General features: G+C 37.8%; 1 protein-coding gene across 2 annotated transcripts; it reads right to left on the reverse strand.

Moving 5' to 3' along the window:
* Positions 1-20,286: 20,286 nt before the first annotated feature.
* ZDHHC15 (zinc finger DHHC-type palmitoyltransferase 15) lies at positions 20,287-113,964 on the reverse strand. Of its 2 annotated transcripts, XR_007132833.1 has the most exons (13): positions 113,579-113,964; positions 95,651-95,677; positions 78,067-78,161; positions 56,862-56,982; positions 52,157-52,226; positions 50,441-50,473; positions 49,581-49,701; positions 44,923-45,055; positions 42,884-43,010; positions 41,077-41,180; positions 29,455-29,533; positions 28,918-29,054; positions 20,287-24,790 (listed from the first exon to the last, which is right to left on the reverse strand). XR_007132833.1 is itself a non-coding variant. In XM_047765070.1 (12 exons), the coding sequence occupies exons 1-11, from the start codon at positions 113,712-113,714 to the stop codon at positions 29,487-29,489; spliced, it is 1,014 nt and encodes a 337-aa protein (XP_047621026.1). In that variant the 5' UTR covers positions 113,715-113,964; the 3' UTR covers positions 20,287-24,790; positions 29,455-29,486. The 2 variants fall into 2 exon arrangements, 1 of the variants encoding a protein (XP_047621026.1); XM_047765070.1 differs by lacking the exon at positions 28,918-29,054.
* Between the last annotated feature and the right edge of the window lie 30,215 nt (positions 113,965-144,179).

Here is a 144,179-nt window from a genome sequence, read left to right on the forward strand (position 1 = left end):
TGATCTTTCTGTCAGTTAGGTGGATTCCAAGGATGTGGTTTCCTTTTCTCCTTCACAGCTCCCTCTCATGAATGCTAGTCCCATCCTGACTCCTTTTCTCTCTCTTTCTTTTTTTCTTTTGTTCTACCCAGTTATGTCAAGAGTTTCTTGCCCTTTTTGGAGGTTTAAGTTCTTCTTCCAGCATTCAGTAGATGTTCTGTGTGAATCGTTTTAGATGTAGATGTGTTTTTTTTATGTGTTTGTGGGAGAAGGTGAGCGTGACATCTTACTCCTCCACCATCTTGATCCTTCCCTTAGCTGTTAGTTTTTGTTTAATATATTTAGGTGCTCTGGTGTTGGGCACACAGATATTTACACTTGTTATATCTTCTTAATGGATTGCCCCTTTTATCATTATATAATGACCTTCTTTATCTTTTTTTATTAGCTTTAGTTTAAAGTATTTTTTCTGATATAGTACCCCAGGTTTTTTGGGGTACTTATTCCTTGGAAATATCTTTTTCTATTTTTCCTTCACTCTGTCTACTTCTGTCTTTAAGGCCAAAGTGAGTCTTTTGTAGGTAGCATGTTGTTGGATCTTAGATTTTATCCATTCAGCCATTCTATGTCATTTGATTGGAGGATTTAATTCATTTATATTTAAAGTAATTATTCATAGGTAAGGACTAACTATTGTCATTTTGTTAATTGTTTTATGTCTCTTTTGTAGATCCATTTTTCCTTGTTTCTCAACATGCTATCTTTTTTATGTTTTTTTTTGTCTTTTGGTATCAATGTGCCTTGACTTGTTTATCATATTCTTTTGTATAATTGCTTCAGGTTTTTCCATTGTGGTTACCATGAGGCTTACATAAAATATCTTAAAATTATAAGATAATTGTTTTAAGCTGATAAGAACTTCAATAGAATTTCCAAACTTTGCACTTTTATATCTCCTTCCACTCACATTTTATAGTAGTAGTTTATTGACTATTATAAATAAACATAATATAAAAATGGGGAGGGGTGTGCCACTGGCTGAGAACAGTTGGATAAGACTTCTGGCTTGTTTCCCAACTCCAGTGTGGATAGGCTCCTCAGTTGCCTGTATTCTCTTTTCAGGCTTACTAGGTGGTCAGAATGGGTAGTATTCAGTGGTAGATGGGGCTATGAATTAGATTCCCTGCCTTAGCAGGGCAGCATTATGGAACCTAGAGCTTGTATGGATTATTGGGAACCTAAATCAAGCAAGAGTGTACACTGAATTCCCTTGTTAGATATGGCCACCAGTTTTGCTTTGCATACAGGGAAAACCAGGGATGTGCTCTTTGTTCAAGTGCCACTGTAAGCAGGGGTATTGGATGGATTATGCAGCTTCCCATGTGCTCTAGCTGGGTTCCCTATTCAAGCAGGCTGAAAGCTGTATTCAGCACTAAGCAGGGCTATGAATTAGTTTCCCTGTCTGGGCACGGTGGCAGAAGAAGCTCTAAATCTGGTACAGTTCTTTTTTGCCTTAATTCAAGCTAACCCATGCACCAAGTTCCCTGGTTGAGCAAGTCTGCTGGCTTTGCCCTGGAGATTATTGGCTCTGCCTGTGCATCTCTTGGCTCATGTGTTGGTGGCTTACATAGATTCCAGATATTCTGACCATTCCTCCTGGTCATATGGGACTGGGAGACACTCTACAGTGAGTGGGCTATATCTTAGTCTCCCTGCTTGGGCAGGATGGGGAGGAGCCACTCCAGGCCTCTTCCAGTTTTTCCCAAAGAGGTTTTCTTATCAGGAGGACCCAGGACCTTCCTTCAACATTGGCTATGAATTAATCCCCCTGCCTGGGCATAGCAGAAGAACCTGGCTTTCTTCCAGGGACAGTCATCTTTGCCTACCCACCTCTCAGCTCGAGCACTGCTCTGTTACCCAGCTTACAGGTACTCTCACCTGCTCCTCTAGCCATATGGGACTAGACACTGTCTTTAGCTGGTGGGGCTATGACTTAGCTTCTTGAATGGGCATGATCAAACCAGTCTCTAGGGCTGGCAGAATTCCTCATTTGATGATCTGAATCAGACAGATTTGCACCACAATGAGGTCCTTTGTCAGAGTGCATCAACTTGGTTGTGCAGATGAGCAAAGCCACTTCTTGGGATTACTACTTGGGCACTGCTGCTTTGAACTTGGTATGCCAAATGTCTGTGTACTGGTTGTTGTACACTCCACTCCATTCTTTGTCAGTCATATTCCCAGGGGTTGAACCCTGCAGACTCCCCTGCAGTCCCCCTTTGGGCAAGAATGAAGTGAACCACAATGCTAGGTGTGTTGGTTGTCCTCCCTGGGCTCTTTTCTCATTGGAGGAACTGGAGTCTTGTGGGAGAACTCTCTGTGTAGAGCTGCACTGGCCTAGGGTACAGGAAATGTGTTATTTTTTTATATATATATTTTTTTATTTTCCCACTGTACAGCAAGGGGGTCAGGTTATCCTTACATGTATACATTACAATTACACTTTTCCCCCAGCCTTTCTTCTGTTGCAACATGAGTATCTAGACAAAGTTCTCAATGCTGTTCAGCAGGATCTCCTTGTAAATCTATTCTAAGTTGTGTCTGATAAGCCCAAGCTCCCGATCCCTCCCACTCCTTCCCCCTCCCCCTCCCATCAGGCAGCCACAAGTCTCTTCTCCAAGTCCATGATTTTCTTTTCTGAGGAGATGTTCATTTGTGCTGGATATTAGATTCCACTTATGAGTGATATCATATGGTATTTGTCTTTGTCTTTCTGGCTCATTTCACTCAGTATGAGATTCTCTAGTTCCATCCATGTTGCTGCAAATGGCATGATGTCATTCTTTTTTATGGCTGAGTAGTATTCCATTGTGTATATATACCACCTCTTCTGAATCCAATCATCTGTCGATGGACATTTGGGTTGTTTCCATGTCTTGGCTATTGTGAATAGTGCTGCAATGAACATGCGGGTGCACGTGTCTGGAAATGTGTTCTGTGTGTAGCTGCTTCCCTTAGCCTTCTAATGCAGTCTGCCTTGGTCTCTGTGGTACACAGAGCTATTTCAGCCTCATCCCTGTGTTTTAGGATTATCTCAGTGGTGTCTTGCTCTTGAATAGTTGTTAGTTGTTCTTCCTTGTGAGGAAGAGTGAAGTCAGGAATGATCTATATCACCATCTTGATGATGTCACTTCTCCTTTCTTATTTTAGTTGTTGGTGTCTTCTCTTTTTTCTCCTTCATTCTAGCTAGTTTTATCAATATTATTTTCTTTAAAGTGTTAATTTTATATATCTGTGATTCTGTCTATTGTCTTTGTCTGCTTCAATTTTTATAATATTTTTTATTCTATTAATTTAGTGTTTAGTTTGCTCTTTAAAAAAAATCCCCCAGTTATAAAATTAGGTTTTTGCTTGGAAATCTTTCCTTCTTAATGTAAGCATGAATAAAAAAAAAGTAAGCATGTATAGCTATAAATTCCCTCTAACCATTGCTTTTGCTGCATCTCATAAGTTTTGGTTTCTGTTTTATTTTTTTAAATTTTAATTTTATTTTATTTTATTTTTATTTTTTTGCTATTTCTTGGGCCACTCCCGCGGCATATGGAGGTTCCCAGGCTAGGGGTCGAATCGGAGCTGTAGCCACCAGCCTATGCCAGAGCCACAGCAACGCGGGATCCGAGCCGCGTCTGCAACCTACACCACAGCTCACGGCAACGCCAGATCGTTAACCCACTGAGCAAGGGCAGGGACCGAACCCGCAACCTCATGGTTCCTAGTCGGATTCATTAACCACTGCGCCACGACAGGAACTCCCTGTTTTATTTTTCTTTTGTTTCTAAGTATTATCTAATTTATCTTATTTCTTCATTGTGCCATTGATTAAGAATATGTTGTTTAATTTTCATATATTTGTGCATTTTCTACTTTCCTTCTGTTATTAATTTCTAGCTTCATTCCCTTACTATCTATACTAGTCTGTCTGGGTTGCCATAACAGAATACCACAGACCGGGTGGCTTAAACAACAAATATTTATTTTCTAATCTTTCTGGAGCCTGATATCCAAGGAGAGCTACCAGGATTGGCTTCTGTGAGTCCTCTTTCTGGCTTGCAGAGAGCTGCCTTTTTGCTGTGTCCTCACATGGCCTTTCCTCTGTTTGCATATGGAGAAGTACATCTCTGTTGTTACTCACTATTATTATAAGGATACTAGTCCTATATAGATTATGACCTCATCCTATGACCTCATTTAACTTATGACCTCATTTAACTTTAGTTAATTCCTCAAAGACCCTGTCTCTAAATATCATAACATTAGGGATTGAGGTTTTAATATATGAGTATCAGAGGAGAAACAGTTCAATTCATACATGGTCTGAGAAGATAGATCGCTGATGTCAATTTTTTTAATTAATGAGAATTTTTGTGACCTAATATATGGTTTATCCTGTAGAATACTCCATGTGCCCTTTAGAAGAATACATACTCTGCTGTGTTTCTCCCCCCATATATATCATATATATGATATGTATATCACTGAATATATATGATATATATTGAATAAACTACATATATATATATATGATCAGGTTTGTAAGTTGAATAATTCTTATATTTTGTTATTGATCTTCTGTGTATGTATTCTATCCATTATTGAAATTTCCAGCTGTTATTGTACAACTGTCTATTTCCGGTTTCAGTTCTGCCAATGCTTGATTTATGTATTTTTTCAAATTTTTATTATACTTGATTTACAGTATTCTGTCAATTTCTACTATACAGCAAAGTGACCCAGTCATACACCTATATATACATTCTTTTTCTCACATTATCCTCTATCATGTTCCATCACAAGTGACTAGATATAGTTCCCTGTGCTATACAGCAGGATCCCATTGCTTATCCACTCAAATGCAATAGTTTGCATCCATTAACCTCAAACTTCCAGTCCCTCACACTCCCTTTCCCTCCCCCTTGGCAACCACAAGTGTTCTTCATGTCCATGAGTTTGAGTTTGATTTTTGTCTATAGATAGGTTCATGTCTTCCCTATGTTGGATTCCAGATATAAGTGATATCATATGGTATTTGTCATTCTATTTCTGACTTACTTCACTTCATATGAGTCTCTAGTTCCATCCATGTTGCTGCAAATGTCATTATTCTGTTCTTTTTTATGGCTGAGTAGTATTCCATTGTGTATATATACCATATCCTCTAATCCATTCATCTGTTGATGGACATTAGGTTGTTTCCATGTCTTGGCTGTTGTGAGTAGTGTTGCTATGAGCATAGGGGTGCATGTATCTTTTTCAAAGTTTCGTCTGGATGTATGCCCAAGAGTGGGATTGCTGGGTCATATGGTAGTTATATATTTAGTTTTCCAAGGAATTGCCATACTGTTTCCACAATGTAAAAGGTTGGACCAACTTATAGTCTCACCAACAGTGCAGGAGAGTACCATTTTCTCCACACCCTCTCCAGCATTTGTTATTTGTTGACTTGTTAATGATGGCCATTCTGACAGGTATGAGGTGGTAACTCATAGTAGTTTTGATTTGCATTTCTCTAATAATCAGTGATGTCGAGCATTTTTTCATGTGCCTATTGGCCATCTGTTAGCATTAGAAAGGGGTATATTTGTCTCCCAAAGCAATAGAAATAAGAGCAAAAATAAACCCATGGGACCTAATCAAACTGAAAAGCTTTTGCACAGCAAAGGAAACCCAAAAGAAAACAAAAAGACAACTTACAGAATGGGAGAAAATGATTGGTTTATTTTTGTTTTCATTTCTGTTGCCTTGGGAGACTGACCTGAGAAAACATTTTTATGGTTGATATCAGAGAATGTTTTGCCTATATTGTCTTCTAGGAGTTTGATGATGTCTTGTCTTATGTAAGTCTTTAAGCCAATTAGAGTTTATTTTGGGCATGGTATGAGGGTGTATTCTAGTTTCTTTGATTTACATGTGGCTGTCCAGTTTTCCCAGCAATACTTGCTGAAGACGCTGTCTCTTTCTCATTTTATATTCTTGCCTCCTTTGTTGAAGATTAATTGACTGTAGGTGTCTGGGTTCATTTCTGGATTCTCTGTTCTGTTCCATTGGTCTCTATGTCTGTTTGGATATAGAATTCTTGGTTGATAGTTTTTTCTTTCAGCATTTTAAATATGTCATCCAATTGCCTTATTGTCTCCATGGGTTTTGATGAGAATCAATTGTTAATCTTATTAAGCATCACATGTATGTGATAATTTACTTCTCTCTTGCTGCTTTCAAGATTTATTTTCTTTGGCTTTTGACGGTTTGCTTATACTATGTCTCAGTACATGTCTCTTTGAATTTATCCTGCTTGGAGCTGACTGATCTTTTGTCAATCTTTTGTAAGTTCATGTCTTTCGTCAAATTTGTTTAGTTTTCAGAAATTATTTCTTCAAATATTTTTTGTGTCCCTTTCTCTATTCATCCTCCCCATCTTCCTCCTCCCACTTATTCTCTTTCTTCTCCTCCATAATAAATACGTTGGTCCACTTGATAGTCTCCCACACATCCCTTAGGCTCTGTTCACTTTCATTCTTTTTTCTTTCTGCTCTTCAGACTATTCCAAAGTTTTCGTCTTCTAGTACACTGATTTTTTTTCTTCTACCTGCAAAGTTGGCTGTTAAATTCCTCTATTGAATTTTTATTTCAATTATTTTATTTTCAGATCCAGAATTTCTGTTTAGTTATTTTACTATAATTTCTATATTTTTGTTTATATTCTTATTTTTTGAAAGTTTTTTATTGTGGTAAGATACACATAATACAATTTAGCTTCTTATTGCTTTAAAACTGTACAGTTCAATGTACAGTACATTCGTATTGTTATGCAATCACCAACACTCATCTTCAGAACTCTTTTCATCTTGCAAAACTCAAACTCTGTACCCATTAAACATTACCCCTTCATTCCCTCCTCCTCCAATCCTGGCAACCACCATTCTACTTTCTATCTTTAAGGATTTGACTCATCTAGATACTTCTCATTTTTATACCTAAATTTTTGCTTTACTTTTGTCCTTTGTCCATGGTTTCCTTAGGTCTTTTATCATACTTATAGCATTTGATTTAAGGTCTTTAACTAGTAATTTCAACATCTGGGCTTCTTTAGCATCTATTCCTGTCAGTGGATTTCTTCCTTTTTGCCATACTTTCCTTTTTAAAAAATACCTTTTAAAAAACTGGGAATTTGAATATTATCATGTGGAAAGTCTGAAAATGAGATTCTTCCTTTTCCCAAGTATATTAATCTGCTTAGGGTATCATAATAAAATACCACAGACTGAGTGGTTTAAACTATATATATATTTTTTTAATCACAGTTCTGAAAGCTGGAAGTCCAAGATTAAGATGCTGGCAGGGTTGGTTTCTGATCAGACCTCACTCACTGGCTTTCAATTTCTTACTATTCCCTCACATGCCCTTTCTTTTATGCATGTGCATGCCTGGCATCTCTTCCTCTCAATAAGGATAGCAGTCCTATTAGATTAGTGCCCCACCATTATCCCCTCATTTAACCTTAATTATTACCTCCTTAAAAGGCCCTATCTCCAAACCCCATTACAATGGGACTTAGGGCTTGAACTTATGAATTTTGAGGGGGCACAATATAATCCATAACAGTGTTTTGCTTTTCATTTTGGAATGCTGTTGTAGTCTCTTTGTTTAGTGACTTTTTAAAAACATAGAAACAGTTGCATTTATGATGCCATTTTACTTTGTTTTCACTGTGCCTCAATTCTTCTTCCTTCCCCTATTCCTCCTTTGCTAATTATTTTATTATGTGTGTATTTTACACTGTAATATTTTAATTTTAAAATAATTTTCAATATATGTTTAGTGACTTTTACAAACTACTTTTTATACTCTGTATTCATATTTGTTTGTAGTCACTGAAGTCTCTGTTCCTTTTGCTCATGTTATTCAGCTAATGTTTTGACAGATTTTCTTGAATGCTAGGAGATAAAGACAAAAGGACTAACAAAAGTAACATGAAAGAAAAACAAAATAAAACACTCTCCCAGTTTTTACAGATTGGTTCTGTTCTAGGGCACTCCTTTAACAGGCTTGCACTGAACCTAGGCATAAACTCAAGGTGGAAGCTCAAAATTTCTCACTTTCCCTGGGCATGTACATGGGTGTCTAAATTCCCCTGTATCAGCCAGGAGGGAATGGCAAGAGATATTTAAAGTGCTAAAAGGGAAAAAGATGCAACCTAGAATACTCTATCCAGCAAGAATATCATTTAAAATAGAAGGGGAAATAAAAATTTTTTCCAACAAACAAAAACTTCAAGAATACAGCAACACAAAACCCAGGTTAAAGGAAATATTGAAAGGGCTTCTCTAAACCAAAAAGAAAGGAAGGAAAGGGAAGAAAAAAGAAAAGACAAAAAAAAAAGAAGAAGAGGAAGAACTAGGACTGAGGAAACCGCAATCAGAGAGCAGTCACTCAAATAAGCCAGCATACAGATTTAATCATGAACAGGCCTCAAACAAAATAAAATTAAAAAGAAAAAAATAAAAAAGAGTCATCAAAACCATCAAATGTGGGCAAGGGATGTTAGGAAGTAAATAACCCTTTTTGTTTGTATGTTTCTCTTCTTAATTTTAATATAGTAATGAAGGGTTTGAACTTACAGGACCATCAGGCTAAAACACACAATTATGGGAAGGGGTTAGCATACTTAAAAAACAGGGCAACCACAAGCCAAAACCAAATACTGCATTCCCAAAAAATGAAAAAAAAATACACTCAAGCAGATAATAACAGGAGACCATCCAACCAAAAAAAAAATAAAATAAAATAAATAAAGGAAGAATGGAGAACCATAGAATCAACTGGAACACGAGGTTCAAATGGCAATAAATAATCATCTATCAATTATCACCTTAAATGTCAATGGACTGAACGCCCCAATCAAAAGACACAGAGTGGCTGAGTGGATAAAAAGGCAAAAACCTTCAATATACTGCCTACAAGAAACTCACCTTAGGACAAAAGATACATATAGATTGAAAGTGAAAGGGTGGGGAAAAATATTTCACGCCAATAGACAAGACAGGAAAGCAGGAGTCACAACACTCATATCAGACAAAATAGACTTTAAAACAAAAGACATAAAGAAAGACAAAGAAGGACACTACTTAATGATTAAGGGATCCATCCAAGGAGAGGATGTTACTATCGTCAACATATATGCCCCAAATACAGGAGCACCCAGATACATACAACAAATATTAACAGACGTAAAGGGAGATATTGATGAGAATACAATCATAGTAGGAGACCTTAATACCCCCCTCACATCAATGGACAGATCCTCTAGACAGAACACCAATAAAGCAACAGAGATCCTAAAGGAAACAATAGAAAAGTTAGACTTCATTGATCTCTTCAGGACCCTACATCCAAAAAAAGCAGAATACACATTCTTCTCAAATGCTCATGGAACATTCTCAAGAATCCACCACATATTGGGACACAAAGCGAATCTCAATAAATTTAGGAGCATAGAAAGTATCTCAAGTATCTTCTCTGACCACAGTGCCATGAAATTAGAAATCAACCATGGGAAAAGGAAAGAGAAAAAACCTACTGCATGGAGACTAAACAACATGCTACTAAAAAACCAATGGGTCAATGAGGAAATCAAGAAGGAAATTAAAAACTACCTTGAAACAAATGATAATGAAGACACAACCGCTCAAAATCTATGGGATGCTGCGAAAGCAGTGCTCAGAGGGAAATGTATAGCAATACAGGCCTTGCTCAAAAAAGAAGAAAGATCCCAAATGGACAACTTAACCCTCCACCTAAATGAATTAGAAAAAGAAGAACAAAAAAGACACAAAGTCAGCAGAAGGAAGGAAATTATAAAGATCAAAGAAGAAATCAATAAAATAGAGACTCAAAAAACAATAGAGAAAATTAATAAAACCAAGAGCTGGTTCTTTGAAAAGGTGAACAAAATTGACAAACCCCTGGCCAGACTCACTAAGAAGAGGAGAGAAAGAACCCAAATAACCAAAATTATAAATGAAAAAGGAGAAATCACAGTGGATACAGCAGAAATACCAAAAAACCATAAGAGAATACTATGAACAACTATATGCCAACAAGCTTGACAATCTGGAAAAAATGGACAATTTTCTAGAATTTTCCCACCTGCCAAAACTGAATCAAGTAGAAACAGACCAACTGAACAGACCGATCACTAGAAATGAAATTGAAGAGGTCATAAAATCACTCCCGACAAATAAAAGTCCAGGACCAGATGGCTTCACAGGTGAATTTTATCAAACATATAAAGAGGAATTGGTGCCCATCCTCCTTAAACTCTTTCAAAAGGTTGAAGAAGAAGGAATACTCCCAAAGACATTCTATGATGCCACCATCACCCTCATTCCAAAACCAGACAGAGATACCACCAAAAAAGAAAACTATCGCCCAATGTCATTGATGAATATAGATGCAGAAATTCTCAACAAAACCTTAGCCAACCGAATCCAACAACATACCAAAAAAATTATACACCACGACCAGGTTGGGTTCATCCCAGGTTCACAAGGATGGTTCAACATACGCAAATCAATCAGCATCATACACCACATTAACAAAAGAAAAGTCAAAAATCATATGATCATCTCAATAGATGCAGAAAAAGCATTTGACAAAGTCCAACATCCATTCATGACCAAGACCCTCGCCAAAGTGGGTACAGAGGGAACATTCCTGAACATAATCAAAGCCATTTATGATAAACCCACAGCAAATATAATCCTCAATGGGGAAAAACTGAAAGCCTTCTCACTCCAATCTGCAACAATACAGGGATGCCCACTCTCACCCTGTGACATAGTTTTGGAAGTCCTAGCCACAGCAATTAGGCAAACAAAAGAAATAAAAGGCATCCATATAGGAAGAGAAGAGATACAACTGTCACTGTATGCAGATGACATGATACTATACATAGAAAACCCTAAGGACTCAACCCCAAAACTACTTGAACTGAACAACAAATTCAGCAAAGTAGCAGGATATAAGATTAACACTCAGAAGTCAGTTGCATTTCTGTATACCAGCAATGAAATATTAGAAAAGGAATACAAAAATACGATACCTTTTAAAATTGCACCTCACAAAATCAAAAACCCCGGAATACACCTGACCAAGGAGGTAAAGGATGTATATGCAGAGAACTATAAAACTTTCATCAAAGAAATCAAAGAAGACGCAAAGAAATGGAAAGATATTCCATGTTCCTGGATTGGGAAAATCAATATTGTAAAAATGGCCATACTCCCCAAAGCAATCTACAGATTCAATGCAATCCCTATCCAATTACCCAGGACATTTTTCACAGAACTAGAACAAACAATCCAAACATTTATATGGAACCACAAAAGACCCAGAATCGCCAAAGCAATCCTGAGAAACAAAAACCAAGCAGGAGGCATAACCCTCCCAGACTTCAAGAAATACTACAAAGCCACAGTCATCAAAACAGTGTGGTACTGGTATCAAAACAGACAGACAGACCAATGGAACAGAATAGAGAATCCAGAAATAAACCCTGACACCTATGGTCCATTAATCTTTGACAAGGGAGGCAAGAACATCAAATGGGAAAAAGAAAGTCTATTCAGCAAGCCTTGCTGGGAAACCTGGACAGCTGCATGCAAAGCAATGAGACTAGAACACACCCTCACACCATGCACCAAAATAAACTCCAAATGGCTGAAAGACTTAAATATTCGACAGGACACCATCAAACGCCTAGAAGAAAACATAGGCAAAACACTCTCTGACATCCACATCATGAATATTTTCTCAGGTCAGTCTCCCAAAGCAAGAGAAGTTAGAGCAAAAATACACCCATGGGACCTCATCAAGCTGAAAAGCTTTTGCACAGCAAAGGAAACCCAAAAGAAAACAAAAAGACAACTTACAGAATGGGAGAAAACAGTTTCAAATGATGCAACCGACAAGGGCTTAATCTCTAGAGTATATAAACAACTTATACAACCCAGCAGCAAAAAAGCCAATCAAGCAAAGGAAAAATGGGCAAAAGACCTGAACAGACATTTCTCCAAAGAAGATATACAGATGGCCAGCAAACACATGAAAAAATGCTCAACATCGCTGATTATAAGAGAAATGCAAATCAAAACTACCATGGGATATCCCCTCACACCAGTCAGAATGGCCATCATTAATAAATCCACAAATAACAAGTGCTGGAGGGGCTGTGGAGAAAAGGGAACCCTCCTGCACTGTTGGTGGGAATGTCAACTGGTACAGCCACTATGGAGAACAGTTTGGAGATACCTTAGAAACCTATACATAGAACTTCCATATGACCCCCGCAATCCCACTCTTGGGCATCTATCTGGACAAAACTCTACTTAAAATAGACACATGCACCCGCATGTTCATTGCAGCACTATTCACAATAGCCAGGACATGGAAACAACCCAAATGTCCATTGACAGATGATTGGATTCGGAAGAGGTGGTATATATACACGATGGAATACTACTCAGCCATAAAAAGGAATGACATCATGCCATTTGCAGCAACATGGATGGAGCTAGAGACTCTCATCCTGAGTGAAATGAGCCAGAAAGACAAAGACAAATACCATATGATATCACTTATAACTGGAATCGAATATCCAGCACAAATGAACATCTCCTCAGAAAAGAAAATCATGGACTTGGAGAAGAGACTTGTGGCTGCCTGATGGGAGAGGGAGGGAGTGGGAGGGATTGGGAGCTTGGGCTTATCAGACACAACTTAGAATAGATTGACAAGGACATCCTGCTGAATAGCATTGAGAACTTTGTCTAGATACTCATGTTGCAACAGAAGAAAGGGTGGGGGAAAAGTGTAATTGTAATGTATACATGTAAGGATAACCTGACCCCCTTGCTGTACAGTGGGAAAATAAAAAAAAATTATATAAAAAATTAAAAGTCCTGGAATAAGAAAATAAATAAATAAATAAATTCCCCTGTATCCATAGGTACTTTTTTTTTTTCTTTTTAGGACCACACCCACACAGCGTATGAAGATTCCCAGGCTTGTGGTCAAACCGGAGCTACAATTGCCGGCCTATGCCACAGCCACAGCAATGCCAGATCCAAGCCACACCTGCAGCCTACACCATGGTTCATGACAACACCAGATCCTTAACCCCCTGAGTGAGGCCAGGGAGCAAACCTGCAACCTCGTGGTTCCTAGTCAGATTCATTTCTGCTGCGCCGCAACAAGAACTCCTCCATAGGTACTTTTGGACGTCCAAATTTTCCAGTCTCCCTCAGCTTTTTCTCTCAGGCTTTAGGCAGTGTATTGTCTTAACCATATCTTTTGTCCCAGGTATCTGTGGGTTTTTATTTTTCCTAGCAGTATTTTCCAGCAAAGCCCATCACTCTTCCAATCCTATGTTCCAGGTTTGGAAAATAAAGACTGATGCCGCGCATCAATTCTTCAGGTTGCTCCCATCATTCTTTTTCCTATTTATTTTCTGGATTGCACAGTCTTATATCATTTGTCTTCAGGTTTGCTGATTCATCTTCCAGCTCAGATATACTGTTGAACACCTCAGTGAGTTTTTCATTTCAATTATTTTAGTTTTCAACTCCAAAATTTCCTATTGTTGGGTTTATTTTTGATAATTTTTTCTCTCTTTATTTATTCTATTTGAAAAAAGTATCATCATACTTTGATTGTTTTAATCATGGTTTCTTTTATTTCTTTGAGCATATTCATTACACCTGCTTTGAAGTCTTTGCTAAGTCTAACATGTAGGCTCTCTCAAAGGCAGATTGTATTACCTGGTTTTTTCCCATATATTTATCATACTTTCATTTTTCTTTGCATGTTCCATAATATGTTATTGGAAACTGGACATTTATGATAATATATTATAGTTACTTGGGGGTACTGATCACTCTGTCTCTGAGGCTTACTTTTTTTTTTTGGTTATTTTTTTTGTTTAGAGCCATGGCTGTATTCTTTTAGTGAAGTCTGTTTTTGCTGCAGTGTGAAGTATCTGATGTCTCTCTTCAGAGCATGCAGCTAGCTTTGGGCATGAATACACTCCCCATGGAATCACATGGTTTTAGCAGGTCCTTTTATTGCTGTCTCTTTCGCCGATCTCTGTTAAGCCATCTGCCTCTGTTAGTATAATACCCAGCCATTTGCATCTTCTAATTGGTGGGTGATTTCACTATTAAAACAGTGACCTGGGTCATAAATTGTTATACAGTCTGATCCAATTTAATTTGTTCCTACCACAGGAGGGCTCTTGTTTGCTGTGTAGGGATGGAAATTTTTCCTTTTCTTCTACTAGGTTATTTGGCTGTCTAATAATTAAGTTGATGTAAGACAGATTCACAAGAGAAAAACAAACAAATGCTTAATAACATGTATACCTCCTGCATACATGGGAGATACCCAAGAAAACCAAGTAATTGTCGGAAGTGGGTGAAGCCATCACCTTAAATACTATCTTCAGCTAAAGATAAAAGAAGATATTGGGGGGTGGTCAGTTATGGAAAGTTAACAGGAAAAGCACAGTAAACTTGGATAAAGTAGTTACACAGATCGAAGTCATTGCTTTCTCCATTGATAAGAGTTTCTAGAGATTTAGTATCATTTTTCTCTTCCTGGTACAGAAAGGGAGACATGTTTACAAATGGAGATTTCCCTTATAAATGTAAATATATCTTACAAAAGGGTAAATTCTACTCAGTTTTCAGAACTTCTCTCATGTCTGCTGTTTTTGTTTTTGTTTTTTGTTTTTTTTTTAATAACCAGCTTAAAATAGTAAATATGCCAATGTCATATTTTGGGGTGGCAATATCTACTCCCCTTCATTGTCTCTTTCCATGATTCTCTCTGTTAGACATCTAGCTGGTCTATGGTTTAGCTTATTTCTCTAATGGAGCTATAGCAGCCTCTTAATTGCTTACTACTAAAATCTCCATTGCTTTTAAGAGCACCCTTAGGCTTGAATTACCCTACGTTGTATTTCAAATAAATTCTGTTGTCTTGGGGAGAGCATTGAGCTATCTGTTCTTATGTCCTGCCTCTCATCCTTGGGCAAAATTTCTAGACCACTGCTCTAGAACAGTTGACAGGGAAAGTGGCCCACTTCTCTCAGAGTGAAACTTCTGTTTTATGAGGAGGGCACTTATTGGGCATAGTAACCTCTGGTGTTTTTGGCTTACCTTCCCTGGTGCTCTCTCCATGACTGCTTCTCCTTGCTGCACGAGCAAGTCTGTGTGAGGATGATCAAACTTCCTTGCCTGGGGTGGAAGTTCTGTCCTACAGTTGTGGGCTGGTGGATAAATAGTCCCCAAATTTTAAACCACTCTTGCCTAGGATAGAGCTTCTGCCACACAGAACTGGAGTGTGGGATGAAGGTGGTCTGCCACTCTAAACCAAATACTTCTCTGGTAACTTGGGAGAAGGAGCCCTGTGTTCCTGGCTACACCTGCTTGGAGTAGAGCTTGCAATATACTGAGCTGGTGATGGGGGCGAATGGAGGGAGCAGGCTATGTTTCAAATGCCATAGTCTTGTTGTAAGTAGTGAAATATGGTAGATTTTCTTATATCATTCTTTCTTCATTTTCTATATGCTTTTAGGAGAATTATGAGACATGTAACATGGCTGTTTTAAAAATAATTTTTGATGGAGAAAGTGTCTGGAGCTTCTCACACCACTATTCTGGAATTTATCTCCTCTGGCCACTATTTCTTCAAAGTGTTTTTCTGCATCCTCCTCTTAAGACTAACAATTACACTTATATTAAGCAGCTTGGAGTTTGCCCACAACTCAATGGTTGTATGTTCTTTTTATTTCACTCTTTTTTCTTCTATTCAATTTTAGATAGTTTCTAATCAAAACCTCTATGTAATCAACTTCACTTAGCATTTTTTTCCAGTTTCTAATGATCTGTTAATACTGTACAGCACATTTGCATCTCTGTCACTTTTAAACTATATAAGTTCAATTTTTATATTCTTCATGTTTCTTCTTCTTCTTCTTTTTTATCTTTTAGAGCCACACATGCAGCATATGGAAGTTCCCAGGCTAGGGGGCGAATCAAAGCTGCAGTTGCCAGCCTACGTCACAGCCACAGCAATGCCAGATCTGAGCCACATGAGCCACACCACAGCTCATGGCAATGCCAGATCCTTAATGCCCTGAACGAGGCCAGGAATCAAACCTACATCCTCATGGATACTGGTCAGGTTCTTTAGTGCTGAGGCACAACAGCACTCTATTTCACGTTTCTCAACATGCTTATGTTTTCTACCTTTTAAAATATATGGAATATAATTATAACTTTTTTAACGTTTGTTTTCTACAAATTCTATTATCTCTGTCACTTATACATCTGTTTTTACCATTAATTTTTATTTCCTTTATTGTTTTTATTTTATTGCTCCTTCAACTGCCTGGTAGTTAAGTATTGAATGCCTGATACTGCAAATTTTATAATGTTGGGTGCTAGATATTTTTATTACCATTAATATTCTTGAGTTTTGTTCTGGGACACAATGAAGTTACTTGTGAACAATCTGATCTTCATAAGGCTTGTTTTTAAGTAAGCCTTGCCTAGTAAGTCCAGAGCAACCTTTGGTCGAGGCATCCTTTTCTGCATTACTCACTACGTAATACCCTTGTGAGCCCTATAGATCTTGGTCCATGAATTACCAAATTTTTTTCCACTCTGTCTAGAGGCAAAATGAACTTTTTCTGGCCCAGAGATCCAGAGATTGTTTCCCATGTTCCTTTTGGATGGTTCTTTGTGGTCTCCATTTTGAGAACCAGTGCCATGTAGCATAAATTCACACATTAAGACAGCTATTTAAACTATAGGCATACAATTTACAAATCCAATAAATGACAGGGAGTTTGAGAGTAAAAAAGAGCATAATGCTTATAATAGAAGAGTCTCCTTAAATACTCATTTCTGACATTTAAAAACCAATGTCATGTCACTAAAAATAACACTGATATGAGCTAAATACTCCAACAGCTGTCATATTAAAGCTCCTCTAATTTGATGAGAAACATTTGGTCCTTTGTTGTCTGAAAAGAGGACTTTATATATTACCTGCTGTGTTCACAGCCCATCTCTCTGATATCCTTAGCAACAACCATTCTGCTGCTCATCTAACTGCTCCAGAGCCTAAGGTAATGGGGTGGAGGAATACGGAAATAGCAAATTCTGAAAATATAATAAACTCAGTAATAGAGTTTGCATTAATTGGTAACTGTAGCCCAGTTTGGTAACACAGTATCACACACAGGTTCACTTATTTGATTCTATAAACATGGGACATAATTAAAGGTAGGAATTCTTAATTAGGGTACATGAACATATTTCAGAGTCTCTGTAAACCCCCTGAAATTATAAAATTCTCTGTGTGTATGCACTTTTATATAAATAGTATCCATAGCTTTCTTTAGATTCTCAAAGGTGTGCATGACCAAAATAAGGTATAGGGTTCCTGTTTTAAGGCAACGTCAAATGAGTTCAGTTTCCCTCTCTTCCCACTACTCTTCTTTTCTTTCTTGACAATGGTATTCCCAAAGATGATAGCTAATACCAGTGAGAATTATCACAAAGAAGTAGATTTAAAGCTAGTTTGGGTTACACTAGAAAGACTCAAAATACATTGTTTTATTTATCAACTAGGATTGCAGTGTCTACACCCTTTGAAAATACTCATATAAAGGCAAAATTATTTTTGATGACTTTGGCTGAACTGAATTTGTCCAGAACTTTCAGCTTAATGAAATGTAGAAAACTTTCTAAGTTCATGACAAATGAAAGTATTTTAAAATAATGTTTAGAAATAGATGCTCCAAATGGTTCTGGAGTTATTTTAAGTTGTCTATGGATTGGTCAACCAATAGGATAGAAATAGAAGAGGTAAGTTAATGTTATCCTCTTCAAAATTACAATCAATATATTGAAAATATGTAGGTATAAGATAGAAGGCTTCAAAGTTTAGGGGAAATGATAATAAAGTGGAATTAATGTTTCTCAGCTTAGCTATTTCCCCCAGTATTCACCCTTGATTGTTTACTTCTTATAGAACCCTCATCCCCCAGCACTCAATAGCCCTGACCCCTCACACACATGTGATTCAGAAGCCACTTCACATTTACATTTTTATTGGTTCCCTCTGAACCACATCACTCTAATAAGTGCTTTCTAATTGTTCAGGGTAATTTGTGAATAGTATGATAGTAGATTTGTAAATATAACAATGACAAATTTTGACTAGTGACCTATATTCTTTAATATTCCAATAGCAAAACTTTTGCTTTTCTTGTACAATTAATAGCATTTTATTTTTATTGAAATTCTTATATGCTATAGCCAAATTTATTTTAGAGTTGGCCAATGCCAACTCAAGAATGTTTCTTGCCATCTGTCCCTACAAGGATTAAATCATGGGACATAGCATTCACTGACCTTTAATATACCCTGAAAAGATTTCAGGGTGGAGACCAGGAATGAGGCACTCTGTGCTCTGGGAAAAACTGGCAGAATAAGTCTTCAGATACCTATTTTCAGTAGGAAGTTTTATGAACCCAAATCCTTACATCTCATTTCTAGAAAAGCACTAAAATCATTAATGAAGAATCTGCTCTTGTGATTAGCAGCAACCTTCTCATGACTAGCAGCAAACTTCTACTAAAATGTGTGCTTGGTTGCACATACACCCTTCACTGCCTCTTTGGAAAAGTTCCTCAGACCTATCTGAGAGGCTCTCTCCTCCATTACAGTCCTCAGTGCACCCCAAATAAAACTGAACTCACGGCCCTCACATTGTGCTTTAAAAAAATCAACACCAATATTGTCAGATTCTGGGTCTAATATTGCACTAATTTGTAAAATTAATATAAGTGCTTCAGTTAAGGTTTATGAGGAAAATTTCTTTTAAAACCATATTGAAATACTTTTAATAAAAGTTTGCTTAAAATGTGCTTTTTTTTTTTTGGTCACACCTGCATCATGAGAAAGGATTTGAACCTGTGCCACAGCAGCCACCCAAGCCACAGCAGTGACAAGGCCAGATCCTTAACCCACATAGCCACCAGAGAACTCCAAAGTGTGCTTTTTACTATCATGAATTTTCCACCCCTGTAAACTTGGAAGTCTAAACATTGAAATATTATACTATGTGAAAATGAATATTTTAATATTTAAAAAGAAGCTGACTGATTTTTCAATGTCCCTGCATATGGTGAGAAAATTTTTAAAATTTGTTTATGAAGAAAATGTCTCTATGTTTACACATTCTTGTATAAACCATTATACCTATACCTTTATATCTGTATCTATAAATTAAATCTTCCTGTTAAATGTCTATGCCTTGAATTTCCTTAGTAAACCCCCTACATAATATGATTCTTGTATAATGCCTCCTCTTTTTTGCCTTTTTTAAAATCTAGAAATTGGTCATTCTTTGTTTCTAGTATTTGATTTTTTTACATTGTATTTGTGATGTAAATTAAAGCTATTTATAGCTGATTCATTGGAATAAATGAAATGGGATTTTCAGCTGAGATGTTTTGGGGTCTTCACCTAGGAAAAAGTATTTTTTTAATGGCTGCATTTGTGGCAGAGGCAAGTTCCCAGGACTGAATCCGAGCCACAGCTGAGACATATGCCACAAATGCATCAATGCTGGATCCTTTAAGCCACTGTGCTGAGCTGGGGATCAAACCTGCGCCTCCATGGGGACCTGAGCTGCTGCAGTTGGATTCCTAACTGTGTCACAGAAGAAACTCCAGAAAGTAAGTACTTTTAAAATAAGCTTAACTGGAATAAAAGACTTCTTTCTGGTTTAAAGTCTGACCTCTATGGGTTAGGCCTCTCCAAGGTGATTCAAGTTCTCCATTATTTAATCATGACCAGCAATTATTGTTCCAAACTTGAGCCTTCAGTGCTCTGCATTTTCAGTGACAAATGCCTTCCTGTAAGCTAATTTTGTCTATAAAGGATTTTTTGTGCAAATGGATCATCTATTGAGGGGAACCTTATTTGGGGCTTACTTAGTAAGGGTCTCCAAATATTTCTCTGAGGGTAATGTGCAACTTAGGAGCAGGCGGACCGCTGTAAACTTCTCTCAGGATCATTGCGGTTTTTTTTTTCAGGTTATACATCTGGAGAATAAACATAGTCTTCAGTGCAAGAAAAAGCAAACCAGGGTTCATATCATCCTTAGGCACATAAGTTCTTTCTTTTTCTTTTTACTTATCATAATAATAGATGGAAAGGCAAAATATGTGTCAGGTTGAGTGGAGACTGAACATGATTAGACCAGTTAGCATTCTATCTAAAAGCCATTGCTGCTGATTTCACCACTCATATCCACATAGGAACATAAGAGAGGAATACTGAGCACAGGGCTGGAGGGGGTGTTTGGAAGATGAGATGTTACATAGGCGTCTACATACCACAGATACCAATACACTATATACCCATGAAATGAGATATATAGAAACTTCCATCAAAGTGGTCTGAAATTTTAGGCTTTACCAACACTGTTTACAGAATCATAATATATAAAAGAAACAACAATTTTATGCATATGCTTTTAATAAAGGACTTAGGAAGATAAAGTTAGTATTTTTGGGTATTTCTGTAGCAAGACACATGGTTTTACGAATACTTTATATAATCATTTTAAGCAGATTGGTGGGAAAAAAGGATTTGTAACAAATTGGCAACATGAGCTTAACTTCTGAGGTCCCCAGTGCTTTAGTTTTTCTGGCTCTCCAATGCATTTCATATATTACTAAGACATAGTACGAACTTTCCTGCTGTGTCCCTTTGCTGATTTAGCCAACAGGGTGACAGCCATTACTCCTTAAATGCATCTTATCTTACTGTTTTTTTCCCTTTAATCATTCTCTACTAATAATCTATTTCCTGATATGTTACATTCATATCTAAATCTACTGATGGTCATATACCAGGCTGCTACAAAAAATATACTTAATAGTTTTGAACACTGTGTGGGACACAGCCCTAGCCCTTTTGGGGAAGTAAACAGTCATGGGTTGCATGCTATTAGGAGATATCTATTCATTATTATGTTACATTATAGCTTCATGCAAAAGACTATAATTTAATATGGTACATTATAGCTACTGTTGAAGAAATGCAGATGTGCTATACCTCATAAACCACTTCCTACTGATTGGATGGAAGTCATGAATTTTCTAAGAATATGAGACGTGGAAAGGTCTAACAATCTTGTCACATGCCTTCTATGACTCTGATAGAGGCACAGTACACGTCTCTTGCACTAATTAAGTACCTAGGAGCAGAAGTTCTAGAATGTATAAATGAAATATTCTTCACTTGCAGTGACTGTTGGACTTTTTTCTAAAAGGAGAGGACAGAGACTCATTCCTTTAAAGTATTTGCTCCTAATGACCAGGCAGCCTGCTTTGGGGGCATGTATGTGTGTGCACTCATGTATATATGTGTGATGATAGGTGAAAAGGACAGGCTTTGCATGACTGTTACATTCCTATGAATTTGGGCCATGTTAAATTTCAGATGCACATTAAATAATGTATATTAAATATTCTTAAAACAAACCTGCTAGGATTGTGCGTAAATCACCATTAATCTCAATGTCTACACTTTGTGCAATTTGGCATTAACATGGAGAAGCATATTCTTTTCTCTGCTAAAAACAGCCCTGAGGATGGGCTCTATGAGTGCCAGAGGACATAACAGCACTGGCTGATGCCATTCGGTGTAAAATACATGTGTCACATGGGGAAAGAGGGGAAAAGAAGCACATATAGCATTTCTATCACACAGAAAATAAGAATTATATTAATTGCATACTTTCAGATTTTGGACAAAGTGAGACTATTTTGAAATGTAATCCTGCCCTGCTTGCTGTTATGTTCTAAGCTGCTCCATGGTTATTCCAATACTGGGAAGCTAAGTCATTCTAACAGTGCACTGGACATGGCAACTGTGAGTTCTGTCCCAGACAGCTATTTGTTTTGGAGGGCACTTCATTTCATTTGCCTTTAATTTTTTCAGGTTCGACTGTGAGGAAAGTAATTTCTATTCTGTCTCTTCCCAAGGATACTGTTGGAATGAATGGAATAACAGTAATAAAGTACTCTAAGCTCTGTAAGAACAATCGTCAATGACAGCATGGAAGAAAGAATGGAGCACACTGATCTGTTTAGAAATACTGTTCTGGTTAGACTTTTCATTCCAGTCCTGCAATGAAAGATATATAAGAGCACTGGGGAGTTACATAGCACCTTTCACCTGTATGATCCTAACAATTAGTGTCTTTGTTTTGCAAATGGGGAAGATGGGTACCAAAGATTGGGGAATGAAATCCCACAGAGGGTATTAGACATGGCCCCAAGGAAAAGCAAGCAAAGGAGCCAGGTCAGGGTATGTATGTAATTATCAAACAAACTTCTCTTTCTTATATATAAATAGTCAACCAATTGAGGGTGTGTGTCTAGGTACAGAAGTCAGTACTCAATGATCTATAACAGGAATAATATCAGAGTCTACAAACTAGTGGAGTCAAGGTTCAGAGATAGGAATAGGGTTTCTTTATTTCCCTAAGTCCCCAGGTAAAACCCTGATTTTTTGGCCTTTAGAAGACAGTGTAAGTCTGTAAGACATTAAGCAATCATCTTTGCATTATAGCTTTCCTGAGTTTTACCCTTCCAGTGCTTCCTTAGAGTTCTCTGATACTGCCTTTTATGACCTGATTTCTGAGTGCTGATACATTCTATTCATCAAACAAGTTCTTGATTCCTTCCTGACTTTGAATCACAGTTAGCAGCTATTCTGCTTAACCCTTGGCAGAAGGTGATGGATGGGGAAGGGAAAGATTGCTTTGATGCCAACTGGCTGTGAAGTAAGGAACAGCCCTACCTTTAGGAAAGGTACATTTCTATATGAATATAAGGCAAGGCTTGTCAAACATAAGACCATGTGAATGATCAAATAAGCTTTCAATATAAACCCAAACAAGAGTGTTTTGAAGGGAAAGAGGAAGGGGAGAAAATCTTCCTATTTGAACATACATGATTTCATCATGAAACCCAGTGTGCATAGTCTTCTAGGCTACTTATTGGCATCTGAGTTTGAGAAACAGTCCTTGGCCCTAATAGATTTAATCACAGCTAGTATTCTCTCAAATGAAATGCTGGCCACACCCCATTTAGTTTATGCTGAAAGTCTTAACCTTGACTACAATTACCTAGAGGATTCAAATGAACAGGTCTTTCATTGCTTTAAGTAACTGGATTGCTCACATTCGTAGCTCCACTGAAGCCAAAGAGTTATGGCAGGCAACTCTTTTTACTAAAAAGGGTTTTAGGAGGAGTAATTTAGCAAACGTAATATCCCTCTAGGAGTTCAACAACTTGATATCAGTAAGATGCCTCTAACTCACTGATCTTTGTAAACAGAGTTAGGACTTCTATTGTTAGCAGCTGGGAACTAAAGCAATGACTGAGAAATGAAAACTATCAATACTCTTAGGCATTATTATTATAGAGAAGCAGCATTAGTATCCCTTTTCATTGATTCAGGCACTAGGACTAAAAGAAAGGCTTATAAATTGGGAAATCCATGTAAACTACCTTAAATGGCTGCACTACTACTGAAACAAACAAACAAAAAGAACAACAACAACAACAACAACAAAGAATTGGCATATTACTATTAGGCTTTCACTATCTGTACAATAATCCCTGTTATGAAAACACACATATTTAGTGCTAAGTTCTTAGGCTAATTTCAACTGTGGAAGTTTACCTTTATTAACAGTATGATAATTAAACCTGACATCATCCTTAAACCTCTTAACTAAACCAATGGTTAATAATTTAGGCTTATAGTTTTTCTTTTATCACAAAAGTAATTCATAAAGGCTAAAATAAAGCTAGGTAGCATAGAAAAGAATAAAAGTTTTTGGAGAATTTTACCATAGTCTGGCATTAAAGTCTTTAAAACACCAATCATTATGATAAATATAGTAGAAATCTGATCCGATCTCTATTAGCGGTGGTGCCTTCAGGAATAGGTTTTACATTGTTCAATTCTCAATTCAAGGACCTCGATCACAGTGTTGAATCCTCCTCCTAAATTTTAGGTACCTGATATGGGGAAGGTGTTCACAGCTTAGCAAATATTTAATTGCTATTTAGGAAAAAGTATGATTGAATAAAAACTCCAGATTTTTTAAACCTTGATTTTCACAACACCACAGCAGAATTTTGTGTAAATATGCTGCATATATGCATGATTATAAATGCACATGCATACAAGCAGCAAGCATAGTTTGATTCCCCTCAATACAACAAAGACCCTACTGGTATGATTAACAGTCTTTCTAGGGAAGTTAAAGAATCTTGGTCTTTTGAGTTCCACTTTACCTGACAAGAGGAATGAAAAGAGCCTCTGAAAAGATATACACTTTACATTTAGGCTTTCACAGATGGAGGGAGGGGAAATAAAGAAAGAGAGGAAGACTGGCTTGAATTAATTGCTACCAGATTGATGAATTCAGCTAATAAATAACTTGTAAAGTCCTGAAACATCTATCTGCACAGCAAGTATTTGATGGAATGCTTTCAAGTTGTGAAGATTTCAGTCCGCCATGGTGACTTATTTTGAAGATTAGAATGGTTTCCAACACTGAACTCTATAAGCCTCATGGGAGATGGAGGGTCCTAAGAATGAAAAAAAGAAATTCACAGGTGAGCTGAACTACTGTAAATATCCACATGGTAACATCCATTGACAATAATATGCAACTGTTAAAATTGTTTTTGAAGAGTATGGGTCAGCATTGAAAAATGTTAAGTGGGAGTTCCCGTCATGGTGCAGTGGAAATGAATCTGACTAGGAACCAAGAGGTTGCGGGTTCGATCCATGGCCTTGCTCAGTGGGTTAAGGATCCAGCGTTGCTGTAAGCTGTGGTGCAGGTCGCAGATGTGGCTCAGATCTGGCGTTGCTGTGGCTCTGGTGTAGGCTGTGGCTACAGCTCTGATTAGACCCCTAGCCTGGGAACCCTCATATGCCATGGATGCAGCCCTAAAAAGACAAAAAAAAAAAAAAAAAAGAATAGAAAAATGTTAAGTGGAAAAAAAAGCAGGATACAAAATTATATATACCATGTTACAATTATTTTTAGCCCATAATTTTTATCTGGAATAAAAGACTAATGAAATACACTAATTTGTTGAAAGTGATGGATTCATGGGTAATTTATTTTCATTTTATATACTTTCTACCTGTATTTTATACATTTTCTCATATGTATAATTTCTCTTATATATATAAAATATAATAATATTTTAAAAAAAATTCACAAGCAATAACATAAGCTTTGAAATTAGGCATTTCTGGGTTTTTGGGGCTTTTTTTTTAGGGCTACACCCACTGCCAGCCTACACCACAGCCACAGCAACGTGGGATCTGAGCTGCATCTGTGACCTACACCATGGCTCATGGCAACACCAGATCCTTAAACCACCGAGTGGGGCCAGGGATCGAACCCACGTCCTCATGGATACTAGTTGGGTTTGTTACTATTGAGCCACAACAGGAACTCATGAAATTAGGCATTTCTAAATCTGAATTCTAACTTTGCTCTTTGCTATCTTTGTGACTCTGGACAAATAACATCAATAGATCTTAGTTTCTTCATCTGTAAAATAGGCATAACAAAATCTACCTAAAACAATATCTGGCATATAGAAGGCATTCAAGCAGCTATTACTGTAAGCCTTATGGAAAACAATTTGGCCATATATATTAACAGTTTTTAAAAGTTTCATACCAGTAATTTTACTTCTAGGATCCTATCATAAGAAAATGATTATAAATGAGGAAGAAGATTTATGTTCAATGATATTTTTGGCAGCCTTACTTATAATAGTGAAAAAATTGTATAAAAATCTTAAGGTTGGACAGCAGATAATTGGTTAAATAATCAAAAGAACCTTGATATAATGGGAAATTAAGCATTAGTTGAAAAGAGCAGAATTCAAGACAATACAATATAGCCTCAATGTTTAAAAATATATTCTTTTTTTTTTTGTCTTTTGTCTTTTTTGTTGTTGTTGTTGTTGTTGTTGCTATTTCTTGGGCCGCTCCCACGGTATATGGGGGTTCCCAGGCCAGGGGTTGAATCGGAGCTGTAGCCATCGGCCTACGCCAGAGCCACAGCAACGCGGGATCCGAGCCGCATCTGCAACCTACACCACAGCTCACAGCAACGCCGGATCATTAACCCACTGAGCAAGGGCAGGGACCGAACCCGCAACCTCATGGTTCCTAGTCGGATTCGTTAACCACTGCGCCACGACGGGAACTCCTAAAAATATATTCTTAGAAAATATTGGAAGGGATACAACAAAATTTGGTGAGTTTTTTTTTAGGTGGTGGGATTGTGGGTGATTTAAATTTTCTTTGTAGTTTTTTCTCTTTTCTGTTCTCTTTAATATACTTCTAAAAAACAACTTATGATCTTAGAGACTGTTTTACACCCCCCTGCTTCTCATTCATTCAGCAAATATTTATTGACTACTTACCATGTGCAGGGCATTGTGCTAGAGGCTGGCACTAAAATGTGAGCAAGACATAGTGACTGCCCTCAAGGAGCTTACAATCTAGTTTGAGAGACAGAAAAGTAAGAGGGCTATTACAACGCAGAATAAAAGTGCCCTCACAACATTATTATAGTTGCACCCAGAAGGGATCCTGAGTAAATTATATGGAAGCTGAAGCCTAGAAAATAATAGCAACCTGAAGGAGACAGGAATGGAGGAGGTGGAAGGTTGCTGAATGAAGCATCCCAATCATGGGAAATAGGTGGGGCATGTTTTGAGGGGCTGAAAGAAGTCAAGGTGTGGTTCAAGTATAGAGTGTGAGGACAGATCTAGTGGAAAGGAAGCTTCAGAGGTGAGATTATGAGAGATGAATCTGGAGGGATGAGCAGAGGCTGGATCATAAAAGGGCTTGTAAACCATGTTAAGGAGTTCAGACTACACTGAAGCCAACAAAAGAGCCATTACACAGAGTTGAGTTTTTCATCTTTCTACTTGCAATATGGAAAATGAACTGGAAGAGGGGCAAAACTGGAGGCAGGAAAACCAATTAAAAGTCCATTGCAGTAATGCAGATGACACATGGTCTGGGGTCATGGTAATCAGAAAAGTCCACAGCTTCCAGAGATATTCAGGAAGTACAATAAACACACCTTAGTGAATAATTAGATGTGGGTAGGAGATGAAGGAGAAGGAACAAAACAGATTTTTTGGGTAGGTGAAGTTGAAAAGCACTTGGTTATTCAGGTCTGGGGCTCAGGAAAGAATTCTGGGCTGGAGATATATATTCAGTAGTTATCAACATATATATGCCCTTTAGCCAAGGAATGGATAGATTCCTTTGAGTAGATTTATGTGATGGTCAGGAGAAAGCCTAGCAAAGTTTGGGAAGATACTGTCTTAAGCAGATGTCTGATAGTAGGGGTAGGGGGAAGAAGGGTGTAGGAAGTTCCAGAGAAGTATGAGAGAAGGGTTTTTAAAAAAAATTTTTTTAATTTAAATACAGTAAAATTAACTTTTGTTTGGTTTACAGTTCTGTGAGCTTTTATACATATGAAGAATCTTCTAACCACCATCTCAGATAGAATGCAGAACTTTCTCCAACCTCTAACCCTGGCAACCACTAATCTGTTTTCTATGTATTTTTGCATATGTATTTTGTATTTTCTCTCTATATATTCCCTATGCTATGAATTAGTTTTTTTCACTTACCATAATATATTTTAGATTCGTCTATGTTGCTATCAGTATCAATTGATCATTACTTTTTTTTTTGGCCATCTGCATGACATGTGGAAGTTCCCCGACCAGGGATTAAACACACATGAACCACAGCAGTGAATTGTTCATTACTCTTGATTGCTGAGTAATGTATTTTGTGTACCCTTTCACTTATTGAAGGACATTTGCTTTCCAGGTTTGAACTTGTATACATAAAGCTGCTATAACCATTCATATACACATTTTTGTGTGAACACAGGTTTTCATTTTCTAGGGAAAATATTCAGGAGTAGGATTACCAGGTCATATGGTAAATGTATGTTTAACTTTATAAGAAACTTTACAAGGAAGTGTCAAATGGTTTTTTTCAGAGTACATGTGTTGTTTTGCATTCCCACCAGAAATGCATGAGAATTCCAATTGTTCTGCATCCTTGTCAGCACTTGGAATTATCACTATGTAAAAACTTTGCCTATTCTAGCATGGGTGTAAAGGAATCGCCTTGTGGTTTTAAATGCATTTTCTTAATGGCTAGTGATATGGAACATCTTTTCCTTTCTTTTTCTCCCCAATGAATATCTATATTTTAAAAGTAGCTTCATTGTCATACTGATTTTCAAATGTGAATGACTTTTCATTTATATTTTAACAAAGACTTTTGGCACTAACTTCATAGAATACTCACAATAAATTTTTTAATTTATTTTTAAATTGAACTAGAATTGAAATTGCTGTGACTCTGGTGTAGGCCGGTGGCTACGGCTCCTATTCAACCCCTAGCCTGGGAACCTCCATATGCCACGAGAGAGGCCCAAGAAATGGCATATGACAAAAAAAAAAATCAGAGAGGAAATAAACAGAGATTAAAAAACAATAAAATCCACAGACTGATAGGCTTCTGAATAATTGCCAAATTTTTCATGGGAATAGAATTGGAAGGCTTATCAGATCAGAGCTTTGAGCTCTATGGTATTTTTATTACTAAAGTTTTCCTTTTAATTCTGAATTACATTGGGTTTATTTACCTGTGAATCTTGCAAAGAGAAGGCTGTTAAGCTTTTCACTAGGCCACAGAGAATCCCATGTGTAAGGCTACCTGCCACTGATGAAAAAATTAGTAGCATTCTGAGAGAGTTGGAGTTGTAGGAATGGTGCTTTTTGCCTGTGAGTGAGTAAGAGTAGGTTATTAACTGACATAATGGAATCAGGCAAAAAAAAAAAAAACTATTTGTAATCTTTTTCATTTCAGAGACCTGAAATGCACCAGGACAAGGTTTATAACTCATAGTATGAAAGTAAATAATCCAAACATGTTTGGCTATTCCTGGATAACCTGGGGTCTTTTAGCCAAAGTGAATAGTGTGAGTTGCAGGGAGGAAGGGCATCTTTTTCAGTGCATTACATAGGGAAATTATGTTTAGAACTTCTGCTTATATGAATAATACAAGAGCGACAAATTTAACATCTTGTTTACCAGAGTGAGAACTTTTTTAGTTCTGCTCCCCAGACTGCCTCTTAGCAGTCCCGGCGGCACTCTAATGCCCCTCCCTCAGAATACTAACCTGTTTGAGAAATGTGGGAAATATGAAAACTGCTACGTTTCTGTTTCCACGGCAAGAGATGATGATCCTTCTGGGTAATCTGTAAGGTTGAAAGGTGAAGATAATCAAATGTCCCTTTCTCTTGTATGGATGGGTATTCATTTATTTGCATATTTCCTTCTCGGTCAATCCCTGGAGGGAGCAGACATCTGCAAACATCTAAAGCCTGATGTGCTATACTGAAGCATTTGTAACCAGTCCAGACACTCATACTTCAAGAGTAGTTAGCCTGCTATACTATGAACTGAGTTATTTATCAGCATTATCTGATCTATAATAGTGGATGGTACTTATTTCACTTAAATAGTGATGACAGCTCAACATCATTTGGCTTTGATGGAATGTTTTGGGTCTTGTTACTCACAAAATTACTCTGTCTTGTTATTCAACTGGACATAACTGATATAGCTTTTATAGTACTTTATGTGTTGGTGTGTTTCTAGAAAGGAATGCAGTATCTAGAAAATAAGAGACTTTGGAATTAACAAGCAATACCGTTTATGATACAAATGTTCTTGTTTCCAATCCCCAGCCTTTTGGGGAGCAAAGTACACTCTGAGTGAGCTTGCTTAATGTACAGATGATCACTTTCTTTATATCCCCTGCATAAACTGTATTTTGAGATTTAAGGAAGAAGTCAACAGTGGTTGTCCCTTACATTTTCTGCTTAGTACATTCTCCTTTATAAAATCAATGCGCCATTCAGAGTGTTCTCATAAGTGTGAGGTCTGGATCCCATAAGACAGAGGCCAGCCAGGGTGGGTTACCCTTACCACAGCAGGCTAGCAAACTCTCATGTCACTGAGTTAACCAGTCAGATTCCAGAGACAAGACTGCTTTCTTCCAGGAAGAGTAGAAAAGTAAAAAGTGGCTCTGAGAATGTCTGTCTTTGAAATCATGGCTCTATGGTGGGCATAACATCCTGTCCTGTTTGGAATTCCGGACTTAGGGTGTTCTTGCCCTCAACTCTGAACAGAAAGCAGTTATATTGGCCCAGCTCTTCAAGGAAGGGTGTATAAATAATTACTCATGTTTGTCAACAACTCAAAAGAGAAAAAGAGGCAGCAAGTGCTTGAGTATACATCTCAGCTTACCTATACATTTCTACCAAGGAAGCAACTGGTAAGTATAAAAGGCAATTCTGGAACTTCACTGCACTATTTGTCATGCTGTTTCTTCCTGATGGTTGGCTGTCTCAGAACTTTGTAGATATGGTTTGGCAATGTACCTTTTCAGAAACTGGCTTTTGGTACTCTACTAAATGAAACCCATTTTACTCTTTACCATTGCAATCCACACTTGTATCTGGCATAGAACACTTCTTTCCAGCAATTACTAGAATTAAAATCAGGCTTACAGACATTGAACCTTGAGCTGAAAAATTCGATTATCAATTCCCTTCATGGTTCCACTCCAGGAGGAGATTAAGCTAAGGCTGCAAAGGTAGAGTCGTTACCAGGTGAGGACCAAATTGAAAGAAAGCAGATACTTCAGAAAAAAAATAAAGCTTGCATAATAGAAGACAAATGCAGAATTTAAGAAAACAATTTATTTTCTCCTTCTACCATCTGCACCTATACTGCTTTCACCACCCCCACCTGCTCTTGCTGCCTATGTTGTAGTGATTTTACCATTATTCAATAAATGTTTACTTGAACCAAGAATGATATCAGTTTAGTCTTAGTGTATGCTGGTTCAATTTTGGTTCTCTTTCTGTGTCATCCTAGATCTCCTCCCTTCCTTTAAAATCTTATGTTCACACATAAACCTTTGATACTATGGGAAGTGACCATAAGAGTATATATACACATCCTTATAGCCATTGGTTCTCAGAGATTGTGAACAGTAGGGAAAATGGACATAACGTAGAATCTCTAAGAATATAGGTTGAGTTATGACTGCTTTATCACCTTGCATAAATGATTTACCTCCCCAGCCTCAACTTTTTCATCTGTAAAATAGGGTGATACTCTCATTCACAGTATTTTTGTAATGCTCTTCCCTGAATTATGAGTGTACTCTAAGATTTTATTCTCTACCCTCTGACTTTCTTTTTTTCATTCATTTTTCTTCCACATGAATGCATGCCAACATTGCTTAGGTGATGTCAAATTTTACCTTTTATCTCCTTCCCCTAGCTTTATTCTCTCCTTTGATTATCTCCTACACCTCTCATGGGTTTAACCACCATCTCTAGAAGAAAGACTCCCAGATCTCTTTAGTCACTGGGACTATTTCCAGTTATTTAAAATGTCTCCTGGCTTTAATCCTTCCTCTTCATTTCTAGTATTACCACCACTGCTGAAGCCATTGTGACACATGCTCTATTGCTTTTTCTGGTTCCTGTCTCTCCAAATTTTAATCCATCCTGCATACTAGTACCTGAAATTTATCTTTCATTATACTAATACTACTGAAGACCATAAAATTCATAGCTATTTCCTGTTGTAGCAAATCTACAAAGCCCTCTACCATCTGGCCATATTTTACTTCTCTAAGATTACTGTTCACAACCCACAATGCCTGCCCAATTCATAGGAATGGATGGCCTCTTCAGTGTTCTTACCACTTTTAAGTCACACTTCTTGCATGGAATGCCATTTCCTTCTTCCTACAATCTATCCAGATGTTACTCATCTTAATGATATCTACCTTAAGTCCTGCTTCTGCCTCAAAACTTTCACCACTATAGCCCATACACTCTCCCTCATCATTGATATGCTCAGAGTTTAAGCATCACTGCACACAGTACTTAGCATAGGCCTAAGCTTACTTGCTAGCATAACTTTTATGGCAATGAGCACATTAAATCTTGTGTTAGACTTGTGAGCTTTTCCTATCCTTTCCTACAACTGCAAATTCCTTGAGGGCAGAGGCTATCTTTTATCTTTATATTCTTCCAAAATACCTTGTCTGAGGTGTACCTTCAGGAAATATTTTTTTTTTCTCTTTTTTGGCTATGCCCACAACATACAGAAGTTCTCAGGCTAGGAACTGAACCTGAACCACAGCAGTGACCCGAACCACAGAAGTGACAACCCTGAGTCCTTAACTGCTAGGTGACCAGGGAACAATAGGAAATACTTTCTGAATTGAACTGATGGATTGGAGACCTGGAATATTTCAGGGACATGTGCCAATTCAGGTCTCAGGGTTGGACAATGCAGGTAAAGCAGTAAAATGAACATTCATAATATTACTGAATAAGTTAAGTTTTCCAGGAGCGGAAGGAATGGTCACTCCCCTCTTATCTAGAAACAAGAGGAACAAGTCCTTTGAAAAATGCGCAAAAGAGTAGCCCCTCCCTAACACAGTCTATTATGTTTTATGCTTTCAGTGATGAGACTTAGGATTCTTACTCTTGAATAAAGGCAAACAACAAGTGTGAGAAGAGGATATTTATAGTCTGATAGTCAAAAACCTAGGTGGAAGTTTAAGAGGGAGCAACTGATAATACCTAGAGAAGATACCTGAAGAAAGAAATTCGATTCCAGAATATGGGAAAGTATGTTAATAATGTAAGCTTACAGTGGCTTCTAATATATAATAAATATATCTCCCAGAAAGGGAAAAGAGCCATTTGGTGAAAGATATAAAGTTGTGGTTATTCAGTTTGACTTTTGATGAGATCATAGAACATCATATCTTAGAGCTGAAGATAGTTTAGAAATCAAGGAATTGAAACTGAGGTCCAGAGAAGAGAAGGGACTTTCCAAAAGTCATACATTGAATCCAGTGGCAGAGCTGGGAAATGATCCCCATGCCAGAGCTTTATCCATGTTCTCCATCATTCTATTTCTGATGAAAGAGGCATAGGAACTGAGAAGTTTTCTTTTAAATGGACCTTATTAAGATCTATAAACTGAAAAGTTAAAGTGAGAACAAAGGAGAGGTACTGGGTGGTACAGTGATTAAGGGTTTGGACTCTGGAGCCAATTCTGTCACTTACTGGCTTTGTGACTTTGGGCTTCTCTGTGCTTGCATTTACTCATCTATAAAGTAGAGTCATTTAATATTTACAACTTACTAAGTGATTATGACTCTTAAATGTGACAATGCCTGTAAATCAGCTGGCATATAATAGTCATTCAACAATTTAGTTGTACCCCTGGATTCAAACAAGCATCTATATGTAATTTTATTTTGCTAGGTTGCAGACAATGAAATGAAGGCGATGAGGTCTCTAACTTCAAGGAGTTCTTATCTAGTCCCATTCCATCAAAACTCTTTGTTGGAACTAGGTTACTTTCTTCATCACTTAGCTTTGCAGGGACTCCTGCATTATTTGTGACTTCTCTTATACCTTCTGCCTCTTCATTCTTTGCCACCAATCCAAATTCTATCTAATCTTTAATGCTCAAATTCTATCTGCTCTGTAAAGCCTTTCTTGACAGGCCAGGCCTATAGAAATCACTTTAAGTTCCTATAGCACAAACTTTATGGTTCTACTCATTTGGTCAACATCATATCCTGTATTGTGCTATGTCAGTCAATTTTTCATGTATGTGTCTTTATCTCCCCAAATAAATTTAACAAATGTTAGCTTCTCCCTTTCCCTTCTCCTTTTTCTATATATTCTGATTAGTCAGACATCCTCATCCAGAATAGCACTGTCTCCTATATGCAGGAATGAGAGAAAATAGCCCTTTGAAAAAGAGCCATACACATAATCATCCCAAATGTATAATCCTAAGTATATAACTCATAAATTGGTAAGATGTTAGTATAGTTCGATGTATAGTGAATTCCCATATAGAAAGCTGGTAAAGAATTGAGTGAGACCAAGGACTTCCATAGTTGGCTATACCTATTGCCACTATGCATGGGGATAAATAAGGGCACTCTGGAGCCCCTGAAGGAGTATATTCTTTTTTTTTCTTTTTGCCTTTTAGGGCTGCTCTCGTGGCATATGGAGGTTCCCAGGCTGCCAGCCTACGCCACAGCCACAGAAATGCCAGATCCGAGCTGCATCTGAGAGCTACACCATAGCTCATGGTAACGCCAGATCCTCAATCCACTGAGTGAGGCCAGGGATCAAACCTGCAACCTCATGGTTCCTAGTCGGATTTGTTTCCGCTGCTCCATGATGGGAACTCCAAACGAGTATATTCTTTAAGGTGGAAAGCATGAATTTAACTTAGGGCCTTGTCTAAGTCCTATGGTAGTATCTTAAAGTTCCTCAGATATAATCATAGAAGTCAGCTTAGGCCCAAAGAACAAAGTGATAAGGTAATTTTCTCTTCAAGCAAGATTCAATGGCTGGAGAAAAGTCTATTCAGGTCTTTTGCCCATTTTTCCATTGGGATGTTGGCTTTTTTTTTGCTGTTGAGTTGTATAAGTTGCTTGTATATTCTAGAGATGAAGCCCTTGTCAGTTGCATCATTTGAAACTATTTTCTCCCGTTCTGTAAGTTGTCTTTTTGTTTTCTTTTTGGTTTCCTTTGCTGTGCAAAAGCTTGTCTGTTTGATTAGGTCCCATTGGTTTATTTTTGCTCTTATTTCTGTTGTTTTGGGAGACTGACCTGAGAAAACATTTGTAAAGTTGATGTCAGAGAATGTTTTGCCTATGTTCTCTTCCAGGAGTTTGATGGTGTCTTGTCTTATATGTAAGTCTTTCAGCCATTTTGAGTTTATTTTTGTGCATGGTGTGAGGGTGTGTTCTAGTTTCATTGATAAACAGATGGCCAACAAGCACATGAAAAAATGCTCAACATCCCTGATTATTAGAGAAATGCAAATCAAAACTACCATGGGATATCACCTCACACCAGTCAGAATGGCCGTCATTAAAAAGTCCACAAATAACAAGTGCTGGAGGGGTTGTGGAGAACAGGGAACCCTCCTGCACTGCTGGTGGGAATGTAAGCTGGTACAGCCACTATGGAGAACAGTGTGGAGGTACCTTAGAAATCTATACATAGAACTACCATATGATCCAGCAATCCCACTCTTGGGCATCTATCCGGACAAAACTCTACTTAAAAAAGACACATGCACCCGCATGTTCATTGCAGCACTATTCACAATAGCCAAGACATGGAAACATCCCAAATGTCCATTGACAGATGATCGGATTAGGAAGATGTGGTATATATACACAATGGAATCCTACTCAGCCATAAAAAAGAATGAAATAATGCCATTTGCAGCAACATGGATGGAACTAGAGACTCTCATCCTGAGTGAAGTAAGTCAGAAAGAGAAAGACAAATACCATATGATATCACTTATATCTGGAATCTAATATAGAGGAGAAATGAACCTTTCCACAGAAAAGAAATCATGGACTTGGAGAATAGACTTGTGGTTGCTCGGGGGGAGGGGGAGGGAGTGGGAGGGATCGGGAGCTTGGGGTTAATGGATGCAAACTATTGCTTTTGGAATGTATTAACAATGATATCCTGCTGTGTAGCACTGAGAACTATGTCTAGATACTTACAATGCAGCATGACAATGGGAGAAAAAATTATGTATACATGTATATGTAACTGGGTCCCCATGCTGTACAGTGGGAAAAAAAATGTGTTGGGAAAATAACAATAAAAAATAAATTAAAAAAAAAAGATTCAATGGCTGACTGGGAGGTGATTGCACAGAATATCACCCAGAGATGCTTCTAAATGACAAAGCTCTTAATGTCTAAGGCCTCTTGTCTCATAACCAGAGCTCTTATATACAGGATGTATTTAGGGAGTCTGAGTTCTGATGAAGAGAAGGGCTCTTACCACTTTCAAAAGGTCCAGTGATTAGAGTGATCTCTGGCACAGAATGTAAGTGTTCTTTGATAGTATCACTTCATCATCTCCCTAAAACAACATTATTCTCATATCATGCCCCTACTCAAAAACCATCATCAGTTCCCCATTAGCCTCTGAATAGAGTTCTTAGTCTTGTATCTAAGATCCTATGCAATCTAACACTAATTTACTTGCTGAATTATTCTAACAATTGTCTTCTACATGCAGTCTTGTTTTTGCGAGTTGCAGATAATACTGAAATGAAGGTGTTGAGGTCTGACTTCAGAGTTTCCATCCACTCCCCTACCATTCAAACTCTTTGCTCACTTACATCATATCCCCCTCACTTAGCAAAGGGTCTCACGCATTTAACCTGTGCCTTTCCTTTATCTTCTGTCATTTCATTCTTTGCCACAAGTCCAAATCCTATCTCATCTTTAAGGCCCAAATTCTATTTCCTCTTAAAGACTTTCCTGATTAGTCCAGCCCACAGGAATCTCTCTCTCCTTTGAATTCCTATAGCACAAACTTTATGGTTCTATTTATTTGGTCAAGAACATATCCTATATTGTGTTTTGTTAGACATTTTTTCATATATGTATCTTTTCTCCCCAAATGCAAGACCCTTAAGTTCAGAGTCAAAAATGTATAACACCCCTTATGGATCCAATTTCATACCTTTAATATACTCTCAACTAATACTAGCTTATTTCTTCTGTTCTTTTTCCTAATGGATTATTTATCATAGCAGCAGAAACTACCAGATTTAAAATAAATCAGAAACCTCCTCTACCTTGAGCAGTTACTAATGACCTCATAAAAATTTTTTTTACCCAAAGGAGTAGGAAATTAGTCTATATTACAAAATACATAATACGTTAGAGTCTGAAGTCAATATCTTCCTGGATAAGTGTCCAGCATTTGGCAAGGAATTTCATTCTTTCAAGCCCTAGTTATCATTAACACCAGGAAGTTGTATTAGCAAGTTCAAGAAAATTTTTGTTTCTCAGATAGAGATTTTTTTTTGCCATGCCCAGGAGGTTCCTTAGCCACTGACTGAACCTGAACCACAGTAGAGACCTGGGCCACAGCACCAGATCCTTAACTGCTAGGATACCAGGGAACTCGAGATTTTTTTACTTGATAAAAATATTCCCCCCGGAATATATTCTATTATTAAAATTATCAAAATAAATCAAAGAGTTGATTTTCAGTCTCATCAGTTAGAGCTAGAAAGAAATTTTTGTGAGTTAAGAAAAGCTTGGTTCTTTTTCTGCTGGATTCTTTTAAAATTTCATTCTTGTCATAGTACATTGATACAGAGCAACTGAAGTGGGCTTTGAATAATTATTGTTTATCCTAGACTTGATCCTGATCTAGAGCTCCCTACTGGATCCTCAAACCAGGCTGATGTCAGAGCTGGGTGAGAAGGAGGAAAGGAACTGGCTCTACTTTCTTCACTAGGAAATGAAGGAACTAAGGCTAATGGATAGAGGTCATGCTGTTACAATTGTCAGATGCTAATCTTGATACTTTTATATCAAAACCAAAACTAAGTTCAGTCCCTGTCAGACAACCACAAAATAGATGTTCTTGGTAATAATTTCTAAAGACTCCAATCCAAGGGTTTTGGGCTTGGGAATATTAAAAAGCAGATTACTATGAGTTTAGGTTTATCCTATATAACGAGGGAGACTGGGAAATTCCCTGCAAAGTGTGGGACAAGTTTTCTCTGCAAAGCTCTGACCCATTGTATCAGGGTTAAGTCTAGACTCTTAAGAAGTTTCATGGCTACCATCCAGGCTGGGCTCAGGTGATTTGCTTCCCTTACAGCTTGAGCAAATTCACATCTCATGGGAGTGTGTGTAGGAAGTCTGGCCAATCATTATAAACAATATTACCTAGTTCAATTTGGCCTTCTCTGTAGGAAGACACCAACATGAGCACTGCAGGTCACTTGAATTTGCTTATTTGGATCAATATGAAAGCAAACCTCTCACATCCCTTTGGTAAGATCTTGCAAACTTAATTTTCCTAATAAGTGGGTTGTATTTCTATTTATCCTAAAATATTTCTGGATGAAAACCTCTCTGGAGCTAGGTAATATCATTATTCAATCAGAAGTATTGTTAAAAGAGATATTCCCTTACAAATGGAAAAAGCCATTATTCTGCTGTTGGAGTCTTTGTTAATGTCTCTGTTAAGTTCACTGTCTAGAGAGTATTGACTGTGGCTACCTGCTCTGAATTACAGGGATTCTGTATCTTAAGTAAATTTCCATGATCAAATCGTTGAGCAACTAATCTGAAAGGATGATGGCTGGAAAATGGTATAGACTTTATTACCTACCTGCTGAAACAATAAAAGAACACAGCACTCAGAAAGGCACCAGAGCCATAAAGACAAAAAGAATATTAAGAAATCACCTCTATAAGAAAATACTAAGGAACTAGGCTCACTCCCTTCGAGAAGGCTGAGGATTTTTTAAAAAAGGGATTTACTTATAGTCAAACCTTCACATATAGTTTGCATTTAAGAACATGCTGACAGGAGTTCCTATGTGACTCAGTGGGTTAAGTACCCGGCATTGTCACTGCAATGGCTTGGGTTGCTGCTGTGTTGCAATTTGGATCCCTGGCCCAGGAACTTCCACATGCTGCAGGTATGGCAAAAACAAACAAACAAACAAACAAACAAACAAACAACCAAAGCCACCCTGAAAATCACACCCACCTTATTATTTATGACATTTATGGCAGGCAGGGCCATACATGCCACCTATCCAATTTGGAGGAAATTGATCCCCATCTTTAATAGAGCAGAAAGGCTTATACTATAATCTCTAACTTTTTTTTAATGCAAGCTACAGGAAAACTCATAATGAGTAATACAAGAGACATCTCTGCATCATTTCCTCAAAAAGTTTAATGCAGCCCTAAGCCTCTCAAAAGTTTTTTAAAAGATGCTTTGCTAAAATCTCCTCAGAATAGTATAACAATCTGTCACTTTTGATTTGTGCACTTTTCCTTCTTTCTTCCTTTTTTTTTTCTTAGGGCCACACCCATGGCATATGGAAGTTGTCATGCGAGGGGTCGAATAGGAGCTGTAGCTGCCAGCCTACACCACAGCCACAACAATGCCAGATCCGAGCAGCATCTTTGACCTACACCACAGCTCACGACAACGCCAGGTCTTTAACCCACTGACCGAGGCCAAGGACCGAACCCATGTCCTCATGGATACTAGTCGGGTTCATTACTGCTGAGCCACATCGGTGATTTTCACTTTTTTTTTATGCATTTGTACATTAGTCTCATCGGAGAAGCCTATTTAAATCTCGACTTCATATAGGTGTTTCTTTACCTTGTACATTGCTGTACTAAAATAAGGCAGAGATTTTAAAGATAAAGATTTTATATAGTTCCTGTTTACGATATTACATGTTTACTTAACGAGTTACTGTTTTCCCATATTTTATCGATTTATATATATTTTAGAATGCTCTGCATTACATAATGTACAAATACATTATTTATAGTAAACTAAATATTATATTTTGGGATAAGAATGAAACCCCATTATTATTCCTTTAAGAAACTACATTCAACACATGTAATTTTAACTTATAGCACCTTTCCCAGGAATCTAAGTTGTTAAAACTGCAGGGACTACTTGTATATGACCAATTTTGCACAGAAAATGACGACAAGTAAGGATAACACAGAACCAACTGGACAAATAGTACAGCATGAGAACCTGTGTTAGAAAAAAAAGTACAGTTTTCTAATAGTTAAATTTATTAGATACTGGAATGGGTGATAAAGGAGGTTTGTGGAATCTCTTTCAATGGACTTTAAAAAATCCTCGCGTATCTGGAATGGTACAGTGGTCTTGCTAAAGTGAAAGGCATCTTATGCTCTGTGATTGTAAAACTGCTGTAAGAAGCAGTTTGAATGCATTCTATAATAAGAATGGCATACAATCACAGTACTATATCTCATGTGTATTTGTCCAAAGGACAGACATAACAGTATATTGGAAAGAATCTGGGATTTTGAATTAAGATGACTTACTTTAAGTCCAAGTTCTGTCTCTTTCTTGCTATGTGATCTTGGATAAGCTATTTAATACCTACAAATCTCAGTTTCCTCCATTGTAAAATAGGATGGTACTATTAATAATGTCTACTTAGCCTGACAGTTGTGGAAGAAAGATTTGAAAAGTAGTATATGAAAATACTTTGTAAACTATAAAGCAGTACACACTGTTTTTTAATGATTGAATATTTTTGGAAAAGTCTGGAATTGGAAACTGTTTCAAGGAAAAAAACCCTTTTTATAATGTAGTGCTGTCTCTAAGTTTCCACTTGCCAAAACAAGTCTCATATATGAATAGTTTTTTCGCCCCACTGGGGAGATATTTCAAACCAGGGTAAGACCCCGTAAGTCTCTGATTTCTATTAAACTTTAGATTTCTTAACACCAAAATAAAATCCTTATCACCTGTAATTACAGTAAGTAAAAGTCTATTTAGAAAGTCTGATAGCTGAAGGATGAGAGGTCAAAATACAGTCGGTTTTTCAATAAAGTCAGCAGGGGGAGGTAAAAGAGTTGCTTGTATTATAAATTCACTGAGCTGGGTTAAGAACTCCTTCCTTTTGTAACTATGGATTTCTGCCTAAGCCACCTAAACAAATCTGGCCATACTTGCCCTTCTCCAGCCAAAGGGTACTTACGAGGCTGACATGCTTATGTAATCCTTCTGTAAACTATTTTCTCACTACACTACATTTGTTGTGTTAACATAGTCTGCTGAGTGGAGAAAAGACTTCCTTCTCACCTACTTACCTCGGTTATCATCCTCGTTGTCTTCCCAGGGCTCTTCATTTGCTAGCAATGGGTTCTGTGACTCATTCATGGACCTCATAGGGAAGGAGTGTCCATCGCCCGGGCTGGTGGGGAAATGAAGGCAGTGAGATCTTGCAGTGGACATAGACTGTTTATGAACATAATAATGCTATTAGAAATAGGAGGGAGTTCTAAGAGAGATTTAAACAATTTAGGTTATTGGCTAAAGCTGTGCTGGAACAGGATCTTCTAATAGCATAATTTAGTTGCAGTTGCTCTCAATTTCTATATTTTGTTTGTCTGCATCAGTGTTGACTTTTTGTTTTGAAGAAATTCTTTAACTTGCTTCTCGCAATACCCAGTATGGCAAAATACATACATAGCAGGTTTCATAAATATCATTTAATGATGACGATCCCAATTAATACCCCATTGTCTTATTGCTTTGGTTCTAAATTTTCAAGAAAAATTAGCAGATTCAGAATCACTTAATTCAGTGGAGATAAGCTGCTGTGAATTGGTGATAAATAATAATAATGTCTGAACGCCATGTTATTTGGTTTGTATGGTAGAAAGTTTATTAAGACTGAGGAAAAGAGTCAGAGTGAGGCATTTCTAACAGTGCAGATTCTGTGGGCAATTATCCACCCAGAATTGATAATTCCCATAGAGGATGCAACTATACTGATTATAAGTGAATGGGGTTTGATTTTTGCTTTTGTTCTTTATTCCAAGAAGGGTCATTTTAGACCTCCCTTTGGCATAGTGATAGTTTGTGTGTGTGTTGTGTGTATGTATATATGTGAGTGGGGTGCAAATAACTGCTGGTAACAGTTATTAATCAACATTACCCACTGACACAGTTTTTTGATTTATAGTCAGGGCAGTAGGATATACCACAGCTCTTAAATAAATGAGCCCGTAAAACACTAACTGGTACAAAGGAACTATTGGGGCATTAGTGAAGAGAAAATTTTCCTTAATTATCACCCTACTTCAACAAAGTTTCCTCAAATAAGTGAAGAAAATGGATATATCCCTGTTTTAGGAATGGATCTAAAGGGGACTGCTATGATATACATTTTTGTGCCTAGTTTATCTCTATCTTTAGAATGATCCCCAGAAATGGAATTACTTTGACAATGGACATGGAGATTCTTGGTTTTGTTTTTTTTTTAACTTTTTTTTTTTTGTCTTTTTGCTATTTGTTTGGGCCGCTCCCACGGCATATGGAGGTTCCCAGGCTAGGGGTCCAATCGGAGCTGGAGCCACCGGCCTACACCAGAGCCACAGCAACGTGGGATCCGAGCTGCGTCTGCAACCTACACCACAGCTCACGGCAACGCCGGATCGTTAACTCACTGAGTAAGGGCAGGGACCAAACCCGCAACCTCATGGTTCCTAGTCGGATTCGCTAACCACTGCGCCACGACGGGAACTCCAGGTTTTTTGATATGTACAAATATGTGGAGAAGAAAAACAACAAGAGGGAAATATATCCTCAAAATACTATAAGCGGTGTGGGCAATAGTCTTAGAAATTCTTTTTCTTGTCTCCATTTTTAATATTTTGGGGTTAAATGCTCATAACACTTTTATGAAGGAAAAATATTAAAGTTTTTAATTTAAGCAGAAACAAAAATCCAGAACAAAGATTTAGAGATTGTAGATGATTCTTAGAACTGCAGCAGGAATGAAGAGAAAGTTTTATGTTGACTGATACCTGTTGCGTAATACAGTCAAGGGTGAATTTGCTACTTCAAGGCATGGTCCAGCATCAACTTCTTTCATTAGTAATAATTACCTACCTGGACCCAATAGGTATTAACCAGAACTTCTTGTTATCTCCAAACACCTGCTGGATATTTTTGATGAAACCAAGGTTGAACCCATTTTTCTCTGGACCACTTGTAAACACTGGCGTACAGAAGGCCTCTAGGGCAGGGTAGGGGAGTTGAAGGAAAGAGGCAGAGAGCAATAATCAGGACTAATATATTTTTAAAGTTCTCCATGAATGTGACTTGCTCCTAGGATATCTTTTTGCTGTGGTAGCATAGGCCCCTCATTCTTAGTTATTGCTAAATTACTTAGTTAAAAAACAACTTAATCACTTTAGTACAAAATAAGTTTGTTATTAAATACAAAGAACTGGTACTCCCTTTTTTAAAAAAAAGGCAGAAGAAACACATGGTGGTAGAAATATTTGAACAGTCATGGAAGTAGTATGTTATTTTGTACTGCATGTAAGGAATGAAAGAACAAATCTAACAGCATTTTATTTGAATCTAAGTGGCAACAACAGCCAAATGGCCTCTATAGTTAGAGCTGGGACCAAAGTAATGACACATAAAAAATGGTAATGACATTTATTTGGTTTTGAAACATTGTAGAAATGAGGATGTTCACACTGAAGCCTGCAATGTAAGAAACTGAGTTTTACTCAAGAAAGAATGTCAGTGGGTGAACTATAACCACCTCAAGGACTATGAGAAATTGAACCATGTTAATACGCACTATTTTTTTTTTGTCTTTTGTCTTTTTGTTGTTGTTGTTGTTGTTGTTGCTGCCACCTCCTGGGCCGCTCCCGCGGCATATGGAGGTTCCCAGGCTAGGGGTCGAATTGGAGCTGGAGCCACCGGCCTACACCAGAGCCACAGCAACGCGGGATCCGAGCCGCGTCTGCAACCTACACCACAGCTCACGGCAACGCCGGATCGTTAACCCACTGAGCAAGGGCAGGGACCGAACCCGCAACCTCATGGTTCCTAGTCGGATTCGTTAACCACTGCGCCATGACGGGAACTCCAATACACACTATTTTTAAACACACATTTATCCCATTAAGCAAACACTTTCACTGTTGGACTCTGGCTGCATCTGGCCATTTCCCATTTGCTCTTTGTTTTCAGACTCTGTTATCATGAAGCTTTTAGTACTTTTGTACTTTGTGGCTGATCTCTAAGCTAAATGTGTTAATCTACCACCCTAGCAACTAAGTGCTACATATATATTTGGTTTAGAAATAAGTGCAAATACTTTCTTCGCTGTTATCATTATTAGCAAATGAATGCTAAAAGTATAGTGGTTTTTGCACTAAAGTTTCCCCAAATTTATCTTAGCTAAGCATTCAACATTTGCAAACTTCCTCCTCAAGCCTATGTATTGCTTGTATACAATGTAAATATTTGTTTCACATGAAACAATTGTTGCACTAGAATCCATCAGAAACACAGTTCTCCAAATAACAGCCCAAGTAAGGGATAGAGAAAGATGTTCATTTCTTTTGCTTATTTTCTAGAGACTCACTTGTTCAATGTGTTTATCTCATTACCTGAACAGCACCTTGATGACTGTAGATATTTAATGATTTGTTGGTTTGGATTCTTTCTCAGGACTTTGTTTTTAGAAGTGCTTAATAACTTAGATTCTTCTGTCTTTATTGACCTTCACATCCTCCTTCTAATGCTCCCTTCTGCACTTTCTTATGTGAAAACCTTTCAGAAATTTTTAAGCTGTAAATCTGGGGAACTATTACCCTGAATGAACTATAAAAGGCAATGGTCATGTTTGGTTTTGTGTGCATTTTTTTTTCACTAATGCTCTTTTCACCAATGCTTTTTTTTTCACTAATGCTCTCTTCACTAATGCTCACTAAGTCTGAAGTTTCCTTCACTATGGCTCTCCAGTTTGGTAAAGCCTGTTTTACATCTGTCTCCATTTGGAGGCAGAGATGTCACTGCAGCTCTAATGCTTCAGGCAGTTTTTCTCTTCCTTGAGAACAATCCATATGTCACAGGGATATACAGTCACATGTTTTTCTCTAGTCTTAATATCCAGTCAGTCTTACCTAAGGTGGTTTTGTTTCTGCTGACAAGCCAACAATGGTAACCAAAGAGAATCACAAGGCTGACAAAAAACATGCAGGCCACAAAGAGGAGAAAAAGGACATGGAACTTAGAGCGAACACTGGGCAATTCCCCCTAGAAAAGAAATAATAAACAAAAACAAAGGATTAATGTTGTAAGGTTTGGCTAGTTTTTCTATATGGGTTAGTACTTTTTTCATACGTAAAAATGTCTAGCTTTAATTAACAAATAGATTTTATAATTTTTTTACAAAACAGTTCTTTCTGTGGATGACCATATCTCACTGTGGATATGATTTCAGCCTAAAATGGATCTTTGCATAAATGTAGTTCAGTGTAAAATTGAGTATGTAATATACTAATTAGAAAGGGGGTAATGTTAAAAGGGTATACTCGGACCATAATTGGTATGCAACCTCTTAAAGCTTGTGCTCCATTTAGTTTGTAAATTATGAGTTATTGGCCAGAGGTGGTCCTGAGGTCATGTGGTTTATTCTCTTGTCTCAACGTGGGTTATTCTGGACTATTTTGTATGTCATGTTTCCTTGGATGAATGTGTTTGAAAATGTCACAGTGATGTACATAGGAAGTTAAAACACATAGGTAGAATTTTAGAATGTTCTACCTATAAGTCATGACCTGATTTTAAGGCTACAGCAAATTTTGTGTGTTTGGTTTTTATAGTTGAAGTAGAATTTGCTGGTATAATACATTCTGTGAAACAATTGTTTAGACAGTAACATCAAGCAATATTTGACAGGCAATTATAAAAGAAGGTAGCTAAGGATTTTTATAGTTAGCTGGGACATCTTATTTTCCATATGGCAGCAGTTTTTTTTTACATGCAGCTCTAGTCTAGAATGAATTTTCTAAAGTTCTATAGCATGCTGTGCATGTAATATTTTGTCCTCTGAAGAGAACCTTAGAAAACATTTTCAGTTTTGGAGTAAGCAGTTGGGAGAATGACTTTTATTTTCCCCTTTCCTGTGTTGATCACTGGTTTGGTGTGATGAATTGCTTTGAAATATTTCCAACTGCTCTTGAGTAATAAAGGTGATTCTTGGTTGAAGTGGGCCTCAACATTAGGGTCTGGTTCCATCACAGTTTAGAAGGAAATGCTTGGAAACATTTGGCAAATCCAGATAATACAGACTGTTTTCTTCTCTTAGAGGAAATTTCTATTTATTTTGATGTAAGGAAATATTAGGAATCTTCCAGAGTATATGTGTTTGAAGGGTGAAGATAAGGAAAAGTAAACCAGTCAGATACTTTCAGCTGGGGGGTGGTCTTGGTGAAATTTGCCAGGGGGCAGAGCACTTCAGGAAATAGCTACCCTAAGGACTTTGACCTTCAGCAGTTTTTATGTGAAGCTCCCTTTTGAAGTGATTTCTGCACAAAATCTTGGCCTAAACACCCAAACTAAATTTGATTGGTTTTTGTTTATTTTAGGAATGATTTTGTAGTGGTTTTTGCCTAGATGTTTATATATGTAGTCTTTGTGTCTTTTTTTTAGGCTGCACCTGAGGCATATGGAGGTTCCCAGGCTAGCCAGATCCTTAACTCACTGAGTGAGGCCAGGGATCAAACCAGCAACCTCATGGTTCCTAGTTGGATTTGTTTCCACTGTACCACGATGGAAACTCCCATAGTCTATATTTTTTTAAGTGTTTTTTAAAAGCTTTTAAAGCTCACATTTATTTTACTTATTTTTCATGTTTAAATGGACAATAGGAAATGGCTGGGCAGGAAGGACTGATACAAAGTCAGTTTACACTGTGAGCAGCTGAGCTGGAAATCTTTTCCTCCTCCAATTGCCCTTACAGAACTCTTCTGTCTGCTAAAGCATATCTACTGTGTTGTCCCTTGATAAAGTCCTTAATATTTAATTTCATTTGGTTAGAAGAGGGTGATGGCCCTATGTACAAAATTACCTTCCCACAAGATAATCAAGCTAAATTACTCAAAGCAATAATCACCAGAAACAATTCAGGGAAGTATTGGTAGAATAATACTATTATCTTAGTTTGAAAATAATTCATAGCCTCTGTGGGGAGGCTCATGGCCCAGTGTGGGAAGTGTATATTACCATTTTTTTTTTCCCCACAAGGCAAATAGCAATTTCCTATCAAAGTAGGTATTCTTTAAATTAATATTCAGAGGAGAACCACAATCTGATGGTCTTCTGAATTCTTTATCCCAAAGGAACGAGAGCTTCTCTATGCTAGGTAGGACCATAATGGGCAGTAGGATGTGGTACAGTGTTTAAGATTACTGGGCTTAGGGTCAGACAAGTTCAGGTCCTCACTTTGAAAGTTAGAAAGAAGCTGGGTGGCCCTGAGCAAGTTGCTTAACTACTATGACTCTCAGTTTTTAAAAACCATCTATAAATGAGACTAATAATTTCTTTTTTACCTAGTTAACAAGGTTGTAGTGAAGATAATAGATATGAAAGTGCTTGAAAATGGTAAAGTACCATACAAATGGAGACTGCTGTTCTTAGGAACATAGCTAGTCTTCTTGATACATGGCTTTTAAAATCCATGGCAGTGTTTACTTTTCATTTTAGGGAGAGACTCAATTTAAACTGAGAAAGCCATCTTTCTTTTTTTATTATTATTTATTATTATTTTTTTATTTTTTCCACCGTATAGCATGGGGACCAAGTTACACATACATGTATACATACTTTTTCCTCCCATCGTTGTGCTGCAATGTAAGTATCTAGACATAGTTCTCAATGCTACACAGCAGGATCTCATTGTAAATCCATTCCAAGAGCAATAGTTTCCATCCGTTAACCCTAAGCTCCTGATCCCTCCCACTCCCTTGCTCTCCCCCTGGACAGCCACAAGTCTATTCTCCAAGTCCATGATTTTCTTGAGAAAGCCATCTTTTGACCATACCAAAGTGCTCTTTGGCTGGACTATTTCTCTGAATTGTCAATGCCCTTTTCATTATGAGGGCAAACCAGGACAGGTTTCCTTGCCTCTCATCTGTCAGGAATGAGCTAGTCTATTGTGGATTTTAAAAATGAAGGAATAAAAAAGAGTAAGGCTATATTCACCCCAATATTGATTATGAATACTTGCATATTTGTGATGAGTAATTTGTATCCCAATATTATCTTTCAAAGTAAGAAATATACAGCACCTGGCTGGCATTTGATTATTAGCTGACTAGGAGGGCCAAAGGCAAAATATATGAAATATAACATTGTTTACTCTGTTATAAGAGTAAAGGATAGTTCTTAAAAGGTAGCCACTGTGTTAAGGACCAAATAAAGTCTGTAGTGAAAACCAAGGCTAACACTAACCTTGCTGAACTGGATGTAGTAGATTTTCTTTAAGTTCAAGGTAGTAGCTCAGTGTGTGAAGAGAATGCCAAACAGGTCATGGAAACCTGGGCAGTAGATTAAATATTCTGTGATATGAAATGAGCCAAAGAAGAGACACCTAGATGATGAAGTGTTTTATATTTGGGGAAAATTTATGAGAAATCATCATTTCTACTTATATTTTTGTATCCCTGAGTTGAAGATTTCTATATCCATTATATAATTCCTGATTCTTAAAGTTATTAAATATATGAATTGGTTAAGTAAGCTGAAGAACGGAAAGCCGACACCACTATAATTTTCTCCACTAGTAGTGATCAAAGCACTGATTAACAATTGAAACATTCTCAGCTATTTACAGTCTCACTCCCTTGCCTTTCTTCCCCCCCCCAGTTTATTATAATCTATATTCTAGTCACAGGATTTCTGTGTTTCCCCTCTCCACCTGAGGTGAGATATTCCTGTTATAAAGGCTCTTGTGCAATTCCTAAATTGATAACTAGTAACTCTGCCCACATCTGTTTTTTTGGCCATTCAGGTTCAGTTTGGAAAACCATCATCATGAAAGGTTATGATGTTTCAGTAACTGTACTGTAGAGATGTCTTCTTGAGTCTATTGGCAAGTAGAAGAAAAGTAAAAGTAGGAATTTTTTAAAAAAGATTTCATTATAATTATTGGAATCACATTCTGAAAGGTAAAGTACTTTCAACATCTGTTTCATTTGATCGTGGCAATGAGCCAGTAAAGCAGGTAGTAGAGCCAGTATTAGAACTCAGTTCTCCAAATACCCAACACAGGGTTTGTCATAAAAATTCAAATAAGGCTCTCCCTTTTCATTTTGGTCTTTTGTGAAGATGAGTCAATGAATCTTTCTGTCCAGTAGGAATTTTGCAACTCTCCTTTGAACAGGGAATTAGATATTTTCTGACAATGAGGCAGTACTCTGTCAGGCTTTTTCTTAGAAAACTAGGGATTTAGGATTAGTTTCAACATTTTTCAAATCTATAATGGGTAAGTGGTGTACTTTTAAAATTTTACTAGATAAATACATTGTAAAGAATCAACAAGAGTTAAGAGATTAAGATCCTGAAGGTGCAAAAAGATTCTCATATGTGATAGAAGTAAGAGCCTTCTAAACTCAGAATATTTAACATACGAAGCTTGTTTTTTGTGCCTTCCCTTCTGATTACTTCAGAATTAGCTATTTCAAAATGGAAAAACAAAATAATGTGGACAACGTCACAGACTGAAGTAGGTGTGTGTTTGTTCTGGGGTGGGATGACCCTTTCAGAATGTTGCACTTACTCTCCAGTATTTGATGAAATAGCTGAAGACCGTTGTGGCAATATAGAGGCAGTAGAGAACAGAATAAGCTAAGAACTGAAGGAAGAATTTATAGTTGGAAAATCCAATGCAGTTATTAACCCTAAAAAAAGAAAAAAAGGAAAACTAATTTGAAATCAGGGTCCATTGATTTAGAACACGCTAACACACAGTTAACTGAGCAATGGAAGTATGTTGCCCTACTGCTTCATTATGTGTTGTATAGAAACTCAACAGAAATAGAAGTTCCTTAATAGGAAAAGACTGGAAAAACAAGTTCATGTCTCACTTGTTCCTCCTTTTATTTACATACACAGAGACACTTGGCCTACCTAATAGTTCTGGACTGGTTCCTGACACACCCAAGCAAACCTGGATCTTGAGTACTGAAAACCTACTACAATCTCAGCAGCTATACTTAGTATAGTTTGGCATGTTCTCTTCATAGTTAGATGATTTTAGACTGGTTCTCTATGTCAGACGTACAAAATTTGGAGAATAATTGCTTATGTTAACAATTTAGAGTACTTTAAACACCAAGACAGCTAAAAACAGAACTAAATTGTGTAATGTCAAGGAGGAGAACTATTTGTGCTCTATTTCATTATTACAGCTAATGGACAAAAGACCATTATCTCTGTGATACCAGGAATTCACTATCATACCTTTGGTGGTATATTTATTCTTGCTTTAAAATGTTATGCCTCCTGTGTACCCCACATAAATGCAAAACCAATGAATTATTGTGGCACAATGAGCATTTTACAACTATGCTTAGGAAAGTAGTCATATTGAGCAACTTTGACTCTATGAGAGGAGAGAAATGAATCAAAAGGACATACCAAGGGCAATGATGGTCCATTTTTAATACACACCTACAAAAGGAACAAAATCACAGTGTGATAAACTTCAGAATTAAACTCAAGGTATCATCAGTATTTTTCCATGGTACCAGTACACCATTTCCTAGATTTCCACTATAGTTACTCTAAAACTATTGGGTCCTCAGTTGTTCCTAGAATGAGCTAATCACAACACTTTTTAGGATCATGCTGGCAGCAAGTTACATGCCTAAAAAATCTAACCTTTTAAAAGGGATTGGGAGCTATAGGATATTGACACAGAGACTAGGTTCAAGATATCTCCCCTCATTTTATTTACTTAGTTTAATAAAAGTAAAGAAAACATGTGGCTACAGCTTGTGCTTGAATCAAGAGTAAGAGAAACATGGATGGCACAAGCACTCAAGAAGAAAGACATAATGATTATATTTTATTAGCATAAAATGGGCTTTTACAAAGCTGGATCAATATAAGTAACAAAATAAAGTAGTATTAAGTTATAACCCAGATATAAAATGACACCCATGTCCACATACTGATATAAGTAAATGATAGAATAAATAAATGAGGGAGAAGAGATAAATCTCCCATGTAGAGGAATTCCAAATAATTTATGTATATATGCTGATTCAAGGAGGAAGAGCATAACTCCTCATTCCTTTAGTGTTGGCTGCACACCAAGACTTTCTTCTAAAGTGAATAGTATGGAACGGGGTGTAGAGGAAGAGTAACTTTATGGTGGAGAAATATAACAAATACTACCTCAGACAGATGATTAAAATTAACAGGGCAGTGATGAGTCATGTTTATCCTTCATAGGATATAATGAGAATGGCACTTAACCTCTCTGGTCTTCCTCACGCAAAGGACATTACCCAAGTCTAATCATGAGAAAAATATCAGACAAATCCCAACTGAGGGAAATTCTACAAAATACCTGACCATAAACTCTACAAATTCCTAAGGTTATAAAAAACAAGTAAGTCTGAGAAACTGTCACAGCTAAGAGGATCCTAAGAAGACATGACAACTAAATGTAATGTGGTATCCCAGATGGGATTCCAGAACAGAAAAAGAACGTTAAGGGAAAACTGAGGAAATCTAAATCGAATATGGACTTTGGTTAAAAATAATCAATATTGGTTCATTAATTGTAACAAATGTACCATATTAATGTATGATATTAATAATGGGGAAATGGTATGCAACATGTGAGAACTACCTTTACAGTAATTCTATAAATTTAAAGCTGTTCTAAAATAAAACATTAATATTTTAAATGGGTTTTTTCCTCCTTTTTTTTTTTTTTTGTCTTTTCTAGGGCTGCACCTGCAGCATATGGAGGTTCCCAGGCTAGGGGTCTTATCAGAGTTGTAGCCGCCAGCCTACACCACAGCCACAGCAATGCCAGATCTGAGCCGAGTCTGAGGCCCACACCACAGCTCACAGCAACGCCGGATCCTCAACCCGCTGAGCGAGGCCAGGGATCGAACCCGCAACCTCATGGTTCCTAGTCAGATTCATTTCCACTGAGGCACGATGGGAACTCCCTCCCCTATCTTTAGAATAGTTTGAATCACCATCATCCCTGTGAGGGTATTTGGCATGTGCTTATTATGATTGAAAAGAAATGTTCTTATCTAGACAGTCACTTGGCTGTCAAGGCAACTATCAGCAGCCAAGCTCAGCTCTGGGGGAATTACAGCTGTCACTTACATGGCACAGACAGAGCAGTGGTGGCAGCGATCTGGCTTGATCAAATGGCACCGGTCACAGAATCTTACGGCTATAGGAAAAATAAGGTGGTTAGCATTGGTTAGGGCTCAGTACAACACCATATATATTACCAGCTTATCTGAATGACTTGTTATACAATGATTACAAGCAGTCAAATTCACCTCATTTCAAGTTACCAAGCAAAGACATCACCTAAGAGAACTGTGGTATGTTTTTTATGCCCTGTTGGATCAATCTTAAAGGCATCTTTGGGGGGGGGGGGGAATGACAGTACAGGGAAAAGTTTTCATATCTGGCTATCTTATAAAATTCTGCATTATGAAACAAACTATACTGTCAACTGCTTTGGTTACCTTGGGAAAATCATTTAGTCTCTGGGTTTTTTGTTTGTTTGTTTGTTTGTTGTCTTTTTAGGGCCGCACCCATGGCGCGGCACATGGAGATTCCCAGACTAGGGGTCTTATCGGAACTACAGCTGCTGGCCTACACTACAGCCATAGCAATGCCAGATCCAAGCCACATCTGCAACCTACACCACAGCTCACGGCAACGCCGGATCCTTAACCCACTGAGCAAGGCCAGGGATCCAACCCGCAACCTTATGGTTCCTAGTCAGATTTGTTTCTGCTGTGCCAAGATGGGAACTCCTAGTCTCTGTTTATTTCAACTTTCCTGTCTGAAAATAAGGATTCATAATTTATCTCCTTTCTCCAGAAGTTGGGTTGCATGAGGTGAATAAAACTAAAGCATGGTAAAAAAAAAAAAAAAAGGTGGTTGTTAGAATAAGAATTTGAAGACTAGATTATAGAACAAATTGCTTAATTCACCATTCCACAAATAAAGACCTGAGCCATATCAAATGACTGACACAAAATCACACAGCAAGTGGCAGGACTGTGACTAGTAGAGTTTTTCTGACCTCTTAGTTCAGGATTTTCTTCACTTTGTAAGTATGATATAAAAAAATCATTTCTTCCTCCCTCTCTACCTCCTTCCTTCTTTTCTTTATTTCCTTAGATAAAAGACATTTTACATTCCTTCTCATTTTCTGAGTTCACTAAAAGAGTATGACAGTTTAATGTGATTATTAAGCATACAACTAAAACTTTGAAAAATTGAGCTAACATAATAATTTCATCTAAAGTTTACCTTAAGCACACAAAACTGACTCAACATAATGAAGTTTTTGTGTTTATTTCTAGCAATGTGGAGGGTGGTGGTGATGGTGACCAAAGTATGAGTATAATTGAGGCAAGGAGGAGGGGAGAAGAACATGCATGTTTAGGTCCTTCATCATGTTTTTAAACATACAGTCAATGCCACTGCCTGGTTTAAGTAACCATCACCTCCAACTTAAGTGACTGCAATAGCTGCCTGATTATTCACTTTGCTTTTATTCTTGCTCCTCGCAATACTTTCTCTACAGAAGAGCCATGTGATTTGTTAAAATGTAATTCAGATCACATCATGGAGGCCGCAAACAAATGCTTCAAAGGTCCAGGAAATTGAGAGTAGTGAGTGAAGCAGCTAGTTGAAGACCGTGAGAAAACCAAAGAAATCATGCCCTGTTTAAAATGAATGACTATTATGGAGTTCCCGTTGTGGCGCAGTGGTTAACGAATCCGACTAGGAACCATGAGGTTGCGGATTCGGTCCGTGCCCTTGCTCAGTGTGTTAACGAGACGGCGTTGCCATGAGCTGTGGTGTAGGTTGCAGACGCGGCTCGGATCCCACGTTGCTGTGGCTCTGGCGTAGGCCGGCAGCTACAGCTCCAATTCGACCCTTAGCCTGGGAACATCCATATGCCGCAGGAAGCGGCCCTAGAAAAGACAAAAAACAAAAAACAAAAAACAAACAAACAAACAAACAAAAAGAATGACTACTACTGGGCTCTAGCTAATTTTTCCCATGTGGAAATGCAGATCAAATGCTGCCAGCATCTGAATTTTCAAGACAAGCCAGAAATGTAGATTTTTGTGTGGAAATATTCTGTTAAAAATTAGTAAAAATTGCAAAGGTCTAAAAGTCACATTAGGGATCAAACAGAATATATCTCTGGGTCAAATTTATCCCATATGCCTCTAGTTTGTAATCTTTGTTCTATCACACCATTCGGTTTACTACTGTTTGAAATTATATAGATAATTTCCTATCTGTCTCCTCTTCACCAAATTTCAGTATGCATGAAAACTTAAAAAAAAAAACATAACCACCATGACATTAATGCTCTAACAAAATAAACTGATGCTTTAACATCATCTAATACCCAGTCTATATTAAAATATCCCCATATTTTATGATAAAGAGATGAATATAAATGTCTAACAGTATACATCCCAAAGATTTGAAACATGATTTTCCTTATTAGAAACATTAGAATTACTTGTCAAAAGAACCTTGGTTTTCGAATTTTAAAGTGGGGAATTTTTCAGCCAGTATTCTAGTCATGCAGTTGAAAACAAACAGTAAAATGCCATAGTGAATATTACCAAAGAAAAATGAAGACATGTCTCTGCACAAACATTCATATGAGAATGTTCATAGCAGATTTATGCGTAATAGCTAAGCACTAGAAATAACACAAATGAGCAACTGTTGGTGAATGGATAAACAAACTACGATATTCATACAATTAAATACTACTCAGCAATAAAAGTAATGAAATACATAAGAATGTGAATGAGTCTCAAAAACATCATGCTGAATAAAATAAGCCGGATACAACAGTACATAATGTATAATTCCATTTATACAAAATTCTAGAGCAGGTAGAACCAATCTATGGTGGAAAACTATCAGAATAGTGGTTGTCTTTGGTTTGTTGGTGGGATTGACTGGGAAGGAGCATGAGAGAACTTTACAGGGTGTGGTAATATTTAAAGAGGTTTTGGTTACACAGGTGTGTAGATGTGTAAAAACACTGAATGGTACACTTAAGATTTGTGGATGTTTGTCTTATACATAAATTTCACTCAATAAAGAATAACAAAATATCTGTTAGATCTGCTATTTACTTTGAAATGCATTTAAAAAATAAGATTGCTTGCCATCATTAAAAAGTCTACAAAGGAGGGAGTTCCCATTGTGGCTCAGTAGTAATGAACCCAACTAGTATCCATGAGGACACAGGTTCTATCCCTGGTCTTTCTCAGTGGGTTAAAGATTCAGCATTGCTGTGAGCTGTGGTGTAGGTCATGGTGTTTCTGTGGCTGTGGTGTAGGCCAGCAGCTGCAGCTCCAATTAAACCCCTAGCCTGGTCCTAGCCTAGAGCCACAGGTGCAGCCCTAAAAAAGAAAAAAAAAAGCCTACAAATAACACATGCTGGAGAGGGTATGGAGAAAAGGGAACCTTCCTACACTGTTGGTGGGAATGTAAATTTGTCCAACCATTATGGAGAACGGTACAGAAGTTCCTTCAAAAACTAAATATAGAACTACCATTTGATCCAGCAATCCCACTCCTGGGCATATATCCAGAGAAAACCATAACTCAAAAAGATATATAGGAGTTCCCACTGTGGCTCAGCAGGTTATGAACCCAACTAGTATCCATTAGGATGTGGATTAGATCCTTGGCCTTGTTTGGTGGGTTAAGGACCCAGTGTTGCCCTGACCTGTGCTATAGGTTGCAGACGTGGCTCAGATCCCTCCTTTCTGTGGCTGTGGTGTAGGCTGGCATGTGCAGCTCCAATTAGACCCCTAGCCTAGGAACTTCCATATGCCGTGAGTGCGGTCCTAAAAAAAAGTTATATATGCACCCCAATGTTCGTTGAAGTACTGTTTATAATAGCCAAGACGTAGAAGCAACCTAAATGTCCATTGACAGATGAAAAGATAAAGAATGTGGCATTTATATATATATATATATATATATATATATATATATATATATATATACATATACACATATACACAATGGAATATTACTCAGCCATAAAAAGGATTAAAACCTGGTTGGATCTAGAGATTATCATACTAAATGAAATAAGTTTGAAAGACAAATACCATATGATATCACTTATACATGGAATCTAAAATATGATACAAATGAACTTATTTACAAAACAGAAAAAGACTCATATAAAACAAATTTATGGTTACCAAAGGGAAAGGAGTTAGGGGAGGGATGAATTAGGAATTTGGAATTAGCACATACAAACTACTATATGTAAAATAGATAAACAACACGGTTTTACTGTATAGCACAGGGAAATATATTTAATATCCTGTAATAAACCATAATGGAAAAGAATATGAAATAAGATATATATATATATATATATATATATATATATATATATATCTGAAAAACTTTCCCATACACCAGAAACTAACACAACACTGTAAGTCAACTATACTTCAATTAAAAATTTTTTAAAAAAAAATATAAGCTGGCTTGATGAATGATGGATAGAGAGATGGATCTGTGGACAGATACATGATAAAGCAATATAGCAAAATGATAGTGGTAGACTCCAGTGGTGGGTAGACAGATGCTTATTTTATAATTATTCCATCTCGGATTATGTTTGATATATTTGTAACAAAATGTTGAGAAAAAACTCTATTAATAGTGTTTTTCAGATGAGAAGATGGGAAAGGGGGCTAGACTGAGGATATTTATGATTCAGTCTTTCTGAGATCCTTGCCGATCTGCCTCCCTAGGTGTCTTTGGATGAACTGACCTCCACTCCCAGTTCTTGTGTAAACTGGTAGCTTCTTGGCCATATCAACAAGCATCTGCTTCTGGACCTCAGGTCTCTCTTCATTTTCATATCGCTCCTTGTCTGTATAGGACAAGTGGAACTGGAAGGAGAAATGAGAGGCAAGATTTTTCTTTCCAAGGTTCACAGAAAATATTTTAAAAATAACAATAACTATTTAGATGAAAATATTTGTTACCTACTCTTGAAACTCAGGTACAATTTTGACTTATAACTCTCTGGATAATTATGTCATTTATCTCACCTGTTTTTTAATCTCAATATTCATAACTCTATGTGATAGGTAGTGTTATTTCATAAGAAAATAAAACTTAGATTAAGTACCTTGTCTATCTTATACTCACTCAACTAGTAAAAGCAGCAAAACTAAGCCCCAAACCAAGTTCACCTGACTCTAAGACTTGTGCAATGTCCACTCCATTATACCATAATACGATGTTGCATACAGATATATGACACCTTGTTGCCAAGACTCTGTTGATAATAAACTATGCTTGTCATTAAGTTGTATTTTTCACAGGCGACATTCTTGGAGAAGTTGGGTGAGACTACTTGTAACACTGCATATTTTAATTTTGCAAATGAGTATAAATTTGGATATTCTCACTATTTCAGAAATTTTTAGTCTGGTATGGCCATTTTTGTGCCATACTTCGGTAATCTTGCAAAAAATATGCCAATGATTTTCTAAAGTAATACAAACTTGTAAATTTTCTTCTGTTTGGGCCAAAGGGTAGACAGAGGTGAAAAAAAGAAAGGTCTTTGATCAGATTTTCTGAGTTTAAACTTCATCTCTGCCATTTAATAGTTTAAAAATCACCTTGGAAAATCACATACTCTCAACCTAAGTTTCCTCATCTATAAAATAGAGGAAAAAATACTTCACAAGATTGATGTAAGAGTGCTATAACTAAAAGTCTTTTACAAGCCCAATTTCTTAAGTCATTTAGAAATATTTGATATTGCCAATCTTTAAAAGTTTAACTATTTTAGATAGTGTGTTGTAGAATGTTATCGTGATTTTAATTTGGACTCCATTGATTACTAATGACATTGAGCACATTTTCATGAGTTTATTGGCCATTTGGGTAACTTCCTATGAAATGCCTATTCAAGCCTCTTATCTATTAAAAAACAATGGGGTTATATCTTTTTAAAGTATTGATTTGAAGAATAATTTATATATTTTGGATGATAGTTCTTTGTTGAATATTTTCTACCAGTCTGTGGCTTTCCTCTTCACTTACTTTATGGTGCATTTTGATGAACACATCTTGGTGGGAGTGTAGATTTATGCAACCACTTCAGAAAACTCTTTGGTATTATCTAGACAAGCTAAATATACACAAGTCCTATGACTCAGCATTTCCATTCCCAGTTATATACCTAAGATAAATGAGTGTGTGTGTGTGTGTGTGTGTGTGTGTGTGTGTTTGTATGTGTGTGTATGCCAAAGGACAGGTACAAGATTGTTCATGGTAGCTTTATTCATAATGGATAAAAAGAGTAATAACCCAAGTGTCCTTCAACTGGTGAATGGTAAACCAGCTATGATAAAATAGAATAGCTAATAGCAGTAAAAAGAATGAAAAACTGAAACATGCATCAAAATGAATGAATTTAGAAAACATCACATTGAGGGAAAGACTTACACAAAACAGTGCATACTATGATTCTTTTCCTCTGAGTTTCAAAAATAGGCAAAATTAAACTATGGTGATAGTTTCTATCACCCAAACTATGGTGATAGAAAGATTAGTGGTTACCTCTGAAAGGAAACTGATTGGGAAGGGGGGTGAAGGAGATTCCTGAGGTGTTAGAAATGTTCAAAATCTTAACTTGGCTGGTGATTATATGGTGTATATATAGGTAAAAATTCATGAAATCATACTCTTTACAACTTAGTTCTTGGAATAGAGTATGTATTTATACATCAACAAAACAACAAAACAAGAAAATAAAATATTTAAGATAATTTAAATGTATCTAACCTTAAAAACTGGAAATGTATAAAATCAAACACTGACTCTGTAGAGTGCCATGGCCATTTTTATGATATTAATTCTTCCAATCCAGGAGCATGAAATATTTTTCCATTTATTTGAAGCCTCTTTAATTTCCTTGATTAATGTTTTATAGTTCTTAGTGTATAAATCTTTCACTTCATTGGTCAGGCTTACTCCTAGGTATTTAATTTCGGGGGGTGTAATTTTAAAAGGTATTGTGTTTTTATATTGCTTTTGTAATATTTCATTGTTAGTATACAGACATGCAACCGATTTATGAATGTTAATCTTGTATCCTGCTACATTGCTGAATTCTTTGATCAGTCTGAACAGTTTTTGTGTGGAGTACTCAGGGTTTTCTATATAGAGTATGATGTCATCTGCATACAGTGACAGTTTTACATCTTCTCTTCCAATTTGGATACCTTCATTTGTTTGTCTGATTGCTGTGGCTAGGACTTCCAATACTAGTTGGAATAAAAGAGGTGAGAGTGGGTATCGTCTTGCTGCCAAAGCAATCTACACATTCAATGCAATCCCTATCAAGTTACCCAGGACATATTTCACAGAACTACAATGAACAATCTGAAAATTTATATGGAACCACAAAAGACCCAGAATTGCCAAAGCAATCCTGAGGAACAAAAACCAAGGAGGTATAACTCTCCCATACTTCAGGCAATATTACAAATCTACAGTCATCAAGACAGTGGGGTACTGGTACCAAAACAGACATACAGACCAATGGAACAGAACAGAGAACCCAGAAATAAATCCAGAAAAAAACCCAGACACTTAGGGTCAATTAATCTTCAACAAAGGAGGCAAGCATATAAAATGGGAAAAAGACAAGTCTCCTCAGCAAGTGGTGCTGGGAAAACTGGACAGCCACATGTAAATCAATGAAACTGGAACACACCCTCACACCATGCACAAAAATAAACTCAAATGGCTGAAAGACTTAAACGTAACCTCCTAGAAGAGAACATAGGCAAAACATTCTCTGACATCAACCGTACAAATGTTTTCTCAGGTCAGTCTCCCAAGGCAACAGAAATAAAAGCAAACATAAACCAATGGGACCTAATCGAACTGACAAGCTTTTGCACAGCAAAGGAAACCACAAAAAATACAAAAAAACAACTTATGTAATGGGAGAAAATAGTTTCAAATGATGCAACTGACAAGGGCTTCATCTCTAAAATATACAAACAACATACACAACTCAACAGCAAAAAAAACCAACAAGCCAATTGACAAGTGGGCAAAAGACCCGAATAGACATTTCTCCAAAGAAGATATACAGATGGCCAACAAGCACATGAAAAAATGCTCAACATCACTGATTATTAGAGAAATGCAAATCAAAACTACTGTGAGGTACCACCTCACACCAATCCAAATGGCCATCATTAATAAGTCCACAAAAAACAAGTGCTGGAGGGGGTGTGGAGAACAGGGAACCCTCCTACACTGTTGGTGGAAATGTAAATTGGTACAACCACTATGGAAACAGTATGGAGATTCCTCAGAAAACTAAATATAGAACTACCATATGACCCAGCCATGTCACTCTTTTTTTTTTTTTTTTGGTCTTTTTAGCTATTTCTTGGGCCGCTCCCACGGCATATGGAGGTTCCCAGGCTAGGGGTCGAATTGGAGCTGGAGCCACCGGCCTACGCCAGAGCCACAGCAACGCGGGATCCGAGCCGCGTCTGCAACCCACACCGCAGCTCACGGCAACGCCAGATCGTTAACCCACTGAGCAAGGGCAGGGACCGAACCCGCAACCTCATGGTTCCTAGTCGGATTCATTAACCACTGCGCCACGACGGGAACTCCCCATGTCACTCTTGGGCATATATCCGGAAAAAACTTTCCTTGAAAAAGTTACTTGCACCCATATGTTCATTGCAGTACTATTCACAATAGCCAAGACATGGAAACAACCCTAATGTCCACTGACAGACAATTGGATTAGGAAGCTGTGGTATATATACACAATGAAATCCTACTCAACCATAAAAAAGAACAAAATAATGCCATTTGCAGCAACATGGATGGAACTAGAGACTCTCACACTAGGTAAGCCAGAAAGAGAAAGACATATGATATCACTTATATGTGGAATCTGATATAAGGCACAGATGAACATATCTACAGAAAAGAAACAGACACATGGACTTGGAGAACAGACATGTGGTTGCTGAGGGAGTGGGATGGACTGGGAGTTTGGGGTTATTAACTATTGCATCTGGAGTGGGTAAGCAATGAGATCCTGCTGTTATAGCACAGGGAACTATATCTAGTAACTTGTGATGGAACGTGATGGAGGATAATGTAAGAAAAAGAATGTGTGTGTATGTGTGTGTGAGAGAGAGAAAGAGAGAGAGAGACTGGGTCACTTTGCTGTACAGTAGAAATTGACAGAACACGGTAAATAAACTGTAATGGAAAAAATAAAAATCATTAAAAAATTTTAAAAATCAAACACTATTTTAAGAACCATAGCTTGAGGTGCATTTTTATGGAATCATGTTATTCTGAAGCGGAGTGAAAACTGAGCACCTGCCTTGAGGAACTTGGAAATACGTAGGAGAATTTTTAGCCATTACAATAAATATAGTGCACTACAGGCTTTTAACGAATGGAGGCTCAGGAAACTAATGATTCTGCGATGAACCAGATAGACACACACAACCGAGAATTTTCAGAACCAAGTGTCTATATAAAATAGTAACTAAATAATGTAAATTTAATATAAAAAACCTGGTTATTTGTTTTCTTAGAACAGTTATACTAACTTGAAAATATAAAGTTTTTAAAATTTATTTTTTATCTTTTTAGTGAAGTATAGTTGATTTAAAAGTATAAAGTTTTAAACAATTCTTTTTAATTTTGATAATTAAAAGTAGCACCTTGGGGAGTTCCTGTCATGACTCAGTGGTTAACAAACCTGACTAGTATCCATGAGGATGCGGGTTCGATTCTTGACCTTGCTCAGTGGGTTAAGGATCTGGTATTGCTGTAAGCTGTGGTGTAGGTCGCAGACACAGCTCAGATCCTGTGTTGCTGTGGCTGTGACATAGGCCAGCAGCTAGAGCTCAGATTCGACCCCTAGCCTGGGAACCTCCACATGCTCTGGGCGAGGTCCCAAAAAAACAAAAAGTAGCATCTTGGGTAGCCCTTTAATTTTTGGGATGTCCTTGGGTAACTTCTTGTGGTATATTGCCCCAGCTGGAAAGACAGAGGCAGTGTTGTTACTGCTTCTATGTGATGAAAACCTTGTGGTTACCCAACAAATAAGCATTAGTTTGGAATAAGGTGTCGTGCCTGCATGCCCTATTTTCTGGCACTAAGCAAGCCTTTTTGAGGATTAGAATGCAATGAGCCAGTAAACGCATCTTCAGTGGGACATTTGGTGATAGGCTGAGATGTATTTGGTATTAGAGAAATTAATATCATGATTATTAAATAGGCCCAAAAGATTCACATTTTCTTTTTACCAGTTAAAAAGATGATGGTGTGGTCTTCAATATTAGACATTTGCAGTGGTTTTCTAAATCCTATCATCATCTCATCCAGTTTAGACCAACAAAATTCCTAACCACTAAGCCTCTCCACTGGTCTACAAGCTTCATAAATAGTGTGAAGAGGACAATTACTTTATTGAGCTAAAATTAACATAACATAAAATTTTATTTTAAAGTGTACATTTTATAGTGTGCAATTCAGTGGCATTTAGTACATTTACAGTGTTTTGCAACCATCCCACTATCTAGTTCCAGAATATTTTCATCACCCAAAAAGGAAACCCTGTATATATTAAGCAGTCATTCCCTATTCCCTCCATATCCATGCCCTTGATAACCACTAATCTACCTTTTGTCTCACTGGGTTTTCATTTCTGGATATTTCATATGGATGGAATCAATATGTGGCCTTTAGTGTCTGCTGTATTTCAGTTAGCATGTTTCCAAGGTTTATCCATGTTGTATCATGTATCGGAAATGCATCCCTTTCTATGTCTTTATAATATCCCAGTTTTATGTATACATTACATTTTGTTTATCTATACATCTATCAATGGATATTTGGCATGATTCCACTTTTTGGCTATTGTGAATAATACTACTATGAACGAATATTTCTTTGAGACCCTGCTTTCAATTCTTTTGGGTTCATACCTAGAAGTGGAATCACTGAATCATATGGTAGTTCTATTTTTAATTATTTGAGGAGCTACCATACTGTTTTCCATAGTGGCTGAACCATTTTATATTCCCATAAATACCTCACAAGGGTTCCAGCTTCTCTACATTCTTGCCAACACTTGCTATTTTCTGCTTTTTTTAAAAAAAATAATACCCATCCTAATGACATGAAGTGGTATTTCTCTAATGATTAATGATGCTGAGCATTTTTTGATGTGTTTGTTGGTTATGTGTATATTTTCTTTGGAGAAATGTCTATTCAAATCCTTTGCCCACTTAAAAGTCAGACTGGTAGTTTTTTTGTTGTATATGTCTTAAAGTTCTCTTACATTCTTGTCAGGTACAAGATTTGCATCCCACAGGTTGCCTTTTCATTCTGTTGGTTGTGTTTTGATGCCTAGAATTTTAAATATATTAATGTTGTCCAATTTATCTATTTTTACTTTTGTTTACTCTGCTTTTGGTGCCATATCCAAGAAATCATTGCCAAATCAGTGCTGTGAAATTCATTGTCTATGTTTTCTTCTAAAAGCTTGATAGTTTTAAAAACTATAGGTTTTTAGGTTTAGGTCTTTAAGCTATTTGAGTTAATTTTTGTATATGGTGTAAGATAAAGGTCCAACTTCATTATTTTGCATGTGCACATCCAGTTTTCCCAACACCATTTGTTGAAAAGATCATCCTTAGCCCTTGAATGTTTTTGGTACCCTTTTCAAAAATCATCTGATCATATATGTGAGGGTTTATTTCTGGGCTCTTTATTCTATTCAAGTAGTCTTTACGTCTGTACCACACTGTTTTGATTACTGTAGCTTTGTAGTAAATTTAGAAATGAAATGTGAGACCTCCAACTTTCTTCTTTTTCAAGGTTGTTTTGGCTATTTGAAGTTTCTTGAGATTTCATATGAATTTTAGGATATAATTTTCTATTTATGCAAAAAGTATCTTTGGCATTTTGATAGAGATTGCATTGAATCCTAGAACAATTTGGGTAGTGATGTCCTTAACAATATTAACTATTCCAATTCATGAATACAGATGTCTTTGCATTTATTTGTATCTAATTACATTCAGCAATTTTTTTTTTTAGCTTTCAGTGTACAAGATTTTCACATCTTTATTTTATTTCTAAGTATTTCATTCTTTTTTCTTGATTAACGTTTATAGTTCTCAGCATAGAAGTCTTTCACACCCTTGGTCAGGTTTATTCCTAGGTATTTAAAATTTTTGGTGTGATTTTAAAAGGTTTATATTTTTATATTCAGTTTCTAATATTTCATTGTTAGTATACAGAAATGCGACTGATTTCTGAATGTTAATCTTGTGTCCTGCTACATTGCTGAATTCCTTATCAGTATGAGTAGTTTTTGTGTGGAGTCCTTAGGGTTTTCTATATAGAGTATCATGTCATCTGCATACAGTGAAAATTTTACTTCTTCTCTTCCAATTTGGATACATTTTATTTTTTGTTTGTTTGATTGCTGTGGCTAGGACTTCCAATACTATGTTGAATAAAAGTGGTGAGAGTGGGCATCCCTGTCTTGTTCCAGATTTTAGTGGGAAGGCTTTCAGCTTTTCTCCATTGAGTATTATATTTGCTGTGGGTTTGTCATAAATGCCTTTTATTATGTTAAGGTATGTTTCTTCTATACCCACTTTGGTAAGAATTTTTATCATGAATGGATGTTGAACTTTGTCAAATGCTTTTTTTTTGCATCTACTGAGATAATCATGTGGTTTTTGACTTTCCTTTTGTTAATGTGGTATATGATCTTGATTGATTTGTGCATGTTGAACCATCCTTGTGAACCTGGGATGAATTCCACTTGGTTGTGGTGTACAATCTTTTTTATATATTTTTGGATGAAATTTTGTTGAGAATTTTTGCATCTATATTCATCAAAGATAGTGGCTATAATTTTCTTTTTTGGTGGTATCTTTGTCTAGTTTTGGTATTAGGGTGATGGTGGTGTCAGAATGTCTTTGGGAGTGTTCCTTCTTCTTCAACCTTTTGGAAAAGTTTAAGGAGGATGTGTATAAGTTCTTCTCTGTATGCTTGGAAGAATTCACCTATAAAGCCACCTGGTCCTGGGCTTTTGTTTGTAGGAAATGTTTTTATTACATATTCAATTTCATTTCTAGTGATCAGTCTGTTCGGTTGATCTATTTCTTCTTGATTCAGTTTTGGTGGGCTGTAAGTCTCTAGAAAGTTGTTCATTTCTTCTAGGTTGTCAAATTTGTTTGCATATAATTGTTCAGAAGTAGGATTTATGGATCATATGGTAGTTCTGTTTTTAATTTTTGAGGAACTACCACTGTTTTCCATAATGGCTGCAACAATTTACATTCCCACCAACAGTGTTTGAAGGTTCCCTTCCTTCCACGTCCTCACCAATAGTTGTTATGTTTTGACTTTTTGATAATTGCCGTCTGATAGCTGTGAGGTGACACCTCACGTGGGTTTGATGCATTTCCCTGATTATTCAAGTTGAATATCTTTCTATATACCTGTTGGCCATGTGCATGTCTTCTTTTGAAAGATATCTATACAGGTCCTTTGCCCATTTATTTTTATTTATTTATTTTTTGTCTTTTTGCTATTTCTTTGGCCCGCTCCCGAGGCATATGGAGGTTCCCAGGCTAGGGGTTGAATCGGAGCTGTAGCCACCGGCCTACGCCAGAGCCACAGCAACGTGGGATCCGAGCCACGTCTGCAACCTACACCACAGCTCATGGCAACACCAGATCCTTAACCCACTGAGCAAGGCCAGGGATCGAACCTGCAACCTCATGGTTCCTAGTCGGATTTGTTAACCACTGCACCACGATGGGAACTCCCCTTTGCCCATTTAAATAGTGTTATTTGGTTTTTTGGCTATTGAGTTGTATGAGTTCCATATATATTTTGGAACTCTATCTGATATTTGTTAGTAATCAAGTATGTTCTCCTATGCCATAGGTGTCTTATTGTGTTGATTGTTTCCTCTGATGTGTAAAAATTTTTAGTTTGATATAATCCTACTTGTTTATTTTTGCTTTTGTTGTATATGCTTTGGTCTTCAATCCAAAAAAATCATGCCGAGACCAATGTAAAGCAATTTTCCTCTGTTCCCTTCTGGAATTTTTATGGTTTCAGGTCTTACATTTAAATCATTAATCCATTTTAAATTAACTTTTTGTGGATGGTCTGAGAAAAAGGTCCAATTTCATTCTTTCGCATGTAGATAACCACTTTTTCCAGCAACATTTATTTATTTATATATTTTTTTGTCTTTTTGCTTTTTTCTGGGGCTGCTACCATGGCATACGGAGGTTCCCAGGCTAGTGGTCTAATCAGAGCTGTAGCTGCCGGCCTATGCCAGAGCTACAGCAACGTGGGATCCAAGCCACGTCTGTGACCTACAGCACAGCTCACAGCAATGCCAGATCCTTAACCCACTGAGCAAGGGCAGGGACTGAACCCGCAACCTCATGGTTCCTAGTCGGATTCATCAACCACTGAGCCACAATGGGAACTCCTCCAGCAACATTTATTAAAGAAATTATCATTTTCTCATTGTGTATTCCAGGCAACTTTGTTGACCATTAGTTGACTGCATATGCATTAGTTTATTTCTGGACTCTTAATTGTGTTCCATTGGTCTATATACCTGTTTTTATGCCAGTATCATATGGTTTTGATTACTATAGCTTTATAATATAATTTGAAATCAGGGAGTATGATGCTTCGTGCTTTCTTTTCCTTGGAAAAATTGCTTTAACTATTTGGGATCTTCTGTGGTTACAAAGAATTTACCAATGAAGCCATCAGGCCCTAGACTTTTGTTTGGAGATTTTTTTATTACTGATTCAAAATCCTTACTTGTCATCAATTTGTTCAGATTCTAATTTCTTCATGTTTATTTCTTCATAGGCTGTATCCTATGAAGACAGGATGTATCTTCATGTTTATTTCTTCATAGCCTACTTCTTCATATGCTGTGTCCTTCTAGGAATATCCACTTCTAGATGATTTGATTTATTAATTATATTCATAGACATTTCATATCCTTTTTATTTCTGTAGTATCACTTGTAACATATCTTTCTTTTTAGTTTATTTACTTGAATATTCTCTCTTTTCTTCTTAGTCTAGCTAAAGGTCTGTCAATTTTATCACTTCAAAAAACCCAATCTTTGTTTCTTTGATCTTTTTAAGTGTTTTTCTAGTCTTTATTTCATTTATCTCTGCCCTGATATTTATTCCCTTCCTTCTTTCTTTCCTTTCTTTCCTAACTTTAGGCTTAGTTTCTTTTTATAATTTTGTAAAAGATTTTTATTTTTTCTATTATAGTTGATTTACAACTCTATTATAGTTGATCTATTGTAGTTAACTTACAATGTTCTATCAATTTCTGCTGTACAGCAAAGTGACCCAGTCATACACACACACACACACACACACACACACACACACACACACACACACACACACACATTCTTTTCTCACATATCCTCCATCATGTTCTATCACAAGTGACTGGATATGGTTACCTGTCCTGTACAGCAGGATCTCATTGCTTACCCACTCCAGATGCAATAGTTAATAACCCCAAACTCCCAGTCCATCCCACTCCCTCCCCATCGCCCTTGGCAACCACATGTCTGTTCTCTAAGTCCATGTGTCTGTTTCTTTTCTGTAGATAGGTTCATTTGTGCCTTATATTAGATTCCAGATTTAAGTGATATCATACAGTACTTGTCTTTCTCTTTCTGACTTACTTCACTTAGTATGAGAGTCTCTAGTTCCATCCATGTTGCTGCAAATGGCATTATTTTGTTCTTTTTTATGGTTGAGTAGGATTCCACATCTTCTTAATCCATTCATCTGTCAATGGACATTTAGGTTGTTTCCATGTCTTGGCTATTGTGAATAGTGCTGCAAGGAACATAGATGTGCACAAATATTTTTCAATAAAAGTTTTGTTCAGATATATTGCACTTATTTCTTCTTTTCTAGTTCTTTTAGATGAAAAAAATAGGTTGTTTATTTGAGATAATTCTTTCTCAATGTAGGCATTTATTGCTATAAACATCCCTCTTAGAACTGCTTCTGCTGCATCATATAAGTTTTGATATGTTGTGCTCCCATTTTTATTTTTGTCAATATATTTTTTAATTTCTCACTTTATTTCTTCTTGGCTCGTAGGTGTTTAGGAGGCTGTTGTTTAATTGCCACATATGTGTGAGTTTTCCAGTTTCCCAAAATTATGATTAGAAAATATCCTGGATATAGTTTCTTTCTTTTTCTTTCTTTTCTTTTTTCTTTTTCCTTTTTTTCTTTTTGCTTTTTTAGGGCCGCAGCCACAGCATAAAGAGGTTCCCAGGCTAGGGGTTAAATTGGAGCTGTAGCTGCTGGCCTACACCACAGCTGTATCCTTAACCCACTGAGTGAGGCCAGGGATTGAACCTGCAACATCATGATTACTAGTCGGATTCTTTTCTGCTGTGCCACCACAGAAACTCCCCTGGATGTAGTTTCAATTTTCTTAAATTTTAAGACTTGTTCTTTGGCCTAATATATGATCTGTTCTGGAGAATGTTCATATGTGCTTGAGAAGAATGTGTATTGTAGTGCTATTGTATAGAATGTTCTGTGTATATCTGTTGAGTTCATTTGGTCTATAGTATTATTCATATTTCCTTTTTCCTTATTAATTTTCTATCTAGATGATCTATACATAGATAAAATTGGGGTACTGAAGTTCTCTACTATTATTTTATTGCTCTCTATTCCTTCCTTCAGTTTTGTTAATATGTGCCCTATATATTTAGATGCTCTAATGTTACAATTATATATAGTTATATTTCCAATTGTCGTATCTCCCAGTGAATTTACCCCTTTAGTATTATATAATGATCTGTTTTGTTTCCACTTACAGTTTTTGACCTAAAGTCTATTTTGTCTGATATAATTGTAGGTACCCTTGATCTCTTTTGGTTTCCATCTGCATGAAATGTCTTTTTCCATCTCTTCACTTCCAGCTTGTGGGCATCCTTAAATCTGAAGTGATTCTCTTACAGCAGCATGTAAATGTGTCCTGTTTTTTCTTTTTCTTTTTTAAGTCCATGCAGCTACTCTGTCTTTTGATTGGAGAATTTAACCCATTAACATTTGAATGAATAAATGATAGGTAAGGATGTACTGTAACATTTTATTAATTGTTTTCTGTTTGTTTTATAGTTCCTTTGTTCCTCCTCAGTGTTTTCTTTGTGGTTTGATTCTCAGTAGTAGAGTACTATTATTTCCTTTTCTTTATCTACTGTGAATCTGGCTAGAGGTTTTTTTTCTTTGTGGTTACCATGGAGCTTACATCAAACATATTTATAACATTCTATTTGAAGCTGGTGAGAAGTAAACTTCCATTGCATACAAAAACACTGTCCTATTACTTCCTCCCCAACATTTTATGTGTTTCATTTCATAATTTATGTCTTTTCATAGAGTATCCATTAAAATTGTTACTCATTTTTTTAAAATATTTTTAAATCTTTATACTAGAGTTAAAAGTGATTTACACACCACCATTACAGTACTCCAATATTTTGAATTGTTCTATATATTAACCATTACCAGTGAGGTTTTTTATTTTTTTATTTTAAATTTTATTTGAGTATAGTTGACTTACAATGTTGTATTAGTTTCAGGTGTACAGCAAAGTCAACCAGCTATATATACCCATGCTTTTTCCCCCATATAAGTTATTACACACTGTTGAATAGATTTCTCTGTGCTATACTGTAGGTTCTTATCAACTATCTGTTTTATATGATAGTGTGTATATGTTATTCCTATCCTACCAATTCCTTCCTCCTCCTGCCCACCAGTTTCCCCTATGGTAATCATAAGATTGATTTTCAAGCCTGTGAGTTTATTTCTGTTTTATAAATAAGTTGTTTGTATTATTTTTATTAGATTCCCCATAAAATTGAAATCACACAATATTTGTCTATCTTTGTCTGACTTATTTCACTCAGTATGATAATGTCTAGGTCCACCCGTGTTGCTTCAAATAGCATTATTTCATTATTTTTTATGCTTAAGTAATATTCCATTCATTAAAAAGTCTACAAACAATAAATGCTGGAGAGGGTGTGGAGAAAAGGGAACCCTCCTGCACTATTGGTGGGAATGTAAATTGGTGCAACCACTGTGGAGACCAGTGTGGTGGTTCCTTAAAAAACTAAAAATAGAACTACCACATGATCCAGCAACCCCACTCCTGGGCATCTATCTGGAGAAAACCATAATCCTAAAATGTACATGCACCCCAATGTTCTTTGCAGCACTATTTACTGGCCAAGACATGGAAACAACCTAAATGTCCATTGACAGCAGAATGGATAAAGGAGATGTGGTACATATATACAATGGAATATTGCTCAGCCATAAAAAAGAACGAAATAATGCCAGTGAGTTTTTAAATGTGTTTTCATGTTACTAAGTATCTTTTCATTTCCACTTCAACATTTTTTGTAAGGCAGTTCACCTAGGGAAGAACTCCTCCAGGTATGTTTGGTGGAAAGTCTTTCTCTCTCTTCCATTTCTGAAGAATGAGTTTCCTAGGTAAAGCAACCTTAGTTGGTAGTTTTTTTCTACAAGCATTTTTCTTTCTTTTTTTTCTTTTTTGGCCACCTCGTGGCATATGGAGTTCCTGGGATCAGATCCGGGCTGCAGTTGTGACCTATGCTGCAGCAACAGCAATGCCAGATCCTCAATCCTTGTCCCAGGCCGGGGATTGAACCTGCATCCCAGTGCCACAGAAACACCGCCAATCTTGTACCACAGCAGGAACACCTTTCTACAAACATTTTTAATATATCATTCCACTCTGTCGTGACCTGCAGTTTCTTTTGAGAAAGTCACTGATAGCTTTATGCAGGTTCCCTTGTGAGTGACCAGACTCTTCTATTCTTTCGAAATTTCTTCTTTGTCTTTGATTTTTGAAAGTTTGATTATAATATGTCTTGGTGAAATCCTCTTTTGGTTGAAACTGTTTGAGAACTTTTGAACTACATGTGCCTGGATATCCATATCTCTCTCTAAATTTGAGAAATTTCTAGCCATTATTTATTTAAATAAGCTTTCTACCCCTTTTTTCTTCTCCTTTTATTCCCATAGTGCATATATTCTTATACTTTTTGTTTCTTTTTTTTTAGATTTACCTTTTTTTTTTTGTCTTTTTGCTATTTCTTTGGGCCGCTCCCACAGCATATGGAGGTTCCCAGGCGAGGGGTCCAATCGGAGCTATAGCCACCGGCCTACGCCAGAGCCACAGCAACACGGGATCTGAGCCGTGTCTGCAACCTACACCACAGCTCACGGCAATGCCGGATCATTAACCCACTGAGCAAGGGGAGGGACCGAACCCACAACCTCATGGTTCCTAGTCGGATTCGTTAACCACTGCGCCATGACGGGAACTGCCATATATTCTTATACCTGATGGCATCCCACAGGTACCATGAACTGTCTTCACCCTCTCATTCTTTTTTCTTTATTTCCTCTAACTTGATAATTTCAAATCACCTGTCCTTGATTTGTTCTTTCTTCTGCTTGATCAAATCTGTTATCTATGTTCTTTATATTATTTTTCATTTCATTTATTATATTTTTCAGCTTCAGAATTTTTTGGTTCTTTTTTATGATTTACCTTTGTTTAACTTCTCTTATTTTCTTTCTTTTTTGGCCGCACCTGTGGCATATGGAAGTTCCCAGGCTAGGGGTAGAATTGGAGCTGCAGCTGCAGGTCTATGCCACAGTCACTGCAACACTGGATCTGAGCCACATCTGCAACCTATGCCAGATCCTTAACCTACTGAGGGGGGCTAGGGATCAAACTTGCATCCTCATGGAGACTATGTTGGGTCCTTAATCTACTGAGCCACAACAGGAACCCTACCCTTTGTTTAGCTTCTTGTTTTGTTCCTAACTTTGTTGAATTGTCTATGTTCTATTGTAATTTGCCAATTTTCTTTAAAAATTATTTTGAGGGTGTTTTTTAATAGATTTACATTTATTCAAGTTGATTACTAGAATATTGTGCCCCTTTGATAGTGTTATTTTTCCTTGAGTGTTTGCATTTTAGTAGCATTGCATGGATGTGTTCACGTAAAGTCTTCCAGAGTTTATGGACTGGTTTCAGAAAGACTTTCACCTATTGGTGGGTGCAAGGCTGCCAGTTGGATAGGATAAAGCAGTTCTGACTCCAGGGAAAGTGCAGTGGTGTAGTCTGTGCAGCTCTGTCAGCTGTCATCAACATCAGAAAAGACTGAAAGGGACCTTTGTGGCCAAGGTTGTGGGTGCCTGCAGAAGTAGTGAGGGCTGTTCTGGTTTTCAGTGGTAAAGGCTGCTGGGGTCCTCCTGATCTATTTTTCTACCATGATGGAAGTCATGGCTGGGGAGACTCCTCAGGCCCTGGATCCAGCTTGTAGGCCAACTTACAGTGGTTGTTTCCACAATGTTTAATACATGGGTACCTATGGAACAGCCATGGAGCTAGAGTCTGGAATGGAGGCATGTATAAAGCCACTGATGGCTTGGGGGTATAGGGCAGTGGTAGTGCTAGTATCTGGGGTACAGATACCTACTCCCTGTGAAGTGTTGATAGTGGTGTGCAAGGTGCAGATACTTATGGAACAGCCACAGCGCTGGAGTTCAAAGCTCACACAGAGCTATAGAGGCTCTAGGATCTGGGGCATGGACACTCCCACTGTGGCAATGACTCCATTGCCCTAAGTGCATGCACTTGCCAAGCAGATATGGAGCTGTGATCTGCTAGCAGGCATGTGTGGTGCATGGATAAGCCTGCTACAGTAGTGTACTGGGTGTTCTATGTTTGAGCACTTATGAAGAAGCTAATGGACCTGGGTTCAAGAGGGCAGGTATACCTACTGCTGTAGTGCTCCAGTTTCTGTGATACAGGCACTTGCAGAATGGCCATGGATCCATGATCCAGAGCACATGTTCATGGAGCAATAATGTCTCCAGGGTCTGGGACATGGGATAACACGCAGTGTAGGAGGCTCTGGTGTCTGAGTTGTTGGTGCCATGGAGCCAGGGTCTGAAGCATGGGTATGCATGGAATCTGTTGGCAGGTGCTGGGGTCTGGTAGCAGGTACATATGGGGTGGCCATAGCTCTGGTGTCTAGGGTAAGCACAAGGTTGGGGGGGTTATGGCAGCTGTGGTACTCGGCCAGCACAGTAGTGGCTTCTTCTTATAGAGAGGTCTCAGCAGTGTTTCACTCTCTGGGGAGTCTGTGGCAGTGTTGGCTGTTGGTTACTTCAGTGGCAAAAGCTGCCTGTATCACTTGTAGAGCAGCCTGCGGGATACACACCAACATACATTATGGGGTCCTCTGCTGTGAAAGCTGGGGAAATTCATAGCTGTCATGGAAGCTGTTCAGGTCCTCAGCAGCAAAAGCTGCCAGAGTCCTCCACAGAGAAGGCCACTGGGGATTGTATTGCCATCTGCCATGGGGCTGATACTGACAGCCACTGCCCTGTTTTCTGATTCTTAGACCTCTTTAGATGTCTCAACCATGTTTCCCTCAGCAATCCTTTCTGTGTGGTTGTTCTCCATTTTTGGTCCAATGTGTTGCTGCACATTCTTCATTAGACATTTGAGCCCTCCCAAGGGATATATTCATTCATGCATAGCTGTCTGTTGTTTTTTATGGGGGAGATAGAGACTGGTATATTCTAATCTGCCAGCTTACTGGTATCTCTCAGTAAGATCTTTTTCTTCTTTGTGTCTTCTGACAGTTTTTGGCTTATTTGAGCTTTTTCTTGTTTCCTGAGGTGGGCTTGTATTGCTATAAACTTTCCTCGTAGAATGCCTTTTGCTGCATCCCATAGCTTTTGCAGTAGTCATATCTTTATTGTCATGTTCTTCTAGGTATTTTTAAATTTCCTCTTTGATTTCTTCAGTGATCCATTGGTTGTTGAGTGGCATGTTGTTTCGTCTCCACGTGTTTGTGTTTTCTTGCAGGTTTTTTCTTGTTGCTGATTTCCAGTCATATAGCGTTGTGGTCGGAAAAGATGCCTGATATGATTTCAATGTTCTTAAAGTTACCGAGGTTGGATTTGTAGCCCAGGATGTGATCAATCTTAGAGAACGTTCCATGTGCACTTGAGAAGAATGTGTATTCTGTTGCTTTTGGATGGAATGTCCTATAAATATCTATTAAGTCCATCTGGTCTAATGCTCCATTCAGGGCCTGTGTTTCCTTATTGGTTTTCTGTCTGGATGATCTGTCCATTGCTGTAAGTGGGGTGTTCAAGTCCCCCACTATGATTGTGTTATTGTTGATTTCTCCTTTTAAGGTTGTTAGCAGTTGCCTTATATACTGTGGTGATCCTATGTTGGGTGCGTAGATATTTAAAATTGTTATATCTTCTTCTTGGATTGATCCATTGATCATTAGGGAGTGTCCTTCCTTGTCCCTTAAAATATTCTTCATTGTAAGGTCTATTTTGTCTGATATGAGTATTGCTACTCCAGCTTTCTTTTGATCCCCGTTTGCATGGAATATTTTCTTCCATCCTTTCACATTCCATTTGTATGTGTCCCTAGAAGTGAAGTGGGTCTCTTGAAGACAACAGCATATATATGGGTCTTGTTTTTGCATCCATTCAGCCAATCCATATCTTTTGGTTGGGGCATTTAGTCCACTAACATTTAAGGTAATTATTGATATGTATATTCTTATTGCCATTTTATTCATTGCTTTGGATTTGTTTTTGTTGCTCTTTTTCTTCCCTTCTTTTCTTGTTCTCTCCTCTTGTGGTTTGATGACTAGCTTTAGTGTTGTATTTGAGTTGATTTTTCTTATTTGTTTGTGTATCAATTGTAGATTTTTGGTTTGCAGTTGCCCTGAAGTTTTGATATAGGGGTCTATATATATACGAGATTGTTTTAAGTTGTTGGTCTCTTAAGTGCAAGTGCATTTCCACTCTCCTGCATTTGTACACATCTCTTCTCATGATTTCTGGCTTTGGTAGCATAATTGTGCATGGATGATTTTGTATATTTACTGTATATATGCCTTTACTGGTGAGCCTTGTCATTTGTGGTATCTTTGTTTCTGGTTGTGGCCTTTTCTTTTCTGCCTAGAGAAGTTCCTTCAGTATTTGTTGGAAAGCTGGTTTAGTGGTGCTGAATTCTCTTAGCTTTTGCTTATCTGAGAAGGTTTTTATTTCTCCTTCAAATCTGAATGAGAGCCTTGCTGGGTAAAGGAATCTTGGTTGGAGGTTTTTTTCCTTTCATCACATTAAGTATATCATGCCACTCCCTTCTGGCCTGCAGAGTTTCTGCTGAAAAATCTGCCAATAACCTTATTGGGTTCCCTTGTATGTTATTTCTTTCTTTTCCCTAGTTGCTTTCAAGATTTTCTCTTTGTCTTTAATTTTGGTCAGTTGGATTAATATGTGTCTTGGTGTATTCCTCCTTGGGTTTATTTTATATGGTACTCGTGCTTCCTGGGTTTGAGTGAGTGGTTCCTTCCCCATGTTAAGGAAGTTATCGGCTATTATCTCTTCAAATATTTTTCTGTCCCTTTATCTCTCTCTTCTCCTTCTTGCACCCCTATAATACGGATGTTGGTGCACTTAACGTTGTCCCAGAGTTCTCTGAGACTCTCTTCATTTGTTTTCAATCTTATTTTTCTTTTCTGCTCCACATCCGTGATTTCCACTAGTCTGTCCTCCACCTCGCGTAATTGTTCTTCTGCCTCCTGTATTCTGTTGTTGGCTGCTTCTAGTGAATTTTTTATTTCATTTATTGTATTTTTCATCTCTTCTTGCTTAAGTTTTATAGTTTGTACCTCTTTGCTCAGTGTTTCCTATAAATTATCCGTCTTTGCCTCCAGTTTATTTCCAATGTCTTGCATCATCTTCAACATTAACAGTCTAATGTCTTTTTTCCTGGAGGCTAAGTATCTTCTGATCACTTAGCTGTTTTTCTGGTTTTTTTTTTTTTTCTTTCTCCCTTATCTGAGTTATAGTTCTTTGTCTTTTCATTTTTACAGGTTTTTGGTGCAGTGACCTTTTTGGAAACAATAGAGTTGTAGCCTCTCTTACTTCTGGTGTCTGCTTCCCTTGTGACTTAAGTTGGTATGGGGGCCTGCTTTAGGCTTCCTGATGGGAGGGACTGGTGCCTGCCTACTGGTAGAGGGTGCTGATTCCTATCCCTCTGGTGGGTGGGGCTTTGTCTCTGTATGAGATTAGAGGCAGCTGTGTACCTGGGTGTCTTTAGGCAGCCTGTTTACTGATGGGTATGGCTGTGATCCCACCTGGATTTTTGTGTGGTCTGGGGCTTCTCAATGCTGATGGTTGGGGCCAGATTTTCCCAAAATGGCCACCTCTAGAAAAACACACTCTGATGAATATTCCCAAGAGCTTTGCCTCCAATGCCCTTCTCCCACAACAAGCCACAGTCACCCCCTGTTTTCCCAGGAGATCCTCCAAGAACTGCAGTCAGGTCCAACCCAGATTCCTGTGGAGGCTTTGCTTTGCTCTGGGACCCAGCACACATGAAAGTCTGTGTGTGCCTTTCAAGAATGGGGTGTCTGTTTCCCCCAGTCCTGTGGAGCTCCTGCACACAAGCCCCACTGGCCTTCAATGCCAGATGCTCCAGGGGCCCTTTCTCCCAGTGCCAGATTCCCAGGCATAGGGACTTGATGTGGGGCACAGAACTCTCATTCCTGTAGGTGAGTCTCTGTGATACATTTACTTTTCAGTCTGTGTGGCTTCCTTCCCAGGAGGTATGGGGTTGCTTATATCATGTAATCACCCCTCCTACCTCTTGAAGTGGCCTCCTCTTTGTCTTCTGGTGTAGGATATCTTTTTGAAAGTTTCTGGTCCATTTGGTTGAAGGTTGCTCAGCATTTGGCTTTAATTTTGTTGTTTTTATGAGAGCAGTTGAGCTCCAGTCCTTCTATTCTGCCATCTCAATCCTGTCTCCCTCCTTACTACATTTTAAAATCCCAGTTTTTGGCTTAAAGTCACTTCATGTGATATTAGTACAGCTACCCTTTCTCTCTTTTGATTACTGTTTGCTTGGAATAAGTTTTTCCATCCTTTCACTTTCAATCTACTTATGTCTTTGGTTCTAAAGTGAGTCATTTGTAGACACCATAAAGGTAGATAATAGTGTTTATCCATTATGCCAATGTCTGCCTTTTAACTAGTAGTTTAATCCATTTATATATCAAGTAATTACTCATAAGGAAGAACTTCTGGCATTTTCTATTTATTTTCTATATATATCTCATGTTCCTCAATTTTTGCATTACTACCTTCCTTTTTGTTTAATTTTATTTTGTGTGTGTATAATTTTGATTCCCTAAATGGGAAAATTTAAACCAGTACTTTCCCTAATGTTTCGAGGCTGTTGAAATCTCTTCCATTGTTTTTTCCCTACTTCGGACCCTAATTTGTTTCACAGTAGTCACACATTATAAATTCCTGATAGAGAACAAATTTTTTGATGTGCCCTCACAAATATTGCATGAAACACTTTCATTCAAGGGAAAACAGTTTGGAAATGATAATTTAACTACTTTCATTTTTTTCTAGTTGTCTTCTAGAGTTTCACTGAGTTCTAAATTATTATAGTTTCATAAGAACTGACTTAGATGAATCCTCAGAATCCAAGTGGTTTCTTGTTTCTCTCAGTATATCACCAATGCATGTTTCCCAGTCTTAAAGACATCCGTTACTAGTGATTTCACAAACTCCTTCTTATTGTTAGTTTACCTTTATCACTACAAATCCTTTTTAAAGACTACCCTGAATCTCTTTTTTGTAATAGAAGATAATTTTCTCCTCTTCTTGCCCTTTTCTTGTGTTATTAGTATTTCTACTTTTCTCTGTTTTTAGCTTGTATGAAGTAAACAGTATTCTTACCTTCTGGTTTGGCTGTTGTGGGAGTGTAAAAATAGACTTCCAGTAGGTCCAGGTAAAGAACACAAAGATGGCATGGTAGAATATAAGGTAGATAACTGAAATTTAAGAAAGAAAATCAGTGTTTATATTTTCATCCATTTCTAAGAGTTCACAAAGACATGAAGCTCAACAACAAATCTCTATTTTGTTTTCCAATTATCAAGTATTTTCTAGTATTATTATGAATTTTTTTTTGTCTTTTTGCCTTTTCTAGGGCCGCTCCCACGGCATATGGAGATTCCCAGGCTAGGGGTCTAATCAGAGCCATAGCCGCCGGCCTACGCCAGAGTCATAGCAACGTGGGATCCAAGCCACGTCTGCAACCTACACCACAGCTCACAGCAATGCTGGATCCTCAACCCACTGAGCAAGGCCAGGGATTGAACCCACAACTTCATGGTTCCTAGTTGGATTTGTTAACCACTGCACCACAATGGGAACTCCAGATGTTAATTCTTATCTTTTTCCCATGCAGTGACAGAAAAAATTTATAATGCCAAATTTGGGACCAGAAACTTTCTGGAAGCTGCAAATTTTAAAAGTATCCATGTGATCCTAGAATAAAGGGGAAATGTCTCTAATGACAATGTGGAGGAAGCTACTGTTGCCAATTGTCATTATCTCAGCCACTGTGGTGCAGTGTGGGTGCTGAAAGATAATAATGGTAGTATTTCACAGTGCTATAGAATTTACAGTGTGCTCCCATAATATTATCTAATTTTATTTTTTTTAATAATTTGTGAGACAGGTAATAGGATAGGGATAGTTGTAATCATCAGGGTAGGTGATTATCCAAATCCACACAGCTTCTATAAGGTCTTAAACACTGGACTTCTGACTCTAAATCACAAGGTTGTTTTTTTTCAGTAGCCTCAAAAACTACATGCTTTTTTTTTTCTTTTTGGCCACCACGCAGCATATAGAGTTCTGTGGCCAAGGATAACCAAGCCACAGTTGCGACCTACACTGCAGCTGCAATCTACACTGCAGCTGCAGCAAGCCAGATCCTTTAACCCACTGTGCCAGGCCTGGTGACTGAACTTGAGTCATGGTGCTGCAGAGACACCACTGATCCCATTGAGCCACAGCAGGAACTTCTTTTTTTCCTTTTAAAAGATTACAAACTTTTGTAATCTCAGTTGTACCTTTGAAACATTTGTAAAAGTGGCTCCCCACCACTTTTCTTTTTATACTCTTTGTCTCCTAGAGAGCTCTTCTGATACGGGAAATTTCAGTATTCTTCAGAGAAGTCATTGTAAAACTGAAGATCATGAATTCTCCTGTGGTGCAGAGGGTTAAAGATCTGGCATTGTCACTGTAGCAGCTCAGGTCACTGTTGTGGCACAGGTTCAGTCCCTGGCCCAGGAACTTCCAAACATCATAGGCGTGACTAATTTAAAAAAAAATTTTTTTAAAAGACTGAGAGATATGGCCTTTAGAGGTCATTAAGTTTTTCAGCCCACCATCCCAAGGAGGAAGCTCTTCTCCAAAATCCCTGGAAGGTAATTATTATATGTCTGTCACATTTCACCCTGCAATGGGTATTAGCTATGGTCTCAAATGTATTATGTATGGAAGTCCATTATTTTCTGCCTTAAAAATGAGCAACATATTTCTCTATATTTCATAATTTTGTACCTAGAATAATCATCTCTATAAACTGTAGGGATACCAAGTCTTTCTTTTTTAAGTGTGATGCTCTAGTGATATTTCAGATCCCTAGAGAAGTCAAACAGCTTGTGAACTATATCCCTGAACCGCCACTACTCATGGACACTGGAATGAAATGGGAAAACATCTTTTTTAAGCAAACAGGCAAAGTAGAGCCCTTTACTTATCTGGTAGTGATCACAGTCGTGGGGCTCAGAAGCCACAGAAGCTGTGTTTACCACATAAAAGCCAAAAACCTTTAAAGTATTGTTTTTTCCTTGCACAATGTGCAAAGGTTTTGTTTTCAGGAGTAGGAGAAATCAGCCATAAGGAACATGACCAAATGTCAATAAAAAATCCACCTCAGCAGAAGTTCTGAATTTAGTCAATGTTTTGCAATGTCAATATCCCATTGTGGGAATAGCTTTTGAAACGAGAATGACTACTTGAGCATTTTTCCTGAAATAATGATTCATAAACACATTGATAAAAATTATGGAATATGAAAACATATGGTTCAAACAACATAAAGTTGTTATTAGCAACATCTTTGGCCAGCAGGATGCCTTTCTAGATGATGCTCCCAGGAACTAATGGGAAGTGAGTGAGTGTGAGTGTGCGCATGCACCCACATGCACACATATGTGGACATATGTACACATTTCTGTGTGAATAAGAATGAACGCAGTGGAGTTCCCATTGTGGCTCAGTGGTTAACAAATCCAACTAGGAACCATGAGGTTTTGGGTTTGATTCCTGGCCTTACTCAGTGGGTTAAAGGATCCGGCATTGCCATGAGCTGTCGTGTGGGTTGCAGATGCAACTTGTATCTGGCATTGCTGTGGCTGTGGTGTAGGCTGGTGGCTACAGCTCTGACTGGACCCCTAGCCTGGGAACCTCCATACACCATGGGAGGAGCCCTAGAAAAGGCAAAAAAACAAACAAAAGAATGAACACAGCAAATAGACTGCTCTGAATGTAGCAAGATGGGCATCAAAATGGGGAAAATAGAAAAATAATGATGCTTTGTTATATATACTCAGGCACATAAATGCTAAGGCTGTTACCGTAGCAATTATGTAGCATACCTTTTTTCTTTAAAAGCTACTGTTGGAAACTATGTTTAGTTTAAAAAACACTATTTCCTGTAGTATATTTTATATCAATTGAAAAGCATTTGAGTTGGTAGCCATGGGTAATGGGGAGAGGGGTGTACCTTTCAATTACATAATATAATTCAAATGGGAATATCAGCTATAACATTAGCAACTGAGAGTCCTCACTAAAACCCTTATTTTGGCTCAATATAGAAACCCCCAGAATATGATCAGGGGGAAATCTGTCAGCTAGATAGTCATTTCTCCCTTTGTATAGGACACCTAGTAATGAGGTCTTGATTCTAGTATTTGAGTTCACTGCTTTACTTTACCTTCACTATCTTAAGACTCTAACAAAGTGCTGAACCTTGTCTGTCAGCTATATGAAATAATGTTTGGAGAGAATAGGGTTACAGCCCTATAGGACAAGGACCTAAGGATAGTTCATGAGAATACAGAACTGTTCAAGAGTTGTTTCTCTAGGAAAATACAAGATTTTCTCAAATTGTTTCTAAGGTTTAGACCCCCAAGAGTCTCTCTGATGGTGAAGTCAAATTCTAGAACCAACACATGTTTTGAAAGAACATGGCTTTTCTTATCCTAATTATCCTAATATCCCCTAATTAGATATCTTCCCATTAGATATCTACCACTCATCAATTTATAAACCTTTTGTGAAGCTGATTATATCTTCAGTCTATACCAATTCTGGAGAGTAATGAGTCTCATAAGTTTGCCAGCCACTGTGCAAAGTAGGGCTTCATTTTAGTAGCCTTAAACTTAGCCTTTTTCACTTTCAAAGAGTTTTCTAGTCTCAGTGTATTGGAGTTTGGTGAATAACACAATGCTAACAAAATATATACCCTTTATGTGTTTATAAACTTGGATTATAGCCCCTTTCAATTTTTGTTTTTATATGCTGAAGAGGCCTCTCTTAATGCTCTGCTTTGGACATTGAGGTATCAGGCAATATACAAGTGATTTGGAGTCAGATGACTTGGGTTTGAACTCTGGATCTGCCACTTAATAACTGTATGTCCTTGAGAAGCTGATTAACCTCGCTGACCTCATCATTTGTATATGTATATGCATGTATATATGTATGTGTGTATATATATGTATATATATATATGTATGTATATATATATATACACACACACAGACAACAGCAGGTTGTTATGAGAATTAATTTACCTAAATATGGAAGTATCTCACTACACTAAGAACTTCATTAGCATCAGTTTTCCTCTTCCTCCTCCTTTGTCTTAAATCCTAGCAATTCGTTTTCTGACATGTGGTGGTAAAAAAAACCCACAAATTTTAGGTACAGACATACCATGGCTTTATTCAAAGAGAGGAAAATGGGGGCGGAGCAAGAGAATTAATATCTTCTCCCACAAACACATCAAAAAAAAACATGTATGTGTCAAACTACTTGCACAAAACATCAACTGAATGCTGGCAGAAGAACTTAAACCTCCAAAAAGGGCAAGAAACTCTTGACATAACTGGGGTAGAACATAAGAAAAAGAGAGAGAGAAAAGAAATCAGGATAGGACTACCATTCCCGAGAGGGAGCTGTGAAGGAGAAAAGGAACCCACCTCCTGGGAAGCCACCTAACTGATGAAAGATCGGCTGAGTCAGTGGGACCTCAAAGTTGCCAAGAAAAGCGTAGCAGCTGGACTGAAAACAGCAAAGCAGAGTGAGAGCTGTGGGACCTCAAAGTTGCTGAGAAAAATGGAGCAGCTGCACTGAGAACAGCAAAGCAGAGTGAAAGCTGCACAGACCACCTGAACCACCAGCCTGGACACCACAGCTTGAGATGCTCAGGTGGGGTTGGGTGCTAAGACTCAGGCTCCAGAGGTCCTTGCTGCTACTGAGAGCCCAATGACCAGGCACTGACTTCTGGCCCTACCCATTGCCTCCTTCTTCCTGAAAACACACTGAGCATCCTGGGAACAACAGCCTGCTCACACCAAAGAAAGAGACAGCAAATATTCAAACTCCCACACCAAAAATAAATAGTAACCCCCCCAAAAATACAAAGGGGTATTCTTGCATAGAAGTAGCCTTACAAGACTACAGTTTTGCTTCCTCAAACTCACAGAAAAAGAAAAACACAAGCAAGATGGAGAAGCTCTGAAACCATTCCCAGTTAAAGGAACAGGAGAATTCACCTAAAGCAATCAACAATGAAACAGACCTCTGCAGTCTGACAGATTTTGAGTTCAAAAGGAAGCTACTGAAAAAGTGAAAGAATTAAGAAAGGATATTAACAGTAAGGCAGATTCCTTTAGAAAGGAACTGGAAAATATAAGGAGGAGCCAAGAAAAACTAGAAAATTCATTTGCAGAGATACAAACTGAGCTTAAGGCAATAAAGCAGGCCAATCTATGTGTAATAGGAATTCCAGAAGGAAAAGGAGAAGGAAAGGAGATTGAAAATATATTTGAAGAAATTATCACTGAAAACTTTCCAAATCTAAAGCATACTGATATCAAGATACAGGAAGCACAGAGGGCCCCAAACAAGCTGAACCCAAATAGGACCACACCAAGACATATTATAATAAAAATGGCAAAAGATAAAGAGAGGATTCTAAAGGCAGCAAGAGAAAAACAAAGCATTAATTATAAGGGAACCCCCATAAGGCTATCAGCTGATTTCTCTACAGAAATACTACAGGCCAGAAGGAAGTGGCAAAATATATTTAAAGTGCTGAAAGCAAAAAATTTGCAACCTAGAATATCCTACCCAGCAAGAATATCATTTAAATTAGAAGGGGAAATAAAGACTTTCTCCAACAAACAAAAGCTAAAAGACTACAGCAATACCAAACACATTCTAAAAGAAATACTGAAAGGGCTTCTCTAAATTAAAAAAAAGAGAGAAAAAAAAAACAAAAAGAAGAATTAGGATGGAGGAAACCACAATTGGTAAGCAATCACTTAAATATGCCAGCATACAGATCTAAACCATGAAGATGTTAAAAAAAAAAGACATCAAAATCATACAACGTGGGGAAGGAAAGGAATAAAACACAGATTCTTTTTTTTTTTTATTTTAATGACGTGGCTGAGCCTATATGACTATCAGGCAAAAGCAAGCAGATATAGGAAGGGCTTAACATGCTTAAAAAACAGGGCAGCCACAAATCAAAACCGAACATCACATTCACAAAAAATGAAAAGAAAAGTACTCAAGCATAAAATAAATGGAAACCATCTAACAAAAAAAGAAAAGAAGAAAAGAGAAACATAGAATCAACTGGAAAACAAGGTTCAAAATGGCAATAAATACGTATCTATCAATAATCACCTTAAATGTCAATGGACTGAATGCTCCAATCAAAAGACACAGAGTGGCAGATTGGATAAAAAAGCAAAAACCTTCAATCTGCTGCCTACAAGAAACTCACCTTAGGGCAAAGGATACATATAGATTGAAAGTGAGGGGATGGGAAAAGATATTTCATGCCAATGGACAAGACAGGAAAGCAGGAGTTGCAATACTCATATCAGACAAAATAGACTTTAAAATGAAGGTCATAAAGAACGACAAATAAGGACACTATTTAATGGTTAAAGGATCCATTCAAGAAGAGGATATTACAATAGTCAATATATATGCACCTAATATAGGAGCACCCAGATACATACAACAAATACTAACAGACATAAAAGGAGAAATTGATGGGAATACAATCACAGCAGGAGACTTTAACACCCCACTCACAACAATGGACAGATCCTCTAGACAGAAAATCAATAAGGCAACAGAGATCCTAAAGGACACAATAGAAAAGTTAGACTTAATTGACATTTTCAGGATATTACATCCAAAAAAATCAGAATATACATTCTTCTCAAGTGCACATGGAACATTCTCAAGAATTGATCACATACTGGGGCACAAAGCTAACCTCAACAAATTTAAGAGTATAGAAATTATTTCAAGCATCTTCTCTGACCACAATGGCATGAAACTAGAAATCAACCACAGGGAAAGAAATGAGAAAAAAACTGACTACATGGAGACTAAACAACATGCTACTAAAAAACCAATGTGTCAATGAGGAAATAAAGAAGGAAATTAAAAAATGCCTCGAGACAAATGATAATGAAGACACATAGCTATGGGATGCCACAAAAGCAGTGCTCAGAGGGAAATTCATAGAAATACAGGCCTTCCTCAAAAAAGAAGAAAAAACTCAAATCCACACCTTAGCCCAACATCTAAATGAAATAGAAAAAGAACAAACCAAACCTAAAGTCAGTAGAAGGAAGGAAATCATAAAGATCAAAGAGGAAATCAATAAAACAGAGATTCAAAAAACAATTGAAGAATTCCATAAAACCAAGAGCTGGTTTTTTGAAAACTTAAACAAAATTGACAAACCTCTGGCTAGACTCAACAATAAGGGGAAAAAAAACCCAAATAAACAAAATCAGAAAAGAAAAAGGAGACATCACAATGGATACTACAGAAATACAAAAAAACAGGAGACGATACTATGAACAACTGTATGCCAACAAATTTGACAACCTGGAAGAAACGGACAACTTTCTAGAGACTTACAGCCTGCCAAAACTTAAGAAGAAATAGATCAACTGAACAGACTGATTACTAGAAATGAAATTGAATATGTCATAAAAACACCCCCTTAAAAATAAAAGTCCAGGACCAGATGGCTTCGTGGGTGAATTCTACCAAACATACAAAGAGGAACTTATACTGATACTTCATAAACTTTTGCAAAAGATTGAAGATGGAACACTCCCAAAGAAATTCTATGATGCCAACATCACCCTCATTTCACAACCAAAGATACCACCAAAAAAGAAAACTATATGCCAATATTTTTGATGAATATAGACGCAAAAATTCACAACAAAATTTTAGCCAACCGAATCCAACAACATATCAAAAAGATCATACACCACTAATAGGTGGGATTCATCCCAGGTTCACAAGGATGGTTCAACATATGCAAATCAAACAACGTCCTACACCACATTAACAAAAGAAAAGTCAAAAACCAGATGATCATCTCAATAGATGCAGAAAAAGCATTCGACAAAGTCCAACATCCATTCATGATCAAAACTCTCACCAAAGTGGGTATAGAGGGAACATACCTTAACATAACTAAAGCCATTTATGACAAACCCACAGCAAATATGATACTCAATGGAGAAAAATTGAAAGCCTTCTCACTCAAATCTGGAACAAGACAAGGATGCCCATTCTCACCACTTTTATTCAACACAGTATCATAAGTTTTAACCACAGCAATCAGGCAAACAAAAGAAATTAAAGGCATCCAAATAGTAAGAGAAGAGGTAAAACTGTCACTGTATGCAGATGACATGATACTATACATAGAAAACCCTAAGGACTAAACCCAAAAACTACTTGAACTGATCAACAAATTCAGCAAAGTAGCAGGACATAAGACTAACATTCAGAAATCAGTCACATTTCTGTATACTAACAATGAAATATTAGGAGAGGAATACAAAAATACAATACCTTTTAGAATTGCACCCCCAAAAATCAAATACCTGGGAATACACCTGACTAAGGAGGTAAAGGAATTATATGCCAAGAACTATAGAACATTAATCAAGGAAATTAAAGAAGATGTAAAGAAATGGAAAGATATTCCATGTTCCTGGATTGGAAAAATCAATATTGTAAAAATGGCTATACTACCTAAAGCAATCTACAGATTCAATGCAATCCCTATCAAATGACCCAGGACATTTTTCACAGTACTAGAACAAACAGTCCAAAAATTTATATGGAACCACAAAGGAACCAGAATTGCCAAAGGAATTCTGAAGACCAAAAACCAAGCAGGAGGCAACACTCTCCCAGACATAAAGCAATATTACAAAGCCAGTCATCAAGACAGTGTGGTACTGGTACCAAAACAGACATACAGACCAAGGGAACAGAATAGAGAACCCAGAAATAAACCCTGCCACCTATGGTCAATCAATCTTTGGCGAAGGAGGCAAGAACAGAAAATGGGAAAAAGAAAGTCTTTTCAGCAAGCATTGCTGGGAAACCTGGACAGCTGCATGCAAAGCAATGACACTAGAACTCACCCTCACACCATGTACCAAAATAAACTCAAAATGGCTGAAAGATTTAAATATAAGACAGGACACCATCAAACTCCTTGAAGAGAATATAGGCAAAACATTCTCTGACATTAACCTCATGAATATTTTCTCAGGTCAGTCTCCCAAAGCAACAGAAATAAAAGCAAACATAAACCAATGGGACCTAATCAAACTGAAAAGCTTTTGCACAGCAAAGGAAACCCAAAGACAACTTACAGAATGGGAGAAAATAGTTTCAAATGATGCAATGGACAAGGGCTTCATCTCTAGAATATACAAGCAACTTATACAACCCAACAGCAAAAAAGCCAATCAATCAATGGAAAAATGGGCAAAAGACCTGAATAGACTGTTCTCCAAGGAAGATATACAGATGGCCAACAAACACATGAAACAATGCTCAACATCCCTGATTATAAGAGAAATGCAAATCAAAACTATCACGAGATACCACCTCACACCAGTCAGAATGGCCATCATTAATCGGTCTCCAAATAACAAGTGCTGGAGGGGTTGTGGAGAACAGGGAACCCTCCTGCACTGTTGGTGGGAATGTAAGCTGGTACAGCCACTATGAAGAACAGTTTGGAAATACCTTAGAAATCTACACATAGAACTTCCTTATGACCCCACAATCCCACTCTTGGGCATCTATCCGGACAAAACTCTACTTAAAAGAGACACATGCACCCGCATGTTCATTGCAGCACAACCCAGATGTCCATCGACAGACAATTGGATTAGGAAGATTTGGTATATACACACAATGGAATACTACTCAGCCATAAAAAAGACCAAAATAATGCCATTTGCAGCAACATGGATGGAACTAGAGACTCTCATCCTGAGTGAAGTAAGTCAGAAAGAGAAAGACACACACCATATGATATCACTTATATCTGGATTCTAATATAAGGCATAAATGAATCTTTCCACAGAAAAGAAAATCATGGACTTGGAGAATAGACTTGTGGTTGCCAAGGGCGAGGGGGAGGGAGTGGGATGGATTGGGAGCTTGGAGTTAATAGATACAAGCTATTGCCTTTGGAATGAATTAGCAATGAGATCCTGCTGTATAGCACTGGGAACTATGTCTAGTCACTTAGGATGGAGCATGATAATGTGCAAAAATTGAATGTGTTACATGTATGTGTAACTGGGTTACCATGCTGTACAATAGAAAAAAAAATTGTATTGGGGAAATAACTATTAAAAAATAAAACTTAAAAAAAAAGAAAAATGGTTTGTTTCCAATCCTCTTCTTGATATCTACTTAACATTTCACTGATTCACTGATCTTGGGGATAAAGAAATACACAGGGCAACATTCCTTGGGGAAAAATCTTTATCTACTTTCCCAGTTTAAAATGAATAGCTGAGATGTCATCACTCTATATATCATTTGTATTAAGTATAGTCCAATGCCCCCATGTTGTCAGGGATATTCACAGAGGACACCAAAGGAGAACAGAGCCTCTATACTGTCTATATGGTGGCTAGGAATTTGTGAGCCAATTTTTCACTGGTTGGGGAAGAGGCAGGGTTTATCATAATCAAGCTTGATAGCCTCAGAATCTGATTAGTTTTGTTTACACAAGCAATAAGACTTCTACCCCATTAACATGATGTTGACTTGATTTATTTTAATGTTATAAAATTTTAGATTTTGAAGAGACCTCAGATGCCATTTGGTTCAACCATCTCCATGTGCATGAATCTGTTTTGTGTTATCCCTAACAATTGGTTACCCAGCTTTCATTTGAACACCTGAAGTAATAGACAACTTACCAATTCTTGGGCAGCCCATTCTATTGCTAGATAGCTCTGAATGTTAGACACATCTTTGTCATATTAAGCAGAAATATGCTTCCTGGTAACGCCCTCCTCTTGATCCTATTTTTTTTTCCCATGGAGAAGAATCATATTTGCTTTAATCATGGAGACACAGCTCAACATTTAAAGATCTCTTATGACTCAATAATAACATGAACTCAAAAAAGTAGGCAGAAGACTCAGACACTTCATAAAAGAAGATATATAGATGGCAAACTAGCACATGAAAAGATGTTTATCATTAGTCATACAGAGGGCAAATTAAAACCATTGGATATCATTTCATACACAATAAATGGTTTTTAAAACCTGACAACACTAAGTGACAGTGAAAATGAAGAACCACTGGAACTCTCATATCACTGATGGAGATACAAAATGGTAGAATTGCTTTGGAAAAGTTTGGCAGTTTCTTATAAGGTTAAACATACAATTACCACAGAACCTAGCAATCCTACTCCTAGGATTTTACACATACAAAAAAATAAAAATACATTTCCACAAAGGCCTGTACATGGATATTCTTATAGATTTATACATAACGGCCAAAAACTAGAAACAACTCAAATGCTCACCAACTGGTGAAGGAATAAGCCAACTGTAGTACACTTATTATATAGAATACTACTTGGAGATAAAAAGGAACAAACTATTCATACATGCACTGACAGGGATGAGTCTTAAATGTATATTGCTTAAAAGAGAGAACACAGATACAAAAAGCTATTTGTTGTATGATTCACTTTATATGACATTCTGAAAAAGGTAAAACTATAGGGACAGAAAACAGATCACTAGTTGCCAGGGTGGAGAATGATACAACTGCTTGCAAATGGGCCAGAGGGACTATTTTGTGGGTAATTAAATATTCTCTATCTTGATGGTAGTGGCATTTACATCACTGTATACATTTGTCAAAACTCATCAACCTGTATATATGGGGAAATTCTTATTGTATGTAAATTATAGCTCAATGAACGTGAAAAAATCAAAGAGATATAAAAATGGGCTTTTTCTGAGGTAAAGTGATGCAGCCACAAGCCAAAGGAACAAAGGCAGTCACTGGAAGCTGGAAGAGATAAGATTTAGAATCTCCCCTTGAGCCTCTGGAGGGAGCATTGCCTGGAGATACCTTGATCAGACTTTTGCCCTCCAAAACCATGAAAGAATCAATTTCTTTCTTTCTTTTTTTTTGGGGGGGGGGCGCATCTGAGGCATTTGGAAATTGCCAGGCTAGGGGTAGAATCAGAGCTGCAGCTGCTGGCCTATGCCACAGCCACAGCAATGGCAGATCTGAGCTGCATCTGTAACCTATAATGAAGCTCACAGCAACACCAGATACTTAATCCACTGAGCAGGGCCAGGGATTGAACCCACATCCTCATGGATATTAGTTGGGTTCATTACTGCTGAGTCAAAATGGGAACTCCTGAAAGAATCAATTTTTGTTGGTTTATGTCACCATGTTTGTGGTAATTTGCTATGGAAGGCAGAGAAAACAAAGATGTTCTCTATACTCAGTTTTCTCATCCATAAATGATCATATGATAATACTTACTTCATAGGGCCATAAATGAGAATTAAATGAATTAATATACCTAAAGCACATTAGAGCAGTGGCTGGCACATATTAAGTGCACTTGAAGTAGTATTTATTATGACTCTTTAATAAGGAGTTAAGTGGGAGAGGTCACGTTGTGGCACATGAGCCAGAAGTGTGGTGTAGATCACAGACACAGCTCAGATCCTGTGTTGCTGTGGCTCTGGCATAGGCTGGCCTCTACAGCTCTGATTTGACCCCTAGCCTTGGAACTTCCATATGCCGTGGGTGCAGCCCTAAAAGCAAAAAAAAAAAAAAAAAAAAAGTTAAGTTGCAGCTATCTTGAGCCTCCAGTCCCTTCACCTGTTAACCAGATAATAATAAAAATATTTAGTTTAACAATTTTGAGATAAGAAAATAAGTAAGAAATAAAATGAGCCTTTTACTTGGGTGTCTTTTCATCTTAGATTTTCTAACAGTCAGCTATTTATTCTTACTTCCCAGTCTAATATTTTCATTTTCCTCTTAGCCACATTTAAATGAGTTTGGAGTTACAGACTGCATGGCTGAAAACAGTGTTGATAGGTACACAAGTAGAGGAGGAAGCAAAATCCTATCTCGGAAATCTAGCACTGGCTGAAATCTGGCTTATCTTTCCTCTCCCACATATATCTCATTATTTTGGCTCCATACATGCCTGCACCAAATGGTAGCCAGATACAAGTGGAGGTTGCAGGAGACATTTTGGGGAGGACACAAGAGCATGGAAGTTTCTGTCCAGCCCACTGGGGAGGAGTGAATTAAAGTATGGTAGAGTCATATCTTTGAAATGGTACATTTGGATGTAGCTATATCAAAAGATACTTATCAAAATGTAAAGGAGCAAAACATCAATTTTAAAAAAATTTACCAAGTGGTGTGTACTAGACACACCACTGAATCTTGCTTCAACCTTAACTTCTTCAGTGACTGCAAAGGACTTAATGCTTTCTACTTTATCCATTTCTATATTGTTTGCATTTCATGAGGTTCTATTACCTTTATTTTTAAAATTAATTATTTTATTTTATCTCATTTTATTTTTTTGCCACACCTGTGGCACATGGAAGTTCCTGAGCCAGGGATCAAACCTGAGCCATAGCAATGACAATGCCAAATCCTCAACTGCTACGCCATCAAGGGACTCCTCTATTACCTTTATAATCAAGAAAAACAATAAGGTTTTATTTTTTAAGTTCATCACTAAGGAATGGTTAAATAAATCACAGTATGTCTATATTATGGAATATCTTGAGGTCATTAAAAGAATAAAGTATGTTTGTATATACTAATATGGAAAGGCATCTATGATATAAAATTACTAAGTAAAAAAGTAAATCATAAGATAACATGTATAGTATCATCCAGTTTAAAAAAAACAATCAAACCTATACAAATTATACTCATCTAAAACTGTGTTTGTATGTAAACACAGAAAGATCTAGAAGGATACAAATCAACCCAAATATACTAATTATCTGGGAGTAGAGATTGATGGGGGAGGCAGTAGTATGAGGAGGACTTTATTTTTTATCTTATATATTTTTGTAGTTTGAATTTTCAATAAGTATTGTTTTTGCAACAAAATTATACTAATATTATAAATCAGTATATTGATATTAATTATAATTATATATTATTATTATTACATTAATGTATCAACATAATGTTCTTTTAGAAATGGGTTAGCCCTTAAAGAAAGCTTGTCTGGTCCCCAAGTCCTCATTATAATTTTATAGTAATAAATATGAAATAGTATATTTTACCCAGGCACTTATGGCCAATTAATCTACAAAAAAAGAAGACAAGAATACAATGGAGAAAAGACAGTTTCTTCAAAAAGTGGTGCTGGGAAAACTGGACAGCTACATATAAACAAATGAAATTAGAACATTTTCTCACACCATACACAAAAATTAACTCAAAATGTATTAAAGACATAAATGTAAGAATGGAAATCATAAAACTCCTAGAAGAGAACATAGGCAGAACACTCTGACATGAACCACAGCAATATTTTTTTGAATCTGTGTCCTAAAGCAAAGGAAACACAACCAAAAATGAACAAATGGGACCAATTTAAACTAAGGGCTTTTACACAACAAAGGAAACTACCAACAAAATGAAAAGACAACCTACAGAATGGAAGAAAATATTTGCAAATGAGATGAATGATAAGGATTTAATATCCAAAATATATAAACAGCTCATACAACTCAGTATAAAAATAAACTAAAACAAAAAAACCAACCAATTAAAAAGTGGGCAGAAGACCTGAATAGACATTTTCCCAAAGAAGACATACAGATGGTCAGCAGGCAACTGAAAAAATGCCCAACATCACTAATCATCAGATAAATGCAAATCAAAACCACAATGAGATGTCACCTCACACCTGTAAAGAATGGCCACCATCAAAAATGTCTAAAACAATAAATGCTGGGGAAGGTGCAGAGAAAAGGGGACCCTCTTACATTGTTGATAGGAATGTGAATTGGTACAACGACTATGGAAAACAGAATGGAGGTTCCCCAAAAAACTAATAGAGTTACCATATGATCCAGTTACCCCACTCTTGGGCATCTATCCAGAGAAAACCATAATTTGAAAAGATACATGCACCCCAATGTTTACTGCAGCACTACTTACAATAGCCAAGACATGGAAATAACCTAAATGTCCACCAACAGAGGAATGGATAGAGAAGATGGGGTACATATATTCAATAGAATATTACTCAGCCATAATAAAGAATGAAATAATGCCATTTGCAGTAACATGGATGGACCTAGAAATTATTGTACTAAGTATAGTCAGCGAAATGACATACATCACTTATATGTGGAATCTTAAAAAAGGATACAAATGAACCTATTTGCAGAACAAAAATGGACCCATAGACTTTGAAAACAAACTTATGGTTACCAAAGGGGATAGGTGGAGGGGGGAGGGATGGACTGGGGTTTAGGATTGACATATGTACATTGAGGTATATGGAATGATTGGCCAATGGGGACCTGCTGTATAGCACAAGAGAATTCTACCTAATATTCTGTGATAATCTATTTGGGAAAAGAATCTTAAAGAGAATGTATGTGTGTACATGTATAAGTGAATCACTTTGTTGTACAGCAGAAATTATCACAACACTGTAAATCAACTATATTTCAATAAAACTTTCAAAAAAAAAGACCGTAAATAACAAATGTCAGTAAGAATGTGGAGAAAAGAGAACAATTGTACACTGTTGGTGGGAATATAAATTTGTGCAGTCACTGTGGAAAACAGTATGGAAGTTTCTCCATAAAATCTAAAAATAGAACTACCATATGACCCAGCAATTCCACTCCTGGGTATACATTTGAAGAAAAAAAAACACTAATCAAAAAAAGATACATGTACCTCAATTTTCACAGCAGTATTATTTACAATAGTCAAGATATGGAAGCAATTATATATCAACAGATGAACAGATAAAGATGTGGTGTATAAATACAATGGACTACTAGTCAGCAGTTAAAAGGATGAAATTTTTCCATTTGTAACAACATAAATGGACCTGGAAGGTATTATACTTACTGAAATAGGTCAGAGAAAGACAAATATTGCATGTCATCACTTATATTTGGGATCTAAAATATAAACTAGTGAATATAACAAAAAAGAAACAGACTCACAGGTATAGAGAACTAGTAGTTACCAGTGGGGAGAGGGGAGGGGAAAGGACAATTTAGAGGTAGGGGATTAAGAGGCACAAATTATTATGTGTCAAACAATCTACAAAGATATACTGTACAATACAGGGAACATAGCCAATATTTTATAATAACTATAAATGGAATACAACTTTTAAAAATTGTGGCATTGCCATGAGCTATGGTGTAGGTTGCAGATGTGGCTCGGATCCTGTGTTGCTGTGGCTCTGGTGTAGGCTGGTGGCTACAGCTCCTATTAGACCCCTAGCTTGGGAACCTCCATATGCCACAGAAGCTGCCCTAGAAATGGTAAAAAGACAAAATAAAATAAAGTAAAAATTGTGAATCACTCTGTTGTACACCTACACTAATATAATATTGTGAACCAACAATACTTTAATTTTAAAAAAGGAGAACACAATAAAACTAATTGAAGATTTCCTATCCAGTATGGAGGTTAGTATAAAGATCATATTATAACCCAAACTTTTTTCTCCCAATGCCCTCTCACCTGGTATCTAATATATCACTAACTAAATAAGGTGAGTATAATCAAGAACTGACACACTTGAGCAGCAACTCAAGACTTGCTCTAAGGCTCTACCAAAAGTAGCAAACATTTACTGAGTCATCAGTATGTGCTTTATTCACCACTGTCCTAAGTGTTCTACATTAAAATTTCACAACTCTATGAAATAGGTGTTATTTTTATTTATATTCTACACATTAATAAAGTGAGCACAAGTAATTCAAATAATTTACTAGGAAGTAGCAAAGCCAGGATCTGAATTTAGACACTTCAGCTCCAGAACTCATACTTTTAACTACTGTGATCTACTGTCTTCCCATTACTCTGCTTTATAGCTTCTATAGCCAGCACCTCAGTTAAATGAGTAATAGCAAACTGGAACTTTAAAAACAGAATAATATTAACACTAGATAATTAATGAATTACAATTGATTCCCATGAAGTGAGAATTAAAAGCTGTGTAAATATTTATGGTTATACCTGATAAAATGTAAAACTAAAGGTTTGTTAAGATTCATGCTTAGCTTACATGGCTTTAAATGGAGACTGCCTCAGTCTTTTTAGAATGGTAGTATAAATTGCAAATCAAGCCAAGATGGGGTGAGGAGGAAAGAGGAGTATAGTAAATGTACTGAAACTGTGATGGCAAAGGACTTAGCCCTTAAAAGCCCTCCTGTGGGGCCCCTACTCCATGCCTTGAAGAGGGGGTGAACTGAGCAGAAAGGCAAGGTGCCTAGAACAAGGGTGATGAATGAAGAGAATGCCTAGGGTTACTATGGCCAGCAGAATGGCTACTTTTCTATCATAAATCCTGGTAACTTCCAATTCCTGTCCCACAGCCAGAGGAGCTACTGAAAATATGTTCTCTTCTATCTCTGGGCAAGCTCCCTAAAAATCATCATCCTAAACTTTCTGCTCACTTCAGTGTATTCCTGGGAAAGTTGCTCAATTTATAGGCTTTAATGTAATTTACTTTTAGACAGAAAGAGGGATACAGTCCTGACAAGAACAATTTATGATATCCTCTTACCTTTTTCCGCTGGGCTCAAAACAGTCACTGTGAAAAAAAAGAGAGAAAGGTCAAATTAGTGATATTTAGAAATGCTATTTTTCTAATCCATTTTTCCATATCATAATTTTTTAGCAATATATTCAATGATACGTTAGGAAACCACCAGCTTGCTAACATAAGGGAAAGCAAGGATGATTAAATTATATCCTTTGCTAATCTTTCTTCGTCTTAAACCTTAAGTAAGAATTTCTGCATATTAAACAGATACAATTATAATCTGATTTTTAGAAAAGCCAACAAATGGAAACACTCAAGCTATATAACACAGTAGTAAGAATTTAAAAGCTGATAAATTAGGAAATGATTATTCATTTTTCCAAAGTATTCACTGTAGAACATCTATAAAAAACAAGTTTCTCTTGTATATTTAGAGGTAATATAGCTTGCAGGCCAGCCCTGAAGTCAGATTTTCAGGGTTAGAAACCCAGTTGCATTATTTTGTGACCCTGGGTAAGTTCTTTAACTTCCCTAAACATTACCTACCTTACCACGTTACTTGAAAATTAGATGAATTAATGCATGTAAATGCTGTTTAGCACAGTATCTAGCCCAAGGCAAGTGCTTAATGAATATTAATTATTATTATATTTGAACTAAGATTTCATAGAATATAAAACTGGAAGGGACTTTAGCTATTATCTGGCTTACCTGTCTCATTTTACAGATGGGAAAAATGGATTAGAGTAGTATCAAACGGTTTCACCAAGGTCTTAGAGCAAGCCAGTGATGGAGTTAGAACTAAGTTCCAATCTTGGAGTTCCTGTCGTGGCTCAGCAGTAATGAAACCAACCAGTACCCATGAGGATATGGGTTTGATCCCTGGATTCACTCAATGATTTAAGGATCTGGCATTGTCATGAGCTGTGGTGTAGGTCACAGACGCGACTGGGATCTGGTGTTGCTGCGGCTGTAGTGTAGGCTGGCAGCTACAGCTCCAATTCAACCCCTAGCCTGGAACTTCCATATGCTGTGGGTTCGGCCCTACAAAAGACAAAAAAAATTTCCAGTCTCCAGGGCTTTTTCCATGTACTATGTCTACCCTACGCAGTCACTTCTTTGCTGGTTTACTGTGATAAACAGTATATATATATGTATGTGTGTGTATATATATATATGTGTGTATATATATATATATATGTATATACACATGTAAAATTTCTGTCATTTGTACAAAGTGGGGACTACCTGTCTTTACTCAATACCAACATCTCTGTGCATGTGTACTAGGTACCAAAATAAAGTGAAATTATAAGGCATGACACTTAATCTTCAGAAGCTATTAAATTTAAAGTGATTTTCATACACAGTGGTAAACACTTAACAATCATAAAAGGGGAAAAATATGAACAGAGAATGAGACTATATTCTAGGGGTTATATCCTCAGGTTCTTAATTAGTCATAACTTTTTATCTACAGGTCTATTTTTGCTGAGTCTTAAAAAGGCTTCTTTTAATGATCATTTGAATGGACTTTGTTAAAACTGTTCCATTTTTGTCTATGCTTAAATCTTACCAGATAATGTCGTTTTCCTAATACACTGGCCTGGAGATTGATATCAGTTTCTTTTTTTTTTCTTTCCAGTTAAAGAATCCTGATTAAGAATGTTTGAAAGAAGTACATGCTCTATTCTAACAAAACAAATGGCAGTGGAAACAAAGTCTTGGTGGGTCAACCTTGGACTTCATGACTTTGCACATACATGTTGTATGAGTACATCAGTTCCACTAGGCCCTGAATCGGTTAATAACATTTCTTTAAAATAGAATTAGAGAGAGCACGGTTGCTTGGAGAACAATCTTAATAAATATTTTTTTTAAAAAATAAGATATACAGATGACCAAAGGGCACATGAAAAGGTGCACAACATCATTAATCACCAGAGAAATGCAAATCAAAACTGCAATGAGGTATCACCTCATGCCTGTCAGAATGGCTGTTATCAAAAAGACGATAAATAAAAAATTGTTGGTGGGGATGTAGAGAAAAGGGAACACTTGTACACTATTGGTGGTAATGTAAATTAGAACAGCTACAGTGGAAAACAGTATAGAGATTTCTCAAAAAATTAAAAGTAGAACTACAACATGATACAGAAATTCCACTTCTGAATATTTTTCTGAAGAAAGCAAAATGCTAATTTGAAAAGATATATGCACCCATACATTCATTGCAGCATTATTTGTAATAACCAAGATATGGAAGCAGCTGAAATGCCCATCAATAGATGAATAAATTAAAAAGGTGTGGGGTGTGTGTGTGTGTGAAATCTAAAAAATAAAACAAACCAGACTCATAGAAAGAACAGCATGTGGTTGCCAGAGAATAGGAGGGTGGAGATGAGTGAAGTAAGGGAGGGAGATTAAGAGGTACAAACTTCCAATTATATATCACAGGGATTGAAATGTACAGCAGGGGGAATATAGTCAATAACATTTTAATAACTTTGTATGGCAACAGATGGTCACTAGATTTCTGGTGATCATTTTGTAATGTATAAAAATACCCAATTAATATGTTGTATGACTGAAAGCAATATAATACTGTAAGTCAATCTACTTCAATAAAAAAGAACATATTTAAAAAAAGAGTAGTTGACAAATTGCTGTTTGGTATATCTCTACCTCTCTGGCTAAACAAAAAGTTGAGGTCCTAACTCTCATTTGCTTGACCACTTGCTACAACACCTGTGAGTGAGGGAAAGGGATCATCCACTGCTTTGCAGATATTAGAATGAGACAATGTATACACAGAAAAATGAGTGGGAACTGGTGAAGTATCCAAGCTGTCTTTAAGTAATTTTATGACTATCATTTGCAAGTGGTATTGGTTATACGATCCAAAAATAGAGGGCAGAAATAGAATCAATGGATAAAAGCCGTAGGTCAACACATTTCAGTTCAATTAAAGAGAAAATGATGATGATGACAACAATGACAATGATGACAATAACCAGCCAGAGTAGAAGAATTAATCAAAGAATCCAAAATTAAAGACAAAGAGAAAATCTTGAAAGCAACTAGGGAAAAGAAAGAAATAACATACAAGGGAACCCAATAAGGTTATTGGCAGATTTTTCAGCAGAAACTCTGCAGGCCAGAAGGGAGTGGCATGATATACTTAATGTGATGAAAGGAAAAAAACCTCCAACCAAGATTCCTTTACCCAGCAAGGCTCTCATTCAGATTTGAAGGAGAAATAAAAACCTTCTCAGATAAGCAAAAGCTAAGAGAATTCAGCACCACTAAACCAGCTTTCCAACAAATACTGAAGGAACTTCTCTAGGCAGAAAAGAAAAGGCCACAACCAGAAACAAAGATACCACAAATGACAAGGCTCACCAGTAAAGGCATATATACAGTAAATATACAAAATCATCCATGCACAATTATGCTACCAAAGCCAGAAATCATGAGAAGAGATGTGTACAAATGCAGGAGAGTGGAAATGCACTTGCACTTAAGAGACCAACAACTTAAAACAATCTCGTATATATATAGACCCCTATATCAAAACTTCAGGGCAACTGCAAACCAAAAATCTACAATTGATACACAAACAAATAAGAAAAATCAACTCAAATACAACACTAAAGCTAGTCATCAAACCACAAGAGGAGAGAACAAGAAAAGAAGGGAAGAAAAAGAGCAACAAAAACAAATCCAAAGCAATGAATAAAATGGCAATAAGAATATACATATCAATAATTACCTTAAATGTTAGTGGACTAAATGCCCCAACCAAAAGATATGGATTGGCTGAATGGATGCAAAAACAAGACCCATATATATGCTGTCTTCAAGAGACCCACTTCACTTCTAGGGACACATACAAATGGAATGTGAAAGGATGGAAGAAAATATTCCATGCAAACGGGGATCAAAAGAAAGCTGGAGTAGCAATACTCATATCAGACAAAATAGACCTTACAATGAAGAATATTTTAAGGGACAAGGAAGGACACTCCCTAATGATCAATGGATCAATCCAAGAAGAAGATATAACAATTTTAAATATCTACGCACCCAACATAGGATCACCACAGTATATAAGGCAACTGCTAACAACCTTAAAAGGAGAAATCAACAATAACACAATCATAGTGGGGGACTTGAACACCCCACTTACAGCAATGGACAGATCATCCAGACAGAAAACCAATAAGGAAACACAGGCCCTGAATGAAGCATTAGGCCAGATGGACTTAATAGATATTTATAGGACATTCCATCCAAAAGCAACAGAATACACATTCTTCTCAAGTGCACATGGAACGTTCTCTAAGATTGATCACATCCTGGGCTACAAATCCAACCTCGGTAACTTTAAGAACATTGAAATCATATCAGGCATCCTTTCCGACCACAACGCTATATGACTGGAAATCAGCAACAAGAAAAAACCTGCAAGAAAACACAAACACGTGGAGACGAAACAACATGCTACTCAACAACCAATGGATCACTGAAGAAATCAAAGAGGAAATTTAAAAATACCTAGAAGAACATGACAATAAAGATATGACTACTGCAAAAGCTATGGGATGCAGCAAAAGGCATTCTACGAGGAAAGTTTATAGCAATACAAGCCCACCTCAGGAAACAAGAAAAAGCTCAAATAAACAAACTTTACATCTAAAGCAGCTTGAGAGAGAAGAACAGCCAAGACCTAACATCAATAGAAGGAAAGAAATCATAAAGATCAGAGCAGAAATCAATGAAATGGAAACAAACATGGAGTTCCTGTTGTGGCTCAGTAGTTAATGAATCCGACTAGGAACCATGAGGTTGCAGGTTCGATCCCTGGCCTTGCTCAGTGGGTTAAGGATCCAGCATTGCCATGAGATGTGGTGTAGGTCACAGATGTGGCTCAGATCCTGCATTGCTGTGGCTCTGGCATAGGTGGTGGCTACAGCTCTGATTTGACCCCTAGCCTGGGAACCTTCATATGCCATGGATACAGCCCTAGAAAAGACAAAGGAAGACATGAAAGAAAGAAAGAAAGAAAGAAAGAAAGAAAGAAAGAAAGAAAGAAAGAAAGAAAGAAAGAAAGAAAGAAAGAAAGAAAGAGAAAGAAAGAAAAGAAAGAAAGAAAGAACGGAAGGAAGGAAGGAAGGAAGGAAGGAAGGAAGGAAGGAAGGAAGGAAGGAAGGAAAGAACAAACGAAGGAACAAACGAACGAAAGGAAGGAAGGAAGAAAACCATAAAAAAGATCAATGAAACTAAATGCTGGTTCTTTGAAGAGATCAACAAAATTGATAAACCCTTAGCCAGACTCACCAAACAAAAAAGAGAGGACTCAAATCAATAAAAGTAGAAATGAAAAAGGAGAAGTAACAATGGACATCACAGAAATACAAAGGATCATAAGAGACTATTATATGCAACTATATGCCAATAAAACGGAAAACTTAGAAGAAATGGACAAATTCATGGAAAAGTACAATCTTCCAAGACTAAACCAAGATGATATAGAAAAGATGAACCAACCAATCACAAGTACTGAAATTGAAACTGTGATTAAAAAACTTCCAACAAACCAAAGTCCAGGACCAGATGGCTTCACAGGTGAATTCTATCCAACATTTAGAGAAGAGCTAACACCTCTCCTTCTGAAACTATTTCACAAGTTGCAGAGGAAGGGATACTCCGAAACTCATTCTATGAGGCCACCATAACCCTGATACCAAATCCAGACAAAGATACCACAAAAAAGGAAAATTACAGGCAAATTTTACTGATGAACATAGATGCAAAAATCCTCAACAAAATACTAGTAAACTGCATCCAACAATACCTTAAAAGGATTGTACATCATGATCAAGTGGGATTTATCCCAGGGATGCAAGGATTCTTCAATATCTGCAAATCATTCAGTGTGATACACCACATTAATAAACTGAAAAAATAAAAGCCATATGATCCTTTCAATAGATGCAAAAAAAAAAAAAAAAAAAACCTTTGATAAAATCCAAAACCCATAGAGGGAACCTACCTCAATATCATAAAGGCCATATATGACAAACCCAGAGCTAACATCATTCTCAATGGTGAAAAGCTGAAATAATTCCCCCTGAGAACAGGAACAAGAGAAAGATGTCCACTCTTGCCACTACTATTCAACATAGTTTTGGAAGTCCTATCCACAGCAATCAGAGAAGTAAAAGAAATAAAAGGATTCCAAATTGAAGAGCAAGAAATAAAATTATCACCATTTGCAGATGACATGATACTATACCTAGAGAATCCTAAAGACTCTGCCAGAAAACTGTTAGAGCTCATCAATAAATTTGGCAAAGTCACAGGATACAAAATTAATACACAGAAATCAATGGCATTTCTATACACTAACAACAAAAGATCAGAAAGAGAAATTAGGGAAGCAATCCCATTTACCATCACATCCAATGGAATAAAATACCTAGGAGTAAACCTACCTAAAGAAACAAAAGACCTGTACTCTGCAAACTACAAGCCACTGATGAAAGAAATCAAAGATGACACAAAGAGATGGAAAGATATACCATGCTCGTGGACTGGAAGAGTTAATATTATCAAAATGACTATACTACCCAAGGCAATCTACAGATTCAATGCAATAGACCCATCAAATTACCAAGGACATTTTTTACAGAACTCAAACAAAATATTTTAAAGTTTGTTTGGAAGCACAAAAGACCCATACTAGCCAAAGACATCCTGAGAAAGAAAAATGGAGCTGGAGGAAACAGGCTCCCTGACTTCAGACTATGCTACAATGCAACAGTCATCAAAACCATATGATACTGGCACAAAGACAGAAATATAGATCAGTGGAACAGGATAGAAAGCCCAGAATTAATCCCCCACACCTACAGTCAACTAATCTATGACAAAGGAGGCAAGAATATACAATGGAGAAAGGACAGTTTGTTCAATAAGTGGTGCTGGGAAAACTGGACAGCCACATGGAAATGAATGAAATTAGAACACTTCCTAACACCATACACAAAAATAAACTCGAAATGGATTAACGATCTAAATGTAAGACCAGAGACTATAAAACTCTTAGAGGAAAACATAGGTGAACCCTCTTCGACATAAACCACAGCAATATCTTCTTAGATCCACCTCCTAGATTAATGACAATCAAAACAAAAATAAACAAATGGGACTTAATTAACCTTAAAAGTTTTTTTAACAGCAAAGGAAACCCTATCCAAAATGAAAAGACAACCCACAGAATGGGAGACAATATTTGCAAATGAATCGATTGACAAGGGATTAATCTCCAAAATTTATAAACACCTTCTGGAGCTACATACCAAAAAACCAAACAACCCCATCAAAAAATGGACAGAAGCTCTAAACACACAGTTCTCCAAAGAAGACATACAGATGGACAAAAAAACACGTGAAAAGATACTCAACATCACTTATTATTAGAGAAATGCAAATAAAAACTACTGAGGTACCATCTTATACCAGCCAGAATTACCGTCATCAAAGTCTATAAACAATAAGTGCTGGAAAGGGTATGGAGAAAAGAGAAAACTCTTACAGTTAGTTGGAATGCAAACTGGTGCAATCACTGTGGAAAACAGTATGGAGATTCCTCAGAAAACTAAACAGAGAACTACCATTTGATCCAGCAATCCCACTCCTGGGCATCTATCCAGAGAAAACCATAACTTGAAAAGACACATGTACTCCAATGTTCATTGCAGCACTATTTGCAATACCCCAGACATGGAAACAACTTAAATGTCCATCGACAGAGGAGCGGATCAAGAAGATGTGGTACATATACACAATGGAATGTTACTCAGCCATTAAAAGGAATGAAACACTGGCATTTTTAGCAACATGGATGGACCTCGAAGTTATCATGCTAAGTGAAGTCAGTCAGTCTATGAGACACCAATATCAAATGCTTTCACTGACATGTGTAATCTGAAAAAAGGACAGAATGAACTTCTTTGCAGAACAGATACTGACTCACAGACTTTGAAAACTTATGGTTTCCAAAGGAGATGGGTTGGGGGGTGGGAGGGATGGGCTGGGGGTTTGGGATGGAAATGCTATAAAATGGGGTTGTGATTATCACTGTACAACTATAAATGTAATAAATTCATTGAGTAATATAAAACAAAATGAGTGGAAGCATTGAGGAATGAGTTTCCCGTTGTAAACATCTGGAAATGTTGTAGAGGACATTTAGACATTAGTTAGGTAGTGAACTTCTGGTTGGTTTTTTTTGTTTGTTTGTTTGCTTTTCCTTATCAGTTTTCATTTCCTCTGAGTCTCTTTGAAGAGTTTCTAGCTTCTCAGCAGAATTATTTCCTGGATCTTTTAATTTTAATTTCAAAATGGATACTGTTAATCATCAAAAATGGCAGAGTATGGGAGTTCTCTGGTGGCCTAATGGTTAAGGATTCAGTGTTCTCACTGCTGTGGCTTGGGTTTGATGCCTGGCCCAGGAACTTCAGCATGCCATGGGCATGGCCCAAAAAAATGGCAGGGTAGGGAATTCCAGGCTTTTGTCCCTCCCTAAAAGACATGGATGAAGTGGCAAAAACTATCAGGATAAACTTTTGCAGAAATCTGGAAACTAAATATTGGGATTCTGAAAAGCAAACAAAATTTACATTTATAAAAATAGGGTATATATGTTTTTATTTTTTGAAGTGTTTAAATTTTTTTAATTAAATTATAGTTGATTTACAGTGTCGGGCCAATTTCTGCTGTGCAGCACAGTGAGCCTTTAACTAAACTTGACTAGAAGAAAGAAGACTCAAATTATTTATATCGGAGTTCCCGTCGTGGCGCCGTGGTTAACGAATCCGACTAGGAACCATGAGGTTGTGGGTTTGATCCCTGCCCTTGCTCAATGGGTTAATGATCTGGCGTTGCCGTGGGCTGTGGTGTAGGTCACAGACATGGCTCAGATCCCGCGTTGCTGTGGCTCTGGCGTAGGCTGGCAGCTACAGCTCCGATTAGACCCCTAGCCTGAGAACCTCCATATGCCACGGGAGTGGCCCAAGAAATGGCAAAAAAAAAAAAAAAATACAAATTATTTATATCATAAATGAAAGTGGATATATTAATAGAGAACCTACATAAATGCAAAGGATTATAATAGAATAGTAGACACAAATTTATGCTAAAAAATTAGATGATCTAGATGAAATGGATAAATTCCTATAAACACGGAAACCACCAAAACTAACCCAAGGAGAAAGAGAAAATCTGAGCAGATTTTTAACAAGTAAAGGACTGAATCAGTAACCAAAACTTTCCAACAAAGAAAAGCCAAGATGAGACAGCTTTACTGGTAAACTGTACCAACTATTTAAAGAATTAACACAAATCCTCTTCAAACTCTTACAAAAAATTGAAGAGAACACTTCCTAACTCATTCTATGAGGCTAGAATTATCCTGACACCCATGCCAGATAAAAACATGACAAGAAAAGAAAGTTACACATATCGCTTATGAATATAAGTGCAAAACCACAATTAGCAATTAGCAATTACTAGCAAACTAAATTCAATAATCCTCTAATAATATGCTTATTAGAGGATTACATATCATAATCAAGTGAGATGTATCCAAGAAATGTAAGGGGTAATTCAACACACAAAAATCAATTATGTAATACACTACATTAATAGAACGAAGGAAAAAAAACCCACATATTCATTTCAATTGATGTTAGAAAAGCATTTGACAATATTTCTCACACTTTCATGAAAAAAAAAAATGCTCAAGAAACTAGGAATAGAAGTTCCTTAACTGGATAAGGAGCACTTATGTAAAACCCGCAGTTAAGAGTTTACTCAGTGGCAAAAGGTTGAAATCTTCTCCTTCAGATAAGAAACAAGGTCAGGATGTCTATTTTGATCAATTCTTTTCAACATTGTACTGACATTTCTAGCCAGTGCAGTTAGGCAAGAAAAGGAAAAAAATCATCCAAATTGGAAAGAAGAAATAAAATTATTTTTATTTGCAGATGATATGATCCTAGGTATAAATAACCCTAAAGAATGCACCAAAAATAAAACACTCTTAGGACCAATCAACAAATTCAGCAAGGCTGCGGAACACAAGATCAACACTCCATATAAGTTTTATTTCTATGCGTGAGCAGTGAGCAATCAGAAAAGGAAATTAAGAAAGCTAATCTATTTATAATAGCATCAAAGGGAGTAAAATACTTAAGAATAAAATTTAACCAAGAAGGCTCAAGACTTATACACTTAAAATTCCAAAACAATGCTGAAAGTAATCGAAGATATAAATAAATTAAAAGACATTCTATCTGCATGGAGTGGAAGACTTGATTTTTAAGATGGCATTTCTCTTCAAGACAATACACAGATTCATTGCAATCTTTATCAAAATTCCAATGACTATTCTGCGGAAGTGGAAAAGCTGATCCTAAACCTCATTTGGAATTACAAGAGACCCTAACCAAAACAATCTTATAAAAGAAAAATAAGTTGGAGGAGTCACACTTCTTAAATTCAAACTTGAAACAAAGGTATGGAAATCAAAGTAAGTGTGGTACTGTCAGAGGAATAGACAAATGAATCAAAGGGATAGAATTAAGAATAAAGAAATAAATCCATACATCTATGGTCAATTGGTTTTTGACAATCTCGACAGTACTATTCAATTGAGTAAAAATAGCCTCTTCTATAAATAATGCTTGGACAACTGCATAGCCACATGCAAAAGAATGAACCTGGACTCCTTCCTCCCTCACAGAATATACAAACATTTTTAAAATGGATCAAAGACCTAAATGTAAGAGTTAAAACTATAAAACTCTTAGAAGAAAACACAGGAGTAAATCTTTATGATCCTACATTTGGCAATGGATTCTGAAATATGATCCCAAAAACATAGGCAACAAACAAAAAATATAGATAAATTGAACTTTATTAAAATTAAAACCTTTGTGTATCAAATGATACTGTTAAGAAAGTGAAAAGACAACTCATGGAATGGAAGACAATATCTGCAAATCATTTATCTGATAAGGGTTGAGTATTCAAAATACAGAAGGAACTCTTATAATTCAACAACGAAAAGATAAGTAACCCAATTAAAAATGGGCAAAGGAAAGTTCCCGTTATAGTGCAGCAGAAACAAATCCAACTAGAAACCATGAAGTTGCAGGCTCAATCCTTGGCCTCACTCAGTGGGTTAAGGATCTTGCAGTCCTGTGACCTGTGGTGTAGGTCGCAGACGTGGCTCTGATCTGATGTTGCTGTGGCTATGGTGTAGGCTGGTAGCCATAGCTCTGATTGGACTCCTAGCCTGGGAACCTCCATATGCTGCAGGTGCAGCCCTAAAAAAAGCAAAAGAAAAAAAATAGGCAAAGGACTTGAATAGACATTTCTTTAAATAAGATATATAAATGGCCAACAAACACATGAAAAGTCATGTGGGAAGTGCATATCAAAATCACAATGAAACACCACTTCATACACATTATACTGGCTATAATTAAAAAAAGGAAAATAAGTTTAGGTGAGGATGTGGAGAAATTGGAACCCTCCAACTTTACTTGTAAAAATTTAAGATTCTAGAAAAGAGTTTGGAGGTTCCTGTGGGGGGTGGGGTGGGATTGATATGAACACACTACTATATACAGAATAAATGGGTAACAGAGACCTACTCTATAGCATAGGGTAATCTATTTGATACTGTGGAGGGGAATCTGAAGAGGAATGGATACATGTATATGTATAACTTGTTTACTTTGTTGTATATCTGACTCTGACACAGCTTTGTAAGTCAATTACCCTCCAATAGAACTTACTTTAAAAATTTAAACATAGAATTAACTTATAGCCAAGCTGTTACCACCCTCCACACTTGTATTTACACAAAAGAATTGAAAACAAGTATTCAAACAAATACTTGTACATGAATGTTTATAGCAGCACTATTCAGAATAGACAAAAGGTGGAAATAACACAAATGTCCATCAACCATCAATGGATGAATGGATAAAGTGTGGTATACAATGGGATATTATTTAGCCATAAAAAGAAATGAAGCACTGTTACACATTACAATGTGGATAGACTTCCAATGTGGATAGACTTCTTTCACCAAATGAAAGAAGCCAGGCACAAAAGGACATATATTATATGATGCCATTTATGTGAAACATCCAGAATTCATAGAGATAGAACACAGATTAGTGGTTGGTAGGGACTAGAGGAAGGAATGAAAGGAGAGTGACTATTTATAATGCCTATGAAGATTTCTTCTGGGGTGATTAAAGTATTTTGGAACTAGGTATTAGTGATGGTTGTTCAACACAGTGAATGTATAAATGCCACTAAATTGAATGTTCTAAATGGTTAATTTTATGCTATGTGAATTGCACCTAAAAAATACCATTACTTTTCTCCTTGGCTAAAAGTCTAAGTTTCTTATTTTCTTGGCCAAGCAGAATCCCTCATATCCACATTGATAATAGTAATAGGAGTTCCCTTGTGACACAGCAGGTTAAGGATCTGGCATTTTCACTGCAGTGGCTGGAATTGCTGCTGTGGCTCAGGTTTGATCCCAAGCCTAGGAACTTCCACATGCCATGGGAATAGCCGAAAAAAAAAAAATAGTAATAAGTAACTTGTTACTATTTAATCAGCTCCTACAATGTGCTGTCAACTTTGATGCATGCTTTTCATGCACCATATTATTTAAATCTCACATCAGTGCTATAGTGGCATACAGTAGGTACTAAGGAAGTATTTATGGTATGAATGAACTACCATATAAGTAAAGTGCAAGTGAGGCGACTATAAAGTTGAGAGAGTTAGGTAACTTGCTTCAGGCCTCCTAATCAGTAAGTGGCAGAATCCAAACTCTAAGATTTATAAGACAAAAATACCACTTTTGACTTCAACTCTAACCTGACATTTGGGAGAAAGACATCAGGTTCTGTTTCTATAAAGAGGTTATGTCCTTAATATTACTTTTTGAGTCATACTGAAACTCAAATCTGTTATTTTGGTTGTATTGCTTTGGTTATCAGGCAGCTTTGATATCTAATTCTCCATTATTTACTAAATGTGTGACTTTAGGAAAAATTGATTTAAACTTTCTGAAACCAAGGCCACTCGTTTGTCAAAGATGACAGGATGGACTGGTGGAGACACAATTGGAAATCAAGGCAACCTTTATTCTCCTGATTTTTAAGCAATGGTATCTGATGCAAAATGTTAAGAAAATACTGTGCAGGACAAATGAAACACATCTGTAGGCTACATGTAGACTGAGAATCGTAAGCTTTGACCTCTGTATTAGTTGAAAGTAGACTGAGTTAAGTAGTGGTTAAATCATGGACTATGGAGCTGTACTGTCTGGGTTACCAAGATTGGTCATATACTAGATCTGTGACCTTAAGCAAGCTTCTTAATCTGTCTGTGCCTCAGTTTTCTTGTCTTCAAAGTGGGCATAATGATAGTACAAACCTCATAAGGTTGTTATGAGGATTGTGTGTGTGTGTGCGTGCACGCGTGCATGTGGTAATTTAAAATAGTGTCTAGCATGTGATAAATAAATGCTCTACCAATATGTTAAATAAAATAAATAAGCTTCTTTTCACCTTTAAATATTATATAACTTAATGAGAACTTGTAAAAAGCTGATTATTTGCACTAATTCTAATTTGACCGTTACCTCAGTTTGCACATCTACACAATGGGGACAGTAATGATACCTGCTTTGTATGATTAGTGCTAATATCAAATTAGTTAACACGTAGAGAGTTAATGATGTATCTACAGTACTTAGAACCTTGCCTGGCACAGATTAAGAACTTATATAAGTGGTAGCCATTATTAAGTTTTAAGATTGCTTGACAAAGCTCAAATAAGTCAATATTGAAAAACTCCAGGGAGTTCCCATCGTGGCGCAGTGGTTAACGAATCTGACTAGGAACCATGAGGTTGTGGGTTCGGTCCCTGCCCTTGCTCAGTGGGTTAACGATCTGGCGTTGCCGTGAGCTGTGGTGTAGGTTGCAGACGCGGCTCGGATCCTGCGTTGCTGTGGCTCTGGCGTAGGCCGGCGGCCACAGCTCCGATTAGACCCCTAGCCTGGGAACCTCCATATGCTGCAGGAGTGGCCCAAGAAATAGCAAAAAGACAAAAAAGAAAGAAAAAAAAAAGAAAAACTCCAAAATACGTTTGATAGTGTTTACAATATGGCATTAATCCTAGGAGAAATAATAATGGAGCTGAACTTTTAACCCTTCAATCCTTCAACCAATCATTTTTAAAAAGGTGAAGTGGTGAGGTCTGAGAATAGAAAAATTTCTCAGTCATTATATAGCCCATTTAATGCACCTCCATACCAGACTGAGATAAAAAGAACAACTGCTTAAATTTGTATCTATAAAAGCAACTAATTGAATTTATTTTTAATAGCTCTTTCTTCATCTTCCACAATAAATCTAAGGAGGGGATGAGGAAAATTTAAACTCTGATACACAGAGTTGATTAGAAGAAAGTATTGGAAAAGAGGGTTATCTTTTGCCTCCCTGGTTAATCCCAGTTTACTCAGAGTAAACTATCACTTTGTCAAATATGTAATAGATGGAAATTATAGGTAGAGTCAGGTCCTGGGGTTAGAAAAAGCAGGATCTTAACCATAATTTTTAAGATGAGATGAATTTGGTATGAAGAAATACAGGAGTCTTACAAGGACTTGGGAGTAAGAGGATGTCCAACAGGACAAATAAGAGTCCTACTGTGAGGAGATTGGAAATATACTGGAAACTCACACTGAATGAATAGGGACATTGTACAAAACAAGTTTAAGGGTGTTAGAAGTGGAATTCTAGAACTGAAGTGACAATAACTTTTAGTGGAATCTCCTTTGAGAAGAGATGGGGATTCTTCTATGTGAGAAGCAAGGGGAGATATCACTGTGAGAAGAGCAGAGGTTCTGTTGTGAGGAGACAGGATATAGTATGAAAACTCCATTATGAATTGATAAGAACACTATAAGGCCATTAGGGATAAAGATGGGGTGGGGGAGGGGTGATTCAGGTGGGGAAAATACAGGATAGGGCCTTGGGATTTGTGTCAGGAAATACCTTGGGATTCTGAGTATGAAAGCATAAGATGCACAATGGGAACCATTTTATAAATATGGAGGGGATGAAATACTCCCTAGTGTTTACAGGACAGGGTACAAGAGGAAACCCCAGATTTATAAAAGGGTGGTCTAAATAGAGGGGATGAGAAATGAGATTCCCATTGGAAAAGGCAGGAAATACCAGAAACCCCAGTAGGAAAGGATGATGTTTCCCTAGTTTGAGAAGACATGGGACAAGTGCAATCCTAGAAGGAAGTAAGAAAAAAATAAGAAGAAACCCAGAGAAAGAGGGTGGCAAAATGTGGGGCTAACACTGGAAGAGGACTTCAGGAGGTGGGGAGTTGGTTTCAAAAAAGATTTCAAGGGAAGATTATCATTAGAAAAGTAATGGTTTGACAAAGGTGGCAAGAATATAAAATGGGGAAAAGACAGTCTCTTCAGCAAGTGGTACTGGAAAACTGGACAGCCACATGTAGATCAATGAAACTGGAACACACCCTCATACCATGCACAAAAATAAATTCAAAATGGCTGAAAGACTTAAATATAAGACAAGACACCATCAAACTCCTAGAAGAGAACATAAGCAAAACATTCTCTGACATCAACCGTACAAATGTTTTCTCAGGTCAGTCTCCCAAGGCAACAGAAATAAAAGCAAAAATAGACAAATGGGAACTAATCAAACTGACAAGCTTTTGCACAGCAAAGGAAACCATAAAAAAAAGACAACTTACAGAATGGGAGAAAATAGTTTCAAATGATGCAAATGACAGGGGCTTAATCTCTAAAATTAAAATTAAAATAAATTACAAACAACTTATACAACTCAACAGCAAAAAAACCAACAAGCCAATTGACAAGTGGGCAAAAGACCTGAATAGACATTTCTCCAAAGAAGATATACAAATGGCCAACAAGCACATGAAAAAAATGCTCAACATCACTGATTATTAGAGAAATGCAAATCAAAACTACTATGAGGTACCACTTCACACCAATCCAAATGGCCATCATTAATAAGTCCACAAATAACAAGTACTGGAGGGGCTGTGCAGAAAAGGGAACCCTCCTACACTGTTGGTGGAAATGTAAATTGGTACAACCACTATGGAAACAGTATGGAGATTCCTCAGAAAACTAAATATAGAACTACCATATGACCCAGCCATGTCACTCTTGGGCATATATCCGGAAAAAACTTTCCTTGAAAAAGTTACTTGCACCCATATGTTCATTGCAGTACTATTCACAATAGCCAAGACATGGAAACAACCCTAATGTCCATTGACAGATGATCGGATTAGATATATACACAATGGAATCCTACTCAACCATAAAAAAGAACAAAATAATGTCATTTGCAGCAACATGGACGGAACTAGAGACTCTCATACTAAGTGAAGTAAGTCAGAAAGAGAAAGACAAATACCATATGATATCACTTATATCTAGAATCTAGTATACGGAACAAATGAACCTCTCCATAGAAAAGAGACTTAATGGACTTGGAGAACAGACTTGGGGTTGCCAAGAGGGAGGGGGAGGGAGTGGGATGGACTGGGAGTCTGGGGTTAATAGACATAAACTATTGCCTTTGGAATGGATAAGTAATGAGATACTGCTGTATAGTAATGGGAACTATATCTAGCTACTTGTGACAGAAAAAGAATAATGTAAGAAAAAGAATATATATATATATATATGAATGACTGGGTCACTTTGCTGTACAGTAGAAATCAACAGAATACGGTAGATCAACTATAATGGAAAAATAAAAATCACAAAATAAAAAAGTAAATCTCCTCCAAAAAAAAAAAAAAGAAAAGTAATGGCACTTGGAAGAGATACGGGAGATATTGTGGGAACACTTGTGGGAGGATAAAGAGAATACTCTAGTGTGAGAAGACAGTGAGCAAAGCAGGACCATAGGTGATAAAAGCAGAATGATTAGCATTAGGTGTCAGAAAATAATTTCAGACCCCTAATGGAAGGAAAAAATACTTCTCAAAGTAGGAAAGGCTGGAGACTAAGGGGAGCTCCAGTGTGACAAAATCAAGGCCTTTAATGTGAGGAGACAGGTCAGGATATATTGTAGGACTCCCATTCCACTGGAGAAGATGAGAAAATGGTGAAGCCCACGGGGAAAGAGGAATTGAGGGCTTATCACTTTGTAAAAAGTGGAGACCCCAGTGGGATGAACCAAGGTGTACTGTGGGGTCCCAAGTGGCAAAAAATGCGAAGCACTTCAGCCTGTCAGAGAGGATCACAGGAAAACGAGGAATCCTAGTCTTAGATAAAGGAGAGTCAATAAGAAAGTACAGTAAATATGTTGGGATTCCTAGGAGGAGGGAATGGAGAAAATGCGGAGGTGGGTTCTGCTAGTTGGATGAATTGGTGGGATTCATAGTGTAAGCAGACAGTTTAAGGATACAGGGCACGTTCTTTCCTCAGTTTGGTAGGGTGGGAGCCCCCCTAAAGAGAACGCAAGACACAAGTGGTTGTCCTATACGAGAAAGGGGAAACAGCCAGGAAATTCTTGCGGGTAGGGTCAGGAAATAACGTAAGAAACATTGGGTAGAAAGCGATGGCGACATGGTGGGACCCTCGCGGAAGGGTGCAAGAAATTTTGTGAGAAGCCAGAGGTTGGAGACCTGGAGCTCTCCAGGGAGCTAAAAGAAAACCGCAGTGTGAGGGCTAAGAACATAGGGGACATCAGTGTGAAGGGTAGGGCAAACGATTATGCTGGAACATAATTTTCCCACCTAGGTGCCATCTCCACTTACCCAGGCAGAGTTCAAAGACGTAGGCATAGTAGGACCAGAGCACGACGAGGACGATAACGAGCACTGGCACCCAGGAAAGTACACGGCGGCAGCACCGTAGCCCCCCAGACAGAGCCATCTTCCAGCCCCGCCTCATCTTTGGCTCGAAGATCGACAGAGCAGGCCTGCTGGCGCTGGGTCGGAACTGCTGGGGCAGCGGCTGAGAGGCGGGAAGGCGCACTGTGCAGCACTCCACTGCCTAGCCTGGCGGGAACTGTCTTTCCTAGCCGATACCACCTGTGGGGCTGCAGGGCAGAGTGCGCCCAGCCTGGCACAATAGGCATGAGTCACGGCGAGGAGGAACTGGCGGCCTCGGAGCGGAAGGTGATCCGTCAGGCAGTCAAGGCTGGGCACGCTCAGAGGGAGTGCAGTCCCTCCCCTTTCCTCCTCTCCCACCCCCTTGCCACGGCACTAGATGCAGGGCTAGACCTCTGCAAAACTGTAAAGCGGAAGAAATTTGGGTCCGCCCATCTGCTTTTACTGCACTGCGTCCCCCTTCATCTCCTCTCTGATCTCTGTCTCTGCTTCTGTGTCTCTTTGTCCTTACCCCCCCAGTGTCCCCCCCACGCGCAAACCCACAGACACGCAGTGTGAAATATGGGAACCATAGCATCTCACGACTTAAAGGTCATCTACCCCATCCTCCCACTGCTGCTTGAACAATATGCTTAACACGTAGTGCCGCAGTCGCTGCTTGGGTAAGTCCATTGACAGGGTGCTCCCTCTTTCCTTCTCTTCTTCCCTCCCCCCTGAGTTAGCTTAGTCCATTTTCAGAATAAATAAACATATTGGTACAGAAAAAAACAAATGGTGGAGATATTAATTCTGTGAGGGGTCAGGGAAAGCTACAAGGTGGTGATATTTAAGGTGAGCTTTATAATAAATAAGAGTTGGCCAGGCAGATGAGAGAGGAAGGACGTTTCAAACAGATGAAACACTATTTGCAAAGGCATAGAGTAATGAAAATCGGAAAGTGTTCAAGGAACAGTCAGGATGGTTTCAGCAGAGGGTGTGTGAAGAGGAGAGGCAGGGAGTGAGACTGGGAATACAGGCTGAGGGAGGGCAGAGTGTGCCCTGACAGGGTATGTGGACATAATCCCATAAAGCAGATTATGAACAGACATTAAAGGTTTGGGGACAATAAAATGACATTATCAGAATTGTACTTTTGTAAAAAAAAAAAAGCTGGAAGGATTTTGTAGAGGAAGATGGGCTGGAAAAAGAACAATTAGGAGGCAATTCAATTTTTTTGGAGTGGTTCATTTGTTTTAGGTCAACTTTGATATAAAAAAATGACAAAAGGGGGTCTGTGCCCAAGAAGTTCATGTTCTCATCAGAGCAATTGGTATTCAATGACATAAGTACAATAATTGAAATATAGTAAGGTTTTATGTTTGTAGACTTGATATTTACTATTCAATGATTTCCAAAAGTCTGTGACATGAAGAAATTTGTGGTTTTGCTGAGGCCCATGTTGCTCTCTATTCCTTTTCATGGTTGTATATGCAGTAAATTTCCTGAACTGATAAGAACTTTATTGTTTCTTTTCAGTTTAACTTCATAGCTGATATTAGTAAATTAATGATGCAGTAAAGTGCAGGCTCATTTCAGTTACAATATTTATTTTCATAGCCCTATTAATGATTTGTGTCCTAAGGTTCTGACATGGATACTTAAAAATTTTTCCAACTTTTAGAGATATAAGTGAAAAATAAAAAAATATATATCTGGAGTTCCCATTGTGGCTCAGCGGGTTAAGAAGCTGACTAGTATACATAAGGATGTGGGTTCGATCCCTGGCCTCGCTCAGTGGATTAAAGGAACTGGTGCTGCCACGAGCTATGGTGTAGGTTGCAGTCACGGCTCAAATCCCACGTTTATGTGGCTGTGGCTTAGGCTGGCAGCTGTGGCTTCAATTCAACCCCTAGCCTTGGAACTTCCATATGCCACAGGTGCAGCCCTAAAAAATACATATATATATATATATATATGTATATACGTATATATATATTTGTGTGTGTGTGTATATACCTGAGGCGTACGGTGTGATGATTTGATATACATATACATGCATAAACATTGTGAAATGATTACCACAATCAAACTATTTAACACATTTCTCACCACACATATTTCCATTTTTTTTCTTTTTTTAGGGCCATACCTATGTCACATGGAAGTTCCTAGACAAGGGATCGAATTGGAGCTGCAGCTGCCGGCCTACCCTACAGCCATGGCAACACCAAACCCAAGCCACATCTGCAAACTATACCTCAGCTTGTGGCAACGCTGGATCCTTAACCCAGTGAGCAAGGCCAGGGATCAGATCCACATTCCCATGGATGCTAGTCAGATTCTTTACCTGCTGAGCGACAATGGGAACTCCCCATAGTTATTTTTTGACAATTATTTGTTATTGAAATATATTTGACATACAACATTGTGTAAATTTAGGGTGTACAACATATTGATTTGTAGTATGACTGCCATTGTAGCATTAGCTAACACCTCTATCACATCACATAATTATAATTTCTTCTAGTGTTGGGGACAATTAAGATCTAGTATCTTAGCAGGTTTAATGTTTAAAATACAGTTTTGTTGTTTGTAATCACTGTATTGTGTATTAGGTATCCAGGACTTTATTTATCTATGAGTTGAAAGTATGTACACTTAAACAACATCTCTCTCATTTTCCCACTCCCCTCCCAGTTTATGGTAACAGTATCTGTTTTTCTTTTTTAGATTCCACGTGTAAAAGATATCATACAATATTTGTCTTTCTCTCTCTGACTTATCTTTCTTAGCATAATATTATCAAGGTCCATCCATATTATTCCAAATGGCAGAATTTTCTTTTTTCTCATGTCTAAATAACATTTTATATGTATATTGGCTATTGTGAATAATGCTACAGTAAACATGGGAGAGCATATGTTTCTTCAGTAAACTTTTTCTTTTTTAAGATGATGTTGCTTAAATTTAATGTATTGGTCAAATATACTAAAATACATCAATTTATGCAATACTCGAACAGTGAAAAAATAACAGGACCCCTGGTTCCAATCCAGCCCCAGCCAGTATGGTTTAGCATCAAGGAAAGAAAGTATGACCTGGGACAGGTGCTAATATCTCTCTGGATCTGTTTCTTTTTCTTTTTCTTTTTTCTTTTCTTTTTTTTTTTTTTGTCTTTTTGCCATTTCTTGGGCCGCTCCCATGGCATATGGGTGCTTCCCAGGCTAGGGGTCTAATCGGAGCTGTAGCCGCCAGCCTACGCCAGAGCCACAGCAACGCCAGACCCGAGCCACATCTGCGACCTACACCACAGCCCACGGCAACGCCGGATCATTAACCCATTGAGCAAGGGCAGGGATCGAACCCGCAACCTCATGATTCCTAGTCGCATCGTTAACCACTGCGCCACGACAGGAACTCCCCTGTTTCTATTTATTTATTTATTTTGTCTTTTTAGGGCCGCACCCGCAGCATGTGGAGGTTCCCAGGCTAGGGGTTGAATCAGAGCTGTAGCTGCCTGCTTACATCACAACCACAGCCACAGCCACAGCAACGTGGGCTCTGAGCCGTGTCTGTGACCCACACCACAGCTCACAGCAACGCCGGATCGTTAACCCACTGAGCAGGGCCAGGGATTGAACCTGCATCCTCATGGACACTAGTCAGATTCATTAAACACTGAGCTATGATGGGAACTCCGAAATTTTTGATTATAGTTGATTTACAATGTTGTCAATTTCTGCTGTACAGTAAAGTGACCCAGTGATATATATACATATATATATATATATATATTCTTTTTCTCCCATATATATATATTCTTTTTCTCCCATTATCCTCCATCATGTTCCATCACAAGTGTTTAGATACACTTACCTGTGCTATACACCAGAATCTCATTGCTTATCCACTCCAAATGCAATAGTTTGCATCTACTAACCCCAAACTCCAAGTTCATCCTGCTCCTTCCCCCTCCCCCTTGGCAACCACAAGTCTGTTCTCCAAATCCATTTTATATTCTTGCCACCCTTGTTGAAGATTAATCGACCATAGCTACCTGGGTTTTATTTCTGGATTCTCTATTCTGTCCCATTAGCCTGAGTGTCTGTTTTGGTACCAGTACCACACTGTCTTGATGACTATAGCTTTGTAGTATTGTCTTAAGTCTGGGAGAGTTATGCTTCCTGCTTGGTTTTTGTTCCTCAGGATTGCTTTGGTAATTCTGGGTCTTTTATGGTTCCATATAAAACTTTGGATTGTTTGTTCTAGTTCTGTGAAAAATGTCATGGGTAATTTGATAGGGATTGCCTTGAATCTGTAGATTGCTTTGGGTAATACGGCCATTTTAACAATATTAATTCTTCCAAGCCAGGAGCATTGAATATCTTTCCATTTTTTGAATCTGCTTTTAATTTCCTTGATTAACATTTTATAGGTCTCAGCATATAAGTCTTTTACCTCTATAGTCAGGTTTATTCCTAGGTATTTAATTTTGTGGGGTGTGACTTTAAAAAGTATATTTTTATATTCCGTTTCTAATTTTCATTGTTATTATACAGAAATGCAACCTACTTCTGAATGTAAATCTTGTATCCTGATACTTTGCTGAATACATTGATCAGTTCAAGTAGTTTTTGTGTGGAGTCCTTAAGGCTTTCTATATAAAGTGTCATGTCATCTGCATACAGTGACAACTTTACCTCTTCACTTCCAATTTTTTATTTCTTTTGTTTTCCTGATTTCTGTGACTAGGACTTCCAATACTATGTTGAATAAAGGTGGTGAGAGTGGGCATGCTTGTCTTGTCCCAAATGTTAGCGGGAAGGCTTTCAGCTTTTCTCCATTGAGTATTATATTTGCTGTGGGTTTGTCATAAATGCCTTTTATTATGTTAAGGTATGTTCCTTTTATATCTGCTTTGGGGACAGTTTGTATCATGAATGGATGTTAGCTTTTGTCATGCTTTTTCTGCATATACTGAGATGATCATGTGGTTTTCTTTTGTTAATGTGGTGTATAACATTGATTGATTTGCGTATGTTGACCATTCTTGTGAATGTGGGATAAATCCCATTTGGTCATGGTGTATGATCTTTTTAATATGTGGTTGGATTTGGTTTGCTAAAATTTTGTTGAGAATTTTTGTGTCTATATTCATCAAAGATATTGGCCTATAATTTTCATTTTTGATAGTATCTTTGTCTGGTTTTGGTATTAGGGTGATGGTGGCCTCATAGAATGTCTTTAGGAGTGTTCCTTTTTCTTCAACCTTTTGGAAAAGTTTAAGAAGAATGGGTATAATTTCTCCTTGTGTGTTTTGTAGAATTCACCTGTGGAGCCATCTGGTCCTGGACTTTTGTTTGTAGGGAGCGTTTTTTATTACATATTCAATTTCATTTCTAGTAATCAGTCTATTCAATTGATATATATCTTGATTCAGTTTTGGAGGGCTGTATATCTCTTGAAAGATGTCCATTTCTTCTAGGTTGTTAAATTTGTTGGCATATAATTGCTCATAGTATTCTCTTATGGTTTTTTGTATTTCTGCACTATCTGTTGTGATTTCTCCTTTTTCATTTCTTATTTTATTAAAAAATTTTTTATTGTTATTTCCCCAATACAATTTTTTTTTACTGTACAGCATGGTGACCCAGTTACACATTTTCTTATTTTATTTATTTGAGTTCTTTCTCTCCTCTTATTTTATTTATTTGAGTTCTTTTATGGTGACCCAGTTACACATTTTCTTATTTTATTTATTTGAGTTCTTTCTCTCCTCTTCTTGGTGAGTCTGGCCAGAGGTTTGTCAGTTTTGTTTACCCTTTCAAAGAACCAGCTCTTGGTTTTATTAATTTTTCTGTTTTTGAATATCTATTTTATTGATTTCTTCTCTGATCTTTATGATTTCCTTCCATCTGCTGACTTTAGGTTTTGTTTGTTCTTTTTCTAATTCTTTTAGGTGGTAGGTTAAGTTGCTGATTTGAGGTTTCCATTATTTACTGAGGATCTCCTGTATCTCTATGAACTTCCCTCTGAGAACTGCTTTTGCAACATCCCATAGATTTTGAATGGCTGTGTTTTCATTGTCATTTGTCTTATGGTATTTTTTAATTTCCCTTTTGATTTCCTGTTGATGCATTTGTTTGTTAGTATCATGCTGTTTTAGTCTTCATGTAGTCAGTTTTTCTTATTTCTTTTCCTGTGGTTGATTTCTAGTTTCTTGCCATTGTGGTCAGAGAAGATACTTGAAATAACTTCTATACTCTTAAATTGGTTGAGGTTAGTTTTTTGTCCCAGTATGTTGTCAATCTTAAGAATGTTCCATGTACACATGAAAAGAATGTATATTCTGATTTTTTTGGATATAATGTCCTGAAAATATCAATTAAGTCTAACTTTTCTGTAGTGTCATTTAGGATCTCTGTTGCCTTACAGATTTTCTGTCTAAAGGATCTTCCCATTGATTTGAGTGGGTATTAATGTCTCTGACTATTATTGTATTGCCATCAATTTCTCCCTTCATGTCAGTTAGTGTTTGTGCTCCTGTATTAGAATATATATTGACAAGTATAATACCCTCTTCTTGAATCAATCCTTTTATCATTAAATAATGTCCTTCTTTGTCTTTCTTTATGGCCTTCATTTTAAAGTCTATTTTTTCTGATATGAGTATTGCAATTCCTGCTTTCCTGTATTTTCCACCCCCTTAGTTTCAACTTAAATGTGTCCTTTCCCTAAGGTGAGTCTCTTATAGGCAGCATCTTGTAGGCTCTTGATTTTTTTTTTATCCTATCTGCCATGCTATATGTTTTGATTGGGTACCCCATTGACATTTAAGGTAATTATCGATATATGTGTATGTATTGCCATTTTAAACTTGGTTTTCCAGTTGATTCTATGTTTCTCCTTTGTTCCTTTCTTTTTTTGGTTGCATGATTGCCTTTTATTTTACACTTGTGTCCTTTTCCTTTTAGTTTTTATGAATGTGTTTTTTGGTTTTGATTTGTTGTTGCTCTGTTTTTTAGTTTTTGTGAATGTATTGTTTGGTTTTCATGTGGTTGCTCTGTTTTTCCTATATCTGTTTGCTTTAGCCTGATAGTCATATAGGTTCAAACATATTACAAAAAAAAGTCTAGATTTCTATTAATCTCCTTCCCCATATTCTATGATTTTGATGTCCTTTTTTAATATCTTCATGTTTATTCTTTTGCTATTCTTTGTGTTTATCATTGCTTTTATGCTAGGTTTTTTTCCTCCTTTCAGATTTGTATACTGGCTTATTCATTACTTTCCAATTGTGATTTCCTCCATCCTATTTCTTCTTACTACTTTTTTATTTAAATAGCCCTTTCAGTATTTCCTTTAGAATGGGTTTAGTATTGCTGTACTCTTTTAGTGTTTGTTTGTTGGAGAAATTCCTTATTTCTCCTTCTATTTTAAATGATATTCTTGCTGGGTAGAGTATTCCAGGCTCCAAATTTTTTCTTTTTTGAACTTTGACTATATCTTGCCACTCTCTTCTGGCCTGTAGTGTTTTTGTAGAGAAATCAGCTGATAGCCTTATGGGAGTTGCCTTATAATTAACTCTTTGCTTTTCTCTTGCTGGGTTTAGCATCCTCTCTTTAACTTCTGCCATTTTTATTATACTATGTCTTGGTGTGGGCTTGTTTAGGTTCAACTTGTTTGGGGGCCCCTGTGCTTCCTGTTTCTTGACATTTGTTTCCTTTAGATTTGGAAAGTTTTCAGCTATAATTTCTTCAAATATATTTTCTTTTTAAAAATTTCTGTTTTATTTTATAATGGTTTTTATTTTTTTCCATTATGGCTGGTTTATAATGTTCTGTCAATGTTCTACTGTACAGCATGGTGACCCAGTCACACATATATGTATAGATTCTTTTTTCTTACATTATCATGCTCCATCATAAATGACTATATTAGTTCCCAGTGCTATACAGCGGGATCTCATTGCTTATCCATTCCAAAGGAAGTAGTTTTCATCTATTAACCCCAAATTCCCAATCTATCCCACTCCCTCCCCCTCCCCCTTGGCAACCACAAATCTGTTCTCTATGTCCATGATTTTCTTTTCTGTGGAAAGGTTCATTTGTGCCGTAGATTAGATTCCAGATATAAGTGAATCCCCTTTTCTTTTTCTTCTCCTTCTGGAATTCCTATTTTGTGTAGATTGGCCCACTTTATATTATCCCATAGATCTCTTATATTGTTTTCATGTTTTTTCCTTTGGCTTTTTGGCCTGCTTTCCTGATTGGGTGATTTCCATTATTCTATCTTCCAAGTCACTGATTCGTTCCTTTACATTATTCATTTGTTCTTTACTGCCTTTAACTCACTTTGCATCTCTGCAAATGAATTTTCTAATTTTTCTTGGCTCCTCCTTATATTTTCTAGTTTCTTTCTAAAGTAATCTGCATTACTGTTTATATCCATTCTCGATTCCTTCATATTCACCCTTAATTCCTTCAGAATTTTCACTATCTCCTTTTGAACTCAGTGTCTGTCAGACTGCAGAGGTCTGTTTCATTGTTTGCTGCTTCAGGTGAATTCTCCTCTTCTTTTAACTGGAAATGGTTCCTGAGCTTCTTCATTTTGCTTATATTTTTCTTTTTCTGTGAGTTTAGGAAAACCAACTACTGTAGTCTTGGAAGGCTATTTCTATGCAAGAGAACCCATTTGTATTTTGTTTAGGGTTACTATTTATTTTTGGTGTGGGAGTTTGGATATTTGCTACCTCTTTTTTCAGTGTGAGCAGGCTGTTTTCCCCCTCGATAAGGTGCTGAGTGTGTTTCCAGGGAGAAGGAGGCAATTGTCAGGGCTAGTAGTCAGTGCCTTGTTGCTGGACTCTTGACAGTAGCAAGGACCTGCAGGAAGATGGCACAGGCTACTCCTAGTTGCTGGGCCCTGGGAAGTGGTAATGACCCTCAGGCAGATATAGATGGTTCCTGGAGCATTTGGCAGTGGCAGTGGCAGGGCATGTGAGTTCCCTGGGGATTGAGAGCAACAGTGGGTGGTGTTTGGTCACAAAGCCCTCCTCTGTGTTGCCCTCTGAGGTGACTGGGGCCACAGGTGGAGCCTGTTCACAGACTTCTAGTGGTGGCGGGCCTTGCTCCCCTCTGGTTTCTGAGACTACGTCTGTGATTTGTCCCTGCCACCTGTAGATCACATAAGAGGTGTCATGTCCCACTTAGCCCCCCACTGCCCTTAGCTCACACAAGAGGCTCCCAGTCCCCTCTAGCATGAGCAAGTGACCTCTTGCCACCTGTAGCCTGTGCCAGAGGTCCCCTGCCCTCTAAGAGTCTGAGCATGCACAGGGAAAGAGATTCCTATGGCAGTCTGTCCCTCCTCCTCTATCTAGTGAGGATTTAGCTTAATTAAAGTGTTTGATTTGCATGCTCTCACCAACAATGGCAACTTGCTTCTCCTGTGGGCCCAGACTTCCTCCTGGGTTCCCTCAGCTTTGGAATTCAGCTCCCCAGCCCATGGCACACCGCTCCCTAGCCACTCAGGCTGTCTCCACACAGCCAACCCTAGTCCTCTCCCTGGAACTGACATCTAGAGCCTGAAGCTCAGCTCCCAGCCCCTGCCTAAACATCTCAGGCCATGGTTTCTGGGGCAGTGGTGCAGATGATCTGTGCTGCTCTCACTCTGTTTTGTCCTCCTCAATCCAGCTGATGTGCTTTTCTTGGAGACTTGGCAGTCCCTCTGTTTCTGCTGATCTCCTCATCAATAAGGTACTTCCCAGGGTGTGGGTTCCTTTTCTCGTTCACAGCTCCCTCTCAGGTGTGCTAGTCCCATCCTGACTCCTTTTCTCTCTCTCTCTCTTTTTCCTTTTGTTATACCCAGTTATGTGGAGGGTTTCTTGCCCTTTTTGGAGGTTTAAGTTCTTCTGCCAGCATTCAATAGATGTTCTGTGTGAATCATTCTACATGTAGATGTGTTTTTTTGATGTTTGTGGGAGAAGGTGAGCATGATGTCTTACTTCTCTGCCATCTTGATCCTTCTCTTTGATACCTTTTGTGTTTCATATAATGGCTACCCTTTGTGACCCATATAATGGTAATGTTAATATACTTCATGTTGTCTCAGGGGTCCTTTAATATGCTCTCATTAAAATTTTTTTCTTTTTTCTGTTCTGATTGGGTAATTTTTATTATTCTATCTTCTAGATAACTTATGTGTTCTTCTCCATTACCTAGTCTGTTGTTAATTCCCTCTAATTTATTTTTCATCTCAGTTATGTATTCTTCAGTTCTGACTGGTTCTTTTTTATATTTTCTAATTCCTTATTAAAATTCTCACTGTCTTCATCTATTCTTTTCTCCAATTCATTTACCATTCTTTTTTGCATTTAAAATTTTATTTTTATTATTTTTAAAAAATTTTATTTCCCCAATACATTATTTTTTTCTACTGTACAGCATGGTGACCCAGTTACACATACATGTATGTATTCTTTTTTCTCACATTATCATGCTCCATCATAAGTGACTAGACATAGTTCTCAGTGCTACACAGCAGGGTCTCAATGCTAATCCATTCCAAGAGCAATAGTCTGCATCTATTATCCATTCTTATTACTAATGCTTTGAACTATCTATCCAGTAAATCTGTTTCATTAATTTTTTCATGTTTTTTCTTCTTTCTTTCATTTGAACCAAATTCCTCTGTCTTCTCATTTGCTTACAATTTTTCATTTCTGTGAAATTAAGTGAAATGGTTACCTATCCTGTTCTTGAAGTGGTACCCATTGAGTCTGTGTATGCTCAATGGCCTTGGTAATAGAGCTGGATCTGAAAAAGCATAAATCACATCTTCCCCCAGCACAGCTTGGTAGGTAGTGAGGCTGGAGATGGATTGGCTAGACCCAGAGCCAGGTGTAAGCCAGGGCTTCTTTATTCAGGGGTCAGTACCACCCTATCAGGAGTTTGTTGGTTCTCAAGCTGCTGGAATAGAAGCCATGAGGTTCAGGTCTGAGCTGGTTCTGTTCCCATTCAGTATGTGCTTTCTGTACTCCCAGGATTAGCACCTACACTCCAGAGGGAAGTGGTTCTAGAGAAAGTGGGGGTGAAGAAGGCATCCAGTGTGGGCCAGGGATATGCCCTTGCAATCCTGGCATTATCAGTCAAAGTTCCAGACCACTCTTGATGTGCTTCCCTGTAAATGCCAGTAATGGCTTCACTTGCCCTGTTAGGATGTTTTGCTGGATCTGAGCCTGGTCTGTCCCCCACAATAGTTCCCCTTCCTCAACCATAGCAGTCTTCACCTAGTGTGGAGCTGTGCCACAGAGTAAAGGGGGCTGGAGAAGCTGCTCCACTGTGGCTGGAGTGTGCTCTGGGACAGTCATAGGAAATTGGCCAGAATACTGGGCAGTTTCAGTCTGCTTCCTCTGCCTTGTTTTGGGTGTTAGAAAGTGTGTATGCATTCTTCATGAGTAGAGTCTAGGTTTCTTACAGCTTTGCTGTCAGCCCCACTGGTTTACAAACTAACTAAAGGGACTTTTCCTCCCAGTGTTAGACCCCAGGTATGCACCCAATATGTGGTTTGAACTGCTCTGTCCCTAGGGAGGATCTCTGAGTCCATACAATCCCCCTCCTCCTCTGTGTTCCCTCTTAAGGATGCAGATCCTAATCTTTTATCACTTTTTCCCCCTTCCTACCCAATTCCATGTGGCTCTTTCTTACAGCCTTATTTGTATAAGAATCTTTCTGCCGATCTCCAGTTTGTTTTCACTAAGAGTTGCTCCACACATAGATGTATTTTTTTTTGTCTTTTGTCTTTTTTTTAGGGCTTCACCCATGGCATATGAAGGTTCCCAGGCTAGGGGTCTAATTGGAACTACAGCTGCTGGCCTACACCAGAGCCACAGCAATGCTAGATCCAAGCCATGTTTGTGACCTATACCACATCTCATGGCAATGCCAGATTCTTAACCCCCTGAGCGAGGCCAGGGATTGAACCTGCAACCTCATGGTTCCTGATGAGATTCGTTTCTGCTGTGCCATGACAGGAACTCCCCGTAGGTATATTTTAGATTGTTTGTGGGCAAAGGTGAACTCCATGTCCTCCTACTCTGCTATCTTGATCTCCTCTTGTTTGGTTCATTTTTATGGTTTCTAGTTCTTTATTAAAATTCTTGTTTTATTTATGCATTTTTTATGATTTTTTTAGTTGTCTAACTTTGTTCTCATATCTTATTTGGCTTCTTTAAGATGATTGTTTTGGATTCTTCATCAGGAAATGTATAGATCTGCATTTCTTTGGGATCAGTTTCTGGATTTTTATTAGTTTCCTTTTGTTATGACATACTTGCCTGATTCTTCATGATCTGTATAGCTTTGTGTTTGTTGTGTGTGCATTTAAATGAGCAAACACCTTTTCTACTCTTTGCAGTCTGGTTTTGAACCTGCTCCATTTGAATCTCTTGGCCTAGAGTATTGCTTTTAGGATCTAGGTTGAGTGGTGGAGTGGAATGGATGTTGCTGAGTTCAGAGTGGGGTCCAGAGTTGTTGAGCCTGTTACCAGTGGTTTTGGCAACAGTGTATCCTATAGTCCCAGGGCTGGTGGCACTTCCTCCAGAACCTTGGTTAGTAGGACTAGCACTTGGACAACATTTTACTTCAGAGACTTCAGATGGTCAGCCCATTATGAAGTATATGGACAAGTTTAACTCCTGCTGGGTCCCTAAGAGGGCTCCCACTCATCACTGGGTATTCCCTGGGTGGGCAGGAGTAGCTCCAGACTGTGACTGAGAAGGGCTATAACTAAGCCACAGGGGTTTGTTATCCACAGCAGCTGAATCACAGGGCTGCTTCAGGATATATAGTCAGAACAAGGCTGATGATTATGTCTCTCAAGGCATGGGTGTCTATGTCTCTTTCTGATTCTCTTGTCAGATTATGCTGATGGCAGGACCAAGACCAAATGTAGCTATAGCGGAATCATTGGACAAGGTCTGTTTTAATTTCTATAGCCATGATCATAGTTAGCAAGCCTACCACCACCATATGGGCATATGCCTTACTTCTCAAAATGAACATCCTTGGTGTTGGGCTGTACTGGGATTTTATAACCTCTTTTCTGGATCCCAAAGCACTCATAAGGCCACTTTTGTTTGTGAATTTCTGCCAAATTATTGTTGCTTTGGGGGGATATTGTTGAAGTCTTCCTTTTCTACCATCTTGCTCTAAATTTGCCATTATTCATGAATTTTGGGCTGTTAGAACATATCTCTTAAGAATGTCAAGAGTATAGTATTTAAACCAAGCAGCCTGTAAGAAGCAATGATTAGTGTGAAAGGGAAAGCCTGAGCTGGATTTTGAATAATGAATAGGAATTTAACAAGAAGATAAAAGGTGGGAGTAAGAGTTAAAAGGAAGGAGATTTAAGGGAAAAAGGAGTATGTAATGCATTTGTGAAACATCACAGTATATTTGGAGAACTATAAGTAATCTGATCTTGGCAGCAAGTTATTACTGTAGTCTAATCAAGAGGAGACAGGGACAATGGGGAGAGAGAAGATAGGGCAAATGTAAGAGTGTTTGGGGGAAAGAATCAAAAGAACTTGTTGACCAATTAGCAAGTGAGGAGTGGGATAAGTCAAAGCTAACAACCATATTTCTAACTTCAGTGCCTAGATGAACAGTGTTGTAAGTCACCATGATAGGGGCGATGGTGAGAAGAGTAGCTTTGGTGGGGCAAGTTGATAATTTAATTTTTAGACATGATTAATTTGTCTAAATCCTCTTCTCACATGGTAGCCTAGACCTCAATCAAATAGCCTGGGGCAAGGGGCTTATGATAGGGATAATTCATATCCAGAGTAGTATGGAGGGGTAGGAGTCAGAGATTGTTTGTTTTAAAAATAAAGTGTTGCTGAAATTCATGCATGTTCATTTGTTTACCTAACATTTATGGATGCTTTTGCACTATAACAGCACAGTTTAGTAGTTGTGATGGAGATCATACGGCATTTAAAATCTAAAATTTTTACTGTCTGGTTCTTTGTGGGGAAAGTGTTCAACCCTCTGGTCAAGGGAAAGGTCAATTTCTAAAACCAGAGTCTGGCTACAGACCTCAAGACTAGAGGATCAAAATCTCATCAAGCCTCTGTAAGGAAATAAACGGAGATTGGCCAGGGTTGAGGTGGGGGTCTCACCCTGGGGCCCAATGTGAGAACAGAGAGTTTTTATCCAAAGCAACTTGGGATTTACAAACAACAGAACAAGCTGGGCTGAAAACAATGGAGAAGAATGAGGGCTCAGAAGTAGGGGGGATTGACTGGAGGTTATTCCAGGTCAGAGAGTGCTAGTGGCAGGGAATTTGAAGCTGAGACACGGAACCAAACACCCAAAATATTGGAGCAAGAACAAAAATGCAAATGCAATTGGATCAATAGCAACAGTGAGTGGGGTGGGTGGGTGGTTGGAGTAGTGAGAATGAATGTCAGAACAAAAGTGTGTTTTGAGAAATAGTTATGATTGCCAGAATGCCTGTTAGTGTTTGTAGCTTGGTTTTATGAGTTGACTGAGTTGTGATACATTGGTGGGTCAGTTAGATTAAGGGAACATACACCACCCTTTTCCCGTGTCAGGGCACATTGCTCCTAGGTCTGCCTGAAGAAAAAATATGACATATTCTGGACTGTTTTAAGGTGATAAGAAGACTATCATAACTGCTCTTCTAGCTGATATGCATCCAAATGCATGAAGTATTGGAACTGATTAGTATAAATGGGAGTCTTTTTTTTTTTTAAGGGCCGCACCTGTGGCATATGGAGGTTCCCAGGTTAGGGGTCTAATTGGAGCTGTAGCCACAGGACTATGCCACAGCCACAGCAAAGCCAAATCTGAGCCATCTCTGTGACTGACACCATGGCTCATGGCAACGCCAGATCCTTAGCCCACTGAGTGAGGCCAGGGATCCAACCTGAATCCTCATGGTTACTAGTCAGATTCATTTCCTCTAAGCCATGATGGGAACTCCCATGAGGTGTTTTGTGTGTGTGTGTTTCTTTTTTTTATATTACTCAAATGAATTTACCCCATCTGTAGTTGTATGATGATAATAACAATCTGATTTCACATGATTTCCATGCCACGGCCCAAGCACATCCCCCCACCCCCCAAACTGTCTCCTCCAAAGACTGTAAGTTTTTCAATGTCTGTGAGTCAGCATCTGTTCTGCAAAGAAGTTCAGTCTGTCCTTTTTTCAGATTCCACATGTCAGTGAAAGCATTTGATGTTGGTGTCTCATTGTATGGCTGACTTCACTTAGCATGATAGTTTCTAGGTGCATCTATGTTGCTAAAAATGCTGGTATTTAGTTCTTCTTAATGGCTGAGTAATATTCCATTGTGTATATGTACCACATCTTCTAGATCCACTCCTCTGTTGATGGACATTTAGGTTGTTTCCATGTCTTGGCTATTGTAAATAGTGCTGCAATGAACATCAGAGTACATGTGTCTTTGTGAGTCATGGTTTTCTCTGGATAGTTGCCCAGGAGTGGGATTGATGGGTCAAATGGGAGTTCTATGTTTAGTTTTCTGAGGCATCTCCATACTGCTTTTCACAGTGGTTGCACCAATTTACAATTACACCAACAGTGTAAGAGGGTTCCTTTTTCTCCACACCCTCTCCAGCACTTACTCTTTGTAAACTTTTAGATGATGGCCATTCTGGCTGGTGTAAGGTGGTACCTCATTGTGGTTTTGATTTGCATCTCTCTAATAATGAGTGATGTTGAACATCTTTTCATGTGTTTTTTGGCCATCTGTATATCTTCTTTGGAAAACTGTCTGTTTAGATCTTCTACCCATTTTTTGATGGGATTGTTTTTTTGGTATGGAGCTCCAGAAGGTGTTTGTAAATTTTGAGGTACCAATCCTTTGTCAGTTGATACACTTGCAAATATTTTCTCCCATTCTGTGGGTTGTCTTTTCATTTTGTTTAGGGTTTCCTTTGCTGTGCAGAAACTTTTAAGTTTGATTAGGTCCCATTTGTTTATTTTTGTTTTTATTGTAAATACTCTAAGAGGTGGATCTGAGAAGACGTTGCTGTCGTTTATGTCAAAGAGTGTTTGGCCTATGTTTTCCTCTAAGAGTTTGATAGTGTCTGGTCTTATATCTAGGTCTTTAATCCATTTGGAATTTATTTTTGTGTATGGTGTTAGGGAGTGTTCTAATTTCCTTCTTTTCCATGTGGCTGTCCAGTTTTTGCAGCACCACTCATTGAACAAAGTGTCTTTCTCCATTGCATCTTCGTGCCTCCTTTGTCATAGATTAGTTGGCTGTAGGTGCGTGGGTTTAATTCTGGGCTTTCTATCCAGTTCCACTGATCTATATTTCTGTCTTTGTGCCAGTACCATGCAGTTTTGATGATTGTTGCTTTGTAGTATAGTCTGAAGTCAGGGAACCTGATTCCTCCAGCTTCATTTTTCTTTTTCAAGATGTCTTTGGCTATTCTTGGTCTTTTGTGTTTCCAAACAAACTTTAAAATATTTTGTTTGAGTTCTGTGAAAAATGTTCTTGGTAATTTGATAGGGATTGCATTGAATCTGTAGATTGCCTTAGGTAGTATAGTCATTTTTATGATATTCACTCTTCCAACCCAGGAGCATGGTGTGTCTTTACATCTATTTGTGTCATCTTTGATTTCTTTCATCACTGTCTTATAGTTTTCAGAGTACAGGTCTTTTGTCTCTTTAGGTAGGTTTATTCCTAGCTATTTTATTCTTTTGGATGTGATTGTAAATGGGATTGCTTCCCTAATTTCTCCTTCTGCTCTTTCATCGTTGGTGTATAGAAATGCCATTTATTTCTGTGTATTAATTTTGTATCTTTTGAATGTATTGTTGGATGTGGTTTGCTAGTATTTTGTTGAGGATTTTTGCATCGATGTTCATCACTGAAATTGGCCTATAGTTTTCTTTTTTGGGGGTATCTTTGTCTGGTTTTGGTATCAGGGTGATGGCGGCCTCATAGAATGGGTTTGGGAGGATCCCTTCCTCTGCAATTTTTGAAATACTTTCAGAAGGATAGGTATTAGCTATTCTCTAAATGTTTGTTTGAATTTGCCTGTGAAGCCATCTGGTCCTGGACTTTGGTTTGTTGGAAGTTTTTTGATCACAGTTTCAATTTCAGTTCTTGAGATTGGTCCATTCATCTTTTCTATTTCATCTTGGTTTAGTCTTGGAAGATTGTACTTTTCCAAGAATTTGTCCATTTTTTCTAAGTTTTCCATTTTATTGGCATATAGTTGCATATAGTAGTCTCTTATGATCCTTTGTATTTCTATGATGTCCGTTGTTACTTCTCCTTTTTCATTTCTACTTTTATTGATTTGAGTCCTCTCTTTTTTGTTTGGTGAGTCTGGCTAGGGGTTTATCAATTTTGTTGATCTTTCCAAAGAACCAGCTTTTGGTTTCATTGATCTTTTCTATGGTTTTCTTTGTTTCTGTTTCATTGATTTCTGCTCTGATCTTTATGGTTTCTTTCCTTCTGCTGAATTTAAGTCTTGGCTGTTCTTCCTCTCGAGCTGCTTTAGATGTACAGTTAGCTTGTTTATTTGAGCTTTTTCTTGCTTCCTGAGGTGGGCTTGTATTGCTATAAACTTTCCTCGTAGAACGGTTTTTGCTGCATCCCATTGGTTTGCAGTGTCATATCTTTGTTGTCACTTGCTGCTAGGTATTTTTAAATTTCCTCTTTGATTTCTTCAGTGATCCATTGGTTGTTGAGTAGCATGTTGTTTCGTCTCCACGTGTTTGTGTTTTCTTGCAGGTTTTTTCTTGTTGCTGATTTCCAGTCATATAGCGTTGTGGTCGGAAAGGATGCCTGATATGATTTCAATGTTCTTAAAGTTACCGAGGTTGGATTTGTAGCCCAGGATGTGATCAATCTTAGAGAATGTTCCATGTGCACTTGAGAAGAATGTGTATTCTGTTGCTTTTGGATGGAATGTCCTATAAATATCTATTAAGTCCATCTGGCCTAATGCTTCATTCAGGGCCTGTGTTTCCTTATTGATTTTCTGTCTGGATGATCTGTCCATTGCTGTAAGTGGGGTGTTCAAGTCCCCCACTGTGATTGTGTAATTGTTGATTTCTCCTTTTAAGGTTGTTAGCAGTTGCCTTATATACTGTGGTGATCCTATGTTGGGTGCGTAGATATTTAAAATTGTTATATCTTCTTCTTGGATTGATCCATTGATCATTAGGCAGTGTCCTTCCTTGTCCCTTAAAATATTCTTCATTGTAAGGTCTATTTTGTCTGATATGAGTATTGCTACTCCAGCTTTCTTTTGATCCCCGTTTGCATGGAATATTTTCTTCCATCCTTTCACATTCCATTTGTATGTGTCCCTAGAAGTGAAGTGGGTCTCTTGAAGACAGCATATATATGGGTCTTGTTTTTGTATCCATTCAGCCAGTCTCTGTCTTTTGGTTTGGGTGTTTAATCCATTAAGATTTAAGGTAATTATTGATATGTATATTCTTATTGCCATTTTATGAATTGCTTTGGATTTGCTTTTGCTGCTTTTTTCTTTCCTTCTTCTCTTGTTCTTTTCTGCCTCTAGAAGTTCCTTGAGTATTTGTTGGAAAGCTGGTTTAGTGGTGCTGAATTCTCTCAGCTTTTGCTCATCAGTGAAGGTTTTGATTTCTCCTTCAAATCTGAATAAGAGCCTTGCTGGGTAAAGGAATCTTGGTTGGAGGTTTTGTCCTCTCATCATGTTAAGTGTATCATGCCACTCCCTTCTGGCCTGCAGAGTTTCTGCTGAAAAATCTGCTGATAACCTTATCAGGGTTCCCTAGTATGGTATTTGGCTTTTCCCTAGTTGCTTTCAAGATTTTCTCTTTGTCTTTAATTTTGATCAGTTGGATTAATATATGTCTCAGGGTGTTCCTCCCTGGGCTTATTTTATGTGGTACTCATTGTGCCTCCTGGATTTGAGTGAGTGGTTCCTTTTCCATGTTAGGGAAGTTTTCAGCTATTATCTCTTGGAATATTTTTTCTGTCCCCTTCTCTCTCTCTTCTCCTTCTGGCACCCCTATAATATGGATGTTGGTACATTTAATATTGTCCCAGAGTCCTCTGAGACTCTCTTCATTTCTTTTCAGTCTTTTTTCTCTTTTCTGTTCTGCATCCGTAATTTCCACTAATCTGTCCTCCACCTCGCTTATTCGTTCTTCTGTGTCCTGTATTTTGCTGTTAGCTGCTTCTAGTGAATTTTTTATTTCAGTTATTTTATTTTGCATCTGTTCTTGTTTAAGTTTTATATCTTGTATCTCTTTGCTCAGTGTTTCCTGTAAGTTATCCATCTTTGCCTCCAGTTCATTACCAATGTCTTGCATCATCTTCAGCATCAATAGTCTAAAGTCTTTTTCCTTGAGACTGAGAATCTCCTCCTCACTTAGCTGATTTTCTGGGGTTTTTCCTTTCTCCCTCATCTGAGTTATAGTTCTCTGTCTTTTCATTTTGATAGGTTTTTGGTGTGGTGACCTTTTTACAGATAATAGAATTGTAGCCTCTCTTACTTCTGATATCTGCCCCCCCCCGTGGCTGAAGTCAGTATGGAGGGCTTGCTGTAGGCTTCCTGATGGGAGGGGCTGATTTCTGCCCACTGTAGGTGGAGCTGATTCCTAACCCTCTGGTGGATGGAGCTTAGTCTCTGGATGAGATTAGAGGCAGCTGTGTGCCTGAGTGGTCTTTAGGTAGCCTGTTTACTAAGGGGCCGGTTGTGATCCCACCTTGGTTGTTTGCCCTGGGGCTTCTCAGGGCTGATGGGTGGGGCCAGATTTTCCCAAAATGGCCACCTCCAGAGAAAGGCATGGTTGCTGAATATTCCAGAGAGCTTTGCTTTCAATGTCCTTCCCTCACAACAAGCCACATTTACCCATTTTCCCAGGATGTCCTCCAAGTACTGCAGTCAGGTTTGACTCGGATTCCCATGGAGAATTTCCTTTGCCCTGGGACCCAGTGCACGTGAAAGTCTGTGTGTGCCTTTTCAGAATGGGGTCTCCGTTTTCCCCAGTCCCATGGAGCTCTTGCACACAAGCCCCACTGGCCTTCAATGCCAGATGCTCCAGGGGCTCTTTCTCCCCTTGCCAGATCCCCACATGAGAGTTTGATGTGGGGCTCAGAACTTTCACTCCTATAGGTGAGTCTCTGTGAACCAGTTAGTTTTCATTCTGTGGGGTTTCCCACCCAGGAGGTATGGGGTTGTTTACATCATGAAATCGCCCCTCCTACCTCTTTTTGTGTCCTCTTTCTTCTGGAGTGTGATATCTTTTTTAAGGTTTCCAGTCCATTTGGGCGAAGAGTTCTCAGTCTTTAGCTGTGAATTTTGTTTTTAGGAGAGTTGAGCTCCAGTCCTTCTATTCTGCCATCTTCAAATTTTCTGTGTGTGTGTGTGTGTGTGTGTGTGTGTGTGTGTGTGTGTGTGTGTGTGTGTGTGTTTTAATGTGAGTCTTGTGTTCTGGTTCCCATATGGAGTTTTCCAGACAAGTGGAGAGGCATGGGATGGCTTTTATGGGTAAGATCTAGTAGGGAGTTGGGGAAGATATATTAAAATCATTTGTGTGGGAAGCAGTTAGAAATTGAAAGGCTAGCATGGTCCTCAATACCCACAGATATTGGCAGGGTTGGGTGACACTGATGTCTTGCAAAGAAAGCAAGATAGGGAGTTCCCATCATGGCTCAGCAGAAATGAATCTGACTAGCAACTGTGAGGATGCAGTTTCGATCCCTGGCCTTGCTCAGTGGGTTAAGGATCTGGTGTTGCATGAGCTGTGGTGAAGGTCACAGACATGGCTCAGATCCTGCGTTGCTGTGGCTGTGGCATAGGCTGGTAGCTGTAGCTCCAATTGGACCCCTAGCCTGGGAACTTCCATATGCCATGGGTGCAACCCCAAAATATTAAAAAAAAAGAAAGCCAGATAGCATGTTACACTTTTATATTTCCCCTGGAGTTATTCAGCATACTATCTTGTAGACCTTTTTTAAACCTTTTATTGATGTATAGTAGATTCTTGAGAAACCTTTACTTCTTCTGGGTATTATGGGGGCTACCTGGTCTGTGGTATTTGCTCAATGGTATCAGGAAGCTATAGGGGTAAAAGCCATAGTTATGAACCAATGTTTGGGTAAGTAGTGTAGTGAATTATTATAAATAAAGGCAGTGCAGTAGAATAGAACTAGTCATATTGTTTTAGGAAGTATAACAGTATAGGTACACTTCCAGAACTTGGATAAAGCATTTCTGTTACTTCACCTCTTGTTTTACAGGTATTGATTGATATACAGGTGGATTTGCATATGGAGGACTCTGAATAGTGAATTTCCAGATCAGGATTTTTTTTATGTAATGATTTTTTTTATTATAGCTGGTTTACAGCATTCTGTCAATGTTGTACTGTACAGCATGGTGACGCAGATACACATACATTGATAGATTCTTTTTCCTCACATTATCATGCTCCATCATAAGTGACCAGACAGAGTTTCCCAGTGCTACACAGCAGGATCTTATTGCTTATCCAATCCAAAGGCAATAGTCTGTATCTATTAACCCCAAGTTCCCAAACCATCCCACTCCCTCCCCTTCCCCCTTGGCAACCACAAGTCTATTCTGCACATCCATGATTTTCTTTTCTGTGGAAAGGTTCATTTCTGCTGTATATTAGATTACAGATATAAGTGAGATCATATGATATTTGTCTTTCTCTTTCTGACTTACTTCACTCAGGATGAGAGTCTCTAGTTCCATCCATGTTGCTACAAATGGCATTTTGTTCATTTTTATGGCTGGGTAGTATTCCATTGTGTATATATACCAAATCTTCCTAATCCAGTTGTCTGTCGATGGACATTTGGGCTGTTTCCAAGTCTTGGCTATTGTGAATAGTGCTGCAATGAACACGTGGGTGCATGTGTCTCTTTCAAGGAACGTTTTGCGTGGATATATGCCCAAGAATGGGATTGCTGGGTCACATGGTAGTTCTATGGATAGTTTTCTAAGGTACCTCCATACTGTTCTCCATAGTGGCTGTACCAGCTTACATTCCCACCAACAATGCAGAAGAGTTCCCTTTTCTCCACAGCCCCTCCAGCATTTGTTATTTGTGGACTTATTAATGATGGCCATTCTTACTGGTGTAAGATGGTATCTCATAATAGTTTTGTCTATTCAGGTCTTTTGCCCATTTTTCCATTGGGGGATTGGCTTTTTTTGCTGTCAAGTTGTATAAGTTGTTGTATATTCTAGAGATTAAGCCCTTGTCAGTTGCATCATTTGAAACTATTTTCTCCCATTCTGTAAGTTGTCTTTTTGTTTTCTTTTTGGTTTCCTTTGCCATGCAAAAGCTTGTCAGTTTGATTAGTTCCCATTGGTTTGTTTTTCCTTTTATACCTGTTGTTTTGGGAGACTGACCTAAGAAAACATTTGTACGGTTGATGTCAGAGAGTGTTTTGCCTATGTTCTCTTCCAGGAGTTTGATGGTGTCCTGTCTTATATTTACATCTTTCATCCATGTTGAGTTTATTTTGGTGCATAGTGTGAGGGTGTGTCATAGTTTCATTGATTTGCATGCAGCTATCCAGGTTTCCCAGCAATACTTGCTGAAAAGACTGTCTTTCACATTTTATATTCTTGCCTCCTTTGTCAAAGATTAATTGACCCTAAGTGTCTGGGTTTATTTCTGGATTTATTTCTGGGTTCTCTCTTCTGTTTCACTGGTCTGTCTGTCTGTTTTGGTACCAGTACCACACTGTCTTGATGACTGTGGCTTTGTAATATTGCTTGAAGTCTGGGAGAGTGATGCCTCCTGCTTGGTTTTTGTTCCTCAGGATTCCTTTGGCAATTCTGGGTCTTCTGTGGTTCCATATAAGGTTTTGGACTGTTTGTTCTAGTACTGTGAAAAATGTCCTGGGTCATTTGATAGGGATTGCATTGAATCTGTAGATTGCTTTGGGGAATCTGGCCATTTTTACAATATTAATTTATCCAACCCAGGAGCATGGAATATCTTTCCATTTCTTTACATCTTCTTTAATTTCCTTGATTAATGTTTCATAGTTTTCGGCATATAAGTCTTTTACCTCCTTGGTCAAATTCATCCTAAGAATTTGATTTTTTGGGGTGCAATTTTAAAAGGTATTGTATTTTTGTATTCATTTTCTAATATTTCATTTTTAGTATACAGAAATGTGACTGATTTCTGAATGTTAATCTTATGTCCTGCTACTTTGCTGAATTTGTGGATCAGTTCAAGCAATTTTGGGTTTAGTCCTTAGGGTTTTCTATATATAGTATCATGTCATTCAGATCAGGATATTAAATGAGGGTCTTGGGGAAATTTAGATTGTTATGAAGTTCATAGAACTGCAATAATTCTTTGATAAAGAATATAACAGTAATAGGTGTGAATGGGAGTCTAGGAAAGGGGATAAAACAAACCATGTTAGTGAGGATGTCTGCCACTTCCAATATGGAATTACATTAACAAGGAGGAAGATCAGAGTTCCCATTCTGAAGCAGTGGAAATGAATCCAACTAGTATCCATGAGGACACAGGTTTGATCCCTGGCCTCACTCAGCTGGCTGAGGATTTAGCATTGCCATGAGCTGTGGTGTAGGCCACTTATGGGGCTCAGATCCTGCATTGCTGTGGCATAGGCTGGCAGCGGTAGCTCTAATTCTACCCCTAGCCAGGAAACTTCCATATGCTGTGCATGCAGCCCTAAAAAGAAAAAAAAAGTAAGGGGGGGAGAAAGAAATTTAAAAAAAAGAAAGAAAATCCAAATCCATGTTGAAATCCAATAAAATGCTATTTCATAGAGAATTTGGTGGTCAGGATAGCATAGATTGATACTTTGGGTCTTTCAGGCCTGTTCCACAGTGCGTGACATACAAAAAAATTTGTTGCATGAGTGAATGATTTTTTTTCACTTATTAGCCATGTTAAGTATTTGAAATACACTGTAGTGTCCCTTCAGTGTAGCAGTGTAGTGTAGAAAACTATATACCCAAAGCTGAGGCTCTTCCCACCAGGACATGGAACACTCTGAGCATTGGGGTTATCTGTGAGCAGTGAGGTGAATAAGCATCTTATATCAAAGATTCCCCAAACTCCCCCCAGGTTCAACAATTTGCTAGAAAGGCTCATCAACTCAGGATATGGTTTTATTTGTGATAAAATAGCGATGTAGCTAGATCATAAGGGAAAAAGACACAGGTGGTGTATGGAGGAATCCCTGTGCAGGCTTCCTTATGCTTTCTTCCACCCATGAGGGGGTCACAGATTGTATTCTTTTCTCATCAATAAAACTATAACAACATATGTGAAATGTTGTCTACTATGGAGATCCAGTAGAGACTCAGTGCGCAATCTTTTGTGGGGAGACTAATGATATAAGCACTCTCTTCCTAACACAAAATCAGATTCCTGACTCCTAGAAGAAAAGCAGGTATTCATCATTGAATCAGATTGCTTGCATATAGTGTCTAGGCACAGTGAGCCACCCAAATTGTTAACTGTTTTCTGGAAATGCTCCAAAGACCAAGTTCTCAGATGCCAGTCATGGGTCAAACTTACAAGCAGGCTCTTCTAAGGATAGCAGTCTCAGGTCTACAGTAACTCTTTTCTGCACAGCACCCATCTGCTGTAGTACAGTTGATGTTGATGGCCAGAATATTCCCAGGCACATAATCTTTCAGGATAGGCTTCCTCTACCACCCCTCTGATATTTGGATGTTCTTTTGACTCTAAGAGCATAGGAAAAGGAAAAGTTAAAATATTTGTAAAAGAAAGTCAAACTCACTTGGCAAAGACTGAATTTTTCTGGCATCTACTGCTCTAAATTGTGATGATTATATTAGAAATCCATGAAATTTTGGGATCCTTCATGGTGATATTCTCCATGTCTTGACAGTGGCCCTGATGGTCAACTTCTTTTTCTCACATGAGTAGCTGCCTTTATCTATAACCAGTTTCCTTTTTTTTTTTTTAAGAATTAGAGGCAGAGTAGGAGTTTGCTAAGGTAAATGGATAAATGAATGGATCTGGTTAGGCAAATATTGGGGGAGAAGTACTTTTCAGCCCCTGAATGTGGCTATTCTGTATAAATTTTCTCTCCTGGACGAGCCATTTAGTAGAGTGGTCATTATGAAAAGGTGGTAAAGAAACTATTAATAATATCCAGCAACCTCAGGAACTGCTGAACTTTCTTGATCATGTGGAGAGCTTCTCAGTATGGAACTTCTGAAATCTTCTCGAGAATTATGTGAATGCTTTGGCTCAACATATTTCAAGAACTTCTCTTTAAGGATTTTTTTTTTTGTCTTTTTGCTATTTATTGGGCCACTCCCGTGGCATATGGAGATTCCCAGGCTAGGGGTATAATCAGAGCCGCAGCCACCAGCCTACACCAGAGCCACAGCAACACGTGATCTGAGCCACGTCTGCAACCTGCACCACAGCTGACGGCAACGCCGGATCGTCAACCCACTGAGCAAGGGCAGGGACCGAACCCTCAACCTCATGGTTCCTAGTCGGACTCGTCAACCACTGCACCACGATGGGAATTCCTCTTTAAAGATTTTTAAAGCAAGTTTGACCTAGAGATGGTAGTGCTATATTTGGTCTAAAATCAAGGGTGCTATTCATTTTTAACACAGATGTCACTTAGATCTTCCTCTTCTTTGGAATTTAGGTAAATGTACCTTGAATCCTCAATTTCACAGCCTAGGCAACTCCAGCATTCTCCCCACAATTTCTGTGAATGTTTCAATCTTATATCCTCATGTATGCCACTTTGCTGTTTAGAGATATGAGATAGACATTAGTGGTTGCCTAGAGCTGAAGGTGGGAGGAGAGGTATGAGGGGTAACTGCTAATATATATGGAGTTTCTATTTGGGGTGATGAAAATGTTCTAAAATTGATTTGGTGATGGTTACACAATGTCATGAATTTTCAAAAGAATATTGAATTTTACTTTCTGCTTTTTTTTTAGGGCTGCACCTGCAACATAGGGAAATCCCCAGGCTATGGGTCAAGTCGGAGCTGCAGCCACCAGCCTACACCACAGCCATAGCAATGCAGGAAGTGAGCCACGTCTGCGACCTACACTACAGCTCACGGCAATGCCTGATCCTTAACCCACTAACCGAGGCCAGGGATAGAACCCAAATAAATAAGACAAGATCTGGATCACTTTGCTGTATACCTGAAACTAACACACATTGTAAATCACCTTACATCAATGAACAAAGTAAGAAGATGTGTTAGAATTATGTAGATTTGTTAGAATTGCCAGAAGTTTGCCTTCCTTGTAGGAAGTGCCTATTTCAATGTATGGGAGTGCCTATTTCCTCACACTCTCACCAACAGAATGTGTTGTCATATTTTTGCCAGTTTGATAGGTGAGAAATAGTGTCTCTGTATTTTCACTGTATTTCTCTAATTTTGAGTGAGTTTGAACATTTTTCCATATGTTTAAGGACCATTTTAAAATCTTTTTTTTTGTGAATTGTCTTTTCTTATATTCCCCCAATTTTTCTATTGGTTTTTTGGTCTCGGGTGGTGGGGCGATCTCGTTTACTCAATTTGTAAATTTTTTTGTAGATTAGGTATATCAGCCCTTCTCTGATTTTCTGTCAATGCCCATACTCTTAACCATTACAATTTACTGCCATTCTGCTTTGGCACTTTATCCAATGGAGTTTACTCCATTCTTCCAAACTCTATAATTGGAAGTGGCTCAAATTCTTACTATAGAATAATTTAAATGTAGTGCAGGTCCTTAAAACCCACTATCTAGGACCATGTTTCACAGCTGTGTTCCTCTGAACACAGTCCTGGGGAGTGAAAGCAGATAGAGCAGCTTGATAGCCTATTCTGGGTGGGTTGGGGGAGCTTTTTGATTCCAAGACTTTTAGCTATGTATTTTTCTATAGTCCCAGAACTACAAGGTGAAGAACCTAATATGTCTTAGTTGCAATCTTTCAGGCTACCTCCCACTACTAATAAATCAAGGTGAAATCACTTTCTAAGGTAGCAAGACTCTTTTGCCTTGGCCGTCAGCTTAAGAAGTAGGGGAGTGAAGGAGGTCCAAAGTTGTGTTTCCTGGACTGTAGATCAGCTTAAGAAAAAAACTATTTGTTTTCTTAAAGTCTTATCTATGCCACTGTCAGAACCTTGTCCATTATCCTTACTATTCCCCCATCTTTTTTTGATTAAAAAAAATTTTATTGATGTATAGTAGAGTTACAATGTATGTTAATTTCAGGTATACAGCAAAGTGATTCAGACTTTGTCTTATTTATTTATATTTGTCTTTATTTCCATTACTTTAGGAGACAGATACAAAAAATATATTACTGCAATTTATATGAAAGTGTGTTCTGCCTCTGTTTTCCTCTAGGATCTTTATCATCTCCAGTTTTTCATTTAGGACTTTAATCCATTTTGAGTTTATTTTTGTGTATGCTATTGGATAATGTTCTAATTTCATTCTTTTACACATAGATGTCCAGCACTATTTATTGAAGAAAGTGTCTTTTCACCATTGTATATTCTTGCCTCCTTTGTTGACCATCAATTAAAAAGTTTGTTTCTGGGCTTTCTATCCTGTTCCATTGATCTATATTTCTGTTTTTGTGTCAGTACCATACTGTTTGATTACTGAAGCTTTATAGTATAGTCTGAGGTCAGGGAGCCTAATTTCTCGAGCTACAATTTTCTTTTTCAAGATTACTTTGGCTGTTTGGGGTCCTTTATATTTCCATACCAATTCAAATTTTTTTCCAGTTCTATGAAAAATGCTATTGGTGATTAAATAGGGATTGCATTGAATTGATAGATTACCTTGGGTAGTATTGTCATTTTGACAATATTGATTCTTCCAGTTCAGGAACACAATATATCTTTCTGTCTGTTTGTGTCGTCTTCAGTTTCTTTCATCAGCATCTTATTGTTTTCAGAGTATATGTCCTTTGCCTCTTTAGGTATTTTATTCTTTTTGATGTGATTGGTAACTGGGATTGGCTTCTTAATTTCTCTTTATGATGTTTCATAAGATCATAGTTAGTGTATATAAATGCAAGACATTTTTTTTTGTCTTTTTGCTATTTCTTGGGCTGCTCCTGAGGCATATGGAGGTTCCCAGGCTAGGGGTTGAATCGGAGCTGTAGCCCCCGGCCTATGCCAGAGCCACAGCAACGCGAGATCCGAGCCGCGTCTGCAACCTACACCACAGTTCACGGCAACGCCGGATCGTTAACCCACTGAGCAAGGGCAGGGACCGAACCCGCAACCTCATGGTTCCTAGTCGGATTCTGCGCCACGACGGGAACTCCTTTTTTTTTTTTTTAAGACATTTCTGTGTATTATTTTTGTATCCTGCAACATTACCTAATTCATTGTTGAGCTCCAATAGGGTCTTTAGGGTTTTCTATGTATAGTATGTCATCTTCAGCAGTGACAGTTTTACTTCTTTTTCAATTTGGATTCCTTTTATTTCTTTTTCTTCTCTGATTGCCATAGCCAGGAATTCCAAAACTGTATTGAGTAAAAGTAGTGAGAATGGGCATCCTCTTCTTGTTTCTGACATTAGTGAAAATGCTTTCAGCTTTTTACCATTGGGGTGGATGTTGGCTGTGGGTTTGTCATATAAGGCCTTTATTGTGTTGATGTCAAAAAACTTTCCGAAAAGGTTTTATCATAAATGAATGTTTAATATTATCAAAAAACTTTTTCTTCACCTATTGAGGTGATCATATAGCTTTTATTCTTCACTTTTAAAATAAAATATCTAAGAATAAATCTAACCAAGGAACTAAAAGATCTGTACTCTGAAAAGTACAGCCATTGATGAAAGGAATTGAAGAGAACACCAACAAATGGAAAGATATATTGTGTTCACTGATTGAAAGAATTAATATTGTTAAAATGAGTATGATACCCAACACAGTCTACATAGTCAATGCAATCCCCCAATGTCATTTTTCACAGAACTAGAACAAATAACTCTAAAATTTGTATCAAAACACAGAAGACTCTGAATAGTTAAAACAATCTTGAGAAAGTAGAACAAATTTTAAGTTGTCACACTCCCTGATTTCAAACCATGCTACAAAGATCTAATCATCAAAACAGTATGCTACTGGCACAAAAACAGACACACAGATCAATCAGACAGAATAGAGAGCCCAGAAGTGAACCCATATTTATGTGGGAAATTTGTCTATAGCAAAGGAGGCAAGAATATTCAGTTGGGGGGAAGACAGCCTTTTCAATAAATGATGTTGGGAAAATTGCACACCTGTTTGCAAAAGAATCACTCTGGGTGTAGGAAGGCAAGATGGCAGAAGAATATGGAGATATGCTCACCGTCTCCCACAAACACACACAAAAAAACACATCTACAGATTAAACAACTCACACAGAAGAGCAATTAATCGCTGGCAGAAGAACCTAAACTCCAATAATGGCAAGAATCTCGTGACATAACTGGGTAAAACAAGAGAAAAGAGGAGAGTGGGAGAAGGGGGATTGGGGCTGGATGGGTGCTCCCAAAAGGGAACTGCGGAAGAGAAAGGGATCCCATACCTTGGAAAGTCACCTACTCGATGGAAAGATCAACTGAATCAGAGGGATCTCCAGATGCAGAGAAGAGCACAGCAGTAAGTCTGAGATCTGAAGAGCAGAGTGAGAACTGAACAGATCATCTGAACTACTGGCACAGTCACCAAAAACCAAGACACTTGGGTGGGGGCTGGGCACTGAGACCTCGCCTCTGGAGGTTAGTCCCCAGGAGCAGGCTGGGGTGGGTGGTGTGGAGACTGCATGGGGGACTAGGAAGCGGAGCATCATCGTGGGTAGAGGGACCAATACGCTAAGGGCTGGGGAGTGGAAAGCAACATCAGAGGGAACCTGGGAGAAGAGCTGGATCTGCAGGAGACACAAGGCACCAGTGTTGGGGAGGGGAGAAGAGGAGGAGTGGGCCACCATAGAATACTCCCCATGCCACAGTAAGCTCACTTGCCCGCCAGCTATCAGAAAGCTGTGCTTCCCAGTGCATCCCCCCTCCCCCTACTGCAGCACACATGCCCGGACCTGAGGCTGCCTGCCATCAGGGAGGGCTGGCCTCATCATTTGCGGGAAGCCAACCACCACAGAGGCTTTCCGTGCCCTGGCCTACCTGCCCTCTGGAGGGGCTACACCCCTGTAGAGTGGCATCCAGCACCCCCAGCCCCCTGGAAAAGGCTTGCAGCCCAGAAAAGCTAGAACAAGCTGTGCCCGGCCATGTAAAATCTGCCTCCATTGAGGGGTGGTCCTGCCAATCCTGGCTGCCCTGAGGAAAAGCCCCTTTGGTTCTCAGCGGCCCAGCTAGCTGCTTGCACCCACAGGGGGTGCTGCACTCCTGTGGAAAAGCTGTCCAGCACCAACAGCCCCCTGGAAGAGACCCACAGCACAGAAACACCAGAGCAAGCTCTACCTGGCTGCGTGAAATCTTCTTCCATCGCAGTGTG

Source organism: Phacochoerus africanus, chromosome X, assembly GCF_016906955.1.
Source record: "Phacochoerus africanus isolate WHEZ1 chromosome X, ROS_Pafr_v1, whole genome shotgun sequence".
Lineage (NCBI taxonomy): Eukaryota > Metazoa > Chordata > Mammalia > Artiodactyla > Suidae > Phacochoerus > Phacochoerus africanus.

What these genes read in the sequence shown, in the direction of transcription:
- ZDHHC15 (XM_047765070.1), bottom strand. Translation starts at nt 113,714, where the DNA reads ATGAGGCGGGGCTGGAAGATGGCTCTGTCTGGGGGGCTACGGTGCTGC. An exon ending in ATTTCATCAAATACTGGAGA is followed by an intron (nt 45,056 to 49,580) that starts GTAAGTGCAACA and finishes TTTCTTTTCTAG; the next exon opens with GGGGAATTGCCCAGTGTTCG. An exon ending in CAGAAACAAAACCACCTTAG is followed by an intron (nt 43,011 to 44,922) that starts GTAAGACTGACT and finishes ACCCTGCCCTAG; the next exon opens with AGGCCTTCTGTACGCCAGTG.